Source organism: Anomaloglossus baeobatrachus, chromosome 6 (genome assembly GCF_048569485.1).
Source record: "Anomaloglossus baeobatrachus isolate aAnoBae1 chromosome 6, aAnoBae1.hap1, whole genome shotgun sequence".
NCBI classification, from domain to species: Eukaryota; Metazoa; Chordata; class Amphibia; order Anura; family Aromobatidae; genus Anomaloglossus; species Anomaloglossus baeobatrachus.
In genome coordinates this window covers 62981348-63125526 of record NC_134358.1, presented here as the reverse complement: position 1 = coordinate 63125526, position 144179 = coordinate 62981348, and the positions used below count along the sequence as shown (strand labels likewise).

At 49.3% G+C, this 144179-nt stretch overlaps 1 protein-coding gene across 1 annotated transcript; it reads left to right on the top strand.

Moving 5' to 3' along the window:
• The first annotated feature begins 51638 nt into the window (after nt 1–51638).
• On the top strand, nt 51639–128664 carry TRHR (thyrotropin releasing hormone receptor). The gene is made up of 3 exons (XM_075316215.1): nt 51639–52034; nt 63775–64643; nt 127801–128664. The coding sequence occupies exons 2-3, from the start codon at nt 63855–63857 to the stop codon at nt 128224–128226; spliced, it is 1215 nt and encodes a 404-aa protein (XP_075172330.1). The 5' UTR covers nt 51639–52034; nt 63775–63854; the 3' UTR covers nt 128227–128664.
• Nucleotides 128665–144179: the final 15515 nt, after the last annotated feature.

The window sequence follows — 144179 nt, the reverse complement described above, 5'->3', positions numbered from 1 at the left end:
TGCTTTTTTTTCCCAGCTCAAATCGGACTGAGAAAAAAATTGCAGCATGCTGCGATTTTTAGAGTTTCTCACGCGAGTCACTCCAATGCAAGCCTATGGGTGCGAGAAAAAAAATTGGATGTCGCACGGACGGCACACAGACCATCCTAGTGACATGCGTTTTTCTAAATACATTTATCGCATGTAGCAGAGAACACTGTAAATGAATGAGGTCTGTCGATGTCGGTCAATATCTCTCTCTCTGTCAGTCGGTCTCTCCCTCTCGGTCTCTATCTCTCTCTGTCGGTCTCTCCCTCTCACCCCCACTCTCATACTCACCGATCACCGGCGTGGTGCTGCACGGCTGTCACAAAGCTCCGGCGACTTTTCCTCTTTTGAAAATGCCAGCCACTCATTATTCCATCTTGTATTCACTGCTATCGCCACCCACCGGTGCCTATGATTGGTTGCAGTCAGACACCCCCCCACATTGAGTGACAGCTGTCTCACTGCAGCCAATCACAGCTGCCGATGGGCGTGTCTATATCGTGCAGTAAAATAAATAAATAATTAAAAAAACGGCGTCCGGTCACCCCCAATTTTGATACCAGCCAAGGTAAAGCCATACGGCTGGAGGCTGGTACTGTCAGGATGGGGAGCCCCACATTATGGGGAGCCCCCCCACCCTAAAAATATCAGCCAGCAGCCACCCGGAATTGCCACATCCATTAGATGCGACAGTCCCAGGGTCATCCCGAATTGCCCTGGTACAGTGGCAATCGGGGTAATAAGGAGTTAATGGCAGCCCATAGCTGCCACTAAGTCCTAGGTTAATCATGGCAGGCGTCTCCCCGAGATACCTTCCATGATTAACCTGTCAATTAAAGAAAATAAACACATACACCCAAAAATCCTTTATTTGGAATAAAAGACAAAAAAAACTCGCCCTCTTTCACCAGTTTATTAAAATCCCCAAATACCCTTCCAGGTACGACGTAATCCACAGAGGTCCCATAACGCTTTCAGCTCTGCTACATCAGAAGCTGACAGAGAGCGGCCACAGACCTCGAGCACTCTTTGTGAGCTCCCGCAGGAACTGAAGTGAGTCGCGCTATCAGCGATGACGTCACCCAGGTTAACCGCGGCCACAGATCTCAGGTGGGAGGACTTCAGCTGTGGCCTCGAGTAACCTCAGTGACGGCACCGCTGATCACGCAGATCACTTCAGTCACTCAGGGGATTTGCAGACACCGGTGAGACCTTCACCGGTGCCTGAAAATCAGGCCGCAATACACATACAGAGCCGCGGGATGAATGAAGTCGGGTGAAGTTCATCCGAGCTCATTCTGATCGCGCGGCTCTGTCTCTGTCTGCTGTCAGCGGGCATGTAGCAGAGCTGAATGGCAAATGACATAGCTGCTGAGAATAAAAATGGATCACATACAGATCACACACGGATTGCACACGGACTACAATCTAGAGAAAAATCACAGAATCGCATTGCAGTTGAATTGCACACGGATCAACACTCGGACAGAGCTCATGCTACTTTCTAGCTTGAGAATCAGACCAATTTTACAGTTGCAAGTGTGACACCGGCCTTAAGCAGTTTTTCTCCAGATCTCAGCTGTGTAGCTGTGATCTGGAGAAATGAATGTGTGACGCCCTGGGCAAGCCAGGGGTCACAGGTCATAACACCACCACACCCTACACCCCAGTTAGGAACACCAAAGGTACCAAAATCCTTGTTGCCTTCCTCTAGGGGCTGGTGTTCACACCAGGGGGTGGGCCAGGCGGTTGGCTCCGCCCACCGAGGAGTTCACAGCCCTGGAGGCGGGAGAACCAGGCAGTCCAGTTAGGGAAGTGAAGGAGTAAACAGTGAAGTTAAGTGAGGGAAGTGAAGTAGTAGAGGAGCAGAAGAAAAGAGTTAAAGTGTCAGTAAGAAAGCCTGAAGTTGGTCCGGGTGTGTGCCCCGGACAGTGACAGCAAGGTCAGCAGACGGCGGTGATAGTCTGCAGGGGGACTGCTCGGAGGTTGCTGGAAGGACCGCGGACGGGTGGTGGCCCGGCGGTCTGGAGCAGTATACGAAGAACAGTCAGCACTAGGGCAGGGGCCTTTCGGATCCCGGCAAGGCTAGGAGTCGCCATAATTTGCCAAATCCGTCAGTGAAGGGGACGTCTGTCTCCCAATAACCAAGTCCCGATTGAAGGCAACAGTCCAACCGTAATGGAGAGACACCGCCACCGCCAGGGCACCAGTTTCTCAGGGCCAGCGCCTGCGGGCAAGGTAGGGCTCCTCCGGCCTATATCCAAGCCGGGGAGCGGGTTACCGGTGGGAACCCATCGCAACCATTATCAACATAGGTGCAGGACAGAGGGACCGTCACCTACTGGGGAAAGCAAGTGCAGCCGTCTGTGGGAACCGTCTTTCCAGCCGTGTGTTTTACCGAGAACTGTGTCATCGTCTCAGACTGAGTGAGTACCACAGTGCCGCAAGGCACAGCGCTGCCCCCGCGTCCCTGCGCCCACCAAACCCTGCATCTCCCACCTCATCACTGGGCCCCGGGATCACCAACCCCTACCCACGGAGGGGCAACACAACAACTGGCTGCTCTATACCATCCCTCCCGGGATCCCCATACAGAGCAGCGGTGGCGTCAACAAATCACCACAACCGTGGGTGGCGTCACGGACAATAAACAATTCCCACACCCAAAAACCCCCTTTCACTCACGGGCGAGGAGCGCCGCTCGAGTCCCCGGGATCCGGCCCATCGCTCGAGCCACCAAGCAGCAGCAGCAGGCCGCAGCAGCCGCAGCGGCAGCCGGACCCGAGCAGTGGGAGAGCGCGGCGTCCCCTCCTCCGCCCGCGACAACTTGGCATCACGAACAGGATCTTACCGCTCTGCCGTTAGGTAGAGGTGCACCTTGTGACCGCCGGAGGTATCCGGCTGAAAAATTTCGGAAGTCGCCATCTTTGGCGCGAAAAGTTCCCGCTCGAGCGTCTTCTCGAGTAGCAGAGGTGCGAAGGCCAAAACCCCGCCCCAATAGAGGAGGGGCCGAAAAGAAGCTAGGGGGGACGCGATGGCGGCTGGCTGCATGTGAGCGCAGCTATAAAAGCAGGGACGCCAGGACTCTGCAGACATCTTGTTCCTGGGAAAAGCCGCCAGCAGCATGTGGATGCCGTCCCGCGACACCGTAGCCCCCGCGCCTGGAACCGCGGCGTGGGTGGAGATCCGGACCGCGCAGCTCTACCAACGGCTGCAGGTCAGGATGCAGCTCCTCATGGAGGAGTGGGAGACCGACATGGCGGACGTTATAGCAGCCGTGCGGAGACGCGAGGAGGAAGCGGAGGAAGGGAGGGTGAGTGACCCACGCCCCGATGCCCTTGAAGGGCCGGTCATCGCGGCTGCGGGACCCTGTCCAAGCCCTCTCCCCCCGCTGCCTCCCTCGCCACCCGTCTCGGAAGTCGTGACCCCGCCACTAGGCCTACTACCACCGCAACCGGTAGCAATACCCAGCATCCCCGCCCAGGCGGGCCGACCTGTAGCCGGAGCCCGTAGTCGACCAGAGGTGTTGCCCTGGAAGGCTCCGAAAACCGCACCGGAGGCGTCTCCAGAGAAAGTCCCCGAGCCGGAGCTGATGAACCGTTCCGAGCCGGAGGCCCAGCTGCCGAAAGCCCCTGCGCCCATCCCCCACACCTCGGCTGAGGTATCGCCGGGTTGTCGTTGCAAGGTGGCGCCCAAGGCCAAGACACCGCGGGACTTGCCGCCCAGATCCCTGACAGTGGGCAACGTTCAGAATGTCCCGCGGGGCCCGACCCGTGCGCCGGAGCTCGCAGTAGCGCCGTATTGGGACAGGGAGCCGGTACCGCTGGGCCCGGAGATCGGTGAAAGAGAAAAGAAGAAAGCGGAATTGGTGGCCCGTGCAATCCGGGAGAAGGAGAACCTCCGCCAGGCGGCATTCCGTGTCCGGGGACCGCTGTATGAAGGACAGGTGAGGCGGTTTGATGTCCGCCGGGGCTATGGGTTTATATATGAACCGGGCCTGGAGGCCGAAGTGTTTGTAGCCCGGCGGGATGTGAATGCCCACCTGCCTGAGGAGCATCCCGGCCGTAACCTAATGCCGGGTGACATTGTACAGTATACCCGGCACTGTGGAGAGAGGGGGTGGTTCGCCCTAGATGCCAAACTGAGGGGCAGCCAGGAGAGCCGAGTGAGTTCTGCACCCCCTCCCTCAGATGAAGCCGACGACTTGGAGTAGGGCAGTGGAGCACCGTTGTCCAGTCGCCGTTGGGACCACCTGTGTGTTTGTTTGCAGTGTGTAAAAATTGAAAATGAAGTAATCAACTGATGGAGTAACCTGATTTAACCGTGATTGAGAAAACCGCCGTTGCCGGCACCGTTGTCCCCGTGGGGACCGTTTAAAAAAGTTTGGCATGGAGAACTTTCCATGGACAAGCCCGTGAACTTGCAGGGCAACCACAAACGTTAGTGGCATGTAAATAAGTTGTTTTACCATTACCGTTTCCGCATTTGCCGCCTCCGGAGAGGCAGGTTGGAGGGAGGGCCCTCAGCAGAGCAGGCTGGGGCCCAGCCACCACAGGAACCGGTGGCTACCCTCTGGAGGGGAAGGACAGATCCCGCTCAGGTAACTTGTGCTGGACTTGGGTCAAGGGGTGCTGCCTGGGCTTTAGGGGCAGCATCAGGGCCAGGTTGCTTGGGTGGGAGAGAGCGGAGACCGTAACCGTAAACCGTTGCAACGTTTAAGAAATGTGCCTCCCGTTGTGGGATGTTGTCATGAGTTGTAATGTTACCGTTTATCTTTTTACCTTTTTCAGAAAATAAAACCGGTGTTGGACGGGCAGCCCGCGGACGGTCTGCATTTTGCTAAGGGGGAATGTGATGCCCTGGGCAAGCCAGGGGTCACAGGTCATAACACCACCACACCCTACACCCTACACCCCAGTTAGGAACACCAAAGCTACCAAAATCCTTGTTGCCTTCCTCCAGGGGCTGGTGTTTACACCAGGGGGTGGGCCAGGCGGTTGGCTTCGCCCACCGAGGAGTTCACAGCCCTGGAGGCGGGAGAACCAGGCAGTCCAGTTAGGGAAGTGAAGGAGTAAACAGTGAAGTTAAGTGAGGGAAGTGAAGTAGTAGAGGAGCAGAAGAATAGAGTTAAAGTGTCAGTAAGAAAGCCTGAAGTTGGTCCGGGTGTGTGCCCCGGACAGTGACAGCAAGGTCAGCAGACGGCGGTGATAGTCTGCAGGGGGACTGCTCGGAGGTTGCTGGAAGGACCGCGGATGGGTGGTGGCCCGGCGGTCTGGAGCAGTATACGAAGAACAGTCAGCACCAGGGCAGGGGCCTTTCGGATCCCGGCAAGGCTAGGAGTCGCCATAATTTGCCAAATCCGTCAGTGAAAGGGACGTCTGTCTCCCAATAACCAAGTCCCGATTGAAGGCAACAGTCCAACCGTAACGGAGAGACACCGCCACCGCCAGGGCACCAGTTTCTCAGGGCCAGCGACTGAGGGCAAAGTAGGGCTCCTCCGGCCTATATCCAAGCCGGGGAGCGGGTTACCGGTGGGAACCCATCGCAACCATTATCAACATAGGTGCAGGACAGAGGGACCGTCACCTACTGGGGAAAGCAAGTGCAGCCGTCCGTGGGAACCGTCTTTCCAGCCGTGTGTTTTACCGAGAACTGTGTCATCGTCTCAGGCTGAGTGAGTACCACAGTGCCGCAAGGCACAGCGCTGCCCCCGCGTCCCTGCGCCCACCAAGCCCTGCATCTCCCACCTCATCACTGGGCCCCGGGATCACCAACCCCTACCCACGGAGGGGCAACACAACAACTGGCTGCTCCATACCATCCCTCCCGGGATCCCCATACAGAGCAGCGGTGGTGTCAACAAATCACCACAACCGTGGGTGGCGTCATGGACAATATACAATTCCCACACCCAAAAACCCCCTTTCACTCACGGGCGAGGAGCGCCACTCGAGTCCCCGGGATCCGGCCCATCGCTTGAGCCACCGAGCAGCAGAAGCAGGCCGCAGCATCCGCAGCGGCAGCCGGACCCGAGCAGTGGGAGAGCGCGGCGTCCCCTCCTCCGCCCGCGACAAATGAGCGATCAGACTGTTGATCCATATAGCCCCCTGGGGACCTAATAAAAAAAAAAAAAAAGTAAAAAAAAAAAAAGGTTTAAAAAATTAAAAAAATATAAAATAATAAAAGTTCAAATCACCCCTCATTCGGCCCATTGAAAATTAAAAGGTTAAAAAAATAAAAAATATACACATATTTAGTATCGCCATGTTCATAAATGCCCGATCTATCAAAATATAAACTCAATTAATCTGATCGGTAAACGGCGTAGTGGGAAAAAAATTCCAAACGGCAAAATTAAGGTTTTTTAGTCGTTGCAAATTTTGCGCAAAATGCAATAACAGGCGATCAAAACGTAGCATCTGCACAAAAAATGTTACCATTGAAAACGGCAGCTCGAGATGCAAAAAATAAGCCATCACTGAGCCATAAATCTTGAAAAATGAGAACACTACAAGTTTGGAAAATGATGCTAAGAGTGCACAACGTTTTTTGTACAAACTTGTGAATTTTTTTAACCCCTTAGATAAAAGTAAACATATACATGTTTGGTGTCTACAAACTCATACAGACCTGAGACATCAGACCAACATATCAGTTCTACCATGTAGTGAACATGGTGAATAAAATATCCCAAAAACTATTGTGCAATCACACTTTTTTTGCAGTTTTTCGGCAGGAGAATTTTCTTTTGCTGTTTTCCAGTACACTATATGGTAAAACTCAGGGTTTCATTTAAAAGTACAGCTTGTCCCACAAAAAACAAGCCCTTATATGGCAAGATTAAAATTACGGCTCTCGGAAGAAGGGGAGCAAAAAAAAAAAAAAAAAAAAAAAAAAATCGGAAAAACGGAAAATCACCCGGGGGTGAAGGGGTTAGAAGAGCAGGGAGGTACGGCCCATGCAATACATAAACTGTGGCCCGGCATTAGAATTTGAAAAATGAAGACATGCTACAGAGACCGGTGAAGGCCTCTTGCTCCCAGAAGACTGGCATTACAGACAAAAATATCTTTACGTGTGAGGTGGAAAGAAAGGGTATCTTTCATGTTGATTGTAACGACATCATCAGATTTGGGGGTGACTCAATTGCACCCTAGTTTGGTAGTGTTGCTCTCTTTGCATACACAGATGAATAAAGACTTCACTTGGAAAGGCCACAGCTCAGCGATCAAGAGCTTATGCAGCACATGTAAGCATTTCTGCAAATTTGATGAAGAAATAGACCTCTCACAGGAAACATCGAAGCAATATGGGATCAAGTAAACCAATTTTTCAACCAAGAAAAAATAGTATAGTGGTACCTTGCTTAACGTAGAACATGACCATTGAGGAAGGATTCTCCAGTCGTGCTGTATGTGTGTTACCCACCAATACCATCTGTAAATAATACACGAACTGCATGTGACTTGGTTTAAAATTGGCCACAGCAGCCTTTATTACCTATTATTTACATACTAACACAAGGGGGCGCCGTCCAACGGGCGACCCCAACAAATAATAGGTAACACAGTAACCAATACAGTAAATATACAACCCTGGGTAGGCCCAGTCCAGGAACCACTTCTCACTCCAGTATCCCTGGCCACAACACACCGACCCAGAGATGAGGTATTAATCACCTACGGATTAACCCCCCAACTTTGCAGAACCCCGTGCCTGCAACATCCCGGAACCTGGAGCCACCATACCAAGATGGTGTCTCTCTGTCCAGTTACCATTGCCTTCAACCGCCTCTGGACCAGACCTACCCCCCGCTGCTGTGACAAAGAAACAACCCAGACAAAATTCCCCTCGGTATTAAACACAAGGGAGGGTGGGCGGGGATCGTTCCATATCCGGAAGTCAAGAGAGAGGGGGGTAAGTCAAGGTCCTTTACTTACACCCCTCAACTGTCCCACCTCTTCCTCCAGGGAACTCCTCCTACCCACCAATCCCTCTATTCTGCCTTATAAACAAACCATTCCTGTTTCCATTAACCCCATCACTCCTTCCCTTCCCTCTAGTCATGTCGCCCCTCCACCCTATGGGTTCCATGGCTTTCTTGACCATTGAGGAAGGATTCTCCAGTCGTGCTGTATGTGTGTTACCCACCAATACCATCTGTAAATAATACACGAACTGCATGTGACTTGGTTTAAAATTGGCCACAGCAGCCTTTATTACCTATTATTTACATACTAACACAAGGGGGCGCCGTCCAACGGGCGACCCCAACAAATAATAGGTAACACAGTAACCAATACAGTAAATATACAACCCTGGGTAGGCCCAGTCCAGGAACCACTTCTCACTCCAGTATCCCTGGCCGCAACACACCGACCCAGAGATGAGGTATTAATCACCTACGGATTAACCCCCCAACTTTGCAGAACCCCGTACCTGCAACATCCCGGAACCTGGAGCCACCATACCAAGATGGTGTCTCTCTGTCCAGTTACCATTGCCTTCAACCGCCTCTGGACCAGACCTACCCCCCACCACAGGACAGGGCACGTGACTCCTTACGTGGCCTGGACCCGCCACACACCAAAAGCTTGTACCACACCTCCACGCAATCACAGCGTCCACAAAACAGCACCAATAACGTTAAGATACACCCCCATCGCATCTCCAAAACCACCAGTTCAGCGTCACCAACTTTGGCGCCGCCCCCAATAAGGCTCGATTGATACTGCCTACCGCACGAGCCCCACGCCATTCCAACCTGGTCACACTATCAAAACTACCCCACACTTAAGCCCGGGTATGTCTTCCACAATGCAACAAACCAACAACAATTTTTTTTTTTTTTTTTTTTTTTTTTTTAAACATTCATAAATAACTTCTCGAGGTACCAAATCGCTGCCTCCCACTTACTGGACCAGTACCATCGACCCGTCCAGACCCAACTGGCAAAATTCGGGCGAGCCTCAGACCCCCGAGGCCCCGAGAACCAACGAATGCCCAAATATCCAAATGAGGCACACCCTCACCACAAAACCCAGAGGTTATAAACCCACAGATAACACCAACCTGTTACACCAACCCATTCCACTCCCAAAATTACTCAAACGCCCCCATTGGCCTTAACCCGATAACAACTGAGGCCAAACGTAACGCCGACAAACGAGAGGACTCCCACCTCCCAATACTTTTCACAACCCCTTTTCTGAGACCACCGAGGGGCCTCCGTGGCAGCCCAATCCAGAAGGAATACGACCCGTAGTATTCCGGGCGCCCACCCCCGCCACTTGCAATCAAGTCTGCAGCACTGCCACAAAATGGTACCTTAACTAACGTGACACAACAATAACCCTGGGCGTCCTCATAACATAATTCCGCACCCGGGACCGCATACAACAACACCAACCTTCACCATCCGCCTAACCTGATTCAGTGAGCGACGAAGCCGGCGCTCAACCCACTGCACCACCGCGGACACATCCTCCAACATTCAACCTCCGCTCTTAACCGTAGATGGGCTGACCAACCCCACAATCTCAAAGCCCCCCAAAAGGCTAACACGAACCGTTGTGGACAAGAGGAAACAAAACCCGCTCGTGCTCAGATGAACATAGCAACCACAAAATACTCACCAAACGCTGCCACAAAACAACGGAGACGGACCCTTGTGTCCCGCTCCCTCACACCCGTACGACAAAACCCCTTCAAGGCCTGCCGCGCACTAAGATCCTGCGAAAACATCTCTCCACATCTAATCCTCAACAAGACAGCCACAGCCGCCACCCTCTGCTCCACTGCCGACGCCGGCCTAGCAACCTGAAAACCGTTACTCACCACTGCCAACGCCGCCACCAAATACTCCACCAGGCTTTCCTCACACATGGCCCCAAACCACGTTATCCGCGCCACCCACACTTCTGGATATCAGCACCAAATAACCTCAGTCACTGAGCTCCGAGCCGCTCCCCAACACAGCCACACCAGACTCCACAAGCCCTCCGGACACACCGTGCCCACCTCGTCTGCTACCCGGCCTCAACTCTCGCAACCTGCAGAACTGGAAGGAAACAAAGCAGCTGCTATACCCTTGGCGAACCCCCAGTACTGGTTGCGCCACGCATAAATTTTTTTTTTTTAAAAAAACGCATACAATTGAGAAACCAACTGCCACAAGTACGCCACCCTTGGCCCCAGGATTAGCAAACCAACTATTAATCTAATTCTCCACCAACTGATAGTCAGAATGACAGCACACCTTCCTCTCGGAAAAAACTGCCAACCTCCACAACTCGACCCCTACCACCGATTGGAAGTGCTACCCACGATGCCCAACCCGAAAACAACTGGACCCGCTGCAACCGAGTACCGCAGCCACGTTCCATCAGGTACCACCTTACCCAGCCAGAATCCGCGGCCACTAAATCGCCGTAAGAAAAACAAAAAACCTCCTACACCATCAGATCATCATTGATCTCCCTCGTGACCCACACAAATGATCCGATGGCTGCACCCTTGGCGCAGCCATCGCCAGCCGTCCAGCAGACACTCGCCCCAGCGGCGTAACTCTGCACCCGTGGTTCGACCGCCCCAGCAAAGACTGCACCGCCTGAAACCACACCATCTTAGCTGGCCTAACTGCCTCTATCACAGCCCATAGGACCACCCCATTACCCACGAAGCCTACCTCTCTGACCATAACATCAAACTTTATCCCCCACAAACCGTATCACTGGCGTTGGACTCTCAGTCTTCGCCTGCGCCAACCGGCCCAAAAAAAAAAAAGAGTATCCACCACCATCTGCAATGAAACAATCAACCCAAACGAATCATCAACCCGCCAACCCGATGGAAAGAGAATCAACCTATAATGAATGAGAGGTGTAAGCTTGAACACACCACGCACCAAACACTCCACCAAGGAATAACCGCCTCCAAAGGAACATAAAATGGGACAAAACCCATTAGCCCCCACCGATCAACATAATAATAACTCCCCTCCCCCCCGCAGCACCCGAACTGCTAGCTAGCAGGGTAGACCAGTAACAACCTAATGCCGCCTCCAAAACTGCCTTCGCCATCAATGCTCCACGGCTCACCGCCTTTACCAAATCCCACCCTCTGTCAAACGACACATAATAAACCGCCGACAATTCTGGAGCCAAGCAGGCATACACCGATGACTCCTCCAGATAAGATACGTTTTGAACAAGCCGAAATATATATACATACATATATATATACATATACATATACATACACACACATATATATATATATATATATATATATATTATATACATATATATACGGCTCCTTTCCGGCACTGCCCCCCCAACAGAGAAACCCAATCATGACAAGGAGGGCCCCGAATGGCCCACTCATCCTGCCCAAAGCCACTTCCTGACCCCTATTTCCACCGACAACCACCAGGCGTCCCCTAGCCCAGCGCAAACTTCCAATAAGGAGGCGAAGATCCACCAATACAAATAGAAAGACACAGAATTACTATGATCTTTACCACCACCCAACACTTATGCTTAAGACAACCGTCCGCGCCAAATCTGCACCACCCATCATTCTATGCCCCCCAAACAACCCTCATTGTCCGTGTCGCCGGGGTTCCAAGCCCCGAACCGCCAACTGCCCCCCAAAAGGGGCTGACTAGGAGCCGCCATCCACTGCAGCCCTAAGGATGTGCCCGTATGATCCTACCGCATACACCTTCCCTTGCTGAAATTACTCGGCGTACTGAAGCCAGACTAAACCGCCATATGACCTAACACGCCACCCCAAATGGATCCATATAACCAAACCATGCCGAACCAATTACCCAATTCCTTCCCCTGATACCCTTGCCAAAAACGCAAATCCCCGCAGCCACGTTGCAAATGTACGAGGGGTGAGCCTCCACCGGCGCTCCCCCCCCCTCTACTTATCCTTCCCGGAATCACTTGGCTTAACCTAATCCAGGTGCCACTGTTCCAGGGGGAGCAGCGAAATTATTTCTACACTTTCCCCCATTCAAATCTTATCCCTCACATCCTCCAGCAGGTGAGCCCCCCCCAACGGGCCTTCGAAGTACCCATACCTCTCACACTTGGCCACTGTCATCCAGACGCACCACCTCACCCCCTCTTCTTTCCTCACCACTCACTCTGTCACAGCCCTTGCCGCCTCTGCCCGAAAATGCTCCCCTGCCGCCTCATGCGCCCTCACTCTGCTTGCCGCACCTGCGCCCACTAACCACCGATCCCGTCCATGCCCCCGGCGGTGCATGCGCACTCTCCACAACCGTATATACCACTGCAGTAAAATACCCCATGCCTGATCAAAACACAAAAACCCACTCGGCGCTGCCGTGTCCGCAGCCGCCCCCCCACCAACTGCGCCCCAACCCTGCCGAATCCACGGCCGTCTCACCCGACCGCGACCCGGCGTATCCTGGAATAAAAAAGTCACGCCATCCGGACATCTGATTCTTCCGTCGCTGCTTCCTCCTCCTCCTCGCTGGAGCCAACCGCCTCTGGCTCATGTAACGCAGACGCCGCTGAAGCGCTGCCACCACCACGGCCGTCCTCCTGGTACGCCGCGTGGGCACCATCCTCCAAGCTCCATCTTCTGTCCCGCGGCGACAACCCCGGAAACCGTCCCGTCCCACGGGCTGCCACCGCGGGCCTCATCTTCTGGCCCGACCCCCCCCCCGCTGCCTGCAAGGACGGGGGGGTACCTGTGGCCCGACCCGCTGCCAGCAGACTCCCATCCAGAGCCACCAGCCTTCTGCCCTCCTGGGCCCAGAAGGCATCCGTACGCCGGGCCCTCCCCCCCCTGGGGGAGACCGCCGCTGCCGGGAGTTGCACGCCTGCTCTGGGTGACCAGGCAGGGACCGCAGGGCCCCCGCCGTCACCCCCACGTACCGACGCCTCCCGGGCATCCGTCGCACCAGGCTCGCCTGCCCTGGTGCCGGACCCCCTGCTGGCTGCAGCCCCCCGGCCCCCCCCCCCCCCTCCACCCGCGGTGGGGGGGGGGGGATAACGCTGGCCTCCGTCCTCGCCGGGCGCTCTCCTGGCCAGGAGCCGCCGCATCCAGCCCTCCTGGGCCCGTGAAAGCCTCTGTCCGCTGGGCCCTCCCCCTCCTGGGGGAGACCGCCGCGGCCGGGAGCTGCACCCTGATCTGGGTGACCAAGCAGAAACTGCAGGGCCCCTGCTGTCACCCCACTCACCGCCGCCTCCTGGGCGCCCGTCGCACCAGGCCCGCCTGCCCTGGTGCCGGACCCACCACTGGCTGCAGCTCCGCGGCCCCCCCCCCGCCGTCCGCGAGGGGTAAAGCTGGCCTCTGTCACAGCCGGGCGCTCTCCCCGTCCGGGAGCCGCCGCATCCAGCAATCCAAGCCGCGGCTCGGACCGGAAGTAGGCCGCAGACTAGCCACGCCCCCTTCCCGGTTGCCGCGGCCCGGACGGAGATTCCTCCCGCGGCCGGAGCAGCAGCTAAGTACTGCCCTGCCCCACGTCACTACCGCGAAGGGTCCCCGAAGGGGCTCTCGCATCTCCTCCTCGCTCCCCCCGCACACGGCCAGTACCTGAGAGATGAGGGAGGGGGGGGGGACGCCGCCCACCGCTGACAGGGGAGCGAGGGGAAAGTGCCAACGGGTTAACCCCCAGCAGCCAAGACGTGGGACCGCGCTGCCAGGGGCCCGTGCACTGCCATGATGAATCCGCTGGTCCCGGATAGCAGCCATCCTGTCACACGTCCGGATCGTTCCATATCCGGAAGTCTGGTGATGTGAGGGGCTGGGGAACCTCCATCATGACGTCCTTGTACAGATCTTTGTGTCCTTCTAAATACTCCCACTCCTCCATGGAGAAATAGAAGGTGACGTCCTGACACCTTATAGGAACCTCTCCAGTCAGATCGTTCCATATCCGGAAGTCAAGAGAGAGGGGGGTAAGTCAAGGTCCTTTACTTACACCCCTCAACTGTCCCACCTCTTCCTCCAGGGAACTCCTCCTACCCACCAATCCCTCTATTCTGCCTTATAAACAAACCATTCCTGTTTCCATTAACCCCATCACTCCTTCCCTTCCCTCTAGTCATGTCGCCCCTCCACCCTATGGGTTCCATGGCTTTCTATCCGTTCTGGGACTGTGCTTGTTAATCAAGGTACTCGTTCAGCAGAGCAAGATTTCCCATAGGAAATCATTGCAATGCTGACGATCCGTTCCACAACTTTTAAAATGTCCCATCCTGGTCCCCTAATCTGTCATTCCACACACGTACAAACACGTACAAACACACACAAACACGCACAAACACACACAAACTCACACAAACACACATGCACGCACGCACGCGCACATATTATATGCTCACCTTACCTTCCGTTCCATCGCCGGTCTGCTGGGACTTGCTGTTCTCTGGTACGGGGCCGGGCTGTGTAACGCGTTACCATAACGACGAGGCAGGAAGTTCCCGGCCAGAGCGCTGACGTCAAAGGCAGAGCCGCTTGCCTCTGATTGGCCAGCGCTCTGCCTTTCATTAGCGATGACAGGAAGTTCCTCCCTCGTCGCTATGGATGCAGATACACAGCGTGGACTGGAGCGCAGCGGCGCACTACAGCACCCAGGAGGCCGGTGATGAAACGAAAGGTAAACATATTATGTTATATTATATGCTCACCTTACCTTCCTTTCCATCGCAGGCCTCCTGGGTCTTGTAGTTCGCCGCGAGGATATCGCGATGTACCCGGGAACTACAAGAACCATGAGACCGGCGGTGGAACGGAAGGTAAAGTGAGCATAATACTGTATGTGTGTGCGTGCGTGTGTGTTTATGCGTACATGTGTGTGTTTGTGTGGACTGCAAGAACGGGTCAGAGTGCGGTGGATGGACGAAACCGGAAGTGTGTCTGTCACGGGCGGAGGAGGGGACGTGGCGCTCTCCCATTGCTCGGGTCCGGCCGCTGCTGCTGCGGCTGCTGCTCGGTGGTGGCTCGAGCGGTGGGCCGGATCCCGGGGACTCGAGCGGCGTTCCTCGCCCGTGAGTGAAAAGGGGAGTTTGATTGTGGGGATCAGATATTGTCCGTGACGCCACCCACGGTTGTGGTGAAATTGGTGACACCACCGCTGCTCTGGACGGGGATCCCGGTAGCGATGACAGGGAGCAGCTTGGATGTTAGTCCTCCCCTCCGTGGGTAGGGGGATTGGTTGTCCCGGGGCCCGGTGAGGGAGTAGGGATGGATGGCAGGCGGGTTACGGGGCCTGACCAGGTGCAGGGTCGTGGGGGCAGTGCTGTGCCGCACGGCACGGTGATACTCACTCAGCCAATGGTGTACACAGAGTCTCCGGTAGAACAAACGGCTGGATGGACGGGTCCCACAGACAGCTGCGGTGTTTCTCCTCCCGGCAGGTTGATGGTGACTGCCTTTCCCTGCACCTGTGTAGTGTGTACGGTTCCAATGGGTTCCCATCGGTAACCTGCTCCCCAGCTTGGATGGGTGCTGAAGGAGCCCCTTTTGCCCACAGGCTCTGGCCCTGGGAACTTTAGCCTTGGCGGTGACTGTGTTTCCCTCTCTCGGTTGGACTGTTGCCTTCTGTCGGGACTTGGCTGCTGGGAAACCCAGGAGGTTCCCTTCGCTAACGGATTTGACAAATTCACGGCGACTCCTAGCCTTGTCGGGGTACGTAAGCCCCTGCCGGATGGTACTGGCTTCTCTTTGCGTACCGGTCCGGTACCGCCGGGCCACCGCCCGTCCACGGTCCTTACGGCTAGCTCCAATAGGCCACTCCTGCAGACGGTCACCACCGTCTGCCAACCTTGCTGTTCCGTCCGGGCCACACACCCGGACCAACTTCAGGCCTCTCAACTGCTACTTCCCTCCTTCCACTTTCACTTCCAAACGCTATCTGCCTGCTTTTCCCGCCTCCAGGACTGAGAACTCCTCGGTGGGAGGGACCAACCGCCTGGCCCACCCCCTGGTGTGGACATCAGCCCCTGGAGGAACGCAACAAGGGTTTTTGTCTGACTTTGGTGTGCCTGACCGGGAGTGTGGGGTGTGTTGGTGTAGTGCTTGTGACGTCCTGGCTTGCCCAGGGCGCCACATCTGCAGTGAGGATTTCGCTCGTACGGCAAAGCTTTCTCGTAAAGCGGGTTACAAATTTACAGAAAGCTTTGCTTGTTAAGCGAAATTCTCGTTAAGAGGGTTACTCGTTATGCGAGGTACCACTGTATTGTAATTGTAATTGAAGGTTGCAGGATACAACATAGCTGGAAAAGGTCAGTGGTCCAATAACTCAATGGAAAGGAACTGTTTTGTATCAAGTACCAGTCATCCCTTCACATAATCTTATAAAATATGATTTGTGTGTATGGACTTGAGCTTCACAAAGGTGAAAGGGTGTCTGCTTTCGAAGTTCTACCGGGTAGAGTTGCCTCATCCTGAATAAGCGATTCTTATTTAGCAGGGGGGATCTCCTTGAAGACAACCTGCCTTTTGGTGGCATTTCATGGTAGAAAATCTCCTTGTGTGTGAGGTGGAAAGAAAGGGTATCTTTTTCATATAGACTATAAGCCTGTGTCCGCACTTTGCGTTTTCACCTACTTTTCACTTGCTTTTCTGCAGCGTTTTGAACTGCCAAAATGCATGCGTTTTGATTTTTCAGCAAAGTCTATGAGAATTGGTGATTTCTTGTCCGTGTCGCGGGTGGAGGAGGGGACGCCGCGCTCTCCCACTGCTCAGGTCCGGCTGCCGCTGCGGCTGCTGCGGCCTGCTGCTGCTGCTGCTCGGTGGCTCGAGCGATGGGCCGGATCCCGGGGACTCGAGCGGCGCTCCTCGCCCGTGAGTGAAAGGGGATTGGGATTTGGGATAGTTTATTGTCCGTGACGCCACCCACGATTGTGGTGATTTGTTGACACCACCGCTGCTCTGTATGGGGATCCCGGGGACTGATGACAGGGAGCAGCAAAGTTGTTGGTTCTCCCCTCTGTGGGTAGGGGGTAGTTGTCCCGGGGCCCAGTGATGAGGTGGGTGATGCAGGGCTTGGTGGGGTGCAGGGACGCGGGGGCAGCTCTGTGCCTTGCGGCACTGTGGTACTCACTCAGCCTGAGACGATGACACAGTTCTCGGTAAAACATACGGCTGGAAAGACGGTTCCCACGGACGGCTGCACTTGCTTTCCCCAGTAGTTGACGGTGACGGTCCCTTTTTCCTGCACCTAAGATGATGATGGTTTCGATGGGTTCCCACCGGTAACCCGCTCCCCGGCTTGGATATGGGCCGGAGGAGCCCTACTTTGCCCGCAGGCGCTGGCCCTGAGAAACTGGTGCCCTGGCGGTGGCGGTGTCTCTCTGTAACGGTTGGACTGTTGCCTTCAATCGGGACTTGGTTGTTGGGAGACCCAGAGGTCCCCTTCACTAACGGATTTGGCAAATTCACGGCGACTCCTAGCCTTGCCGGGATCCGAAAGGCCACTGCCACTGGTGCTGACTGCTCTTCGTATACCGCTCCGGTACCGCCGGGCCACCACCCGTCCGCGGTCCTTCCAGCAACCTCCAAGCAGTCACCCCTGAAGACGGTCACCGCCGTCTGCTGACCTTGCTGTCTCTCTGTCGGGGGCACACACCCGGACCAGCTTCAGGCTTTCTTTTTTTTTTTTAAACTTTGAATTTTTATTGAGATTTTCAATTTACGTTTTTCATACATAAAATAAAACATAAAATTCACAATTCTTATCGAACCTAGACAAACAATGACAGGACAGGTGAGGGGGGTTAGGAGGGGAGAGGAGAAATAGGAGGGAAGAGGGAAGGGTTTCAAGAGTCCATGCTCCTTCCATAGGACCCATAGGCCTCAGTCTCACAGATCCTCCTGTCCCGCAAAGTAGTCCCATGGTGCCCACACGGCCTGGAAGCGGTCAACTGTGTCATGCAATAGTGCCGTGAGATGTTCCATGCGTCTAACGTCCAGTAATCTATACTTGAGGCTCTGGAGTGAGGGTGTCCCTAGCTGCCTCCAATTCTTTGCAATTAAGCATCTGGCCGCCGTAAGGATGTGGGACAAAAGCTTAGAGGCCGTTTTTCCCAATCCCCCATTCCCAAGACCCAGAACATAGATCAGGGGATCAAGATCAACCTCTATATATAGTACTTTATGGATCAACCCTCTAACCCGCTCCCAGAAGGGGACTATCCCTGGACAGGACCAGAATATGTGCAGAATGGTGCCCCTGCCTCCCCCGCATCTCCAGCAACAAGCCGGTATGGAGGGGTCTATGCCATGAAGGAAATCTGGAGTGTGGTACCAAAATAGCAAAATTTTATAGATATTTTCCTTATATAGTGTGCATATTGACGTCTTGGCGGCGTTTCCCCAGATTGCTGCCCATTCCTGAGGAAGTATCCGCCTTCCCAATAGAGACTCCCATTTCCGCATGTATGGAAAAGACCCCTCGGGCCCCTCCCGTGAATCAGAAAGCAAAATGTAAATTTCCGAAATCAGCCCCTTAGTATCAGTGCCCCTTCTGCAAATTTTCTCAAAATCTGTGGGAATCGAGGCCCCTGCCCTGCCAAACAAGGAGCCAGCCAAGTCTCTGATCTGCAGATATTGGAAAAACTCTCGATTAGAGAGAGAGAATTTATCTCTAAGGTACTCAAAGGAATGGATCTGCATTGTACTTCCATCTATAATGTCTGCAAATCTGAATAGACCTGCCTTGAGCCAGGGGTGCACCATGTCCGACTCCAGACTGCTTGGGAGCAAGGGTTGGTATATGAAGGACACCAGAGGGGAGCAGGGGGATGCCAAAGGAAATCTTCTAATGCAAAATGCCCAGAGGTCCCTAGTGAACTGCATCGGTCCAAGAAGAGGGGGGGGCGAATCACACCGGGCCGGGGGCCACAGGAGCGCGTTTGGATGTATAGGCGCCAGCCAAAGTTTTTCAATCTCAGTCCACCTGTTGTATGCCCAAAGGGACACCCAACAGGGGATCCTCCTAAGATGGGCCGCCCAATAGTATTTTAGGATGTCCGGGACAGAAAGCCCCCCCCTGTTTCTCCGAGCCATCAACACCTCCCTGGCCACCCTATGACGTTTGTTACACCAAATAAATCTAAGGATAGCCGCTTGAAGGGACTTCAGCTCCTTTATTGGTACCTTAACTGGGAGGGTTTCAAAGAAATATAATAATTTTGGGAGCAAGCTCATTTTAACCGCCGCAATGCGCCCCATCCACGAAAGAGGGAGGGGCAACCACTTGCTCAAAAGAGTTCTCAGCTCTCGGAAAAGGGGGGGAAGTTAAGGTTATAGAGGGAATCATAAGTAGATGTGAGGTTAACCCCCAGGTACTTGACCGCATCTGTCTTCCAACGAAACTTAAAATTCAAACGCAGGTAATCCAGGGCCACCGGGTCGAGATTCAAGGGCATTGCCTCCGTTTTGCTAGAGTTGATCTTATACCCCGAAAGGCTCCCGTACCTACCCAAGGTGCACATTAAAATTGGAAGGGACACATGGATGTTAGTAAGTGTAATGAGCACATCGTCGGCAAAAAGTGAGATTTTAAACGGTTTATTCCTGACCAGGACCCCCGAGATGTCTGGGTTGCTCCTGACCGAGGCCGCGAGGGGCTCTATGCATAGCGCAAAAAGGAGGGGGGACAGGGGGCACCCCTGCCTGGTGCCATTGGAGATGAGAAAAGGCTTAGAGATGTGGAGGGGGAGTTTGATAGAGGCCGTAGGAGCGCTATACAGGGACTTCAAGGCCCGCATAAAGCCACCCGAGATCCCAAAGACCTCCATTGTCTTGAAGAGAAAAGGCCACACAAGGCGGTCAAAAGCCTTCTCTGCATCTAGACTCAACACCAACGCCTGTTGCTTCGTCCGATTTGCCACATCCACCAAGTCTATGACCTTCCTGGTGTTGTCCCCCCCCTGACGGCAAGGGACAAAACCCACCTGGTCTTTATACACGAGTTGGGGCAACCATCGATTAAGCCTGGCCGCCAAGAACTTGGTGAACATCTTCAAATCGGAGTTCAAAAGGGCTATTGGTCTATAATTAGCACAGTCCAATGGGTCCCTGGGTGGCTTGGGCAGGAGGATTAAATGGGAGTGTAGCATGGATGGAGGGATAGGGTCACCCTGAAGGAAAGAGTTAAACAAGGCGGCCATGTGTGGGAGGAGCTCCGCCGCAAACACCTTGTAATAAAAATAAGTAAAGCCGTCCGGGCCCGGTGACTTCCCGCCAGGCAGGGCTTCCAGAACTTGCTCCAGTTCCTCTGTAGTAATCTCTTCATTCAAAGCCGCGGCTGCTCCGCAAGGCAGTGAAGGGAGCTCAAGGGCCGAAAAATAGTCCCCAAGTGCCCCAGCCCCGCGCGAAGCCATGCCCGGGGGAACCGGAAGGTTATAAAGCTTGTTGTAGTAATTGAAAAAAATGTCAGCTATTGAAGTGGGGTGATAGTGGATAATGCCCTTTTCGTCGCGCAGAGCCTGAGGGCATGAGGATGTAGCGCGCTCCTTAAGTTGCCTGGCGAGTAAGGTATGAGCCTTATTACTCCTTTCATAGTATCTTTGTTTGGAAAAGGTTAGCAATTTTTCTGCTCTGCCAATTGCCAAGTCTCTCAACTTTTCCCTAAGGCTGATGACTCTCCTAAGAATAGTCAGTGATGGGGCAGCCGCCAGTCTCCCCTCCTGTAGCTTAAGATGGGCCGTTATAGAGTCCCGCTGGCTTGTGGCATTCTTTTTAGCCCTGGCGCCCTCTCTAATGCATAGTCCCCTCATCACTGCCTTGTGAGCTTCCCAGAGTGTTGCCGGCGACGTGACCGTGCCCGTGTTCAACTGAAAGAATTCGACCAGTTGCTTATTTAAAAAGGCCCTAGTGTCGGGATTTTTGATCAGAGATTCATTAAGGCGCCAATGCTGAGGCCTAGGTCGAGGACCATCTTTCTTGAAGTCCATTATGAGTGGGGAATGGTCTGACCACGTAATGGATCCCATTTCCACCCTCTCAAGACGCCCCAGCAGCTGTGAGTCAATGAAAAAATAGTCTATTCTGGTGTGCGTCTGATGCGGATGCGAGTAGAAGGAAAAGGCCTTCTCTCCCGGGTGGTCCACCCTCCAAGCGTCGTATAAAGCCCCTGATCTAATGAGCCTACGAAAGTCCCGGGACAAATTTTTCAAAGCACCCGATGGAGGGTGTCCACCCACAGAGAGTCTGTCGGCCACCTCCGAAAAAGGGATGTTAAAGTCTCCCCCCAACACCGTAGAGGCCGGTGCCAGTCCGCCTATCAGATCGAGTATTTTCTTAAGAAAGCGTATCTGCCCTTCATTAGGTGCATAAATGTTGGCCAGTATGTGCGGGGATCCCCCCAGTTGGCCCTCCAGAATCACATATCTACCCTCTGGATCGGAGTGAGAACCCGTAATTTGTAGAGGACAACTGGAGGATATTAAAATAGCAACTCCCCCCCTCTTGGAGCCCGAGTAAGCCGAGTAATGGATGGGAAAGCGGTGGGACGCAAATTTGAAAGTGTTTGATTCCACAAAATGTGTTTCTTGGATAAAGGCTATGTCTGCACCTGATGTTTTCAGTTCCTGTCGCAGCAATTTCCTCTTACGGGGTGAATTCAGACCTTTTACGTTAAGAGAGATAATGCGGGTCATATCTAAAACTTAGAAGTAAGAAAAAGCTAATGGCACACCTATACCGTCGGGGGCATGACTTCCCCTGTGAAGCCGGCCAGAGGAGATGGTCATACGACAAAGGGCCGCAGCTCCCAGGGACTCTAGAAGGGGTGGTACCTGAAAGGACACATAAGGAAAAAACATCGGGGGGTGGGGAAGACAAGGACAAACATAGAAATGAACATGAATTAAGAACATTAACCAAAATGCATAAACCTTAGGCATAGATTCCCGGGGGGTCAACCCGGAAGGGAGAGACCTAGAGGGAGGTTCCCCAACCCGTCTGAGCTAAGAGAGCCACCCACCTCACTCCCCAGTAGCCCTCCCACGGGGGTCAGTCCAGTGGGCACGGGCCCGTGCCAAAAGGAAACAAGGGAAAAAAAACAAAACAAAAAACCTCAACCACTAACTCCAAGTAAGGGGACCGGGCTCCCGCCAACCCCCCTACCACCCACGGCATCATTGTGGCTACAGCCCCCCCCTTATGCAGCTCAACAGACCCAGAGGGCCGCAGATGACACAATGGACAGTCAGAGGCTTGCTGTAGAGAGAGTCACAGTATCACAAAGCATGCTCAGCCACTGGAACTCAGAGGGTATAAGAAATAGGCACCAACCAGGTTAAGAAGTGTCCTCAACGGTGAGCCGGGGAGGGGGGCGACCCGCGGCCCCTACCTCCTCTCCCCCCCAAAGCCCCACGCCCTCCACCCCTCACCTTGGACCACACGGGAGGGGGCGGCCCTTCCAACCTTTGCAAGTCCCAATCTGGGATACAGACCGCTGGAATGTCCAGTGCTTCACAGAACAGAGTGGTATCTGCTGGAGTGCGAAGGGTCGCCGATTTACCCCCTCTGCGCGCTGTTAGTGCAAACGGGTAACCCCAGCGGTATGGAACCTGGTGCTCCTTCAGGCTCGTCAGGAGGGGTTTGAGGTGCCGCCTTTTCTGGAGTGTGATGCGAGAAAGATCCGGGAAAAGCTGGATTTCCTTGCCATTGAACACAGGTGCCGTGCGCCTCATTCTAGCCTTAGCCATGATCAGTTCTTTGGTGGAGAAGTCGTGAATGCAACAAATGATGTCCCGGGGTTGGGTGGATAAATTCTTCGGCTGTAAAGCCCTGTGTGCCCTGTCCAGCTTGATGATGTTAGAAGGGGGAGCGTCCAACACTTCATTAAAGATGGATTGTAGTATGGAGTTTGTGTCCTCGGGCCCATCTGACTCTGGGACCCCCCTCACACGGACATTGCAACGGCGTCCTCTGTTGTCGAGATCCTCTATGTGAGACTGCATATCCTCCATTATTTTTTGTTGCGATGTTGCCAGTTTGTGTAATTCTGATACATGGGATCTGGTGATGTCATGCTCTTCCTCTAGGGATTCAATTCTGCCAGACAATTGCTGCAAATCTCTCCTCACTTCAGCTATTTCTGACCTGCAAGTTGCTTTAACCTCACGTATGAGGCATTGAAAGTCCTCTTTAGAAGGAAGTTTACTTATGAAATCATGCATGTCCTTATAGAAGGTGTCTGGCCCTTTAAGGTGAGCACCTGCAGTAATAGACGCTGGAGTTTTAGTCTGGTGCTGGGGAAGCTGGGGAGGTTGATCTCCACACCGAGGCCCAGAGGGGGGAAGCAGGCTGCTCTGTTCCCTGATATTACCAGCTGTAGCTGCAGTCCCTTCTTCTCCTGGCAGTGGGGAGGGCTGCCCCCCGACCTCCACCTTATCTCCCACAGCCACTATGTGCTCCTGGGCCTGCTGCTGCTGTGCCTGAGGATCCGATGCAGTGCAGGGCTGCTGAGCCAAGGCATTCCCTGTTGGATCTGCTGCAGAGACTCCTCCACTCCCCCCTGTGTCCCCGCTCACCCACTCCTCCTTCTCTTGCTGCTTAGCAGGCCGGGCCGGTGCCTCCATTTCCCCTCCATGCTCCTGGAAAGATGGCGTCTGGGCCTCCCCTGGACCCTGTTCCAGGCCCAAGAAAGTATCCAGCGCTGTGGTGTGCAGTGGGGGGGCCACGATGCCTGCTGCGACGGTTTAATCCTCCGTGGTCCCATCCTGAGAGCGGGTGAATAGGTTTGTGCTTATGATAAGTGCTGATTTAGCTGAGGGTCAACAGGAGCTCCTCTTCCCCACGTCCACTCAGCTCAGCATCCTGGACACGCCCCCAGCTTCAGGCTTTCTTAACTGTTCCTTTTCTGTCACTACTCTTACTGTCCTCCTTTACCACTTCCTTCTACTTCACTCCTCTAAACTGGACTCCTCACTCCTTCACTTCCCTAGCTTAACTGTCTGGTTTTCCCGCCTCCAGGGCTGTGAACTCCTCGGTGGGCGGAGCCAACCGCCTGGCCCACCCCCTGGTGTGGACATCAGCCCCTGGAGGAAGGCAACAAGGATTTTTGGTTAGCCTTGGTGTTCCTAACTGGGGTGTAGGGTGTGGTGGTGTTATGACCTGTGACCCCTGGCTTGCCCAGGGCGTTACATCCGCACTTTGCGTTTGCAAACGCAGTGTTTAATTTGCATAATTTTGGGCAAAAACTCTGCGCTCAAAGAAGCAGCATGTCAATTGTTTTTGCCATTTTGGCTGCGTTCTACACCCCTTGAAATCAATGAGTTGTGGAAAATCGCTGCCAAAATGTTAAGCAGTGCATTGCATTATTTTTGCGATCCACATGTTTTTTTTAACATAACAAAGGCAGGTCTTTTGGTCTCTCTCTCTCTGTCGGTCGGTCTGTCGGTCGGTCTCTCTTTATCTCTTTGTCTCCATCTGTCTCTCTGTCCATGTTGGTCTCTCCCTCCCACCCCCTCTCTCATACTCACCGATCCACGATCACCGGCGCTGCGCTGCACGGCTTCTTCTCTTTTGAAAATGCCGACCACTCATTAATCCATCACGTATTCCCTGCTTCCCCCGCCCTCCGGCGCCTATGATTGGTTGCAGTCAGACATGCCCCCACGCTGAGTGACAGCTGTCTCAGTGCAACCAATCACAGCCGCCGGTGGGCGTGTCTGTATCGAGCAGTAAAAAAAAAAAATAAACCCTCCGGGTTTGATGTTCACACCAGGGGGGCGGAGCCAGGCAGTTGGCTCCGCCCACCGAGGAGTTCACAGGCCCTGAGGCGGGAAAAAGAGTAGTCTTGTTGAGTCTTGACAGTGAAGTGGAGTGGAGTGGAGTTCAAGGGCAAATAAGGAATAACGTTTGGAACACCATTCTAAGTCTGAACTGGGTGCAAAAACCTAAAAAAAATCACTATATGGAGATAAGGTATGCACACCAGTGACTATGTAAGGGGAATACATGTAATAGCAGAAACTGCTGTCTGAATACTGACATGAAAAATCCAATAGCTATATGTAAGAATGAAAATGTGAAAAATGGAACCTGCATTACTGCCATGAACATATGACTAAAGAGAAATTTAGCTACTGAATTGATCAATGCAATAGAGTCACTGGTGTGCATACCTTCTCTCCCTATAGTGATGTTTTTTTAGGTTTTTGCACCCAGTTCAGACTTAGAATGGTGTTCCAAACGTTATTCCTTATTTGTTAGTAGTTTTTCGCTTGTGAACCCACCCCACTCACACCTATTACCAATCCACATGATACGCATATGTCATGGGCAGCGGGGCGCTGTGCTCGCTAACGCTGCTGCTGCTCGGTGGCTCGAGCGGTGGGCCGGATCCGGGGACTCGAGCGGCGCTCCTCACCCGTGAGGGAAAAGGGGGTTGGTTTGTTTTGGGGATTTAGTCCGTGACGCCACCCACGGGTTGTGGTGAAGATGGGCACCACCGCTGCTGGTGACGGGGATCCCGGGAGCGATGGTAGGGAGCAGCTGGGATGTTGTTTTCCCCCTCCGTGGGTAGGGGTTGGTGGTCCCGGGGCCCAGTGGTGAGACAGGGAGGCAGGGTAGGGGAGGTGCAGAACTGCAGGGACAGCGCGGCGCGGTGACGGATGGCACGGGTGTACTCACTCAGCAAGAGATGCACAAAGTCTCCGGTAAACCAAACGGCTGGATGGATGGGTCCCGCAGCCAGCTGCTGTGTCCATCCCCGGACAGGTGATGGCGGCTGTCTTTCCCTGCACCTTTGTGTACTGTCTTGACTACGATGGGTCCCCAATGGTAGTCCGCTCCCCGGTGTATGGATGCCGGAGGAGCTCGTTTTGCCCGCAGGCGCTGGCCCTTGGGTTTCTAGCCGTTGGCGGTGGCTGTATACCCTCACAGTGCGGACGGTTGTCTTCTAACAGGTCTTTGGCTGTTAGGAAACCCCTGGGGTTCCTGTCACACTCGGATTTGACTGTTGACAGCGACTCCAAGCCTAGTCGGGGTCCGATGGCCCTGCCTGAGTGTGTTAGCTTCACTTCGCTCCCCGGTCGGTACCGGTGGGCCACCGCCCGTCCCCGGTCCTACAGTTCCGGGTTGATCCACCACTCCTGCAGACGGCCACCACCGTCTGCCAACCTTGTTGTCAGTGCCTGGGCCACAAACCCAGACACTCTCCACTTTACTCCTCTCACTTCAACCTCCTAGACTCTGACTCCAAACTTTGACTGACTGCTTTTCCCGCCTCCAGGCCTGTGAACTCCTCGGTGGGTGGGGCCAACCGCCTGGCTCCGCCCCATATGGTGTGGACATCAGACCCTGGAGAGAGGCAACATGGGTTTTGTGTTTGGCTAATGTAACTGCCTGGGGGGATGTGGGGGTGCGTGTGTGTTACTTGTGACGACCTGGCTAGTCCAGGGCGCCACACATATATAGCCTGGGTCTCAGCTTCCCATACACGGTAAGTTTTTTAACTGCATGAGAGGACACACACTAGCTAGGGACCCCAACGTAGAGAAATACTTTGGCGTAGTGTTGGGGCTCTATTAGATTGATCAATTCAGTAGCTACATTTTTCTTTATTCATATGTTCATGGCAGTAATGCAGATTCCATTTTTCACATTTTCATTCTTACATATAGCTATTGGATTTTTTCATGTCAGTATTCACACAGCAGTTTCTGCTATTACATGTATTCCCCTTGCATAGTCACTGGTGTGCATACCTTATCTCCATATAATGCATTTCAAGGGCAGACCTGTGCCTAGGTCTGCCATAATCAACACAGGTGTCTGGGTTGGAGCCCAGTCCCTTCTGGCAAGGAGGCAGACGGTGGTGGCCACCTGCAGGAGCTGGGATTACAGCCAATGGAACCATAGGGACCATGGATGGGCGGTGGCCCGCCGGTACCAAACCGGGGAATCGATTGGAAACTGGAGCACCAGGAGGGGTACTCAGACCCAGTAGAAGGCCCAGAAACAACTGGGCTGAGTCAAATCAACTGATTGAGGACTGGACTTTAGGACCTATCCCACCTAAGACCCGACTGAAGACAACAGCCCAACCTTTAGGGTAACGCCACAGCCCAGGCATAGAGACCCGAGGGGCCAGCGTCTGCAGGCAAAAAGGGTTCTCCAGGCACAGACCAAGCCGGGAAGCGGACTACCATTGCTCAGGCATAGGAGTCGACGTTTTCTACATAAGTAAGGTGCAGGAGAAAGGTGGAAACCACCAACCTGATAAGGGGAAAACTGCAGCCGGCTGCGGGCACCATTCACCATCCCGTTTGGTTTACCAGAGACTCCAGCGTGTTTGTGATAGTGAGTACAGTGCCTTCGGGCCACACACCGCGCCGCACTGCACCGACACCCCAGCACGCATCCATTCCCCTGCCTCAGCACCTCGCTCGGGCCCCCAGGACCATCATTTCCCCTACCCACGGAGGGGGTCAACACCAAGCTACGCAATACCATCCCCGGGAGCCTAGTCAATGGCAGTGGTGGTGTCTATCCATTCACCACAACCCGTGGGTGGCGTCATGAACTGAAATCCTCTACAAACAACCGCGGCTCCGGCCGTGGACCTCCCCACCAAAGTCCCTACGTGTAGCGCCAACCCCCTTTCAGAGTGACGTGACCCCCGGGTCTGTGAGGAGCTCGAGCCACCCACTGACGAGCACGGATCCGAGCAGCTCGGCAGCCGGCCGAGCCCCGGGGCGGTACACATCCATTAGATGTGGAACTTTACCAGCTCATCCTGAATTGCCCTGGTGCGGTGGCAAACGGGGTAATAAGGAGTTAATGGCAGCAGCCCATAGTTGCCACTAAGTCCTAGGTTAATCATGGCAGGCGTCTCCCTGAGATACCTTCCATGATTAACCTGTAAGTTAAAGTAAATAAACACACACATCCAAAAAATTCTTTATTTAGAATGAAAGACAATAAAACACCCTCTTTCACCACTTTATTAACCCCTCAAAAACACCTCCAGGTCTGATGTAATCCACGCAAGGTCCCACGATGCTTCCTGTCAGCTCCATGCAGCAACTGAAGTGAGTCGCGCGATCAGCTGTGCTGTCACTGAGGTTACTCGCGGCCACCGCTCTCAGGTGGAGGACTGTAGCTATGGCCGTGTGTAACCTGAGTGAAAGCACAGCTGATCGCGTGGCTTACTGCAGTCACTCAGGGGATTTGCGATCACAGGCGAGCCCTTCACGTGTGACCGCAAATCAAGCCGCGGCACAAGCACAGAGCCGCGCGATCACAATGAAGTTGGGTGAAGTACATCCGAGTTCATTCTGATCGCGTGGCTCTGTCTCGCAGCCAGCCATGACAGTGACAGTGCGGTCCCACTTGGCTCTGCTGCAAGTCTATGGGGATGCAGCAGAGCCGAGTGGGACCGCACTGTGAAAAATGTGCATTCTGGATGCTTTTCCCACTCTGTCTATAGCAGAGAAAGCATCCGGAATGCATGAATTCTCTCCAGGAATGTGCGCACTTTGCGTTCTGCCGAATGCGTCTCAGAACGCAGCTTTTTCGGCTGCGTTCTGAGACGCACAGGCAGTAACTTACACGCTGCAGAATTGAACGCAAAGTGCGGACATAGCCTAACTACATCATCAGACTTGGATTGCCTCATTTTCACCATAGTTTGGCAGCATTGCTGCCCTTGCATACACATATGAATGAACTCTATTTGGGAATTGCCAATGGAACCTCCTCGGCTTCCTCCTCATCCTTATCTGCTTAGCTACACAGCTACGTGCCTCTGGGTATACACCAAGTGGGATCTACAACTTCATCATGAGGCTCTATGTTGTCCCATTCCTCCTCTTCCTGACCTAACATCACAGGACAGTATGCATGTGCCTCAAGTATCTGAATCCCATCATCATCACCTGCACCAGTTGACAGTTTTTTTAATTTACCACATTTACTATATGGTAAAACTGACCTGGTAATACAATTCCCCAGGTCAGAACGAGTTTTTAGATACCAAACATGTATATTTTTACTTTTATCTAAGTAGTGAAAAGAAATTCAGACATTTGTCCAAAAAATGAAGTGTGCTTTTGTCATCATTTTCCGAGACCCATAGTGTTCTCATTTTTCGGATCTGGGGCTTAGTGACGGCTTATTTTTTGCATCGTGAGCTTGCATTTTTAATTGTACAATTTTTGCATAGATGCCATGTTTTAATTGCATATTGTATTTTAATGCAATGTTGTGACGACCAAAAAAAATGTCATTTTGGTGTTTGGAATTTTTTCCCACTACACCATGTACTGTTCAAAGTACTTGATTTTATAGTTTGATAGATCGGGCACTCCTAAACGTGGCAACACCAAATATATATATATATATATATATATATATATATATATTTTTTTTAATTATTATTATTATTATTATTTAATTCTAAATGGGGCAAAAGGGGTGATTTGAACTTGTAGGTTTTTTTTTTTAATTTTTCAAACTTTTTTTTTACTTTTTTTTTATTGATTTTACTAATCCCCCTAAGGGACTTTATGCCTACACACTGTGATTGCTTGTGCTGATCTAAGCGATGCTTCAGCATCCCACTGATCAGCAGAAATGCTGTGCTCTGTAAGTACAATGCTCTACAGATTTATTTTATTTTTACATCTGCGCATGCGCCCCTGCCTCTTGTATTCTTCACTGCAGTGTCTTCAATAAAATGGCCCCGGAGATTGCGGTCCGCACATGCGCAGACTCCGTCATCATTTTAATGAACACAGATTTACTGTGTCAATGCACACGCGCTGCCGTCAACAGCAACAGCACAATATTCATATAAAGAAAAGGGGGAACATCAGGGGGGACACTGGAGGAGGACTTTACAGTGAGGACCCAACCCACAAAGGCCCGCCCCCATTGCACCCATCAATCAAAGTGCAGTGTAGAATGCAATAGATTTTTATATAACAGTAGCACGGTCTGTAATGCTAGAATCCCTGCCTACTTGACTCTAATACAATATCCCTTCTCCAGCAGCTAGACCTACACTAATTGCAGCTAAGAGTGGTATTGTTAGACAATAGAATTGATTTGAGTTAGCCCTGATAAGGACTTTTGGGTAAATATAGTAGCAGCAAGGTCTGCAAGGCTAGAATTCCTGCCTACATGCCTCTAATACACTATCCCTTTTCCAGCAGCTTGCCCTATATTAAATACAGATAAGAGCTGTATCATTATAGAAAATAATAGAATTTTTACGTAACAACAGCAAGGTATCTGAGGGTATGTGCGCACGTTGCTTTTTACCTGCTTTTTTGCTGCTTTTTCTTCTGCGCTGTTTAATGCCAAAATGGATGTGTTCTTCTATTCAAGCAAAGTCTATGAGAATTTGGTTTTCTTGTCCGCACTATGCAGTTCAAACTGCAGCCTTTTTGGTGCAGAACTTTGGTCAAAAACTCAGCTTTGCAGTGCAAAACCCAAATGGCAAAAACAATTCACATGTCAGTTGTTTTTGCCATTTGGGTTTTGCACTGCAAAGCTGAGTTTTTGACCAAAGTTCTGCACCAAAAAGGCTGCAGTTTGAACTGCATAGTGCGGACAAGAAACCCAAATTCCCATAGACTTTGCTTGAAAAGCAGAACACAACCATTTTGGCATTAAACGCTGCAGTTGAAAAAGCAGCAAAAAAGCAGGTAAAAAGCAGGTAAAAAGCAACGTGCGGACATAGCCTAAGTCTTGAATCCCTGCCTACATGGCTCCAATATACTATCCCTTCTCCAGCAAATACCCCTACACTAAATGCCGAAACTGAGGAAAATACATATTTCACACACTGCTGATTCTGCACATTTTCCCACCTACAATAAATGCAGAGATCTGTAATTTGTATCATAGGTACACTTCAACTGTAACAGAGAGAATCCCCAAAAAATCTAGAAAATCACAGTCTATGATTTTTAAATAATTAATTTGCATTTTATTGCATAAAATAAGTATTTGATACAATAGACAAACAGACCTGATTATTTGGTAGAAACCTTTGTTTGCAGTTACAGAGGTCAGACGTTTCCTGTAGTTCTTGACCAAGTACGCACACACTGCAGCAGGGATTTTGGCCCACTCCTCTATACTGATCTTCTCCAGATCTTTCAGGTTTTGAAGCTGTCACTAGATAACATTGGATTTTAGCACCCTCCAAAGATTTTTCTCTTGGGATCAGGTCTAAAGACTGGCTAGGCCACTCCAGAATCCTGAAAAGCTTCTTATGGAGCCCCTCTTTAGTTGCCCTGGCTGTGTGTTTTGGATCATTGTCATGCTGGAAAACCCAGCCACAACACATCTTCAATGCTGTTACTGAGGAAATGAGGTTGTTGGCCAAAATGTTATGATACATGACCCCATACACCCTTCTTCAATACGGTGAAGTCGTCCAATCCCCTTTTGCAGAAAAGCACTCACAAAGTATGATATTTTAACCTTTCAACCTCCAAGCTTCATAGTTGTAACAGTGTTTTGACGCTGTACTCATCCTTCTTCTTCCTCCAAACACGGCAAGTGGAGTTGATACCAAAAAGTTATATTTTGGTCTCATCTTACCACATGCCTCCTCTGGATTAGAGATGAGCGACCCTGAGGTTTGGGTTCAGAAACCAACGTTCAAAAAAACAAAGTTCGAGTTCGAAGTTTGAGTGAGTTACGAATGCAAACCACTCAATATAACGTTTCGGTCATATGTGACCTTCTTCAAAATAATGATTAAGCATACCAAAAAGGACCTGAGTGGCAGCATACCAGAATGATATTATATATTATAGCGACCCTTAACATAGGCAGTCTGTGTGAGATATTTTGAAGAAGGTCACATATGACCGAAACGTTATATTGATTAATAGAAATTTTTTTTTTTGCATTTCTACAAGTTTGAGTTCCGGATCTTATTTAATTGTTCACATTGTTGGACCCTATCTGAGCACCAACAAAGATTAAAAGGAGTGCCGTATTCTGTAGCCAGAATTGCAAACCTCTCAAGCAAGCACCACTGTGCTTGATTATGATTAATGCTGAGCTCTGTGAAAGCAGCGTACAGAGTTTAAATGGCTTGCACATGCGGTGAAATCAGCATGATCAGATGTAGTGTGCAAACACAGAAAAAAAAAAACTTGAAAACTCTGCCCACCCACCCCTGGAAGTGTTCTGCTTATGGCTGGCAGCATGTGGGTGGAGCAACAAACTGCCCAATTACTGACTTTCATTGAGGTTCGGTTCAAGTCAGGGTCACAAACCGAGCCTTATCTAAGGTTCGAATGTGCCCTGAGAACCGAACTACTGTGGAGGTGGCACTGAGCTATAGCTTGTTTGTTCAAACGTAATAAGAATATCTGTGTATATAACTAAATCAAAATGTAGATATAGATGCAAAATTATCTGTCTGTCTGTGTAGCAATTGCACAGACCTATAGTATAATTCAAAGTTGTATAATCATGAAGGAGTTAACTAAAGATGATGAAGCCAGGATGTGAAGCTACAAAGTCTTATCAGTAATGTTCACACAAAAGGAATGTACGGGAGGGCAGGAGGGATGAGAGAAATTGGGGAGTGAACGCACTCCTTCGTTAGTTTCAAGGTTATTTATGCTTACTTACTGTATAATTGGATCTATCGTAATATATGAGTCAGTTGGTGATGCTGGCTGAAAAGAGAGCATGTCTGTGTTCTTTGTCTTATATACATTGATATATATCGGCACTGGTATATAGCATTAATGGGGCACCGTCTCTGGATCCTAAATGAAGACTCCATTAGCAGTCTTGACCCAAAATTCCTCCCTTGACACTACCAAAGGTTCGCTCATCTCTACTCTGGATCATCCAGATCAGGGTTCCCCAACTCCAGTCCTCGAGGGCCACCAACAGTGCATGTTTTCAGGATTTCCTTAGCATTGCATGGGTGTTGGAAGCATCAACTGTGCAGGTGATTAAATTATCACATGTGCAATACTAAGGAAATCCTGAAAACATGCACTGTTGGCGGCCCTTGAGGACTGGAATTGGGGACCCATGATCCAGATGGTCATTGGGGAACTTCAAACGTGCTTGGTTGTGTGCTGGCATGACCAGGGAAACCTTATATGCTCTGCAGGATTTTAATCCATGACGACGTAGTGTGTTACTAACTATAATCTTTGAGACTGTGGTTCCAACTCTATTCAGGTTATTGACCAGGTCCTAAAAACATATGCTTTACAGGATTGTGTCATCCAAAAATGCCTTTTAGACTAGCTATACAGTGATTTAGGGGACGTAATTCCATAACAACAATACTAGCACTCAACCTGTTATACTGCTTATGAAAATAACTTTTAATTCATATGTAAATAAGGGGGCTTTGGTGCATCCATAGTGTGGAAATGAGCTGGATTTACAGTTACGCCCCCTCAATTGTGTCTTTGAGACTAGGCTAGTTTGTTATAAACAGCACTCACTCCTAGAGTAGACGCTGCCCCAAATATGTGCACATGCCCATTAATACTGGTTGTTCCGGCTGTGCGCACTCAGTGGATGGATGTGTTCTCCTCTCTGGTTCCTCTCTGCTAATGCCACTCCCTTCGCATTAGGATGTACTCAGTGAGCCAGTTAGGTGAACACACCCAAAATGGTGCACCTAAATCATGGCTCCATGATGGGTGCACAAAAGCCCCCTCATTTTTATATGGAGTTGTCGCGGGCGGGGAGGAGGGTGTCAGCACACCGCGCTCACCCTCTTCTGCTCGGGTCCGGCAGCTGCTCAGTGGTGGCTCGAGCTGTGGGCCGGATCCCAGGGTTTCTCGAGCGGCACTCCTCGCCCGTGAGTGAAAGGGGTTTGTTGGGTGCGGGGATTGTTATAGTTCGTGACGCCACCCACGGTTGTGGTGATTTCACCACCGCTGCTCAGTGCGGGGGTCCCGGGGATGGTGATGCGGAGCAGCCAGGTGTTGTGTTGCCCCTCCGTGGGCAGGGGTTGGTGATCCCGGGGCCCGGTGATGGTTTGTGAGGTGCAGGGCCTGGTGGGCGCAGGGACGCGGGGGGGCAGCGCTGTGCCTTGCGGCACTGTGGTACTCACTCAGCCTGAGACACGGACACAGTTTGTACGGTAAACCAAACGGCTGGTAGGACGGTCACACAGACGGCTGAACCTGCACTCCCGGTAGGTGACGGTGATGTCCCTCTTCCTTGCACCTATGGTTGACTTGTGGTAGTGGTGGATTCCCTCCGGTTACCCGCTCCCCGACTACAATCTGGGCCGGAGGAGCTCTACACTTTGCCCGCAGGCGCTGGCCCTGAGAAACTGGTGCCTTGGCGGTGGCAGTGTCTCTCTGCTTCAGGTTGGGCTGTTGCCTTCAATCGGGACTTGGTTGTTGGGGGATCTACGTCCCCTTCACTGACGGATTCGGCAAATTTGGCGACTCCTAGCCTTGCCAGGGTCCGAGAGGCCCCTGCCCTGGTGCTGACTGTCCTTCGGAACACTGCTCCAGACCACCGGGCACACAGCCAACGGGGTCCTTCCAGGAACTTCCAAACGGTCCCCCTCCAGACAGTCACCGCCGTCGCTGACCTTGCTGTTCTGGCCCTACACAAAGCTGGACCTTTCAGGCTTTGCACACTCTCTGCTCTGTCACCGCTTCTTGCTCTCCTCCTTTACCACCTTTCCTTCCTTCACTTTCACTTCTCCGTTGTTTACTCAAGCTCGTCCCTGAGCTGACTGCACTCTTGCCCTGCCTGGGCTGATCTTCCACTCCTTTCACTTCCTCCTCCCTAACTGCACTGCCTGGTACTTCCCGCCTCCAGAGCTGTGATCTCCTTGGTGGGCGGAGCCAACCGCCTGGCCCACCCCCTGGTGTGAATCATCAGCCTCTGGAGGAAGGCAACAAGGATTTCTGGTTAGCTGTGATGTGCCTACCTGGAGTGTGGGGTGTGGTGGTGTTGTGACCTGTGACCCCTGGCTTGCCCAGGGCGACACATTCCCCCTTAGCAAAATGCAGACCGTCCGCGGGCTGCCGTCCTACACCGGTTTTATTTTTCTGAAAAAGGGGTAACAAGGTTAAGCAAACATGAATAACATTTTTAATAACTTCTTCCCAAGACGGGAGGCACATTTACTTTTAACGTTGCAACGGTTTACGGTTACGGTTTCCGCTCTCTCCCACCCAAGCAACCTGGCCCTGATGCTGCCCCTAAAACCCAGGCAGCACCCCTTGACCCACAGTCCAGCACACGGTACCCGAGCGGGATCTGTCCTTCCCTCCAGAGGGTAGCCACCGGTTCCTTTGGTGGCTGGGCCCTGGCCTGCTCTGCTCAGGGCCCTCCCTCCAACCTGCCTCTCCGGAGGCGGCATTGCGGAAAACGGTAACGGTAACCAACATATTTACAAGCCACTAACGTCTGTGGTTGCCCTGCAAGTTCACGGGCTTGTCCATGGATAGTTCCCATGCATTTTTAAACGGTCCCCACGGGGACAACGGTGCCGGCTCCGGCCGGTTCAATCACTACAGACAATCAGGTAAACGTCGGTAATTTTCATTTTCCTTATCATTCTTTCAAAACTTTTAAACAACCAACAACTACAACCACTCCTGCACTTTGCGGACCCCTTCTACTCATAGAACGGTCTCCCTGTACCTAAGTGGGGGTCTACCTAGGTTGGACCGGGTGGACCTCCGGGGCCCAGTGTCAGTGTTGCTAGACAGTGGGGTAGAGGGAACATTCGGTTCCTCCTCCCTGCTATGGTGTGGAGCAGGCGGAGGTGTAGGGGGACTGGGTACAGGTTCGTCCCTGGGCACTGGCACTGGTTCTGGCTCACGGTTAACCGCTTCCACTACTTCTTCATCCACGGGTTGTGGGAACAGTATCACTGGAAGTATCACCGCGCCGTTCTGTGTAGGCCAGTTTGCTGGGAAGTCACCCATCACAGTGTGGATTACCTCTGCCGCCTTTTCCACTGGTGGAAGAACCGGTACTTCAGCCTCTGCTATCAACGCTGGGGGGCATTTTTTTAGATGGTCCCGAGAAACGGTGGCCAGGGTGCCCCCTTGGTCACGACTGATCTGGTAGGTCTTCCCATCGTCCCACTCTGTGGGTTGTACGACGTAAGGGACTTGCTCCCACTGGTCATCCAGTTTGTGGGCTTTTCTCTTCCGTTTCAGCACCACATCTCCTGGCTGGAAAGGACCTGCGGGCGCCTTCTGATTGAACCGGTACTCTTGCTGTTCTCGACTCCGACTGAGGTTTTTCTCCACATACTCCTGGATTTGTCGATACTGGGCCCTCCTCCGACTTTCCCACTCTGCTGTTGAAGGGAGTGCTTCCGGGGCCTCCAACCCCATCTCCAGATCCACCGGCAGGCGGCCAGGACAAGCCCTCATCAGATACGCTGGGGTGCACTTCGTCGAGCTGGACGGGATATTATTGTACATGTCGACCAAGTCAGGTAACTTTTCTGGCCACATGTTCCGTTCTTCCAGCGGTAGTGTCTTGAGGAGCCCCAGGACCAAGTGGTTCATTTTCTCGCACATGCCGTTGGTTTGGGCGTGGTACGGAGTGGTCCGGATCTTCTTACAGCCGTACAACTGACAGAATTCGTGAAACACTTCTGCTTCAAAAGCCGGGCCTTGGTCAGTCAGCACCTTCTCGGGGTACCCATGGGGTCGGCAAAAATAGGCCTGGAACGCTCGAGCAGCGGTTCGACCAGTCAGGTCCTTAACGGGGAGTACCACCATAAATCTTGAGTAGTGATCTACCATGGTCAATGCGTAGGTGTACCCACTTCGGCTAGGGGTGAGTTTGACATGGTCTAGGGCGACCAGCTCCAGCGGATGATGGGTGACTATGGGGTGTAACGGTGCCCTCTGGCTATGCTCGTCCTTTCTTCTCAGCGTACAAGGACCGCACTCTCGACACCAGGCTTCCACCGATTCACGCATCCCACTCCAATAGAACCGCTCCCTCAACAACATCTCCAGCTTCTTCCACCCGAAGTGGCCAGCACCATCATGGTATGCCTGTAGGACAGTAGCGACATCAGCTTGAGGAACGATTAACTGGCATATTTTCTCATGGGTCTTCGGGTTGATCAGCTCACGGTATAGCCTCCCTTGGTGTATGTAAAGCCGTTTCCGTTCTTTCCACAAGCGTTGGGCTTCGGCTGGAGCGGCAGGGTCTATCCCCATAGCACCTTGTTCCACCAGGGTCTTGACAAGGCGGACAGCCGGCGCTTGGTCCTGGGCGTCTTGCCACTCTTGACTGGGCCGCGGGTCCAGATCCACCTTTTGCTGACATACTTGTACCCTCTCAGTAGGCGGCTGGTGAAACGCGGGCAACTCAATCTCCTCGAGGTCGTCATCCTCGCACCCCTCTTCTGACAAATGGGGCATCCGGGAGAGTGCATCTGCATTGATGTTGACACGACCAGCTCGGTACTTTATGGTGAAATCATAGTTGGCTAACCGGGCTACCCACCGCTGCTCCAGCGTGCCCAACTTGGCCGTGTTCAGGTGAGTCAGCGGATTGTTGTCCGTGAATGCGGTGAATTTTGCTGCCGCCAAATAGTGACGGAACCGCTCCGTGATAGCCCACACCAACGCCAGTAGCTCAAGCTTGAAGGAGCTATAGTTCTCAGGGTTCCTTTCGGTCGGCCGGAGTTTTCGGCTGGCGTAGGCGATCACCTTCTCCCTTCCCTCCTGGACCTGGGATAGGACCGCTCCTAGCCCCACGTTACTGGCGTCCGTGTGGAGGATGAATGGGCGCCCATAGTCAGGGTACGCCAGGACCTCTTCTCCGGTCAGGGCCGCCTTCAACTGGCAAAAGGACTCTTCATGCTTGTCCTCCCACGACAGTGGGGCTCCAATGGGTCTACCACCTTTGGTCTGTCCCACGAGGAGATCTTGCATGGGGGCAGCCATCTTCGTGTACCCCTTTATAAAGCGCCGATAGTACCCCACCAGATCCAGAAACTGCCTTACCTCCCTCACTGTAGTTGGTCTCGGCCAGCTTTGGATGGCACTGATCTTCTCAGGGTCGGGGGCGACACCATCCGCACTCACCACATGCCCTAGGTACTGCACCTTGGGTTTCAGCAGGTGGCATTTTGAGGGCTTCAACTTCATCCCGTACTTGGCAAGGGACGCGAACACCTCGGCCAGGTGCTCCAGATGGGCCTCATACGTCTGGGAATAAACAATCACATCATCCAAATACAGCAGGATGGTCTCGAAGTTTAAATGTTCCAAACAGCATTCCATCAACCGTTGAAAGGTCCCAGGGGCATTGCACAGCCCAAACGGCATGCTATTGAATTCGCAGAGTCCCATCGGGGTGGTGTAGGCGGTCTTCTTCCGGTCCTCTGGAGCCACGGCCACTTGCCAGTACCCGCTGGTGAGGTCAAGGGTCGAGAAGTAGTTTGCAGTCCTCAGTGCGGCCAAAGACTCTTCAATACGCGGTAATGGATAGGCATCTTTATGGGTTATCTGGTTGATCTTCCGGTAGTCCACACACATCCGCATGGTACCATCCTTCTTCTTGACCAGTACCAACGGAGCGGCCCAGGGACTACAACTGTCCCGAATAACCCCCGCCTCCTTCATATTCCTCAACATGTCCTTGGCACACTGGTAATGTGCAGGGGGAATAGGTCTGTACCTCTCTTTGACAGGGGGATGTTCACCTGTGGGAATGTGGTGTTGGACCCCCTTGATCTGCCCAAAGTCTAGGGGGTGCTTACTGAAAACCTGTTCGTACTCCTGCACCACCCTGTGTACCCCTGCCCTGTGATGTGTAGGGGTATCATCAGTGCCTACATGTAGCTGTTGGTGCCACTCGCTTATGTCCCCCTGGGGTGGGGAAGTGTTGGTGGCAGGTTGGAGTGTGGATGGGCTGGCTTCATGGATAGTGTGAGGGTCCAGGGTAAGCAGCTTGGCAATGGTGGCATACCGGGGAAGCCTGACTTCTTCCTCCCCACAGTTCAACACTCTCACAGGCACTCTCCCCTTCTTCACATCCACCACCCCTCGGGCGGCCATTACAGTGGGCCAGTGCTCGGAAGGCATGGGCTCCATCATTGCGGGGTAGTCACGCCCCTGAGGCCCTACTGCTGCCCTACACCAGATCATCATCTCACTCCTAGGGGGCACAGTCAATGGAGCAACATCCATCACTCTCACTCCACCAATCTCCCCTCCTGTTGAGCTTACAGGCTGGCGGTACATCAGGGCACGGATTTCACGCTGCACAGCCCTCTGCCGGCTCCCCGCCGCTGTGGCGGCCAGCTGTTGCAATAGGGTCAACACATCAGCCATGCAGTGTTCCATCACATTGGTTCCCAGCACTATCTTCGGGTTATGATCACTAGGTTCATTCATGATCACAATCATACCCTGGTGTTGTAGTTCAGCTTGCCCCACTGTCATAGCCACTTGTTTATACCCCACCTGGGTCAATGGAAGTCCATTAGCGGCTATCAACGTTATGCTATTGTCTGGGGGCGCCAGCTCGTCTACGGCCCAATACCGCTGGTACAACTTGTACGGTATAGTAGTTACCTGTGATCCAGTGTCCAAGAGAGCCATCACTGGTATGCCGTCCACAGCCACGGGGATGATAGGGCGGGCCCCGATATATCGGTTTCGCCAGTCCGGGGGGCCACGATGTTCTACTCCTGAGTATTGGCCCGGGGCCCCAGGGGTTGCTCGTTTAACGGGCACTGTCGGTAGTAATGGCCCGGCTTACGGCACTTGTAGCAGATTGGAGGTTTGCTCCGCGGGTTGTTAGCACTTCTCTGCTGCATCCAGGGAACATCCTCGGGACTGTCGGCAAGCTGTATCTGCGCTGGAGGCTGAGATCTGGTCAAAGGTTTCAGTGCAGCAAGGATTTTGGCAAGGTCTCCGTCCATGCGACGGACCTGGGCTGCCAACTCTTCGACTGTGCTGCTCGGGGCTGCAGGCATTACAGAGGTTGGCTTGGCTGAGGCCGCCACAACAGGAGCTGTCTCGACGGGCCACGGGACGGGTTCCAGAACTTCAGCAGCTGGGGGCTGTAGTGCTTTGATAGCCCGCTCTTTTAACACAGCAAAGTCCACGTCAGGATGTTCCAGGGCCCACAGTCGGAGTTGTTTACGATCCTCAGGGGACCTCATCCCCTGCGCAAATTGCTCCACCAGCATCTTGTTGCTATCCGCCTCATTAATAGAGTTCACCCGCTTCAGCGTGCGGAGGGCGGTCTGCAGACGTAGAGCATAGTCCCGAATGCTATCCCCGGCTTGTTGCCGGCACTGGTAAAACTGCATCCTCAGCTCAGCTTCAGTCCGGGTCTCGAAGGCAGTCTGTAGCTTCTCAAAGATGGTGGCTACAGAGAGCCGGTCCCCCTCGGCCCAGGTCTCCGCTTCCTGCTCCGCCGCACCGGTTAGCTGGCCTAGCACTATCGCCGCTCGTTGCTTATCAGTCAGGGGGTACAGCTCCAGCAACGGGTTAAGCTTTTTCCGGAAGGCCTGTAGGGCATCCGGTTTCCCATCATACTGCGGTAGCCAGGCAGCTCCGGGCGCATAGGGCAAGGAAAACGGCATGACCTGAGCGAGCGCGGGGGCCGCGGCACCTCCCGCCGGTACAACCGGGATTTGGGCAGGCCCATTCCCATCCGCGGGTGCCGCTGCGGTGGCGACCACCGCTCCTCCGGCGGCTCTGTCGGGCGCAGACATCTTGTTTTCGTCCCCCTTAGCTCTTTCCGGCCCCTCCTCTCCCGGGGCGGGGTTTTGGCCTTCGCGCCTCTACTGCTCGAGAAGACGCTCGAGCGGGGACTTTTCGCGCCAATGATGGCGGCTTCTGAAATTTTTCTGCCGGATACCTCCGGCGGTAACAAGGCGCACCTCTACCAGACGGCAGAGCGGTAAGATCCTGTTCGTGACGCCAAGTTGTCGCGGGCGGGGAGGAGGGTGTCAGCACACCGCGCTCACCCTCTTCTGCTCGGGTCCGGCAGCTGCTCAGTGGTGGCTCAAGCTGTGGGCCGGATCCCAGGGTTTCTCGAGCGGCACTCCTCGCCCGTGAGTGAAAGGGGTTTGTTGGGTGCGGGGATTGTTATAGTTCGTGACGCCACCCACGGTTGTGGTGATTTCACCACCGCTGCTCAGTGCGGGGGTCCCGGGGATGGTGATGCGGAGCAGCCAGGTGTTGTGTTGCCCCTCCGTGGGCAGGGGTTGGTGATCCCGGGGCCCGGTGATGGTTTGTGAGGTGCGGGGCCTGGTGGGCGCAGGGACGCGGGGGGGCAGCGCTGTACTCACTCAGCCTGAGACACGGACACAGTTTGTACGGTAAACCAAACGGCTGGTAGGACGGTCACACAGACGGCTGCACCTGCACTCCCGGTAGGTGACGGTGATGTCCCTCTTCCTTGCACCTATGGTTGACTTGTGGTAGCGGTGGATTCCCTCCGGTTACCCGCTCCCCGACTACAATCTGGGCCGGAGGAGCTCTACACTTTGCCCGCAGGCGCTGGCCCTGAGAAACTGGTGCCTTGGCGGTGGCGGTGTCTCTCTGCTTCAGGTTGGGCTGTTGCCTTCAATCGGGACTTGGTTGTTGGGGGATCTACGTCCCCTTCACTGACGGATTTGGCAAATTTGGCGACTCCTAGCCTTGCCAGGGTCCGAGAGGCCCCTGCCCTGGTGCTGACTGTCCTTCGGAACACTGCTCCAGACCACCGGGCACACAGCCAACGGGGTCCTTCCAGGAACTTCCAAACGGTCCCCCTCCAGACAGTCACCGCCGTCGCTGACCTTGCTGTTCTGGCCCTACACAAAGCTGGACCTTTCAGGCTTTGCACACTCTCTGCTCTGTCACCGCTTCTTGCTCTCCTCCTTTACCACCTTTCCTTCCTTCACTTTCACTTCTCCGTTGTTTACTCAAGCTCGTCCCTGAGCTGACTGCACTCTTGCCCTGCCTGGGCTGATCTTCCACTCCTTTCACTTCCTCCTCCCTAACTGCACTGCCTGGTACTTCCCGCCTCCAGAGCTGTGATCTCCTTGGTGGGCGGAGCCAACCGCCTGGCCCACCCCCTGGTGTGAATCATCAGCCTCTGGAGGAAGGCAACAAGGATTTCTGGTTAGCTATGATGTGCCTACCTGGAGTGTGGGGTGTGGTGGTGTTGTGACCTGTGACCCCTGGCTTGCCCAGGGCGACACAGATTCAAAGTATTTTTCATAAGCACTGTACTAATAGCAGGTTCAGTGCTAGTATTATTTTTATATACTGTAGATTTAGTCTAAAAGGCATTTTGGGGTGGCAGACTCCCTTTAAATGTGCATGTATAGTTATTAAGGCGTTTTCAAGTGATGATGTTTCATAGATTTCCCTTTAGTTTCTGATTGTCTCTACTTGCCTTTCTTCATAGAGGTGAGCAAGTGATACACAGACAATTAGAAAGTGTATGAGACTGCTTCATTAGGATTGGTGGTACGCACACTACTTAAATGGGTTCATTGAGAATGAGTAAAATGGCATCCCTGGTATAACAGACTGAAGATATCCAGTTCCCAAGACTAAATGATAAGACCTGTACCACAAATACCTCAGTCAGGCTGTCATAAGTGAAGAAAATAACTCATCCTCTCTGAGTATAATTGGGTTATCTCCAGGATCTCCAAGTTCATTCTTCTCATTGTTTATTTGTTTTACAGTCGGGCGCAGTCAGTCTCTGTGCACTGCTATAAGGCTGTCAGACTGACAGAAGAAGGGATGAAGCTGGAGATCTCCTTATCAAGCACAACTTAAGTTAAAACACTTCTTCATATATGAGAGTCATGCGCTGGCCTCTGACTGAGGTATGTGTGATACAGCTCTTATGAGTTGAAACACAGGTCTTGAGAGTTGTATGTCTTCAGTGTGCAGCCCATACTGACATGTGATTAAGACAGGCTGCAGTTTGAAATATATCAGGGATTCTATTTCATTCTTTGAGAAACCCTTTAATGAATTCCGTGCATCTTCTCAGTGTCTTGTGCCTTCGTACACCTCACCAGAAAACTTGCAACTCTTCAAAGCTTTTTTTGTAAATGTTTTTATGAATCAGGTTCTATAACTTCAGACAACGCTCAAATGCTTCTTCGAAACAGCCTAGCAAAGTAAATTAGACACAAAGCTGCACATCACTGTGCCAAATACTTCTAACAACAAGTATTACAATGAAATTCCACTGAGCTTTGATCTTGCAGTTCCACAAGTAAAAATGTCTGAGTTAGGGTACTTTCACACTTGCGTTAATTTCCTTCTGGCGCAATCCGCCCTTTTGGAAAACAGTGGAATCCGTTAACAGTTTCCACTGTTTCCCATAGACTTGTATGGATGACGGATTGTGCCAAAAGTACCTGCGTTGCTTCCGCTGGGCGGAAGGAACGCAGCATGTAACATTTTTTGAGCGGCGGAATCCTTGATTTTTCACTGTGCATGCTCATCTTTTTTTTTTTTTTTAATCACAGAAACTTTGTTTTGTCTCTTGGTGGCCAAACGTTCAGCTGAGCGCCCGGCAGCTGGCTATTGAGTGCGCTCAGCTGATCGCCCTGCAGACGGCTATTGAGAGCGCTCAGCTGAGCGTCCGGCAGCCGGCTATTGAGAGCGCTCAGCTGAGCGCCCGGCAGCCGGCTATTGAGAGCGATCAGCTGAGCGCCCGGAAGCCGGCTTTTGAGAGCGATCAACTGAGCGCCCGGCAGACGGGTGATCAGCTGATCGTTCACAATAGTCTGCTGACGGTAAAACTGTAAAGAAGAAAAAAAAAAAAAAAAAGCTTTCCATTGTTTTGTACGATCCGTTGCATCCGTTGTGCCATTATATGCAACACACCCGTTGCATCCGTCACACAACGCAATGCAACAGATGCCGTTCAACGCAAGTGGGAAACTAGCCTTAGGAGACGCCACCGACAAAGTACAACTTTTTCCACTCTAGGTAAACAAATATGTAAAAATATTGTAACATGTACATTTGTGGATGTTCAGCTGAGATCAATTGTGACATTTCAGCAATTTAAACTGTTTAATCTTGATGGAGTCTATTTATAGTATTAGGTGTTCTTTTCTCGTTTGCTCTGGGATATGTTTGTTTAATAAGTCGGCCCATGTCGACAGATTGTAATTGCTATAAATGATATGCTGCAGGATGTATAGATTTTTACTGTCATACATTTTAGCTTCTTCTCTAGTGTAAAGATATCTCAATATAAATTATGTTGTGAAAAAAGGAATGTCTTCACCAGCCAAGTAACAATATCTATAGGGGCCACACATCACGTGTAAAAACGGAATTAATTGTGTTCTGATATTCTTCCACACATTGAAATCTCCAGCTCAATCTATCGTCCTTCCTCTATATACAAACATATACATATATCACGACTAATGGATACATGAATTTCAAAGTGAAAAATGTGAGGAACTTGTTTATAATTTTGTGATCAAAAGCATAAAAGCCATCCAGCCATGACACAGTGATTTCATATGGATGTTCCATAACTCTATTGGCTCACCTCTCCATGAAACATTTCTTGGTTAAGATGGGTTCCTATGTCTTCCCCATTTCAGCTCAGTCCTGTCTAGGTTAATTTCGAGTTGAGTAATTAAAGTTGGGGACCATCCACATTGAGGTGCACAATGCTGTGGTTGGACAGCTTTTACGCTTTTAAAAAATAAAAGTTAACTAAGTAGCTTTTGTTTATTGCATGCATAGTAATATTGGAGTTCATGTTTGTGTTTTGGCCACAGCAAAATTATGTATTTTCATATTCATTTAATACTTAAGGTATGTGGGCCCATGTTTATTTGTTTGTTTGTTTTTTTGTGGGTGTAAAGTCAAGACCAAAAGTTTTGAGTGTGTGTGCCCTTGTTTTTTTGTTTGTTTTTCTGTGGTTATAAAGTCAAGGCCAAAAATTTTGAGACTGACACTAAATTTAGTTTTTTCCAAATTTTTTGTTTCAGTGTTTTTATATCTTTTAGGCCCCTTTCACACGTCAGTGATTCTGGTACGTTTGTGCTTTTTTTTAAACGTACCAGAATCACTGACATACGCAGACCCATTATAATGAATGGGTCTGCTCACACGTCAGTGATTTGTCACTGCACGTGTCTCCGTGCGGCGTACCCGCGTGTGCGTGATTGCCGCACGGAGACATGTCCATTTTTTTCTGGCATCACTGATGTTCCACGGACCACGCAGTGGTGTGGTCCGTGAAACACGTGCCAGAAAAAAATGTGCTTTTAAAATAAAAATCATTTTAACTCACCCGGCGTCCAGCGATGTCCTCTGCAGCCCGTTCTCCCTGCTGCTTCTGAGCCGGCTCATTATTGTCGCGCATATTCATTATGCGCGACACAGCCGACCCGGAAGCAGCTGCTGCGGGGGTTAGCGCCGGCCGGATGCTGCACCGCGGGAGCGATCACCACCATGGACAGCGGAAGCGCGCACAGGTGAGTAGTTTTCTAAGCGCAATCACGGGCCACGGAGAACGGAGCCCGGATTGCACTTAGACAACCCATGTGTGCCGTGAATCACGGCACACGCAGGGACATGTGCGTGTTTTACACGCCAGTGAAAAACGTCACTGTTTTTCACTGACGTGTGAAACGAGCCTTAGGCCTCTTTCACACGTCAGTGATTCTGGTACGTTTGTGCTTTTTTTTAAACGTACCAGAATCACTGACATACGCAGACCCATTATAATGAATGGGTCTGCTCACACATCAGTGATTTTTCACTGCACGTGTCTCCGTGCGGCGTACCCGCGTGTGCGTGATTGCCGCACGGAGACATGTCCATTTTTTTCTGGCATCACTGATGTCCCACGGACCACGCAGTGGTGTGGTCCGTGAAACATGTGCCAGAAAAAAACGTGCTTTTAAAATAATAAACATTTTAACTCACCCGGCGTCCAGCGATGTCCTCTGCAGCCCGTTCTCCCTGCTGCTTCTGAGCCGGCTCATTATTGTCGCGCATATTCATGATACGCGACACAGCCGACCTGGAAGCAGCTGCTGCGGGGGTCAGCGCCAGCCGGATGCTGCACCGTGGGAGCGATCAGCACCATGGAGAGCGGGAGCGCACACAGTTGAGTTGTTTTCTAAGTGCAATCACGGGCCACGGAGAACGGAGCCCGGATTGCACTTAGACAACCCACGTGTGCCGTGATTCACGGCACACGCAGGGACATGTGCGTGTTTTACACGCCAGTGAAAAACGTCAGTGTTTTTCACTGACGTGTGAAACGGGCCTTAATCAGATGTTTTACGGTTACTGTCCCAGCTTATGTAATTACAGGACAGGGGCTCCTAGGCCCTCAGATTAGAGACCCTGTGCTGTCCCTTATCTCAGAGGTAGGCTTGATGGTAGCCAGGTCTGAGCCCCCTGCGTGACCTTAATTCCTGTCCGAGCCCCCAGCGTGACCTTAACTCCTGTTAGAGCCCTGATCTTAATCCCCCTCTCTTACACCTTTGGGGTGGGCCAGAAACCACAAAGACAAAACCACCCAAAATGACACGGACAAGGGAGAACTGAGACTCATACACACAGCACTCAGAAGACACAGGAGAGACAATATGTGTACTGGGAAACAGCGTAAAATTGGAGGCAGTAACGCACAACAGGGGAACGCTCACACCACAACATGAGAACACACAACACAGATCACAATTAACAGGATAACCACCAAGACCGGGATCACTGGAGCTTATGCTGAAGCTATTATAGGCACATACATGAAGGAAGCCGTGCTTTAAATAGGAAGGAGACAGCTGCATGTTGTAATTAGCAACCTGAGCTCTTAGGTCCTGCTCACAAGTCTGCAGTAATTAACTTCTGGAGAGCTGAAGACCAGTGAAACAGTGAACCTGAACCAGCCGACACCCGACTCTGGCTGAACGATCCAGAAGCCTAAGGTTGCTTTATGTTCATAAAGATACTATCTTCCGCAGGTTAATTATCAGGTTGCCTAAAGCTACTCACTGATCTAGGCTCCGGTACCCCGCCGTTCTCGGTACCGGTTCGGTTACTAGGTACTATAGTGCTGACCGTTATCCAAAACTAAGCCTGGCACCTTTCTCCAATACCCTGCGACCGGGTCTCCGACTCATTCGGTCCCAGACCACCGTCTGCGACCTAGCTAACTTCTTCCAGGGAGCTCCAACTCCCTCTAGCTTCTCACTCACTGAAGGCTACCACTGTTCTGACTCTGCCCCTCTCACCAGTCTGTCTGACCCCTAGGCGGGTGGCCCTGTTCCAGCTAGACCACCCACTGGTGTGCCTGACTGGTGTGGTGTGAGGTGTAACTAGGATTTGCATGCTGCTGGAGCAATACCAAAAGTTCGGATCCCAGAACTATGAGGGTTGAGTCCTGCCCCAACAGATAAAAGAGTGTGGTACCCTGTGACACCCTGACTAGTTCAGAGGCGTCACGATTTTCTCTGATGAAGCCCCATTCTCAAAAAAAAGACCAAAAGCTGCAGCTAATATAGAACAAGGGGTTCAATAATAAATAATTACTAGAGAGAAAAACCTCATATAAAATATAACTTTTCATAATACATTTAAAAGGTACAAATAAAACCAAAAACCTCTTATAGTGAAGGTGAGGGATTCTATGGGACAGGTAATACCAAAATTAGTAATACCAGAAAACCAGAAAAAAGTAGGGATACAACTGACCCTAATCAGTCTTAGGTCTGTCCCTACCTAGCAATGGAGGGTTTGATGCCCTAGGGTTGTGGCGCCCCCATTCACCGACGGGAAAATAAGACTGAAGCAAGCGCTTCATACCTACCGAGTCTCCAGCGCAGTTGAAACCGACCACCACTGAGCAAGGCACAGAAGGGGAAGACTGGCCCAAGCTATGTCTACACATAGATCTTTCTGAGAATTTATGGACTGATGACTGTTGATGAACCAAATGTATATTCCATGGCTTGATCAGTAATGGGCACCAACCTTCACTTTCTCTAACATGCCATTAAGGTGTAGGTGGGGTCCTGCTATGGGCTAGTATTTTTAAAGATGAACTAGTTATACCATTTTGGGTTGAAGATGGACTCAGAATCTACTCTCAAACCCACTGCCAGTATTAAGAAGACACTTTCTTCAAGAAGTGACAGGAAAAAGCCTGAATCTTCCAAGAAATCCATGATTTTTCTGTAGGACAATTCCCCATCACAGCTTCAAAGTTTCCACTGCTCAGTTGCACTTACAGATAAAAGAATAATGACCCGGCCCCTTCCCCACCTGACTGACAACCGGATCAGCTTTGATACACTTTAGAGAAGAGAGAAAGAGAGAAAGGACATAAGAGCTTACTCTACAGGGGAGAGGACCCCACTGACCATAAGAGCTTACACTCTATAGGAGAGAGAGGACCTAGCTGACCATAAGAGCTTACACTTTACAGGAGAGAGAGAGGACCCTGCTGACCATAAGAGCTTACACTCTACAGGAGACAAAGAGAGAGAAAGAGAGAGAGAGAGGACACCGCTGACCATAAGAGAATACACTCTACAGGAAAGAGAGATAGAGGACCCCACTGACCATAAGAACGTACACTCTACAGAAAAGAGAGGACACCGTTGACCATAAGAGATTGCACTCTACAGGAAAGAGAGAGAGAGGACCTCACTGACAAAAGAATTTACACTCTGCAGGAGGGAGTGGACACCGCTGACCATAAGAGCTTACACTTTACAGGAGAGAGAGGACCCAACTGACCATAAGAGCTTATACTGTAAAGGAGAGAGAGGATCTCTGTGACCATTAGCGCTTACACTCTACAGAAAGAGTTGCGCAACAACACAAAATGACATTAGCTCTCTCTCTTTTGCTTCTGCATTGTGTAAAATGGTGCTAAGCAATTTTTTTTTTTTTTTTTTGCGAACCGGAATTTGAATCTCAAAATTTTCAAATTCGCTTGAAACCAGAAATTTCAGGAAGTTCAACTCAAACATGATCCTCCACTGATCGATCCACTCATCTCTAATTTGCTCTTTATTATACTACTAGAAGGTGGCCCGATTCTAACGCATCGGGTATTCTAGAATTTATTGTGTAGTTAATGTATGTTTTTTGTTATATATATCGATGTTGTTGTGTGTAGTTGCCAGTGTTTGTGTAGGGCACTGTAAATGTTCTGGGTGTTGTCTGGGTGGGGGTGTGTGTGAGAGCGGTGTTGTATGTGTGTTGCGTTGTGTGTGTTGCGTTGTTTGTGGAGCGCTGTGTGTCTACAGCATTCTGTGTGTGTGGTGCTGTGTGTGTTGCGCAGTTTGTGTGGGTGTGGAATGCGTGTGTGTGTTTTGGGGGAGGTATGTTTTGTGCAGTGTGTGTGTTACGCGGTATGTGCATATATATGTGTATGTTTGTTGGGTGTTGTGTGTGTGCGGCGTTGTCTGTGTAGGGCGGTGTTTGTGGTTCCCAGTGTGTGTGTGGTGTGTTGTGCGGTGCGCGTGTGGCGCTGTGTGTGTGTTTTGGGGGGAGGTGTGCACCCCCATCGTGCTCCATCCCCCATGCTGCGCAACCCCCATCGTGCTCCATCCCCCATGCTGCGCACCCCCCATCGTGCTCCATCCCCCATGCTGCGCACCCCCATCGTGCTCCATCCCCCATGCTGCGCACTCCCCATCGTGCTCCATCCCCATGCTGCGCATCCCCATCGTGCTCCATCCCCCATGCTGCGCACCCCCCATCGTGCTCCATCCCCCATGCTGCGCACCCCCCATCGTGCTCCATCCCCCATGCTGCGCACCCCCCATCGTGCCCCATCCCCCATTCTGCGCACTCCCATCGTGCTCCATCCCCCATGCTGCGCATTCCCCATCGTGCTCCATCCCCATGCTGTGCATCCCCATCGTACTCCATCCCTCATGCTGCGCACCCCCCATCGTGCTCCATCCCCCATGCTGCGCACCCCCCATCGTGCTCCATCCCCCATGCTGCGCACCCCCATCGTGCTCCATCCCCCATCGTACTCCATCCCCCATGCTGCGCACTCCCCATCGTGTTCCATCCCCCATGCTGCGCACCCCCCATCGTGCTCCATCCCCCATGCTGCGCACTCCCCATCGTGCTCCACAGTCACACATCAGACAGTATACACGCACACATCTGATCACATACACTCACACCCCACTTCTCCCTGTGCCCTCCGGTGGGCGGTCCCAGCAGCTGTGCTGCACGCCGTGCTCCTCTGCCGACACTCACAGATCCGATCGCATACACTCACACATCAGAACACACGCACACATCCGATCGCATACACGCACACACCCCACTTCTCCCTGTGCCCTCCGGTGGGCGGTCCCAGCAGCTGTGCTGCACGCCGTGCTCCTCTGCCGACGCACACACCCGATTGCATACACACACACACTGACGATATCGCACATGCGTGCTCACACACTCACAACATCCGGAGATACCACATGCTTTCGGCCATGTGATCCTCCGGCAGGTCCTGGAAGGTCACTGCATGCACAGTATCGCCTCCGAGAAGTAAGCGATATCACTGGATGTTGTGAGTGTGTGGATGCGATCTGATGTGTGTGTGAGGTGTGTGTGAGAGTGAGTGAGTGTGATCTGATGTGTGTGTGTCTGTTCTTATGTGTGTGCGTGTTTGTGTGTTCCACCGCTGCAGGACCTTGATGCGCTCACCTGCTCCCGGTCGGCGTCTGGTGAGTATGACTGCAGGTTCTTCTTTCTTCTGTCTTCTCTCTTCTGGGGGTGCCTGCTGCCTATAATGAAGTGTCTTGCAGTGTCTTTAACTCTTTCACCGTTGCATGACACTTCATTATTGACCGCAGCATATGCCGGCTCCCTGCACATGTGTACCGGGAGCCGGTGTACGCTGGAGCGGGCGATGCGTGCGGAGGTCCGGGGCGAGCGGCTAATCCATGTGGGGGAGCGGGGCCAGTCCGAGGCGAGCGGCCAATCCGTGGGGGGGGGAGCCAGGCCAAGCCCAGAGCGGCTAATCCATGCGGGGGGCAGGGCCAGGCCGAGGCAAGCGGACAATCCGTGGGGGGGCGGGGCCAGGCTGAGCCCAACGGCCAATCTGACAGTTGTCACTTTTATGACACGGTGACACTGTCACGTGACACAATTTTGGAGCAAGACAGACAGACAGAATAAGGCAATTATATATATAGATAATCTTATGTTTTACATTTTGTTTACGTTTTTTTTTCAGTATTTCTATATTTATAATTTATTTGCATTAGCTTCTTATTGTGTTGTTGTAATATTTATTTTATGTTTATTGTAGTGTTATTACAATTACTTGCATTAGTATTTTTCTAATATTTTATGGGTTTTTTTGTGTTTTTTGGGGGGGCGGTAGTGTTACTATAACTGTATGTATTATTTTCTACTTGTGTTACTATTTTATATTTTATGATGTTTATTGTAGTATTCGTTCACCCCCAGTAGAATATATTGAATATACAGAATACAAGGCTTTGTGCTAAATCTCTCTTTGAATATCAGAAACATTTTTTTTTTTTTGTGGAGGCAGCCTGGCATTAATCAAGGCGGTTTCTTAGATGTGATTTGTGATGTTCTCGCTTCTTGCTGCCTATATTATACTTGCATTTCACTGGTGAGTGCTGAATGTGTAGGGAAGGGGCTGGTGAGGAGGGAGCTATTCCTCATCACTGTCAGACGTGTGCCAATGGGGTTTGATTCCTTTGGCCTCTGTAGTGATCAAATGAATTACACAGCTTCTTAAGATCTTCCAGAAAGCCACGTTATATCACAAATCTGCCACAACTGCGGCTGCTGTTCTTCTGGGAGCAGAGGGGTCGCTGCTAATCTCTTCTGCTCCTGAGGAACTTGTGAGACATCCTAAAACTAGCACTGAATTATTACTTGTCTCCTATTTGTATCTTTGACTCATCAATCAGCGAGAAAAAAGTTGGAAAGTAATTTTGTCTCCAGGAACAAGGAATCAGTCTGCGTTCACCTCTTTGGAGAACATCTCAAGAAGTTGACTCTTGTCCTTGGATTCTTGGACATGGACAGGTAGGAGGTCATTTGTAATTGTTGCTGATCACTATTTGAGATCTTGTTGATTATCATTGCTTTTACATGAGAGCTTTTAGTTAGGAAATCAATTCTATAGGACAGATCGGATGTGCTTAGGAGAATTATGCACCTTGTATTAGTAGGGATAACCAACATCTGGAGTTGCACCTCTGAAAAATTAAGTATATATATATATATATATATATATATATATATATATATGTGTGTGTGTGTGTGTGCATATATATATTTTTATATATATATATATATAATCTATAGATATATACCGTGCCTGATGTATCATGTTTCTAATCTGGACTTAGTAGTGGGTCTATGGTGATGGATATTATACATTTGTAATACTGGACACTATAACATTTCTATATATATAATGTGTGTATATATATATACACACATTAGACATAACAATATTATAAAATCCAGCATTACAAATATCAAACATCACCATAGCTCTGGTATAACGTCCAGGATTAGAAACATGATACAAAAGTCCACGTGTTATACATAAATTTCACATAAGTAATAGACCTCCTATTAGACCATTGGATACCAAATATAATAGTCAGCCCACAAAATATCAAACCTAATATTGATATTTTTCCTTATAGATCTAGTACGACATTTTACTCCCCATCCAAAGTTACAGACCCAATATGATATAGACCCATATAATATCCAGCACTTACAGATGCAGTTTTCAGTTTGCTTTATATCTTTGTGCCCTTTTGTCTCCAAACTGTGTCTGGTGTTAACATTCATATCATATATATGTCCTACACATCTCAGTATGTGCATGTGTTAAGACTTTCCTAGCTTCAGTCTCCAAGGCTATACTCGCATGTGTTTTTGCAGCATTCTTTTTTTTGTGCAGGAAAAAACTAAAGAAGCTGTCTGCAAAAAGTAGAGTTTGCTGCCTTTTTTGCTGTTTTTTTGAATATGTGTTTTATGTCTACAGTACATTTGTTTATTATTTAGTTTTATTCACCAGATACTTGGTAAAAATTCTGAATGTGACATAACCTCACTGTTCCAATAGAACTCAATTTCAGAACTAACTCCCTAATGTTTACTTACACAAGTGGAATCTTGGTAAGGTTTTGAAAGGGAACCTGTCAGGTCCAGATGCACCCACAACCACGAGCAGTTCTGGGTGTATATTGCTAATCCCTGCCTAACTGTCCCTGTATACACGGACATAGATAAAGAGATCGTTAGAAAAAGTATTTCAAAAGATCCTTTATGATATGCTAATGAGTGCAGGGAAAAGTCACAAGGGCATTACAGTATTTCCTACCCTCATTCCGCCCTCTTAGCATGTTAGTACACCCACAGGAGCATGCTAACATGCTATTCAATGCAGCGTCATCAGCGGTGACATGAGCACCTGTGTCTGCTGTCACTGCTGATCCGAAGTCAGAGTACGCGTCCCGGCTTCAGAGAGGTCTAGTGAGAATGACCGGGAGTGCCAGGACTTCGGATCAGCGGTGACAGTGGACACAGGTACACATGTCACCGCTAATGACACTGTATTGACTAGCATGTTAGCACGTCCCTGTGGGCATACTAACATTCTAAGGCCTCTGCCACACTCACGTGAAATTCACGCACGTGCCGAGAGACACGTATTTCCCCTGCGTGTTGCGTGCAGGTAAGTACGTGTCTCTGGTACGTGCGGGCCACGTGTGTTCTAGGGTGAAATGAGCACAGGAAGTAACGCCCTTGCAACCAGTCCCTGCGCTCATTAGCATATCATAAAATATCTTTAGAAATACTTTTTCTAAAGATCTCTTTATCTATGCTACTAGATACAGGGACGGATAGGCAGTTATTAGAAATATGCACCCAGAACTGCTCATGGTTCTGGGTGCATATTGCAACTGACAGGTTCCCTTTAATGCCGCAGAGCTGAGCTTGTCATTGATACACCTTCTTGTGATATAAAGGGTTACATAAACCTGCAGAAGTAATTCAGTTTTGGCTGCTCCTGTTCCCAGCGCTGTTATCTTCTCGTTGGCACCACTCCACCCACATCAGATGCCTCACCAGTCCCCCTGAGATATTATGGGCACTGGTAAATTACAAAATCAGCTCTACTACCTATGTCTTTCCCTGCATAAAATAAGACAGAGCAGTCAGTATGTACTATAGCTTCGGACTCTCTTTGATGCCTCCATAGGGGGCAGACACAGGATGTCGCCATTCATGTCGGCAGGTATGGCGGTCTCTACAGTTTGATGGAGTATAGAAATGCCATAACTGAAGTGTGTGTCCTGTTGATGACTGATTCAGGCCTACAGAGCTGAATTGACATTGCTTGGCAGAAAGTCATTTTAATAGTTAGGGCTGAATGTTACCCATACAAGAAAAACAGGACAATTTTTGGGATCAGACCTTGATCAGAGTGTGATTTGATTGTCACCAGTTTTTCTCGAACAAGAAGAGAAGAAAAAAAGCTTTTCCACCTTCTCCTTTTCTTCTTTTTTATTTCATCCGAGTGTGGGGATGCTCTGTAGGGAGCATTGACTTCTCACTGCCCCCTGCACTGCACCGATAACTGAAAGCAGCTACAGGGAGAATAAAATTTTATTTTCTCCCTGCAGCTGAAGAAAAGGACATTTTTCCTCTAGATTACCTTTTCTGTTGCATGTAGGTAGCTGTTCCCTCTAATTTTACATGACATCGCTGTCTGTTATATGTGTGTGAGTGATGAATCACCTACTGTATTTAGTGGCCACTGTCTGCCTGGTATAAAGTAACATGAAAAACTCTATTTAACTTGTTTAGCATGCAGCCAATTATATAATGTTTATAAATATAGTTACTTAGTATTGGAACATTTTTTAAATTTTCAGTACGGATGTTTGTACATGCATATTGCCTCTTGAGAGAACGTGAACTCTAGTGCCACCTATTGAGAGCCGCAATTCGAAATATCAATATCAACTGATATTGGCTTTTAGGAATGCTACTTCCAATAGGCGGCACTAGAGTTCAAGTCATCTGAAGAGTCAATATGCAATAATTTCCCAGAGGAGCATTGCATGGCGTATAAGCCTCCTTACACTGGTATGCCAGGCATGTCACTCTCCTCAAGCAGAAGCGTTACCCCATAGACATTTGTACAAATATTCTACTATGGTAATTTTTCAGTTCTGAGAGTGCCCTTTATGTTGTAGATGAGTTGGCAGCAGATCTAGCACTCTGTTTATAGCAAATATTGTTACCACCCTACACTTACAGCGAATATAGAAATAAATGCAGAGTGAATCTGCATAAGCCATAGTATGCAGACAGTGTGCGGAGAAAGCTGTAGGAGTTTTCCCATCGCTTACCCGCTCTCTTGCCTGCAGCAATAGTTATAATGAAACTATAGCAAAAGTATAATGAGGATATGCAGCTTCTTTACATAATCATTGATCCAGTAGTAGAAGTCATAAAGCATCCATCGGATTGTGATTTGTTACAAACCTATATCATAATTTACTGCTTTATTGTAAAGGGTTTACTAGGATTAGGAAAATGTTTGACAACAGGTTGTGTGTCGCTGAAAAATGTCTGATAAACGGTTGTGTGTGGCTGACTATAGGACATAGGTGGCATTACATTTCTGTCCTTTCGGATTCGAGCTGCAATACCCGATACAACCTAAAGACAAGATGTGGCGCTATTTTTGGAAACAGCCCTATTGTTTTCAGCCCCTTGTAAAGCATTATAAAGTATTCAGTAATGGGAACTTGTATACAGGAATAAAAAAGAGACAGTTGCACTCTGTAGTGCTAAGTGTGACGCCCTGGACTAGTCAGGTCGTCCCAGGTAGTCACACACACACACACACACACACACCCTCCCTGAGTAGGTGACAGCAGCCAACCAAACCCTTGTCACCACCCTCCAGGTTTGATGTCCATACCAGGGGGGCAGAGCCAGGCAGTTGGCTCTGCCCACCGAGGAGTTCACAGGCCTGGAGGCGGGAAAAGACACAAGTGCAGAGGAGTCTAGAGAGTAGCCTTGACAGTGAAGGAGGGAAGACGAGTTCAAGGGCAGACCTGTGACCAGGCCTGCCAACAGACTACTCAGGTGGCTGTGTCGGAGCCCAGTCACCTTTGACGAGGAGGCAGACAGTGGTGGCCGCCTGCAGGAGCTGGGATTACAGCCGGTGGAACCGTAGGGACCGGGGTTGGGCGGTGGCCTGCCGGTACCGAACCGGGGAACCGATTGGAAACCGGAGCACCAGGAGGGGTACTCAGACCCAGTACAAAGCCCTGAACCGACAGGGCCGAATCAACTGATTGAGGACTGGACTTAAGGGCCTATCCCACACAAGGCTCCCCTACCCACGGAGGGGTCAACACCAAGCTGCGCAACACCGTCCCGGGGAGGCCTAGTTAACAGCAGCGGTGGTGTCCATCTATTCACCACAACCCGTGGGTGGCATCCCGAACTTACATCCCCCTTACCAACTACCGCGGCCCCGGCCGTGGAACTGCCCGTCAAGTCCCTGCGTGTAGCGCCAACTCCCTTGCAGAGCGACGTGACCCCCGGGTCCGTGAGAGGCTCGAGCCACCACCCACTGTACGAGCATGGATCCGAGCGGCTCAGCGGTCTCAGCCGAGCCCGCCGGCGATACATAAGATATGTGGAACAATGAATATCGGAATATAAACATGCATTACTGCTATGAAGAACATGTAAAACTTGAGATACTTAGTACACAAGTGGCCAGTTTTATGTGAGCCCAACAAACATTTTTTTGTTGGGTCCCTACCAAACTAATGCCTCTCTTTGGGTTAAAAAACCTACAATTTACTGTATGTGTGAATAGGAACCTGCAAATGGAGAATTAAAATAGCCCAGGGTCATGCCTTCTGATTGAGTACTCCTGCTCTTTAGCCTTAGGCGATTTTAATTCTCCATTTTCAGATTCCCATCTGTCCATAAATTGTAGGTTTTTTAACACAAAGACAGGCATTAGTTTGGTAGGGACGTAATAAAAACAAGTCGCCTTGCCGTTGGCTGTTGGGCTGACAGAAAACTGGCCATTTTTGTCTGTTAAGTATCTTCAATTTTACATTTTGTATAGCAGTAATGCATATCTGTATTCCCATATTTATTACTACACATATCTTATTACTAAAAAGTGCAACAGTCTCTTTTTTGTTACTATGTTTCATGTTCATGTGACGCCCCTGGACTATCGGGTCGTCACAGGGCATTGCACAATCTGCCCTCCTGTGCAATATCTGCCTCCTCCTTGGTTGTGGGTCCCCAACTACATGGTGTTGCCTGCATCAGCTGATTAAAATCCTAAGGTACACTCTGCACCCCACCCACCAGACACTCCAGTGGACGGCCTGAGTAGAATAGGGTTGCCCACTTGGGGGGTTGATTTAGGGGAGGTCAGAAGTGTCAGGAGAGAGGAGAGTGAAGTGTGGGAAGTGAAGGAGATAGGAAGTCAGGAGCTGGGCTCCTTGGAGACACCTAGGTAGCAGACGGTGGTCTGAACCTGGTAGGAGCTGGAGCCCGGTCGCAGGGGATCGTAACAAGGGGCACAGAACTGTCAAGGAGGACAGCCAGCGGCCTTGTACCATCACTGGGCTGGGACCAGGGCATGACGGGGTACGTGGACCCTAGCTCAGGGAGTAGCTTCAGGCAACCTGACAATTAACCCGACGAGAATGGAGCCTTCAAGATCCGCTCTCCACCCGCTTCAAAATCGAGGTACTAGCGCAATGAGGGGGATAGGACTTTCCACAAAAACGGGTCCAGAAAATCCCAAGCGTGAACCCTGAGAGCAAGCTCCCACAGTGAGCCACACTGGGGAGTGGGACCCGACTAATTCCATACTACTGGGACCAACAGAGAAGTTAACTTAGTGCCAGGAGAAAGGTCACGGATCACCAGGCAGCACCATTGGGGATGGGACCCGAACTAGCTCCCCTTGGCGGCAGCGGTATCCAGAACTTTGCTTTATCCAGTTGACAGTGTCAGTTTACTGGACTGAGTGAGTACGAAAGTGACCTCCTTCGCGCCCAACGGCTCCCCCAAACACCATCACCTAGTCCCAGGGCATTCCCTCTACCCATGGAGGGTTCTAACACCTGGCTGCCCCATTTCATCACCCCGGGTACTCCCAACTGCAGCAGTGGTACTCCACATTACCACACACCACGGGTGGCGTCACGATCACGAACTCTGAACACAATCCCCTGTAAATACCCCCTTCATTTGAATGGCTGCACGATGCCCGGGTCAAGAGACGCCTCGAGCCACCGCGTATCCGGATCCGAGCAGCCCAGCTGCTGACACGGGGGCGGCACATTCAGTTTGCACCTGTTCACATTAGAAAGGTGCCATCAGTCTTTTTTCTTATATACAGGAATGTTATATTTGAAGTACTGGCATTATTGGAAGACTAGAGATTACATCTAAACTGCATTTATGTTAAAGGGTTATTCACAAATAGGAAAGCCTCTATACTCAAGATAAGGGATAAATCGCTGATTGCTGGGACTAATGATCTTGCAATTGAGGGTTTTCGAACCCTTTCTTGAATGGAGCAGAAACTGCCAGAAATCGCTGGGTACTGTGCTAACCCCTGTCCTCGAAGTAACAGAGCCCCAATCTCCAGATCACTGGGGATCCTAGTGGTCGGACCCTTAGCAGTCAGCAAGTAATCTCTTATGCCAAAAACATAGAATAACTTAATTTTGGGGGAATAATCCTTTGATAGCTGAAGGAACAGAATAATAATACAGGTGGAAAAACTATCCAATTTAGATTTATCATAGAACGAAATAAACTATGTTCCAAATACCACCTAATAGAGGAACCTGCGATATAATTCAGAGTCTGACCATTTATGAAGCCTTGCAACATAAACCAAGCTGATTGTCAAGCCTGGACAGTTCCTTAAAGGGCATCTACCAGTAGGATCAACATTCCTAATCCATCTATATGGGCATGTAGGTTATAGAAAATTGAGTCAAATGATACCTTGACATCTGTGATCTGATGAATGGTTCCTGAGATATCCACATTTTTCTTATATGTAAATGAGCTAAAAGGTAATATGAGCTGAGGCCCATCGATCTTAACAGCTCATTTGCATAAAAGAAAAATGTGGATATCTCAGGAATCATTCATCGGATCGTATATATAAAGGAATCATTTTATTAATCTTTTTATGTCCTACATACCTGTATAGATGGCTTAGGAGGGTTGATCCTACTGACAGATGCCCCTTACAGGATCATTTTGTTAGGGTAGTTACCTTTCCTAGGTCCTACTTGGAAAATAGTTTATTTCATTCTGCTAGAAATGTAATTTGCATGCTTTTCTCCCACAGAGCTTTGCTATTAAGGAATTTTAATTCACGTGGTCTCTTTAAGGAGTACCAGTTTCTTCTCTCATGTGTGAAAAACTGAAACAAGAATGGTGATGTAAGTTCTGTTTAGTAGGATCGTAGTGGGAGTGCGTGATGTATAGTTAATACAGATCACAAAATGCAAAACATTTCAAAATGCAGCTGCCAAGGTGATCAGCTACTCCTGACTCCCCCACCACCCTGGCAAAACCTGTGATTTAATGGAGGTGTCGGGAGACACGGCCAACATATTATGCATTGTCTGCTGCAGGAGAAATCTATATTACATTGCCACTATTCTTATTGGCTTGCCATGTAGCTTAAGTCTTCCAAAAGGGGGCTACTCATATAACATTGGGGTCATAGAAGGGAATCCTGACTTCAGAATCCATTCTATGATGTCCACGTGCTGAAATAGATCTTATAGACAAGGAGTGTTTTTAAAGACAACCCATTAAGGATTACGCTCTTGTGTCGCCCCAGCAGCGGATCGAACCGCTCAGATCCGGGGGTGGTGTTCGTTCGTGGCTTGAGGGTTCCCAGACCTGGGGGCTTAGGGGCCACACTCAAATGTAAAAGGGGTATTTACAGGGGATTTGGTATAGTTCGTGACGCCACCCGTGGTGTACGGTAATTGGGAGTACCGCCGCTGCCGTTGGGAGTACCCGGGGTGATGGAGTGGGGCAGCAAGATGTCGTCACCCTCCATGGGTAGGGGAAGGCCCAGGGACTCTGGATGATGGGGTGCAGGGAAGCGCAGGGCTGCTGGAAGCAGGAAATGACCATGTACTCCCTCAGGCCGGCTATCATGCTGCTGGATGATGTTTTGTAAAGTCATTACACACACAGGCTGCAGCTGAAGCAAAACTCCCAGTGCACCGCTGCTGCTTGGGAAGGAGAGTTCATCCAGGTATCCGCTCCCAATAATATTGCTGTGCTGTGTCCCAATTTAGTCCAGCCTCTCGGGAGCTTCGACTCCTCAGCCCCTCACACTCTGAGGGCCACTACTTCACTTTTCCTGGGGGCTCCAACCCCCGGTCCCCTCTTCCTTTGGAGAGTTTCTACTTCACTCCCTTTCCCTTTGCTCCCCTGAGCTCACTGACTTGTCACCTCCCACCAGTCTGCTTAACCCTTCGGTGGGTGGCCCTTTCCTCTCTAGACCTACCCACTGGTTTGTCTGTCCTGTACTGGTGTGAGTGTGGATTGGGGGTTTGAATGCAGTTGTTAGCAATACCATAGGGTGGAACCTGAAAACCAAGGAGGGTGGGTTCTGTACTATAAGGACAGGATTGCAGTTCCCTGCGACACCCTGACTAGTGCAGGGGCATCACATTCCCCCTTGGTTAAACATAGCTCGTCCCCGAGCTACAGGACACACTGAGGTTTATTAAAACTGCTCCTGTAAGGAGAAAAAGGGGTAACATTTTAATGACAGTTCATTCCACACAGGGAAGGCATATTCCAATATATTTACAAAAGTAAACTCACGGAGTCCACATTCCCCGTGTCCCGGATCCCTTCAACCAGCCACCCAAACAACCTAAACCCGCAGCTTCCTACTTGGGGTCCATGACGGAGTTGAAGTCCAGGCAGAAACAACAACATTAAGCAACAGCTGCTGGGGCAACCTCCTCTTGCAGCTTTCCTTCCCTCAACCCGCCACCCCAACCACCCAGATCCCCAGTGCCACCTTCACTCACGGTGCTGCACTGTCCTGAGTTTCCTGTAGTTGTCCGTGGTGACGGGTGCAGCTGCTTTCAGTCCTTCAGACGAACCGGGTAACCCCGTACATCCGTTACCCTCTGCACCATACCCGACCAAGGGCCTTTGGTACCACCCCCTCGTAGCACACTGCTCTGGGCTCTCATGGCCTTTTTATTTGTAACAAAGCATTATAAAAAGGTTCAACAAGTATGGCGCCTCTTGAAACATTAACTCTCCTGTCACCCCCCACCTGGGGGTCCAGATGGTTTTCTCCAATTAACACTGGAAGGTTCAACAAGGGTGACAGTCCATACAACCATTTTTCAAACTCTTTATAAACTTGCAGGTTCCAGCTCCTCTTCTCTGTGGAGGTGACCGGTGATTCTTCTCTTGCGCTGCTACCGAGCAAACACTTTTGTACGCAACCGCATCAACCGCCGCCAATGCCTTTCTTTTTCATGGGCGCTGATGTCGGGCCACCACTGGTGCTGGTTGTAGCTGGACTCCTGAGGCCCCAGCAGCCTGCCGGGATGCCACGTGGTGACGGAGCTGGCATCTCCAAAGGCTCCGTCTCCGCAATGATGGACAAAGAAACCAACTGCTCCGTATCAGGATACAGGCCTGGTGATGCGGCCGAGTCTGGTCGGGCCCGTGTTGGGGTAACCACTCTCGTGGCCTGGTCGGATCGGATCTGTGGCTCTGCAGCTTGTTCTCTACAAATGGGGACTGGAGGTTCCGCTGCCGGTATTGGGTTAGGCAGATCAGCGTCGGACGAGGGGGCGGTGGCGGAGCGCTTGCAATGGGCGGGGGCAGACAAGACCCCGCAGCCATTTAGGCCTATATTTTCGCTCATCATTCTTGTGATCATTTTGACCCAACAGGGTGAGGTCTTGCATGAAGCCGCAGATCGAGGGAGATTATCAGTAGTCTTGTATGTTTTCCATTTTCTTATTATTGCTCCCACAGTTTATTTCATCACACCAAGCTGATTGCCTATTGCAGATTCAGTCTTCCCAGCCTGGTGCAGTGCTATCATTTTGTTTCTGGTGTCCTTCAACAGCTCTTTGGTCTTCACCATAGTGGAGTTTAGAGTGTGACTGTTTGAGGTTGTGGACAGGTGTCTTTTATACTGATAACAAGTTCAAACAGATGCCATTATTACAGGTAATGAGTGGAGGACAGAGGAGCTTCTTAAAGAAGAAGTTACAGGTCTGTGAGAGCCAGACATCTTGCAAGTTTTTAGATGACTAAATATTCCACAATAATTTGGAAAAAAAAAATCTTGCCAAATCAAATAAAGGGATATTCTGGATTTGTTTTCTCATTTTGTCTTTCAAAATTGTGGTCTAATTATGATGTCAATTACAGGCCTCTCTCATCTTTTTAAATGGGAGAACTTGCGCAATTGGTGGGTGACTAAATACTTTTTCCCCACTGTATACACACATATAATGAAAAGAAAACAAAAACTTATTGAAAGGGCTTCTATAAAGTGGCAGTGTCTGGTACTGGAGCTCATCCTTTCATTCTGCTGATCAGGATGTCTCAGAGGTCACAAAATTTGTCAGTCCTTGTCACACACAGTTTCGCTCAAAGCTCACGGTGGATCATGGCGGCATCACACTACAGATTCTAACACTTCACATTATGGGTTTTCTTGTGCTTGGGCGTCAACCAGCTGTGTGCGCATTAATGGATGGGCTAGCAAGAATTCATCTCTGCTAGCTTGCTTGTTACCTTTATAATCACATGTTGTGGGAAACCTATCACAGTTTCTCCCCACCGTTTTAAGATGGTGGAACCTGTATTCCCATGCAGACTATAGCTTTTGCTAAACCGGTCCATGTGCTGTGTGTCCCATTTCACTGGTGTTTATCCACATATATACATATTTGTGGAATATGTGTGAGCGTGATGTGTGATTGAATTTTGATTTAACCCTGTTTGTCTATTTCTGATTTAACCATTCCTGTCCTGGCCCTCTCCTAGGGAGTGGGGATATTAGATCAGGGCTGGCTAGGAGCAGGGTAAGGAAGGTGGAACAGATGCCCTCACCTTCAGAGGTATCTCTGGTAACAGGGATAGTTAGGGCCCCCCTAGCCTGAGGGCCAGTCTTGAAACCTTAGTTCCCTGTTACCTCCATACCACCCATGACAGTCCCTCATTTGTCATACATTGATGGTAAATTCTTAAGATTCTAATGTTTAGAATAATAATATGATATTACTCTTTTACTGCGCTAAAAGGATTTTGCAATCTAAAAATTCCAACTAAAAGTCCACAAGATTTAAAAATAATCTGTGTAATTTACATACCCCACCGCTGGCACTGTTTGGCCTCTGTCATTCACTATTTGGTCACTGCCACTTCAGTGTTAAATTTTCAACAAAAGTGATATATTGTCCATAATGACGTCATTTGTGGCCATATTAGATAGCTATTGTGACTGTCCATGGGGGAGTAACAATACAAACTGTAAAAGACGGGGGGAAAAGCTCTTATGTATTAGAAATGGATTAAAACAGAGACAAAAGGCAAACATTTGTAAATACCATATCTTCAAAATAATACAACAATAAGAATGATCTCACATCGCAATGTTCCCCATAATTTCCCATTGATAACAGATGTTGAATATTTTTCTCCATAGGGAGCTTTTGGACGATGAAGTACTATAAGATGATGTAACAAAGCAGCGTTGTACCTTGAGGCTTCTCTATCCTTGTGAATATGGAAAATCAGAATTTTTCTGAACTGAATAACTCAATCTTCCAAGATCCGGAATGGAACAGTGTGGAGTACCAAGTGGTCACTATTTTTCTGGTGGTTGTAATATGTGGACTTGGGATTGTTGGCAACGTTATGGTGGTTCTGGTAGTTCTTAGGACTAAGCACATGAGGACTCCAACCAACTGTTATCTTGTAAGCCTTGCCATAGCCGATCTAATAGTCCTGGTGGCAGCAGGGCTTCCCAACATCACCGATAGTCTCTATGGCTCCTGGGTCTATGGCTATATGGGATGTTTGTGCATCACTTTTCTCCAGTATTTGGGTATTAATGCTTCATCTTGCTCTATCACTGCTTTCACCATTGAAAGATACCTCGCAATCTGCCATCCTATCAAAGCTCAGTTTCTATGCACTATTTCCAGAGCGAAGAAGATCATTGTGTTTGTTTGGGTCTTTACCTCAGTTTACTGCATGATGTGGTTTTTTCTACTTGACCTCAACACAACTGTCTACAGAGATGCTACAGTGGTGAGCTGCGGATACAAAGTCAACCGGAGTTACTATTCTCCAATCTACTTGATAGATTTTGGTATATTTTATGCCGTACCAATGACATTAGCAACTGTTCTTTATGGACTTATCGCAAGAATTCTATTTCTAAGCCCCATACCGTCTGATCCAAAGGAAAACTCGAAGACCTGGAGAAATGATTCAACTCATCAGAACAAGGTCTACAACTCCAAGATGTCCAGTAGATGTTCAAATAACACCATATCCTCCAGACGACAGGTAAATACTTTTATTTCTTATGAATAACTGTAATTAGGCATTCACTATATGCTATATAATCTACTAGCTGTAGTATCCGGCGTTGCCCGGGATAGTAACTGTCTCTCTGTCTCTCTCCCAGTCTCTGTCTGTGTGTTGCTGTGTGTCTGTCTCTCTGTCTGTCTCCTTGTCTGTCTGTGTCTATGTCTCTGTCTGACTATTTCTATCTCTGTCTGTATTTGTATCAGTCTATCGGTCTCCATCTCTGTGTCTGTCTGTCTCTATCTCTGTGTCTGTCTCTATGTGTGTGTCTGTCTGTCTCTTTCCCCGTCTATCTCTTTTCCGTCTGTCTTGGTCTGTCTCTTTCCTGGTCTGTCTCTTTCCCAGTCTGTCTCTTTCCCGGTCTGTCTCTTTGCCCGGCTGACTCTTTTCAGGGCTTTCTCTTTCCCCGTCTGTCTCTTTCCAGGTCTGTCTCTTTCCAGGTCTGTCTCTTTGCCTGGCTGACTTTTTTCAGGGCTGTTTCTTTCCTCGTCTGTCTCTTTCCAGGTCTGTCTCTTTCCCCGGCTGTCTTTTTCCCTGGTTGTCTCTTTCTCCAGCTGTCTCTTTCCCCGGCCGTCTCTTTCCTCGGCTGTCTCTTTCCCCGTCTGTCTGTTTCCCCGTCTGTCTCTTTCCAGGTCTGTCTCTTTCCAGGTCTGTCTCTTTCCAGATCTGTCTCTTTGCCCATCTGTCTCTTTTCTGGGCTGTCTCTTTCCCCATCTGTCTCTTTCCCCGTCTGTCTCTTTCCAGGTCTGTCTCTTTGACCGTCTCTCACTTTGACCGTCTGTCTCTTTCCAGGGCTGTCTCTTTTCAGGGCTGTCTCTTTCCAGGTCTGTCTCTTTCCAGGTCTGTCTCTTTGCCCGTCTGCCTCTTTGCCCGTCTGTCTCTTTGGCCATCTGTTTCTTTCCAGGGCTGTCTCTTTCCCCATCTGTCTCTCTCTTTCCCCATCTGTCTCTGTCTGTGTCTCTGTCTGTATTTTCTGTCTCTCTATCCATCTCTCCACTGACATCATATAACCTCACGCATAAGCTTCAACTAACAGTTTATTTTTTTCCTATAGCAACCACTGACAGTTGCTATTAATAATCTATAGCTCCCACCTCCATTCAGTTTAATGGTGGCAGGATTTTAGAGACTAACTGTAAAACTGTCAAAACATAATCTACGACGCTCTCTGGGTCACACCAGGCGTCTGTGCAAAATTTCGTGATTGTAAATGCGACGGTGCGGATTCCTTTAGCAGACATATACACATACACCAGCTATATATATTAGATTAGGGTACATTTGGTTAGCTAAGATGTTGACGTTGTATGTTCTGAAGAAGATCCTAAACTTCAGTGCTTACACTGTCTATACCATGAGTATCAATGTGTTGAATATTTTGCTCTACCCAAGGATTGAGATTCCTAAATCTGGTCTTTAACGGGATTCTCTTTTAAGATGTAAAAAAGAGATAGCTAAGAAAGATTTATGATGTGCAACTGATTGTAGTCACCTCCTAGAGAATATCGAAGAGATAGTTCATAAAACTGAGACAAACATTGCACTTCATCTGCATCTGTTCAGATGCATCTGTTCATCATTGCACCCAAGTATTATGGTTAAAATTTCACTGAGGTATATACGCTTTAAGGTGTTCATGGGGAACAGTATAATGCATACTCCCTTTGGCCACTCCATTGCCTCTTTCTGCCTGTAGTGGAGCTGCAGATCCCTCCCCCTCTGTACTGTTGCCCTCGTTCTGCATGCCACCTTCCCACGTTGGCTCAGTTATTTCATCATCCACCACCTCGTCTTCTACTTCTGCATTCTAATCCTCCTCCTAACTTGTTCACTTAACATCATGACTTGTTGACAACTGTGTTTCATCATCATCATCCACCTATTGAGACTGTAATTGATATTCCCCACCATCATCTTCTTATGATTGTCGCTGCTCAAATATTTGGGCATCACTGCACACAATCTCCTCATGTCCTTCTTGAAATGTGCATGGTGAGAGGCCAGAATCAATAGATGGAAATGTATAGAGCTCCTCGGAGTGTCCCAGTGTGGGATCACTTGTCTACTGGGACTTGTCATGGTGGGAAGAAGGACGATCAGGGTGAAGCTTTTGTGGTCAAGACTCTTGGCTAGTGAAACTAGACTATGTAGAAGACAGGGTGGTGCTTGGAAAAAAACTGAAAGAATTAAAAAAACTGACCACCTATTTTCATTGTTCTTGTTTTAACCATGGTATCCCCCTCCCCCCTTTAAAGTGGGACAGGAAGATAGGTCTTGTCGATGAACATGTTTGTTGTGCTCCTGCATAAGGCACAGTTTAACCTGGCCCATGTGTGGCGCACCTGAAGCTTCAGTCGCCACAGGGTACTGCACCTCACTTAAGGTACAGTATTCCGCTCGGGTAAGGAGGGGGTTAACCACTGGTGTTTCCAAATGTCAGCTTAGGTACCTTCTCACTGGGGACTGGACTAGGGTAGGCTGGGGGTGGCCATCATGATGCATGGGACTCTCCCGGTCACTAGGACAACCACCTGGGGGGCGGGCACCACTTGGTGTAGAAGTAGGAGTAACCTGGACACAATCTTCAGTCAAGTCAGGACTTCAGTTCTGGAAGGACAACACCACTTTCTTCCTTCTTTTTATTCACGGAGCCTGAGGCTTGGAGCAGGAAGCTCAGCACGGGTTCCTCACTTCTGAAGGGGCATCCCGTGGGAAAGGACACTTTCAAATACCGGTGGCTACCTCTAACTGATCCAGGATCAGCTGGAGCCCATCACGGCAGAGACCGGTACCCCCGGGCAACCAAAGGACAGTGAGTAAAGAGCTGGAACTGTAACTGCTGTGTCTGTCCTTAATTGCCACCGCGGTCGCTCGGCACTTCAGCGCCAATGGCCACTACTACCACCATCATCCTCCCTGGGCGTAGCTTCGCCTGTGGGAAGCTGAACTACCCTAGCTGTGACACCATCTGCCCCAGAGGACTGGGACCGCAGCGGCGGCTAAACCCTGTCCGCATACCTCAGGTGGCGTCACAAGACAACTACTACTTCCTCAACCTCCAACATCTCACCATCATCCCATCCTCTATCCTCCTGCCTTTTATTGTACACCTTGGGGCCACGAAACTGGGCAAGGGCCACCCGTGACATCCCAGACCCGACATCACCGGCCCGGTGACGAGTAATTTAACCCCTGCCCTGTAGGTGCTGCACATGGCCTTGGACTCTATGTGTGCCATCAGCAACGCGTCCACTACCCCGTCCCTTACTACACATTTTGTGCATGCTAAATTAGGTATGCAGATAACAGCGCTATTAGTAGGGACTAATATAGAATACATGTAGGACTGAAAAGGACATTTGGTTTTAGGATCCAGCAACAAGGGCTGTATGGAAATAATCCCTACCTACATGCCTTTAATGCTAAACTAATACACTACCCCTTCTTCAGCAGCTCTATGTATACTGTTCCGGGGTAGAGTGTACTGAGGTTCACTTCACCGGGTTTTATACAGACTCAATGATGCGTTGCGGTCGGCCAATCACAGTAATGCCAGTAGCCAACATGGCTATAAATTACCATCATTGGCATGAAATCCCCACATGTTTAGTGGCTAAAAATAGTCTCGAAACATGCAGGGCGAGGACACTGGCATAAGGCTTGAGCAGCTGTGATACCTGATAGAGTACTGAGAGTGCCCAAGCACCCCAATTCCAACATATAGGACAAGTGATCAAACCATCACAGGTTCAATCATCATGGGGGTCTTAAAAGAAAACAATTTAAAAAATGGTAAAAAGAAATGTTTTTAAAACATGAAAGTTTAAATCACTCCTTTTTCCAATCGGAAAATAAAAAATAAGCATATTTCGTATCACAGCTTCCATAAAAGTCAAAATACAAAAGTCACCATTTCCTTACACTTGGAATTTTTTTTTACCATTTTTCAGTACATTATATGGTGAAAAGAATGGTGTCATACAAAATAACTCATCCTCAATATGAACACGACAAGAAAAAGAAAAGTTATGTCTTTAGAGAATGTTTAAAACCGAGTGGTACCTAAGGACCATGATTAGCCAGAGCATCTACCAAGAGCATCTCTCAGTCTGGAGGACGCAGGATACCTATGCCTTACACAGATAGTTTACCAGGAACTGCGTTATGCCTTGTATATTTATAGTGGTGTTGTGGTTGATTTAAACAAGTGTTCCCTGGGTAATTCCCATATGTCCCAGTTGTCAAATACTTTGTGATCAGCTATTATCATGGCACTCTTCAAATGAAAACAGATTAAATGTTTAAAGGTAGGATGGCTGGGAATGCGTATATGTATCTACAGTCTCAGTGTAACCTATGTAATGTATACAGCAGTTTCAGTTTCCCTTACGTGATGTCTATATAGCAGCCTCAGTGTATCATATGTGGTGTATATAAGTCATTCTCAATGTATTATTATTATTTATTATTATAGTGCCATTTATTCCATGGCGCTTTACAAGTCAAAGAGGGTATACGTACAACAATCATTAACAGTACAAAATAGACTGGTACAGGAGGAGAGAGGACCCTGCCCACGAGGTCTCACAGTCTACAGGGAATGGGTGATGGTACAATAGGTGAGGACAGAGCTGGTTGCGCAGTGGTGTACTGGACTGAGGGTTATTGTAGGTTGTAGGCTTGTTGGAAGAGATGGGTCTTGAGGTTCCTCTTAAAGCTTTCCACGGTAGGGGAGAGTCTGATATGCTGAGGTAGAGCATTCCAGAGTATTTGGGAGGCACGGGAGAAATCTTGTACGCGATTGTGGGAAGAGGAGATAAGAGAGGAGTAGAGAAGGAGATCTTGTGAGGATCTGAGGTTGCGTGCAGGTAGGTACCGGGAGGAAACTAGGTAACAGATGTAAGGAGGAGACAGGTTGTGGATGGCTTTTTATGTCATGGTTAATGTTTTGAACTGGAGTCGTAGGGCAATGGGAAGCCAGTGACGGGATTGTCAGAGTGGCGAGGATGGCTAATAGCGAGGGGAGAGGTGGATTAAGCGGGCCTCAGAGTTTAGGATAGATTGGAGGGGTGCAAGAGTGTTGGAAGGGAGGCCAGAGAGCAGGAGGTTGCAGTAGTCGACGCAGGGGATGATGAGGGCATGCACTAATGTTATTGCTGATTCTTGGTTAAGGAAAGCACGGATTTGGGAGATATTTTTGAGTTATAGTCTGCATGAGGTGAAGAGGGCTTGGATGTGTGGCTTGAAGGATAGAGCAGAGTCGAGGGTTACTCCAAGGCAACGAGCTTGTGAGACTGGGGAGAGGGAGCAACCATCAAGTTTGATAGAAAGGCTTGTTGGAGGAGATGAGTGAGGAGGAGGAAAGACAATGAACTCTGTTTTGTTCATGTTAAGCTTTAGGAATCACGCAGAGAAGAAGGATGAAATAGCAGACAAACATTGTGGAATTTTGGTTAGTAGAGAGGTAATGTCAGGTGCAGAGAGGTAGATCTGTATGTCAACGGCATAGAGATGATACTGAAAGCCGTGGAACTCTATGAGCTGTCCCAGGCCGAAGGTGTAGATGGAGAACAGCAGGGGTCCAAGAACTGAGCCTTGGGGGACACCGACAGATAGGGGGGCGAGATGAGGAAGTGGTGTGAGAATGAGAGACGCTGAAAGTTCGGTCGGTTAGGTATGAGGAGATCCAAGATATGGCCAAGTCTGTGATGCCCAGAGATGAGAGAATCTGTAGTAGGAGGGAATGGTCTACTGTGTCGAAGGCAGTGGACAAGTCCAGGAGGAGGAGGACAGAGTAGTGTCGCTTGGCTTTGGCGGTTAGTAGATCATTGGTGACTTTGGTTAGGGCAGTTTCAGTAGAGTGATGTGGTCGGAAGCCAGATTGTAGCTGGTCAAAGAGGGAGCAGGAGGAGAGGTATGAGGACAATTCAAGATGGACATGCTGTTCCAGTAGTTTTGAAGCATAGGGGAGAAGGGATATGGGGCGATAGCTTGACACAGAGGATGGGTCAAAGGAGGGCTTTTTGAGGATGGGTGTGATGGAGGCATGTTTAAAGCATGAGGGGAACACACCACTTGTTAGTTATAGGTTGAAGAGATGGGTTAGGGCTGGGATGAGGACTGCAGTGATATTGGGGATGAAGTGCGATGGGAGTGTGGCGCCCTGGACAAGCCAGGATGTCACAGGTACTGCAACAACACACCCCACACCCCGGCTAGGCACATCAAAGTCAGACAAAAATCCTTGTTGCCTCCCTCCAGGGGCTGATGTCCACACCAGGGGGTGGAGCCAGGCGGTTGGCCCCACCCACCGAGGAGTTCACAGTCCTGGAGGAGGGAAAAGGAAGTCAGTGTAGTGGAGAGTTCAGTTTAGCGAGTTGAAGAGTGAAGTGGTAGTGGAGCAGACTGACTGTGTCCGGGTGCGTGGCCCGGCCACATACAGCAAGGTTGGCAGACGGTGGTGACCGTCTGCAGGAGGGGCTGATTGACGTGAACCGTAAGAACCGGGGATGGGCAGTGGCCCGCCGGTACCGGATCGGGGAGCAAAGAGAAGCCCGCATCATTCGGCAGGGCCTACGGACCCCGACCAGGCTTGGAGTCGCCGTAAAACCGGTCAAATTCGTTAGCGAAGGGAACCTCCGGGGTTTCCCAGCAGTCAAGACCCGATTGAAGGCAACCGCTCAAACCGTGAAGGGAAATACAGTCACCGCCAAGGCAACAGTTCCCAGGGCCAGAGCCTGCGGGCAAAAGGGGCTCCCTCAGCATCCATCCAAGCTGGGGAGAGGGTTACCGGTGGGAAGCCACCAGAACCGAGAACATAACACAGGTGCAGGGAAAGGCAGTCACTGCCAACCTACCAGGAGAAGAACCACCGCAGCCGTCTGTGGGACCCGTCCATCCAGCCGTTTGTTTTACCGGAGACTTTGCATTCATCATTGGCTGAGTGAGTACCACCGTGCCGTGCGGCACCGCGCTGCCCCCGCAACCCTGCACCTCACCAGGCCCCGTAACCCACCTGCCATTCCTCCCTCACCGGGCCCCGGGACAACCAACCCCCTACCCGCGGAGGGGAAGAACAACATCTAAGCTGCTCCCTGTCATCGCTCCCGGGATCCCCGTCCAGAGCAGCGGTGGTGTCACAACCTCACCACAACCGTGGGTGGCGTCACGGACAATAAATCCCCAAAACCATTCCCCTTTTCACTCACGGGCGAGGAGCGCCGCTCGAATCCCCGGATCCGGCCCACCGCTCGAGCCACCGAGCAGCAAGCGAAGCAGTAGCAGTGCCGGACCCGAGCGTGGTGAGTGCAGCGTCCCCTCCCCGCCCGCGACAGGAGCGGGTCCAGTGCACAGGTGGTTAGATGTGATCTTGAGAGTAGAGTGAAAAGATTGTTTTTTGTCATGGTGGAAAAGCTTGATTTGGAGGAAGAGGGCTAAGTAGCTATGATGAGGGGCCATGGTGATTGTGGGCCAAAGCTTGCTCTGATGTTGTCAATCTTCTGCTTGAAGAAGGAGGCAAAGTCTTCAGCTGAGATGAGAGGAGAGGGAGGTGGTGCTGGAGGATGGAGGAGAGAATTGAAAGTGTTGAATAGCTGTTTAGGGTTGTGAGCGAGAGAGGATATGAGGGATGAGAAGTAGGTTTGTTTTGCAGCAGTGAGTGTGGATTTGAAGGTGGTGAGGGACTCTTTATATGCAATGAAGTGATCAGTGGAATGAGACTTCTTCCATCTGCAATTCTGGAAGCCTGTCTCAGTTGTTTAGTCTGACTGGTGTGCCAGGGTTGTGTGGGTTTTGGTGTGTGTGAGGGGGCAGCTGATTCGAGAGCTGCAGAGATTGTAGTGTTGTATAAAGTTGCAGCAGCATCTGCATCGTGTAAAAATGCAATGTCTGTGAGCGAGAGAAGGGACTGAGAAAGTGTGTGCAAATCAAGGCGTTTGATATTTCTGCGAGGGTATGAAAGTTTGTGGAGGGGGGGTTGCGTACTTGGAGAAGAGAGGGAAGAGTATGTGAGTAGGTTGTGGTCAGAAAGGGGGAGAGGTGAGTTAGAGAGGTTAGATAGGGAACAGAGGCGAGTGAACATGAGGTTCAGCGTGTGGCCATCTTTGTGAGTAGCTGCAGAAGACCATTGGGTGAGGCCGAAGGAGGAAGTGAGTGTTAGAAGTTTGGAGACAGATAAGTGGGAAGTGTCAATGGGGATGTTGAAATCACCCATGATGATGGTGGGGATGTCGGTGGAAAGAAAATGTAGTAGCCAGGTGGTGAAATGGTCAAAAAAGGCAGGAGCTGGCCCTGGAGGGAGGTAAATGACAGCCAGTTGAATGTTGGAGGGGGCGTAGATGCGTACGGAGTGCACCTCAAAAGAAGGAAGAGTAACAGAGGGTGGTAGTGGAATTGGTGTATAGGAGCAATGGTCGGACAGGAGCAAACCAACTCCTCCACCATGCTTGTTACTGGGGCGGGGGGGTGAGAGAGTTGGAGACCGCCATAAGAAAGTGCAGCAGGAGAGACTGTGTCAGAGGGGGTGAGCCAGGTGTCTGTGATGGCGAGGAAGGAAAGTTTATTAGTGATGAAAAGATCATGAATGTAATGAAGTTTGTTGCAGACAGAGCGAGCGTTCCATAGAGCTCCTGTTAGTGGGACTGGGGGAGCGGGTATGAGGTTAGAGAGGTTGCGGAAATTTGTGATAGGTTGTGGATGAGGGATTGAAGTGACAATAGGGATGTGGTGAGGAGGACCAGGATTAGGAGAGATATCTCCAGCAGTGAGGAGAAGCAGTGAGAGTGTTAGTAGGTGGGAGCAGGAGAGGCCATGAGATGGTTGTGTGTGTCTGGAGACACTGGGTGAAATGTGGATAAAAATATCTGAGGGGAAGGTGAGATGGGTGGGGAGCATGGAGGGAGAGATGAATAGTTCATTACTGGCTTTAGGGATCAGAGGGGGCAGTAGAAAGTGAAGTATTATAGGGGTGAAAGTGAAGATAAACACAAACATTGTTTACAGTGACTATATATCCTGTTACCTTCCGGTCACTTCCGGCCCAATTCTGGCCCAATTCTGGCAATGTATGCTATGTGATGTGCATAGATCAGTCTCAGCATGTCCTATCTTAAGTATACAGCAGTTTCAGTGTTTCCTATGTGATGTCTATACAGCAGCCTCAGTGTATCCTATGTGGTGTATATATCTCATTCTCAATGTATGTTATGTTATGTGCATATATCACTCTCAGCATCTCCTATCTTATGCATACAGCAGTTTCAGTGTTTCCTATGTGATGTCTATACAGCAGCCTCAGTGTATACTATGTTATGCATACAGCAGTCTCAGTGTATGCTATGTAATATATATATATATATATATATATATATTTATTTATATACTGAATGTAGCCTCCCTGTGTCCTATGTGATGTATGTAAATCAGTTTCAATGTATCCTATATGCTGTGCATAGATCAGTCTCAGCATCTCCTATCTTATGTATACAGCAGTTTCAGTGTTTCCTACGTGATGTCTATATAGTAGCTTCAGTGTATACTATGTTATGTTATGTATACAGCAGTCTTAGGCGGGCTTTGCACGTTGCGACATCGCAAGCCGATGCTGCGATGTCGCATGCGATAGTCCCCGCCCCCGTCACAGCAGCGATATCTTGTGATTCCTGGCGTAGCGAAAATTATCGCTACGCCAGCTTCACATGCACTCACCCGTCCTGCGATGTCGCTGTGGCCGGCGTCCCGCCTCCTTCCTAAGGGGGCGGGTCGTACAACGTCACAGCGACGTTACACGGCAGGCGGCCAATCAAAGCGAAGGGGCGGAGATGAGCAGGATGTAAACATCCCGCCCACCTTCTTCCTTCCGTATAAGCCGCCGGCGGCAGGTATGAGATGTTCCTCGCTCCTGCGGTTTCATACACAGCGATGTGTGCTGCCGCAGGAGCGAGGAACAATATCGTACCTGTCGCGGCAGCGTAATTATGAAAAAGTCGGAGCCTACACCGATGATACGATAACGACGCTTTTGCGCTCATTAATCGTATCATCTAGGATTTACACACTACGATGTCGAAAGTGACACCGGATGTGCGTCACTTTCGATTTGACCCCACCGACATCGCACGTGCGATGTTGCAACGTGCAAAGCCGCCCTTAGTGTATGCTATGTGATATACTGTATATACAGCAGTCTCAGTGTACCCTATGTGATGAATATAGCAAAATCAAAGAAATGAGCTGGAGTATCAGTTGGTATAACGCATAGTGTAGAAGCATGGTCACACTGTGGCCATTTCAAGAACAAAACCCGAGAATAAAAAAGTGAGCATATACCCTGTAGTAAGTATATAAGTATATAGTAATATTACATATAAATAACAGGGAACTTAGTTAATACTATTTTGATTTTTTAAAAAGTGTAAAAGCCATCAAAACAAGACAAGGTGTACCCAATTAAGATGATCCTATCTTATCTCAAGTATTAAAACCTCGCCTTGTGTCAGCTAACCTCTATATACTATAGGGGTACCGCAGGATACAGGCCCGACTGTTCAGACACCTGCTCATGGGAAGCTATATATATGAAATTCCTAGATTAAAAACGGGGACGGATACACCCCTATTTGTACAAAGTACCAGGAACTACATGAAATCTAAAGAAATCATCCAGAGCATAAGTTGGTATACGTGCACAGTATAGGAGCACATTTACACTGTGGCCATTTTAAAGACAAAACCTAAGAAAAAACTAAATGAACACATACTCTATGGTAAGTAAATAGTAATACTACATCTACGGTAAAAACATAGGTTAATTAGTTAAACCTATGTGATGAAAATAGCAGTTTCAGTGTTTTCTATGTGATATATATATCGTCTCATATAGCAGTCTCATATGATGTATATAGCAGTCTCAGTTTCTCCTGTATGATGTTGATGTATATGGTATTCTTGGTGTATCCTATGTGATATATATATTCATTAGCCTTATTGTCTCCTATGTGATGTATTTGCAGCAATCTCAATGTATCCTTTGTGATGTATATGCAGCAGTCTTGGTGTAGCCTATGTGATATATACAGCAGTCTCAGTTTTTCCTCTATGATGCATGTGGTATTCTTGGTTTATCCTATGTACTGGAAGTACATCATCCTCAGTGTCTACTATGTGATATACAATATATTCATTAGCCTTATTGTCTCCTATGTGATGTATTTACAGAAATCTCAATGTATCCTTTGTGGTGTATATACAGTGGAACCTTGGTTAACGAGAACAATCCGTTCTGGGAGTGTGCTTGTTAGCCAAGTTACTCGTTCAGCAAAGCAAGATTTCCCATAGGAAACAATGCAATGCAGACAATTCGTTCCACAACTTGTTAAATGTTCCATCCTGGTCCCCTGTTGTGCCATTCCACACACGCACAAACACACACAAATATGCGCACACACACACACACACACACACACACACACACACACACACACAGATTATATTCACCTTACCTTCCATTCCATCACAGGTCTCCCGGGACTTGTTGTTCGCTGGTACGGTATGTGTATCGGGTAACCATCGCAACGAGGGAGGAACTTCTGCTGCCAGAGCGCTGACATCAAAGGCAGGAGCCGCTTGCCTCTGATTGGTCAGCACGCTGCTTTTGAGTAGCAGCTGACAGCGGAAGTTCCGGCATCGGTCGCGATGGTTACCGATAAACATCCTGAAGCGTCGAACTACAAAAACCAGGAGGATGGCGATGGAACGGAAGGTAAGGTGAGCATAATATATGCGTGTTTTTGTGTGTTTGTGCATGCTTCTGTGTGTTTGTGTGGACTGCAAGAGCGGGTTAGAGCGCGGTGGATGTATGGAACCGGAAGTGTGTGCGGTGAGTATTTTGCTTGTACGGCAAAGCTTGCTCGTAAACTGAGTTACAAATTTACAGCAAGCTTTGCTCGTTAAGCGAAATACTCGCTAACTGAGTTACTCGTTAAGCGAGGTTCCACTGTATAGGTTTTATTGATTTATCTATGCATTTATTTTTTTTTTTCACAAAGATCAAGAAAGGTTTTGGATGGTTCATGGATGCCACAAAACAATAGATGTATTGGGTCTTACATTTTGCCTACCACTTTCTATTTATTCTTCCAGCTAAGCTGCCACGGGAAGGGATGAAATTAGTGTCAGGATATTAACATCTCTATGTAATGTTTTCAGTATATTGTTTAATGTGCTCTTAATGAATTCAGCTTCTTTTCATAGAAAAAGTGCAAAGGTGATGTCATTCTGTTTCTCTCTAAGACACAATCTTCACAGTAATGATCATATATGCAGTTCAACCTCTTTATGGGTCAGAGGTTATGGATACAAAGCATACAAAGTTGCAAATAAAAATAGATTAAAAAGGAGTTATTATTTGTTTGACTTTTCAATGACTTTTTGAATAGATGAATACTGTATAAAGTATTCATAGTGAAGGTTGGACGTGAGCAAAGAGACAAAAACAGTCATCAAATACACTTAAAACAATATTGAAATGTCTAATAAACCACAAGAAAAATTATATATTTAAAATACTAAAGATAAACATGTCATGCCTGAATCTAATATATAAAGCTGAGTGTGTGTGTGTATGTGTGTGTGTATGTACAGTATGTATGTGTGTGTGTGTGTGTGTGTGTGTGTGTGTGTACGTGTGTGTGTGCGTGTGTGTGTGTACAGTATGTACAGTATGTATGTGTGTGTGTATGTACAGTATGTATGTGTGTGTGTATGTACAGTATGTGTGTGTGTGTGTGTGTGTGCGTGTGTGTGTGTACAGTATGTACAGTATGTATGTGTGTGTGTGTGTGTGCGTGTGTGTGTGTGCATGTCTGCTAAAGGAATCCGCACCATTGCATTTACAATCAAGAAATGTTGCACAAACACCCCATCTGACTCAAGGAACATCATAGACTATGATTTGAGGGGAAAAGTTAACCCTGCGCTTTAAAGTTATTTGCCAAAAAACTGCTTCTATTAAAATTAAAGTTAATGGAGCTGGGAGCTACAGGTCATTAATAGGAGCTGTGATTGGTTGCTACAGGCAACAAAGGACATTCTTAGTATAAGAAGCTTATATGTGAGGTAATAAGACAGAGAGACAGAGACAGAGGGAGAGAGAGAGCGAGAGACAAATGGAGAGGGACATACAGAGACAGACAGGGAGTGAAACATTGAGACAGACAGAGAGAGACAAAGAGAGGGGCAGACAGAGAGAAAGAGACAAAGACAGACAGAAAGGTGGACAAAGACAGATAGAGAGAGACAGACAGAGAGAGACAGACATAGACACAGACAGAGACAGACAACGAAAGACAGAGAGAGACAGAGAGGGACAGAGAGATTGACAGACAGAGAGACAGACCGAGAGAGAGAGAGAGAAACACACAGAGAGATAGAGAGACAGAGAGAGAAACAGAGATAGAGAGACAGACAGAGAGACAAAGAGAGAGATGGGTAGAGAGAAAGACAGAGACAGACAGAGACAGACAGAGAGGTAGACAGACAGACAAAGATAGAGAGACAGAGAGAGAGGCAGATAGAGAAAGACAGACAGCGAGAGACTAATAACAGAGGCTACTAATCTCCTTTTAGCACATGCACTCTTCACACAGGACTAATCCTCTAGCCTCTCCTATGTGGTGGTGATCTTTGTCCTCTTTCATGCTAGTGAGCTGGTCTCTTCCCCCTAGAAAAAACTAAACTGACACCTCTACAGGAGCTCTTTTCATGCTCTTTTTTGGCTCTGACTAGTTCCTTGGGGTTTTGCATCAATTGACAAGTGGGACATACCCATACGTGCTATATTTCTATGATGCTGATATATCACTATTTGCCAGGCTGCTAGTCTGCATGTGTCTGTTCTCTACAGCCAGAACCATAGGAGCTTATAAATTTGCTATACACACCCATGGGGTATGGGTATTCTAATGCTAAATCCGCACCCCCTAGGACTAAACATTTCACACAGCAAGCTTCAGACATTACTATGGCTACTTAGTGGCACCCTGTCTGGACATACTGTATTTAGACCACTGCTACTTTTCAGATGTAATATATGTTTCTCCCATATGATTGTATCAAAAACCCTTTCCATCACACTTGCAGAACTTCTCTAGATTTGTTTCACATTTCTTGCAGGATACACAAATTCTTCAAAAGAGAAAATCAGTGGGACTCACAGATTTCATTCCTTTTCTTTTATTCACAATGCCATCTTACCAACATGTAGTGGGATATGGCTAAAGCAATAGTTATTTGCATAGTGGCCATTGCCCCAGTGTTCGTGCACCCTCTCCCATTACATGTTTGTTAATATGTTGTGAAATAAAGAATGTAAATAAAATCTGTGATTGTCACTGTTTACTCTTTTGAAGAATAAACATCATGTAAATACATGGCACAATATAACAGAATTCATCATATATAACAGAACTTGTTGTCATTAACATGTGTTTCTTTCCTTTCGTACTAAAACAGTTAATGTCAGTTTTATTGCCAGCAGCTTTCCAGCAGTCCATGTCAGGTGCAGCTGCTTTCTTACCATACCATTCTTTAAGTAGTGGCTTTAATCAGCTAACTTTGCTAGTGATAGAACTCATTCTACTCTGGCCATCTTGGTGGAAGGAGCTGCTGGCGTACTGTCCTGTGCCCATCCATCTGCTGCATTGGATTCTGCCTGCAGTCGTGGATTTTAGGGTTTGTTTCCTTCTGGTGATCCCCCTTCTGTCTTTCCTTCCCTTCCATGTTTATTAGTGCAGCAGTGGGGCTAGTGTCTCTCGCCGGCCAACTCACTAGTCAGGGTGGTTGTGTGCCGCCCCCGTGCCAGCAGCCGCTGCTGCTCGGATCCCGACCTTCTGTGGGTGGCTCGAAGCTTTCCGGACCCGGGGGTCTCGCGGACACGCCGAATAAAAAGGGGGACGTAGATATACAGGCTAGGCCGTATTAGGTTCGTGACACCACCCACGGTGTGTGGTGAGATGGGACACTACCGCTGCAGTTATGGGGTACCCGGGGGAGATGTTGCGGCAGCCAGTTGTTAACCCCTCTGTGGGTAGGGATGGTGGCCCCAGGACCCGGTGTCGCAGTGCAGGGTATAGCAACCGCAGGGAGTGTTGATGTACTTACTGTTAATAAACCACACGAGACTCTGGTAAACCAAGGTGATGGTGGCCGGTGCTGCGCCGGTTGCATGCGGGTCCCCCACCCGGCTGGTGGTCTCTATCCTTTTTCCTGCACTGTTTGTGTAAGGTGGACTTCCTATCATGAAACTCAGGAGTCCACTCCCGGCTGGATGTGGCCTAGGAGCCGTGCCCGCAGACGCTGGCCCGTGGGATCTATGGGCCCTGGCGGTGACCTCTTATCCCTATCAATGGGCTGTTGTCTTCTATGAGGGACTTTGGGTGGGACAGGACCTCTAGCCCTGGCCTCAATCGATAAATTAACCAGTCCGTTTGTTTCCGGTTTCTGGCTTCAGGGTCCGAGTACCCCCCTTTGTGCTACGGTTTACGGGTCGGTTCCCCGTGTCGGTACCGGCAGGCTACAACCCTGTCCCGGTCCACCTCAGTTCTGCTGAGCCATCTTCCCGTTTTCTGCTGATGGAGACCACCGTCTGCCTCCTAGCCAAAGGCACCAGGACTCCTACCCTGGTACCGTTCAACTTGAACTTTCCTGCTGGAGCTACACTTAGCTCCAGCCCACACTCCTCTCCAAACTGAACTCCGGCTTAAAACTAAACTATTTTCCCGCCCTGGGCTGTCTAAATCTCTGGGTGGGCGTGTTCCAACCGCCTGGTCACACCCACTGGTGTGTCTGTCTGTCCCTAACGGGGGTGACTAGGGTTTCTAGGTTGGTTGTGTGTTTCCTAGTGAGGGAAGGTGTATTGCGGGGGCCTAACTGTGACTACCTAGTTTTGCCAGGGCGTCACATTCCCCCTTCGTTTAATACAGACCATCCGCGGGCTCTCCGACCACCACCATTTATTGAACTGGAAAAAGATAAAAAGGGTAAAACAGCTTACAATTATAATAACATATTTACAATAAGTATATTTTGTTCTCTCCCCTTACAAGAGGCATGTTACTTGAACGTTGCACATATAAAAACCGGGACGGGACGGACCGGGTCCTTCTCACCTCACCCACCCAAAACAACCTAGCCCTAGGGCCACCTCTAAAACACAGGTTGGCACCCCTTGCCCAAGTCCAGGACAGGTCCGGGTAATGCCGAAACGGGCCGGGTAAAAAGTTCCTTACCCGGCAGTCTTTTTCAGGGACCCCACGTCCAGGGGACCCCTGACCCAGAGGTTGGTCATCGGTTTCGGTGGTGACCGGGCCTCGGCCGACTCTACCGCAGGCCCATCCTCCAATTAGCCTCTCCAGAAACTGCGGCTTGGTGAGAAGGTTGGTCGGGGGCTATTTACAAGGCCCAAAAGTTTATGGGCTGGCCTGCAAGTTCTTGGCCATTGTCCTTTTAACTCGTAAATGGGAACATTAGAACACAGACGGTTCCAACGGGGACTTTAACTGGAGGTAGCTGGGAACCACTACCACTGCTGCATGGGGCCGTATGGCTCACTTGACCCCCGGGGGTCAGCATTTCGGGACCAGCAGCAATGCATCCCGGAGTTTTTAACTTCCATCGGGAACGGAGGTGGTATAGCAGGTGATGCCGCTGCTCCTGGGAGCAGTGCCGGCTGGCACTCTCCCATTACATAGGAAACAGGCTCCAGCTCCGAGCAGGTCAACGAGGACGAAACGGTCCTTCTCCCGTCGCGACACTGTGCGGGTAGCTCGGCTCTCACAGGCCCACACCACGGCCACCATCCTTCGGACCTCCGCTTTCCACTCCAGCACCTGTTGCAGAGACTGTGACCACACCCGGACACAGAATCTCGCCAGCTCCCGCTCCAGCCAGGCAGCGGTCCCCACCGGTAAGCAACCCGACTCGCGTTCCTCCACAGGGATCCCCGGCATCAGGTTAAGGAGCAGACATCTTCACGCTGCTCCCCCTTGGTCTTTTGCCGGTACTTCTTTCTGCGGCCTGTTAGTTTTGTTTTACGACCTCGGGGTTCACCTTCCGGCCGTGTTCCCAGGGGGCGGGGCTTTGGCTTTCGCGCCCTTTTCTCAGGGAAGAAGACTCTGGGCTGTAGTTTTCGCGTCCAAAATGGCGGCAAAGATGGTGACTTCTGAAAATTTTGCAACGGATCACCGCTGACTGTCCAATACAAGTCGCACTTCCACAAGGTAAGGTGGATGGGTAAGTATCCTGTTCGTGACGCCAGGTTTCGGGGTGTGCCGCCCTTGTGCCAGCAGCTGCTGCTGCTCGGATCCGGACCTTCTGTGGGTGGCTCGAGGGTCTCCGAACCCGGGGGTCTCGCGGACACGCCGAATAAAAAGGGGCACGTAGATGTACGGGCTAGGCCGTATTAGGTTTGTGACGCTACCCATGGTGTGTGGTGAGATGGGACACTACCGCTGCAGTTATGGGGCACTCGGGGGAGATGTTGCGGCAGCCAGTTGTTAACCCCTCTGTGGATAGGGATGGTGGCCCCGGGACCCGGTATCGCAGGGCAGGGTATTACGACCGCAGGGAGTGTTGATGTACTCACTGTTAATAAACCACACGAGTCTCTGGTAAACCAAGGTGATGGTGGCTGGTGCCGCGCCGGTTTCATGCGGGTCCCCCACCCGGCTGGTGGTCTCTATCCTTATTCCTGCACTGTTTGTGTAAGGTGGACTTCCTAGCGTGAAACTCAGGAGTCCGCTCCCGGCTGGATGTGGCCTAGGAGCCGTGCCCGCAGACGCTGGCCCGTGGGATCTATGGGCCCTGGCGGTGACCTCTTATCCCTATTGGTGGGCTGTTGTCTTCTATGAGGGACTTTTGGTGGGACAGGACCTCTAGGCCTGGCCTCAATCGGTAAATTAACCAGTCCGTTTGTTTCTGATTTCTGGCTTCAGGGTCCGAGTACCCCCCTTTGTGCTACGGTTTCCGGGTCGGTTCCCCGTGTCGGTACCGGCGGGCTACTGTGGCGCCCCTGAGGTTTCCGTCGCCACAGGACATTGCACCCCATCCAGCGGTGTGATGCCCCATTCTGGGTGAGGAAGGGAGTGAACACCGGTCCCCTGGTAAATCTACACAACACCCATTGTTAGGTACATACTGGGACCAGGGACAGTGGCAGTAATCCTCCCATGCTGCATGCTGGGAGGGGCCGTAAGACCCATCCCTGCTCCTATAGGGTACAGCTTAGCAACTGGGGAGGTGGGAGGAGCCACAAGAGAGCAGTCAGAGAAAGGAAGGTCAAGTGTAGTGAGTGAAGAGAGAGAGTGGGGAAGGAGGAGGAGATCTGCAGGAGGCAGGCAAGGAGGAGAGAAGGAAAGAGAGCTCCAAGTCAGTCAGGAGCTGAGAAGAAGAAAGAGACACTTCCTGGTGAAGATCCTGGGACTCAGAGGGTCCAGGTGACACCAAGCAGAGAAAAGAAGGGATTCCAGGGCCACGGATAGCTGTAGAGCTGTGGTGGCCTGCTCCACAGGAACATCGGTGGAGGGATCAAGCTGCAACAGGGGACGGTCCCTTGAAACCAGAGGAGTGCAAAATCATCTCCAAACAGTAAAAACCGAGGCCCAGGGAAAGTTGTAAACTCCCCGGGCCACAGCCCACAGCAGAACCTCTAGAAAAGGGGAGAATCATACGACAGGTGACCCCCCAGCCTGGAGGCTGTAGTGGAGGCCGAGCAGGTTCATCCTAAAAGAGCTAGGCTTAGGAAGACAGCTGAAGATAGAGACACCTTAGAGAGAAGGGTACCGGTTTTTACTCCAAGAATCACCCAGAAACGGCGGAGGTCCCTGACAGTGGGTTCCAGTCGTCTGAGGGCACCAGTGTGCGCATACCAGGACGTGTGAGTAAAGAACTTGAAACTGCACCCTTGGAGTTGTCTCTGTTATTCCGTCTGCTTAGACTTAAGGCTACTTTACACACTGCGATATCGGTCCCGATATCGCTAGTGTGGGTACCCGCCCCCATCTGTTGCGCGACACGGGCAAATCGCTGCCCGTGCCGCACAACAGCCGTCACACATACATACCTGTCCGGCGACGTCACTGAACCGCCGCCCAATAGCAGCGGAGGGGCGGAGCTGAGCGGGACGTAACATCCCGCCCACCTCCTTCCTTCCTCATAGCGGCCGGGAGGCAGGTAAGGGGAGCTTCCTCGTTCCTGCGGCGTCACACGCAGCGATGTGTGCTGCCGCAGGAACGAGGAACAACCTCGTTTCCGCTGCAGTAACGAGATTTGAGAATGGACCCCCATGTCGCCGATTAGCGATTTTGCACGTTTTTGCAACGATGCAAAATCGCTTATCGGTGTCACACGCAACGGCATCGCTAATGCGGCCGGATGTGCGTCACGAATTCCGTGACCCCAACGACTCCGCATTAGCGATGTCGTAGCGTGTAAAGCCCGCTTTACACTACACCATAGACTCTCACGAGCACCAACTGTGCCCCGGGGCACCGCTCCACCTGTGGGGAGCAGTATCACCATTGCTGCCATATCATCACCCCGGAGGCCTTACACAGCAGTGGCGGCTTAATAGCCGCAAACCACAGGTGGCGTCACGAACACAAACTTTATTCAAACCCCAAGTCACCAGCCATATTTAAACTGACACCCACCAGGGCCACGGAGTCGGGCCCCGCCACCACTGACAACCCCCGGACTGGTCCGGCCCGGCACCGGGTGTCCCATAGCCCTGGGGTGGGTGAGTCAACTTTTGGCGTCACGAACAGGATTTTGTGCCCGGTCCCACCGGGTACTGTGCGCCTGAAGAATTGTGCTTAAAAGACTGTGTGTTTTACTGTGAAAACCGCCGCCATTAGCGCTGCTGAGAGCGGGAAGAAGGGGGGCGTGTCAGAAGAAAGGGCGCTAAAAGAAGCCCCGCCCCCTTGGTCTTGGCGAAAGAGCGCGAAGCAGTGCCCGCCATGGAGGGCGGAAGAAGAAGATATGGCAACTAGAAAAGCTGGCTGGCTGGCAGCAAGAGTCTAGATGCCAGACCAGACAAGAGCCAAAATGTACCTCATCGCAAGCGGAGCGGTGCCGGCCGTGATGAGCTGGGCGCCAGTCTGGTGCCAGATGCTAGTGCAGTCTCCGGCCCCGCCTCCGAGAAGGGAAAGGGTGCAGCCGAGTGGCGTGGTCGAGCACCCGAGCAGTGTACCAGCAAGCGTTCCCCAGGTCGGCAGCATGGCAGAGAGGCTGCAGAAGTGCACACCAGGGACCGGGAAGATGGATCCTGAGCTGGACCTGCTTCGGGAGGAGATGCGGATCCTGGCCCGGAGGCTGAGCAGCATGCAGACGGAGGTGGACCGGCGGAGAGAAAGCCCGATAGCGCCAGAGAACGTGGGCCGCAGGATGGAAAAAGCCGAGCAGCGTCCGGGTGAGCTATTTATAACCCCGACCCGTACGGACCCACGGCCCTACCAAGCGCCACCGCCCAGTCCCTTCACTGATCCGCTAGCTTGGCCCGCCAGCCCCGCTGACGCCCGGGGGGCACCAGAGGCCTGCCAGAGACCCCCGAAGACGGCGCCTGGGGTGGGGTGGACCCCGAGCAGTTAGTGGGCCCCCTTCCAAGTCCCCCTGTAAGCCTCCTGGGAACCACATCACTGGGAGTGAACTGGGACGCAGCGCCCATTGAGAGTGGGAGACTGCAGCAGCCACTGCGCCCCAAAGAGACTCCCCTGGCAAATGAGCTGTCCTGCCGGAAATTGGTGGAGGAGTACCAGCGGGAGCGGGAGGCCCGGGAGGAGAAGCGGAGGGCCGAGGAGGCGTCCAACCTGGCCTCCAAGGAGCAGATTCGAAAGGCCCTCAAGGGATCTCAGGGCCCAGTGAGAAGGGGCCAGGTGATAGACTTCCGGCAGAAAGGCGGCTGGGGCTTTATCAGAGAGCCCGGACTGGGCAAGGATGTTTTTGTGGCCCGACGTGATATAGAGGAGCACCTGCCCAGAGGCCACCCAGAGCGTGATGCCAAGCCTGGTGACACCGTGGAGTACACCCGGCTGATGGGGAGTCGTGGCTGGTACGCTCTGAATGTCCACATCCTGCGGGAAGAGGCAGCCCCAGAAGAATCGGAGTGGCGCCGCACTATGCCAGCGTGCAGTACCTCCCGCGCCAGCAGTAGCAGCACTACCTCAAAGCAGGCTCAGGCCGCAGAACCATGCAGCAGCCCTGCTAAAGCCACGCAGGAGACGCAGACCAAAATCTCCATGGCTTATATGCTTCCCAGGGCCCTGCCAAAGCACGACCCCGAAGACCACAGCAGTCCCATGCAAGCCAGCAGCCCTCTGCAAACAAGCAGTCCCCTGCAGGAATGCCGTGCTGTGCCTGCAAGCAGCCCCACTCCTACCCAGGCTGCAGCGCCCTGCAGTGGGTCAGTAGCCAGCACCCAGGGGACCCAGACAATGATCTCATCAGCATACCTGTTGCCCGGGGCAATGCCGGAGTGGGACCCCCGCATCTATCCTCGTGAGTGAAAGGAAAAGAAGATGCTGAACTGTACATAGCCCCTGTCTGCCCCTCATTCTTTGTGAAGATGTCCCTTTTGTGCTGCCCTAATGTTCTTTTTGAAGACGACACCCTACCCTGCCTTACTGCCCCTTGTGCTTTTTGAAGAAGTCACCCCCTTGTTGATGTGTTACCGGGCCACTGGACTGGAATGTGGTCCCCGGTGAATGTAAATGTATGTGTCATGTGTTACCAGGCCACTGGACTTAGTGGCTGGTATGTTGCTTTTGTAGCTTGAGGAAGCTGAACGAACTGCCAGGCTACTGGACTTGTTGTAGCCAAGATGTATATAGTTGCACCTGTTGTGCCCCCTACCAGAATTATGGGGGAAGTGCCCAAACCGTGCAATGGACTGGAAGTGCACACATAGAGTTTCTTTGTAAGAAAGTTTTGCAACGTTTAAGTACATGTGCTTCCCATAAAGGGAAGAAAAGTTTATTGTTTTATGTATGCATACTAAAAATGTTGCAGTTTCTCTCCTCATTTCTTGTTGTTTTTCAGCCCGAGGACGTGCTGGGATTCACTGTGGGGGAGTGTGGCGCCCCTGAGGCTTCCGTCGCCACAGGACATTGCACCCCATCCAGCGGTGTGATGCCCCATTCTGGGTGAGGAAGGGAGTGAACACCGGTCCCCTGGTAAATCTACACAACACCCATTGTTAGGTACACACTGGGACCAGGGACAGTGGCAGTAACCCTCCCATGCTGCATGCTGGGAGGGGCCGTAAGACCCATCCCTGCTCCTATAGGGTATTACAGCTTAGCAACTGGGGAGGTGGGAGGAGCCACAAGAGAGCAGTCAGAGAAAGGAAGGTCAAGTGTAGTGAGTGAAGAGAGAGAGTGGGGAAGGAGGAGGAGGTCTGCAGGAGGCAGGCAAGGAGGAGAGAAGGAAAGAGAGCTCCAAGTCAGTCAGGAGCTGAGAAGAAGAAAGAGACGCTTCCTGGTGAAGATCCTGGGACTCAGAGGGTCCAGGTGACACCAAGCAGAGAAAAGAAGGGATTCCAGGGCCACGGATAGCTGTAGAGCTGTGGTGGCCTGCTCCACAGGAACATCGGTGGAGGGATCAAGCTGCAACAGGGGACGGTCCCTAGAAACCGGAGGAGTGCAAAATCATCTCCAAACAGTAAAAACCGAGGCCCAGGGAAAGTTGTAAACTCCCCGGGCCACAGCCCACAGCAGAACCTCTAGAAAAGGGGAGAATCATCCGACAGGTGACCCCCCAGCCTGGAGGCTGTAGTGGAGGCCGAGCAGGTTCATCCTAAAAGAGCTAGGCTTAGGAAGACAGCTGAAGATAGAGACACCTTAGAGAGAAGGGTACCGGTTTTTACTCCAAGAATCACCCAGAAACGGCGGAGGTCCCTGACAGTGGGTTCCAGTCGTCTGAGGGCACCAGTGTGCGCATACCAGGACGTGTGAGTAAAGAACTTGAAACTGCACCCTTGGAGTTGTCTCTGTTATTCCGTCTGCTTAGACTTACACTACACCATAGACTCTCACGAGCACCAACTGTGCCCCGGGGCACCGCTCCACCTGTGGGGAGCAGTATCACCATTGCTGCCATATCATCACCCCGGAGGCCTTACACAGCAGCGGCGGCTTAATAGCCGCAAACCACAGATGGCGTCACGAACACAAACTTTATTCAAACCCCAAGTCACCAGCCATATTTAAACTGACACCCACCAGGGCCACGGAGTCGGGCCCCGCCACCACTGACAACCCCCGGACTGGTCCGGCCCGGCACCGGGTGTCCCATAGCCCTGGGGTGGGCGAGTCACTACAACCCTGTCCCGGTCCACCTCGATTCTGCCGAGCCGTCTTCCCGTCTCCTGCTGACGGAGATCACCGTCTGCCTCCTAGCCAAAGGCACCAGGGCTCCTACCCTGGTACCGTTCAACTTGAACTTTCCTGCTGGAGCTACACTTAGCTCCAGCCAACATTCCTCTCCAAACTGAACTTCGGCTTAAAACTAAACTGTTTCCAACCACCTGGTCACGCCCACTGGTGTGTCTTCTGTTCCTAAGGGGGGTGACTAGGGTTTCTAGGTTGGCTGTGTGTTTCCTAGTGAGGGAAGGTGTTATGTGGGGGCCTAACTGTGACTACCTGGCTTTGCCAGGGCGTCACATTTGCAGCGCTAGTGAGGGATTAGATATCTGGCTCAGCGACGGTTTGAAACACCACATATAGGGACGCTAGGGAACTCAGGTACAGCTTGACGTGAGTTCAAAAGGTGTCCCCTCATCCAGATTCCTAGCAGCAGGGCCAACCGTTGTTAAAGTGTCTCTGGTGTTTTCCTTTGTTTGTGGTGTTTTTGTAGTGTGCCAGATGATCATAGGTCTGAGCGCAACTGACACGCTGTGAACACAGACTTGTCCTTCTCCATGCGTGATACAACACCTTCTGATTCCAATGTTTCCCCCAGGTAATATAATAAAGCCTATACTCAGCTCCCATACTGATGCTGTTCTAGTGCTGTCACGGTCAAGTTCCCAGGGCTCATGTGGGGTTGTGACGTCTCGCGAGCCCCGCGTCCAATCAGCATCGGCTTCAGTTGTAGCGCCCCTGAAGCTCTGGTCGCTACAGGGTACTGCAACTGAATTAAGGAGCAGTATCTATCTGGGGTAAGTGACAGGAGGGTTTCCAGTGCTCACACCACAAACACACACATTTCACATGCAGTTAGGTGCCTTCCCCACAGGGGGGAGTGGACTGGGTTGGGCAGGGAGAGTCAGCCATCCAGTAGCATGGGACTTCCTGGTCACGAGCACAATCACTGGGGGGTAGGTGCCACATGGAGTATAAGAGGTAGCCATTACACATAGAGAGATTTCTGGAGGGACGTTCCCTGAGACCAGACTGTGTGCAGGAGAGCACCAGTGCTGGAGGGACGAGACAAAGCTCACATTTCTGCTGCGGAGCTTGGGGCTTGTGAGCAGGAGCTCAGCCCAGGTTCCTTCTGCCAGTCACTTGATAGTGAGGACAAACAGGACATTTACACTGACACCGGTAACCAGAGACTTACCAGCAGTGAACCAGGACACTTTCAGGCAATCTAACCAGTGAGTAAACACTTGAGCTCTTACCTCGTTTCCCTTATTTACCGACGATGCCGTCCCGCCGGCCTACTGTCAGCTAGCTGGTCACCCTCCCGGGGCAACCACTCCGCCTGTGGGGAGTGACACCATCTTGGCTGCAATCAACATCCACCCCCAGTGAGAAGAACCCTGCAGCGGAGGCCCCCTTACCTGGCGGCACACCACAGGTGGCGTTACGTATAAACACTAACCTAAATAACCTGTAAATACACCCCATTACAAAAAGGGCCCAGGGCACGCAACCAGGCAATGGCCACCTCAGTGACATTCCCAAGACGTATTCTGCCCGGAACCGAGCACCTCATATTCCTGGGTGCTACACCGTCTTCCCACCTTCAGACCAAATGCGCAATGAACAGGAAGTGAGTGCAGCTGCAGCGCTCACTTTCTGTTAATTAACTCATTTGGTCCGGAGGTCAGAAGTTGGTGCTGATTGGACTCGGGGCTTACATGATGTCACAACCTCACATAAGCCCCAGCACTTCGAGCCGCTGGAACGGCGCTGGTATGGGAGGTGAGTATGGGCTTTATAATTTTACCTGTGGGAAACATGTGGAATCAGAAGGGGTTGTCCTAGTAGTGGACAACCTCTTTAAGTAATGAGATGTTATCACCACCGCAAGAGGGCAAATGGTAATGCAACAGCTAGCAATGGAAAACAGCTGGAGGGTAAGGTAAATGTAACAGTGGGGGTTCAGGCAGCAACAGTCATCAAAAAAAGTAAAAATTTGTTAACTATGTAACAAATGATTGATAAAAGGGTTGTGCATGGGACTCATTCACCTTTTCTCCATCAAGCACTTACCAGACAAGAATATTGTATTCAATCTTCTTTGTAGCAAACAAAAATTGAATTTGTGATTTCCATAGTAACCAATTTCTGAACTGAAACCAGCAGAATCAGAGGAAGGTAGAATGCATAGAGCCATGGAGCGGAATCCACTAAGTGCCAGTATGAAAGAAAAAACATAATTGCAGGTAAAAAAAATATGTTGGAGCCCGTATGAAGGTAATTTACTTATTGCAGAGCAAGGGTCTGTGTTTGCTCACAAGCCGATGAAACAAATCCATTATCACAGCTCAGAACAGAGTGGCATTACATTGAGAATCATCATAGTGAGCAAATACCAGCAAAAATGAGCCTAATTCAGAGATATCCAGCTACATGACATGAAAATACAATGAATTAAAGTGTTTTCCTGTTCTAGTTGGTGTTTCATAAGAGCAATCACTGTCTAACTTTTTGGACATATTGGTTTCATAGTGGAAGGAGCTCTATACTCTCAACTCTATACACCTATACCTCTATACCGTCGCTTGGAGCCCTATATCTCTATAAGCATATCAGTGCAGAGATGGCCATCAATCAAGGGGCGCTAAGCTGACCCTAAAGGTGGTGTCACACATAGCGACGACGACGACAACGACGTCACTGCTAAGTTACCATTTTCTGTGACGTAGCAGCGACGTCCCGTCGCTGTCGCTGTGTGTGACATCCAGCAATGACCTGGCCCCTGCTGTGAGGTCGCCGCTCGTTGTTGAATGTCCTGCTTCATTTTTTGGACGTTGCTCTCCCGCTGTGAAGCACACATTGCTGTGTGTGACAACGAGAGAGCGACGAACTGAAGCGAGCAGGGAGCAGGGAGACAGCGTCTGGCAACCTGTGGTAAGCTGTAACCACGGTAAACATTGGGTAACCAAGAAGCCCTTTCCTTGCTTACCCGATATTTACCTTAGTTACTAGTGTGACGCCCTGGACAAGCCAGGGTTCACAGGTAATGACATCACCACATCCTACAACCCGGTTAGGCACATCTAAGCTAGACCAGAAATCCTTGTTGCCTTCCTCCAGGGGCTGATGTCCACACCAGGGGGTGGAGCCAGGCGGTTGGTCTCCACCCACCAAGGAGTTCACAGTCCTGGAGGCGGGAAAACCAGGCAGTTTAGCTCAGGCAGAGCTTAAGTGCAGAGTTTAGTTTTGGAGAGGAGAGAGAGGAGTTGTGTGGTGAAAGTGGAAGGAGGAAAGTGACAGCTAAGAGCCTGAAGTTGGTCTGGGTGTGTGCCCCGGACCAAGACAGCAAGGTTAGCAGACGGCGGTGACCGTCTGCAGGAGTGGCCTATCGGAGGTACCGTAAGGACCGCGGACGGGTGGTGGCCCGGCGGTACCGGACCGGTACACAAGGAGAAGCCAGCACCATTGGCAGGGGCCTTTCGGATCCCGGCAAGGCTAGGAGTCGCCGTGAATTTGCCAAATCCGTCAGTGAAGGGGACCTCCGGGTCTCCAAACAACTAAGTCCTGATTGAAGGCAACCGTCCAACCGTATGAGAGAGACACCGCCACCGCCAGGGCACCAGTTTCTCAGGGCCAGCGCCTGCGGGCAAAGAGGGGCTCCTCCGGCCCATATCCAAGTCGGGGAGCGGGTTACCGGTGGGAATCCATCGCTACCAACATTGAACAAGGTGCAGGGAAAGAGACAGTCACCGTTAACTACCGGGGAAAAGCTACAGCAGCCGTCCGTGGGAACCGTCTTTCCAGCCGTGTGTTTTACCGAGAACTGTGTCACCGTCTCAGGCTGAGTGAGTACCACCGTGCCGTGAGGCACAGCGCTGCCCCCCCGCGACCCTGCACCTCACCAGGCCCCGCACCTCGCCTGCCATCCCTCATCCTCCACCTCATCACTGGGCCCCGGGACAACCAACCCCTACCCACGGAGGGGAGAACTAACAACTCTGCTGCTCCCTGTCACCGCTCCCGGGATCCCCATACAGAGCAGCGGTGGTGTTACCAAAAATCACCACAATTGTGGGTGGCGTCACGGACAATATATCCCTAAAACCAAACCACCCCTTTTTACTCACGGGCGAGGAGCGGCCGCTCGAGTCCCCGGGATCCGGCCCATCGCTCGAGCCACCGAGCAGCAGCAGCCGCAGAGCAGCGGCGGCCGGACCCGAGCAGTGGGAGAGCGCAGCGTCCCCTCCTCCGCCCGCGACACTAGCGTCCGCCGCTCTCACACTGCCAGTGCCGGCTCCCTGCTCCCCGCACATGTAGCTGGAGTACACATCGGGTAATTAACCCGATGTGTACTCTGGCTAGAAGTGCAGGGAACAGGGAGCCGTCACTGGCAGCGTGAGATCGACGGACGCTAGTAACTAAGGTAAATATCGGGTAACCAAGAGAAGTGCTTTCCTTGGTTACCCGATATTTACCCAGTGGGGTGGTGGTGTGGGACGAGGTTCGCAGCACGGGGCCGCGTTGTCGTTGTACGGGTCGTGACGCCACCCACGGGTCGTGGTGAAGGGATGCACCACCACTGCGGCTGGAGTGAAGGGGGCTCCCGGGATCGGTGTTGAAGGCGCAGCCTGGATGTTAGCCCCTCCGTGTGTAGGGGCGGTGTGTCCCGGGGCCCAGCGGGACGGGCGATGATGATGTCGGGGTGCAAGGTGCTGTAGTGCGGTGTGGTGTTGTGCCCGGATGGCACTTGTGTACTCACTATTAATTCACACTCAGAGTCACTGGTAAACCAAAGTTCGGGTATGGTCGGGTCCCGCAGACGGCTGCTTGTGTCCTTTGTGAGGCTGATGGTGGCCCCTTTCCCTTGCACCTCTTGTTTTGACTGTTGGCTCCCCTGCCTGGACAGTGGTAGCCCGCTCCCTGGCATTTAGCTGACGGAGGAGCCCTCGGTTGCCTGCAGGCGTTGGCCCGTCGGATGTTTGGCCCTTGGCGGTGGCTCTCACCCGGTATGGGTGGGCTTTTGCCTTCTTTCGGGACTTTGGGTGAGGATGAACCCGTGAGGTCCAGACTGCAATCAGTTAATTTGCCTACACTCAGTGGCTTCCAAGCTAGGACGGGGTCTGAGTACCCGGTTTCTGGTGCTCCGGTAAACAGTTGACTCCCCGGTTCAGGTCCGGCGGGCTCCAACCCTGGCCCGGTCCCTACGGTTCCACCAGTCATACACCGGTACTCTTGCAGGCGGCCACCACCACCACCACCAACATCCCAGGCTCCAATCCGGGTCCCTGACAGCTTCTCTCTTTCCTCCTCCTATCACAACTCTCTCCAAACTTAATCTGTTTGTATATCCTGCCTCAGGACAGTAGTCTCCTTGGTGGGCGTGCCTTTCCGCCTGACTCCGCCCACCTGGTGTGCTCTACTGGCCCTGAGGGAGGCATCAGGTCTCCCTTTCGGGTGACGGGTGTGTCCTCACAAGAGATGGGGGGGTGTGTAATGTGGTAGGTGTTGTTACCTGTGACCCCTTGGGTCCCGAGCGTCACATTCCCCCTTGGTTTAATGCAGACCGTCCGCGGGCTGTCCGACCAACTCCGGTTTATTTTTGTTTTCTTTTAACTGGAAAAACGGGAAACATTGTTACAAGTATAATAACATTTTTACAAAATATAAGATTTCTGCATGTCTTCCCATAACGGGAGGCATTTACTTTAACGTTGCATAACTTTATTAACGGAACGGGTTCATGTCCTTCCGCCTTTCCCACCCAAACAACCTAGCCTTGATGCTGCCCCTAAGAAATGGGCAGCACCCCTTTTCCCCAGTCCGGAAACAGGAACATGGCCAGATCACCCATGCGGGAAAAGGGTATGGTGCGGCGCACCCGGCAGTTGCTCAAGGGCTCCCCGGAGGATGGTCACCGGTCCCGGTGGTGACCGGACCCCAGCCTGCTCCGCTGCGGGTCCTACCTCCAATCTGCCTCTCCGGAGGCTAACTGAACGGGAAAGCATGTTAAAAGGGGCACGATGGGGCAATATTTACAAGCCCAATAGTTTTTGGGTGGCCAGCAAGTCCACGGCCTTGTCCATGAGCAGTCACTCACGCAACAGGGGCAACCAGGAAATTAACACAAGTCCCAACGGGGACGGGTCCTTTTTAGCCAATGGGCTACCAGCTCCTTAATCGGTGGGATACTCCTCTTCCACCTCCACTTCAGGGCTGTACGGTGGAGGAGGGGGCTGTCTGCCGCTCCGGACATCCAGGGCAAACCAGCCCCTCTCCCCTTGGTGCCGGGTGTAGTGCACCAGATCGCCGGGCAGGAGGTCACGGTCCGGGTGCCCAAACGGGAGATGGGCATTTACATCCCGCCGGGAGAAGAAGACCTCACCTTCCAAGTTGGGGTCATACAGGAACCCCCAGCCTTTGTCCCGGTTAAATCTGCTGACCTGGCCCTGGTAGGTTGGGCCCCGCACCCAGTATCCGGCACTCCTCAGATGCTCCTTCCCTTCGATGGCGCAGGCAAAGACCTCCTCTCTTATCTTTTCTCTGGCCGCGATCTCCCGACTCAGTTGGCTAGGCTGCCGCTCCCAATACGGGGCAGCCGCATGCCCGGGGTCTTTTTCAGTCTGGCCCAGCCGGCGCTCCCCTGTGTCGACCACGATCGGCACTCTCAAAGGGGAGCCCCGCTGTGTCGCGGCCGGCTCTGCTGCCTTGCAGCTGCCTCCCCGCGGAACCTCAGCCGAGGCCCGCGACCCTGGAGCGGCCTGCCTAGCCTTCTGGGCCTTCTTTGCCGGGCGGACTGCCGGGGCCGGTTAGCTCTTGGGCGTGGTTACTTCCGGTACAGCCAACGCCGCTTCAGAATCAAACGCTGGCCGGGGACAGGTCTTCTCGGGCAACAGGCACAGCGCCGGTGGATTCCACAGCAGGTCTGGGCCAGCCTCCTCAAGCAGCTTCCCATGAGCGCCTGGGACGGACTCTGCCACCGGTGTCTGGGGTGGGGATACGGGCGGAGGAGCAGTGGCAACCACTGCGGGCAATGGAGGAAGTGGTATGGCGGGCAGCAGCAGACCGGGCCCCTCAGCCGCGATGGCCGACCCCACAAGGGCACAGGGACATGGGTTGCCTTCCCACTCTGCCAACACCGTCATCCTCTCACGGGCTCGCACGGCAGCCACTATCTCCCCCATCTCCGCCGCCCGGTGCTCCACCAGGAAGCTTACCTGGTGCTGGAGGCGGCGGCACATCTCCTCTGTCCAGGCCTTCACCCACGCCGCTGTTCCTGGCGCGGGCTCCGGGAATTCGGGAATCTGGACGGGAGTTGCCATGCTGCTGCTGCACTATCGGGATCCAGGAACGGAACGGATGCAGGGTCCTGGAGTCCCTGCCTTTTTATCTTCTTGGTCACATCAGGCAGCCTCTTCGCCCGCCTCCCCCTTGGTTTTCTTCCAGCACTCTTCCTTCGGGGGCGGGGCTTCACCTTCGTGCCTTCACTGCTCGGGGAAGATGACTCGAGCGGGAAACTTTCGCGCCAAGATAGCGGAACTTCAACTTTTTTCAGCAGGACGCCGCTGACGGATACTTCTAAGGCGCACTTCTACAGGTAAGTGGACTGTCCGAATCCTGTTCGTGACGCCAGAAGAAGAGTCGATGTGTACCACTCTGAGAGGGGCCCGGCTGCTCCCTTTGCCGGGCCGAGCCGCTCGAGGTCCGGGGTCGGGTTATCGGTGGCTCGAGCGCCTCCGGACCAGGGGTCACGTCGCTCTGTTAAAGGGAGGCAGTGGGGTGGTGGTGTGGGACGAGGTTCGCAGCCGGGGGCTGCGTTGTCGTTGTACGGGTCGTGATGCCACCCACGGGTCCTGGTGAAGGGATGCACCACCGCTGCGGCTGGAGTGAAGAGGACTCCCGGGATCGGTGTTGAAGGCGCAGCCTGGATGTTAGCCCCTCCGTGGATAGGGGCGGTGTGTCCCGGGGCCCGGCGGGACGGGCGATGATGAGGTCGGGGTGCAAGGTGCCGTACTGCGTTGTGGTGTTGTGCCCAGATGGCACTTGTGTACTCACTATTAATTCACACTCAGAGTCACTGGTAAACCAAAATTCAGGTATGATCAGGTCCCGCAGCCGGCTGCTTGTGTCCCTTGTGAGGCCGATGGTGGCCCCTTTCCCTTGCACCTCTTGTTTTGACTCTTGGCTCCCCTGCCTGGACAGTGGTAGCCCGCTCCCCGGCGTTTAGCTGCCGGAGGAACCCTCGGTTGCCTGCAGGCGCTGGCCTGTCGGATGTTTGGCCCTTGGCGGTGGCTCTCACCCGGTATGGGTGGGCTTTTGCCTTCTTTCGGGACTTTGGGTGAGGATGAACCCGTGAGGTCCAGACTGCAATCAGTTAATTTGCCTACACTCAGTGGCTTCCAAGCTAGGACGGGGTCTGAGTACCCGGTTTCTGGTGCTCCAGTAAACAGTTGACTCCCCGGTTCAGGTCCGGCGGGCTCCAACCCTGGCCCGGTCCCTATGGTTCCGCCGGTCGTACACCGGTACTCCTGCAGGCGGCCACCACCACCAACATACCAGGCTCCAATCCGGGTCCCTGACAGCTTCTCTCTTTCCTCCTTCTATCACAACTCTCTCCAAACTTAATCTGTTAGTATTTCCTGCCTCAGGACAGTAGTCTCCTCGGTGGGCGTGCCTTTCCGCCTGACTCCGCCCACCTGGTGTGGTCTACTGGCCCTGAGGGAGGCATCAGGTCTCCCTTTCGAATGACGGGTGTGTCCTCACAAGGGACGGGGGGTGTAATGTGGTAGGTGTTGTTACCTGTGACCCCTGGGGTCCAGAGCGTCACATTCCTCCTTGGTTTAATGCAGACCGTCCGCGGGCTGTCCGACCAACTCCGGTTTATTTTTGTTTTCTTTTAACTGGAAAAACGGGAAACATTGTTACAGGTATAATAACATTTTTACAAAATATAAGATTTCTGCACGTCTTCCCATAACGGGAGGCATTTACTTTAACGTTGCATAACTTTATTAACGGAACGGGTTCATGTCCTTCTGCCTTTCCCACCCAAACAACCTAGCCTTGATGCTGCCCCTAAGAAATGGGCAGCACCCCTTTTCCCCAGTCCGGAAACAGGAACATGGCCAGATCACCCAGGCAGGAACGGGTACGGTGCGGCGCACCCGGCAGTTGCTCGAGGGCTCCCCGGAGGATGGTCACCGGTCCCGGTGGTGACCGGACCCCAGCCTGCTCCGCTGCAGGTCCTACCTCCAATCTGCCTCTCCGGAGGCTAACTGAACGGGAAAGCATGTTAAAAGAGGCACGATGGGGCAATATTTACAAGCCCAATAGTTTTTGGGTGGCCAGCAAGTCCACGGCCTTGTCCATGAGCAGTCACTCACGCAACAGGGGCAACCAGGAAATTAACACAAGTCCCAACGGGGACGGGTCCTTTTAAGCCAACGGGCTACCAGCTCCTTCCCTTCGATGGCACAGGCAAGGACCTCCTCTCTTATCTTTTCTCTGGCCGCGATCTCCCGACTCAGTTGGCTAGGCTGCCACTCCCAATACGGGGCAGCCGCATGCCCGGGGTCTATTTCAGTGAGGGTCTGGCCCAGCCGGCGCTCCCCGGTGTCGACCACGATCGGCACTCTCAAAGGGGAGCCCCGCTGTGTCGCGGCCAGCTCTGCTGCCTTGCAGCTGCTTCCCCGCGGAACCTCAGCCGAGGCCCGTGACCCTGGGGCGGCCTGCCTAGCCTTCTGGGCCTTCTTGGCTGGGCGGACTGCCGGGGCTGGTTAGCTCTTGGGCGCGGTTACTTCCGGTACAGCCAACGCTGCTTCAGGATCAAACGCTGGCCGGGGACGGGTCTTCTCGGGCAACAGGCACAGCGCCGGTGGATTCCACAGCAGGTCTGGGCCAGCCTCCTCAAGCAGCTTCCCATGAGCGCCTGGGACGGACTCTGCCACTGGTGTCGGGGGTCGGGATACAGGCAGAGGAGCAGTAACAACCACTGTGGGCAATGGAGGAGGCGGTATGGTGGGCAGCAGCAGACCGGGCCCCTCAGCCACGATGGCCGACCCCACAAGGGCACAGGGACATGGGTTGCCTTCCCACTCTGCCAACACCGTCATCCTTTCACGGGCCTGCACGGCAGCCACTATCTCCCCCATCTCCGCCGCCCAGTGCTCCACCAGGAAGCTTACCTGGTGCTGGAGGCGGCGGCACATCTCCTCTGTCCAGGCCTTCACCCACGCCGCTGTTCCTGGCGCGGGCTCCGGCAATTCGGGAATCTGGATGGGAGTTGCCATGCTGCTGCTGCTGCACTGTCGGGATCCAGGAACGGAACGGATGCAGGGTCCTGGAGTCCCTGCCTTTTTATCTTCTTGGTCACATCATGCAGCCTCTTCGCCCTCCTCCCCCTTGGTTTTCTTCCAGCACTCTTCCATTGGGGTCGGGGCTTCACCTTCGCGCCTTCACTGCTTGGGGAAGACGACTCGAGTGGGAAACTTTCGCGCAAAGATGGCGGAACTTCAACTTTTTTCGGCAGGACGCCGCTGACGGATACTTCTAAGGCGCACTTCCACAGGTAAGTCGACTGTCTGAATCCTGTTCGTGACGCCAGAAGAGTCGATGTGTACCACTCTGAGAGGGGTCCGGCTGCTCCCTTTGCCGGGCCGAGCCGCTCGAGGTCCGGGCTCGGGTTATCGGTGGCTCGAGCGCCTCCGGACCGGGGGTCACGTTGCTCTGTTAAGGGGAGGCAGTGGGGTGGTGGTGTGGGACGAGGTTCCCAGCCGGGGGCCGCGTTGTCGTTGTACGGGTCGTGATGCCACCCACGGGTCGTAGTGAAGGGATGCACCACCGCTGCGGCTGGAGTGAAGAGGGCTCCTGGGATCGGTGTTGAAGGCGCAGCCTGGATGTTAACCCCTCCGTGGGCAGGGGCGGTGTGTCCCGGGGCCCGGCGGGACGGGTGATGATGATGTCGGGGTGCAAGGTGCCATACTGCGGTGTAATGTTGTGCCCGGATGGCACTGGTGTACTCACTATTCACACTCAGAGTCACTGGTAAACCAAAGTTTGGGTATGACCGGGTCCCGCAGCCAGCTGCTTGTGTCCCTTGTGAGGCTGATGGTGGCCCCTTTCCCTTGCACCTCTTGTTTTGACTGTTGGCTCCCCTGCCTGGACAGTGGTAGCCCGCTCCCCGGCGTTTAGCTGCCGGAGGAGCCCTCGGTTGCCCGCAGGCGCTGGCCCGTCGGATGTTTGGCCCTTGGCGGTGACTCTCACCCGGTATGGGTGGGCTTTTGCCTTCTTTCTGGACTTTGGGTGATAATGAACTCCTTCAGGCGGCCACCACCGACTGCCTGCCTGACGTTACAGGGATCCCAGGCTCCAACTCGGGTCCCTGAGAGCTTCTCTCTTTCCTCCTCCTGTCACAACTCTCTCCAGACTTAATCTGTTTGTATTTCCTGCCTCAGGACAGTAGTCTCCTTGGTGGGCGTGCCTTTCCGCCTGACTCCACCCACCTGGTGTGCTCTACTGACCCTGAGAGAGGCTTCAGGTCTCCCTTTTGGGTGACGGGTGTGTCCTCACAAGGGATGGGAATGTGTGTAATGTGGTAGGTGTTGTTACCTGTGACCCCTGGGGTCCAGGGCGTCACACTTGTGTCACAGAGAAAGTGACGGCAGGGAACATAGGAGTGTTTCCTGCGTTCCGCTGCCTACACTGTGTGGAGCTGCAGGATCGCTCCCTGCCCGACACGCAGCAGCCCGGCTCCACTGCACCGGATGAAGACGGGCGGGCTGGTCACAGACAGTAGGAGGGCCGGATGTGGCCCGCGGGCCGCCCTTTGCCCAGGTGTGGTCTACAGTATGTTCTTACTAATAGGCTGTTAAAGGGCCAGGATCAGTAACTATTAAGGTGTCAGTCTTACAAAAGTGAATTATTCCAGAATACACAGAATGTGACAACGTGACCCTTTCTCAGAATCCATCCATTCACACCATTAAATAAATAGTTTCAGAATCTATTTCCTTTTATTTATTTCTGTTCTTACAATGGTCATGGCTGCATTGCTCCTCCATGTGGTTCATTATTTATAGATTACAGAGCGTTATAGTTCATATGACTTTCTTTCTGAACTGGCATATTTAATTCTTACTATATACATTAGTCCGGAGAAAAGAATTTGTATATAAACACTTTTCCACCCCAAGTGAATTATGTGCTCCCTGAAATTCATGCTTAAGCGCACAATGTATTTAGAAAGCAAAATGGCAAAATTTAGGAATTCCCAATTAAAAGACAAATCAATTCCTATAGTTATTCATCATACTGTGCTGTTTTTGTTTTTTTTTAACTTTTGTACTCAAACACTTTTAGCACATAACATTTGTTTCTGATTTCATCAATAAAATTTGTGCCAGTATACTGCATGTCAATGAAGTTATCAAAACCTCATCTCATTAAGTAGAGATGAGCGAACCCGAGGTTCAGTGTTTGGTGTCCGTGCAAAACACAGACTTTACAAAAAAAATAGAGTTCAGGTGCTTTACGTATGCAAACCACTCGCATGAGCATCACTGTATTCGGGTACACTCGGTGCTCAACCGAGTGCAAGCCTCTTGCAGTGTTTGAACGGCTCATACCGGGGTAAAGACAGCGCAATCAGATGTAGTTGTGCCACCCCCACGACAGCCGATGGGCTGCTCAGATCCGGATCCGCAGTGGCTTGAGGGGTCTCCAGACCCGAGGCGGGGTCGCGCAGCCGCTCGAAATGAAAAAGGGGGAAAAAGAAAGAGATATTTACAAAAGGGGGGTGAAAGGATTAGATAGTGTTCGTGACGCCACCCACGGTTCGTGGTAAAGCGAGATACCACCGCTGCTGCGTTTCAGAAAGGGAGCACCCGGGAGCGGTGGAATGGCAGCTTGGGATGTTAACCCCACCATGGACAGGTAGGCTGGGGACCCGTCGGGAGTAGAGGGGCACAAGGTACTCACACAGTCCAGAGATACCGACACCGGATAAACCAAAGTCCTGAATGCCCTGTAACCTTTGGCTGAACACCCTGGGTCCGTGCCCTTTTAGCGTTGCTGGTTGGTCTGAAGCCTTGTCCCTTGGCACTGTGTTTACTCTTTGTGGATCTCTTTTGCCTGAAACTACTCGGGTCCCGCTCACCTGCGTGGCTAGCAGGGTGAGCTTGCTCTCAGGGTTCACGCTTGGGATTTTCTGGACGGTTTTGGGAAGTCCTATCCCCTCGTTGCGCTAGTACCCCGATTCTGGAACAGGTGGAGAACGGTTCCTGAAGATTCCGTCCTCGTCGGGTGAATTACTGGGCTGCATAAAGCTCCTTCCCAGCCTAGGGTCCGTGTACCCCACCGTGCCCTGGCCCCTGCCCGGTTGTAGCACAAGATCGCCGGTCTGCCCTCCATGGCAGTACTGTGCCCCCTGTCACTACACCCTGCGACTGGGGTTCCAGCTCCTTCTAGGCCAGGCCAACGTCTGGCACCTGGGACGGGTACAGGAGCCCAGCTCTACAGCGTGACCTTTTCCTGTCACGGCTCACTGACACTCTCTCTACTTTCTGACACTTCTGGTCCTCCTTCTACCATCCCTCCATCTGGGTGGCCCTATTCCTCTTAGGCCGCCTAATGGGTGTCTGGTGGGTGTGGTGCAGAGTGTTCCTCAGGATTTGTGTATACCTGTTCTTAGCAACACCAAAGGGACAGGACGTGTAACCAAGGAGGAGCGGGTACCATGCAGAAGGGCAGATTGCATGGCACCCTTGTAACGACCTGCTAGGCCAGGGCGTCACATTCCCCCTTGGTTAAACGTAGCTCGTCCGCGAGCTACAGGACACCAAGCATTTATTAAACTTGAAAGAGTAAAAGGTTAACATAAATAACATTTATTAACAGGTTCATCCCACATTAGGGAGGCACTTTTTTTTGAACGTTACAACCATTAGAGATCATCTGCCAACAGGGGTACACCCCTGGTTTTGATGGCAGCGGGGACTCAACTTGCCCCGTTGCAGTCCCTTCCTGCGACAGTCCAGTCCCAACGTCCTGAATCCCCATAACCCCCCACCTAAACAACCTGTTCCCCCTGGAAACCTAAGGTGGGTCCTTGACCAGGTTAAGGGCCCGGGGTGTGTCAGATGACTCATGTGGGCACAGGAGGTGCAATTATGTACAAGACACAAGTTTGGGTTGGTCACGCCAGTCCTGTGACCAGGGTCCATTTTTACTTAACTATTAAAATAACGAAGTTCTTGTAAAATTAACGAAGTCCATGTACCGGGTGTACATTTGTAGCAAATCTAGAGGAAAATCAGGTTACTTTCCCGTTTAATTTAACTGGTTCATTAAGGCACTCATTTTCTAGCAGTTTCGATATGTAAAACAACAAACTGCGAAAAATAACAAACGGAAGCACCGATACCTAACAGTTCTATGGCATCGTTAACTTTTACAGTGTTAACATGCTTCTCTATACCTCCGGAGAGGCTGATCAAAGTTAACCCAAGTGGACCTCCTTAACTCTGGACTCTCATCCCCTTCTGGTGACTTGGCTACACTCCCTGCAGCTTCCTCGCCCTCTGTACTGGGTGTTGCGGGTAAGACCCTACGTGTGCGTGGCAAGGGGACAGGTGCTACTCTAGGTGCTGGAGTGGGTGCAGTGTCAGTTCACCCTTCCTGTTCTGTTTCTTCCACGGGTTGTGGCAATGTTAACACAGGGACTATTACTGCTCCATTCTGCATAAGCCAATCTTCCGGAAAGTCACCTAGAATAGTCTGGATCACCTTGTTTCTTCTTTCCACCACTGGAAGCTGGGATCAAGGCTCTTCTGTCACCCTGAGTGGTTCTGGGCACTTCTTTAGATGGTCCCGAGACACCTTAGCCGTAGTTCTTCCAGCACTCTTTCGCGCGCTGTGGCCCTCTGGGAACTTCTGGTTCCTGTTTCAGGCTGAGGACGAAGGGCAAGGCTTCGGCTTTGCGCGCTTTCCAAGGAAGATGGCAGTTTTGGCGCGAAAAACAGCGGAAAAATGGCGGACGTGGTGGGAAAAAGGATTTGGCTCCCAGACTTCACTTTTCAAGGTGCACGTCACCCAGGTTAGTGGGTCCTGCTCACATGCTGTTCTTGACGCCAAGATTTTTGAGGTATGCCACCGCTGCGACAGCTGACGGGCTGCTCGGATCCGGATCTGCAGTGGCTCGAGGGGTCTCCTGACCCAAGGCGGGGTCGCGCGGCTGCTCGAAATGAAAGAGGGGGAAAAAGAAAGAGATATTTACAAAAGGGGGGTGAAAGGATTAGATAGCATTCGTGACGCCACCCACGAGTCGTGGTAAAGCGGGATACCACCGCTGCTGCGTTTGGGAGAGGGAGCACCCAGGAGTGGTGGAATGGCAGCTTGGGATGTTAATCCCTCCGTGGACAGGGGTATGGTGTCCCCAGGGCTCGGTGAAGGTAGGCTGGGGACCCATCGGGAGAAGAGGGGCACAAGTTACTCACACAGTCCAGAGATACCGCCTTGTCCCTTAGCACTGTGTTTACTCTTTGTGGATCACTTTTGCCTGAAGCTATGCGGGTCCCGCTCACCTGCATGGCTAGCAGGGTGAGCTTGCTCTCAGGGTTCACGCTTGGGATTTTCTGGATGGTTTTGGGAAATCCTATCCCCCTCGTTGCGCTAGTACCCCGATTCTGGAGCGAGTGGCGAACGGTTCGTGAAGATTACATCCTCATCGGGTGAAGTACTTAGCTGCATAAAGCTCCTTCCCAGCCTAGGGTCCGTGTACCCCGCCGTGCCCTGGCCCCTGCCCGGTTGTAGCACAAGGCCGCCGGTCTGCCCTCCGTAGCAGTACCGTGCCACCAGTCACTACCCCCTGTGACCGGGGTTCCAGCTCCTTCCAGGCCAACGTCTGGCACCTGGGACGGGTACAGGAGCCCAGCTCCGCTGCGTGACCTTTTCCTGTCACGGCTCACTGACACTCTCTCTACTTTCTGACACTTCTGGTCCTCCTTCTACCATCCCTCCATCTGGGTGGTGGCCCTATTCCCCTCAGGCCGCCCAATGGGTGTCTGGTGGGTGTGGTGCAGAGTGTTCCTAAGGATTTGTGTATACCTGTTATTAGCAACACCAAAGGGACAGGAACCCTAACCAAGGAGGAGCGGGTACCATACAGAAGGGCAGATTGCATGGCACCCTTGTGATGACCTGATAGGCCAGGGTGTCACATAGTGTGCACCAAAAAAAAAAGGAAAAACCCTGCCCAACCTCCCCTGGAAGTGATCTGTTTATGGCTGGCTGCATGTGGGTTGGAGGAAACCCAAACTGCCCAATTAGTGACTTCCAATGGGGTTCAGGTCAAGTCGGGGTCCCAAACCAGACATTATCTGAAATCCAGCTGATTCCTCCGAACTGAACTTCACAGATCCACTCATCACAGATGAGCGAACCCTAGATTTGGTGTTCGTATCGAACACAGACTTTTCCCAAAAACAGAGTTTAGGTTTAAGTGCTTTACATATGCAAACCACTCATGCGAGCATCGCTGTGCTCTGGTACGCTCAATGCTCAGCCCAGTGCAAGCCACTTGCAGTATTTGAATGGCTCGCACTGGGGATGATCTGTTGTACTGTGCACTAATAAAAGGAAAATTTCTGTCCTCCCGCCCCAGGACTGATCCGCTTATGGCTGAATGCAAGTGGGCCGAACTGCCTAATTAATGACTTCCATTGGGGTTCAGGTCAAGTCTGGGTCCAAAACCAAACTTTAACAAAAGTCTGGCTGCACCCACTGAACCGGACTACCACAGATTCGCTCATCTCTACGGCTCATCTCTATATAAAAGCAATTGTGACCAGTTTAGGATAAGTTCTAGATCAAATCAGCCGTATTGCTAAAAGGGTAAGTTTAGACATGGCACAGATATTCTACTAAAAATTGAAAGTGTATCCAAATGTGCAGCATTAATGTGGATATGTTGTATACAGTATTTCATACCATATAGTGACATCCAATCAGCCTCATTAGAAACCTTTACATTAACCAAGAAGCAATAGTCTGAATGGAACATGGTGACATAACATAGTTCAAAGTAGAGTGAGGCATCAGACAAGCCTTCATCCTCTCACCATTTCTCTTCAGTTTACATGCAGAAGCTATTTTCAGGAAGGCTGGACTTGTCCAAAAAGAAGAAGGAATCAAAATTGCTGATCGAATCATCAACATCTTAAATTCGAAGATGACACAACATTGATAGCAACAAGCGTAAATGGAATGAAGGTCTTTTTACAAAGTGTCAAGATGGAGAGCTCAAACATGGGACTCCTACTAAATACAAAGAAGAAAAAATATTGACTACTTCCCGGTATGACTGGGACATATTTTTAGATAGATGGCGACAAACTGGAAGTTTGCAGATTCCTAGATGACATTGGAATTCAAAAGTAGAATAGCTATTGGCAAATCAACAGTGCAGTCAATGGACAAGGTCCTTAAATCGAGGAACATTTAACGAATGGTCACGAAGACACAGCTCGTACATAGTCTGGTCTTTTCTGGGGTAATATATGAATGCGAAACCTAGACAAGACAGAAGAATCAACGCCTTCGAAATGTGGTGCTGGAGAAGGATGTTATCAATAGCATGGATGACAAGAATAAGAAATTACACAGAAACATTGAACATGTTGAGGTCTTGGCTCTGGTGGGGTCAGTCCATGGCTGTGAGCGTACTTGAAGCTTAAATGTTTGAGAAGAACATCTTGATCTTTAAGAACTTTGCTTTGGATTATTTTATTAAAATTAAATTAATTTGTAATCAACTTTCCAGATTAATTAAAATGTGTTCTAATCAGCCTTTGTGGGGACTTCAGTCAAAGAGTCAAAGACTAATCACCACCAACAGACACAGCTGAGAACAGCCTTTAATGTTCTTCAACAATTGAGTGATAGTTGTAGACATGGTTGGAAGACCGTTACTTCAGCAGCTGTAAATGTACATTATTACATAAAACCATCGAACATGTCCAAATATCTACTTTGGTTGTTGTAGGTACAAATTATTTTGCTTGCCAATGTTTTAAAAGCTCTGAAGGGGTTTTTCCATAAAGACAATGCTTCTTTATATGACTTATCAGGGAAAACAAAATAGGTTCCTACTAGTGATGGGTGAACGTTTTGAAAAGTTCTAGTTCAGGTTCTGAGATAACATGAACTTTCATCCGAACACCGGTCTTTACAGTTATGGGATGGGCGGGGAAGGGGGGGTCGGTAAAATAAAGAATATAATTAATAATAAATATTGTCATTTGGGCTACATCGGAGGGTTTTTTTTGGGTATTAAAGATGGAGTCCTAAATGTCTTCTATTTTATTTCTAATAAAGTATTTTTTTCTCTATGTTGTTTTATTTTACTGTTAAAATAACAGACATTCACAGATGCTGTCACAGAGTGGGCATCTGTGATTGGATGCTCGAGTAACCTGAAACCAGCCCATACATTCTAGCATCTATACACATATAGTAGGGTAAAAATAAATAAATGAAAAAAATGACATAGCGCTGCATGGTATTTTTGATTCTCAACACAGATAAAGCGGACGGCTATGGGCTGCCACCCCATCTGCCTGGCTTTACCTTGGCTGGCAATGAAAATACAGGACGCCTATTATTTTAAGAAATAAAAAAAAAAATGCGTGGGTTCCCGCCATATTTTGATCGCCAGTCAGGTAAAACCAGGCAGCTGGGGGCTGTGATTCTCCATAGCCCGCAGTCGCCCCTGGAAATGGTGCATTGTTTCTTAGTGCCATTTCTAGGTGCTTTACCTGACTTGTCCAGTGGCCCTGATGGCGGTGGCTCGCTGGGTAATAAAGGGTTTAATACCAGCTTTATTTTCTCAGATGGTACTAAGCCCGAAATTCATGGTGTCATCCTAAATTAGACATGGCCACCTTGAATTTCTAGTAAACAGTAAAAAAAAACCACAACAAAGATTTTTTTTTTTATTAGAAATAAAACAAAAAAATTTAAAGACTCCATCTTTATTATAAAAAATCCTTAGTCCGACTTAGTTCACAGGTGGAGCATTGTCAACTCTGCTTCATCACTCTGTACAGACAGCGTCTATACAGAGTGAGAAGCAGGCTGACACTGAGGCCGGAGTTCCACTTACATATGACTCGTGCAGTCTTGCATCGGCATCACCCGGCACGAACTGACACTCTCCGGACAAAATACATGCAGCCAAATGCTCCTGTCAGGACAGTGTGCGGCTGTACTGGGTGATGCGATGCGAGACTCTCACAGTGATAGTCAAAGTTCAATCGAGTCCATGAGCCATGGACTCGGGTGAACCTGAGGTCACCGCGAACACGGCCGAAAACAGCCGAAGAATGCCAAGTGACGAGCAATGCAGTGCATACCCCCGGAAGTTAACAGGACCTGTCATGATGTCATAGCCATGTGACCAGTCTAACACCATGTCTGTACAACATTCACACCAGACTGGTCACATGGCTATGACATCATGGCAGGTCCTGTAAGTCAGTGGTGGTTACCGGCGGCACAGCAATGTTCTGACGTGGAAACAGAAGCGGCCGGGAGACAATCTGCAGGACACGTTGTGGGACCTGTAAGCATAATCATAATGTTTTTTACGAATGTGCTTTTTTTTTCTTTTTTTTTTACAGCCTCTGGACCAAACTGGACCCAAACTGTAACAAGAACTTCAAAGAAAGCTTGAGTTCGGGATCGTGTGCACGGACATCATGTGTTCGGTACGAACCCCGAACTTTACAGATCGGGTTCGCCCATCACTAGTTCCTATGAGATTAACCTGTCCCAATGTACCCAGCTAACTACTGTATAGTGAAACTCAGCATGATAAAGTGACTCGCGCAAGTCTCACATCGCATCACCCGGCATGGCCGCACACTCTCCTGACAGGAGCATCTCAACTGCCTAGAAATACATGTAGCTGACCTGCTCCTGCCATGAAAGTGCGTGCCATGCTGGGTGATGCGATGCAAGACTTGCGCGAGTAACTTGCAAGTGTGACTCTAGCCTTATCTAAAATCTGAATGAACCCGCCAAACCCAAACTTCAAGGAGTCTGCTCATCTCTAGTACTGGCTAATAAGGGAAACCCTTTCTCCTACTATGTGGACTAATATTGGATGTGAATAAACGTTTACCAATACTTATAATTCAAGTTTTTTTTATCCCAATACTAAAAATGGTGAATTAACTTCTTTCTGGTCCCCAGTTATACCTTGTATAGGAAAACCCATGGAATAGATTGACTATTTGGACTAATGGTGCAAAAACTCATCGACCCCTCTGTCTATAAAGTTTTGATTAAAGAAAAAAATGAGAATTTTCTCAATCTAGCTCTTTCTGTATCGAAGATCTCTATATCTTTATAAGCAAAGTTTTAATGGACATCCAGCCTTTTTTCATTAGGAGTCGACTTATTGCAGCACAGAAGAGTTTATAAGTGCATCAATTATTCCCCGCAAACAAATATTACATCAAAATGTAATAGAAAAATAATCTTCTACTTAATTCTCTAATTACCTCTAATTATCCACAACACTATAATGCATATGCCCTTTTTCAAGTTCAAAGTTTTGGAAATGTGTATTAAAAAGGAAATTGTAACTTTTCCTTTCATAGACATATATAAAAATATATTTACAATATAAATTAAAGTCAAATAAGTGCTTATCCACAGAACAAGCACTAATCCACAGAACAAACTCTAATCCACAGAACAAACTCTAATCCACAGAACAAGTACTAATCCACAGAACAATTAATCCACAGAACAAGTACCAATCCAAAGAACAAGTACTAATTTTAAGAACAAGTACTAATTTAAAGAACAAGTACTAATCCACAGAACAAGTACTAATCTAAAGAACAAGTACTAATCCAAAGAACAAGTATTAATCCAAAGAACAAGTACTAATCTAAAGAACAAGTACTAATCCAAAGAACAAGTACCAATCCAAAGAACATGTACTAATCTAAAGAACAAGTACTAATCCAAAGAATAAGTACTAATCTAAAGACAAGTACTAATTGTCATGGTTCCACCTCCCCGTCCACATGGTTAGGGGGCGGAGCCTTCTCTCGGGCCTCACTTCTGGAGCTTGAATGCTTTAAATTCTGTCATCTCTGGTGAACCAGCGCCCGCTATAAGCTTAGTACTGCTTTGCCTGTGATTGCTGGTCCCTGTAAGTATTTCCTGATCCGTCCTTCCCCTGTGCTCTGTCTGTGTTCCGTCCCACCTCCTTCCTTCCCACATTAGCCCCAGTCGTTCCCCCTTCTCCTACCTCCCCACTCGGTTGCTTCCTCTGGTACTGACCTCAGCCTGACCTCGACCCCACTTTTGCTTGTTCCTCCAGTCTTTTTTTTCACCGTACTGTGTATGACCTGGCCTGCCTGACCATCCCCTGCATGCCCCGTGGCCTCTGTATTCTGGCTGACTATGCAGGGCAGTGCTCCAGCACACACTGTGTGTCCACCTCCATGCTGATTCAGCCCTCTGCAGTGTCTTTTCCTGCAGGGCTACAGCTTCCCCTGGTGGTAGCCTGACACAAATCCACAGAACAAGTGCTAATCTAAAGAACAAGTACTAATCCAGAGCACATCTACTAATTTAAAGAACAAGTACTAATTTAAAGAACAAATACTAATACAAAGAACAATTATTACTCCAAAGAACAAGTACTAATATACATATAAGTACTAATCCACAGAACAAGTACCAATCCAAAGATCAATTACCAATCCAAAGATCAATTACCAATCCAAAGAACAAGTACTAATCAAAAGAACAAGTACTAATCCAAAGAACAGGTACTAATTTAAAAAACAAGTACTAATCCACAAAACACGTATTAATCCACAGAACAAGTACTTATCTAAAGAACAAATACTAATCTAAGACAATAAAAATGCATAGCGAAAGTACTAATCCTAAACACAAGAATTAATCCAAACAAGAACTGACCCATAGAAGAAGCACTAATCTAAAGAACAATATACAGGTAACATAAGGCGTTTATTTTAGCCAACCGGATCCCACAAAATACATCATATGACAAACATTACTTGCTTGCCTGCATATCAACTAATACACCGTTACCTCTATCTGTCCATTTGTACCACTGTGCGCACCCACCTCAGGGCACACCATTGCCCCAAGGTGGTCTTCCTTGATCTGAAGGTTTCTTTAGGAGGCCTCGGAGCCTCCATACACTGACTCCGGTCAGTGCTCACACAGCCCCCTCCAGAGGCTCTCACCCCCTGAGCATCAGTATGTACCTATCTAAATTCCCTGCGTAACAGTCTTTTTATTACATTGCACACAAACAGCTCTCTAGAAAAAAGTCCATTTATGATATGCAAATTACCCCTTTGACTAGTCGATGGGGCATTAGTTCCCTAGAATAGTCAGCCCACCTAGAATGTTAACACACCCCTGTGGGCATGATAGCTTTTCTTACAAGAGTTGGCGTCACACATAGCACTATACAAAGTTTGCGCTCAACTTTGTTCCCTCACATGATTCAGCTTCTGAAGAAGGGTGTAGGCGTTCTGGCCTCAGAGAGGCACAGTGTGTATGGTAGGAAGTCTTCTGAAGATAAACCCTATAGAAGGGGGCTAACCAGCATGCAGATCCACTGCAAACTCACATTAGAAATGAAGATTAGCTGCAGAATTTCTTTCAAATCGGTGTCTGATTTTTTAATGTGACATGTCGAAAACTATCCTGTGCTGCAGATCAAGATATAATGTGTAGAATCATATAGCATATCATACTCAGAATCCTTTATTAAGACTGGTGTGTGCAAAGCCAGGCTTAACAAATCATCTATATATCAGGCAAAAAAAAAAGAAAAGGGGGGGGGGTAGATCATCAGCTCACCAGTACAATTGCAAAACGATGGATTCAGTGATGCCTTCAATGCCTGGTCAGGGCCGGCAATCCCAGATGGATACAACAATGGACAAAGGGAGATGAAGTTGGCACCGGTATGATAAAAACATTAATTTAATAGGCTGCATATAGCCAAAGCTAATTAAAATAAATCCAAGGATCATGTAACATCTTACGCTTTTCGAACAATAGATTCTTAGTCATAGGTTACTATTTTAATTACATTTGGCTATATGTAGCTTAAAAAAATAATGTTTTATGATATCGGTGCCGGATTCCATCTATCTTTGTCCACTAACAAATCTTCCCCTGAGTTGAGTATTTGGTGAATTTTTTATGGGTCAGATTTTCTGCAGTATTTCTGCATCAACTAACTAAAATAGATTATTTATATTTTTTGTGAATTTTTATCTCATTTTTTTAGCTGCATGTTTAGTTTCTTCTTGGTGTGTGAAGGTTGCTGAGCTTTATTGATAAAGTTATGTGCAGATTATGTGATTTTTTTGTTGTTTTCCCACTGTTATTTATCTGCAGATTTTCTGCATCTCCTTCAAGTCTATAGGGAAAATCTGCAAATAAAATGCATATTTACAGCGAGAGAAATTGTCTTTGCAGATTTAAAAAACGCATTGGATGTCAGTCTCTGCTACATAAAGAAAAAGCATAGTGGACATGAGACGTCTATTAATCCCTTTCACTTTGCATGAAATTGTTAGACAATGTGATTTTTGGAAAACAGGCAAAATAATCAAAACGCACCAAATTCTCATCTTGGGAACTTAGGCTATGTGCGCACGTAGCCTTCTGTCCCTGCAGAAATATCTGCAGCGATTTGAACAGCACACGTGCACTTCAAATCGCTGCAGAAAGTCCGTAATGAAAAAAAAAAAAAGCCGATTTCATGCGCTCTGAGTGCAGCCCTCCCATAGACAGAGCGGGCGCTGCATGCAGAGCGCAGGAAAGAAGTGACATGTCACTTCTTAGAAGGCGCGCTTCGGGCAGCAGCCGAAGCGCTGCGTTCTAATACGCCACGTGCGCACGTCTCCTGCATAATCTCTATAGATTATGCTGGAGACGCAGGACGCATGCAGTTACGCTGCGGTGCAGATCACAGCGTAACTGCATGCAAATACAGTTACTGCATGCAAATAGCCTTAGCCTGAAAAAGGAACAGACAACTCAAGTTGTATGGGATTAGAAAAACATGATTGCTTTCTTCCAAAAAATACTGCACCACTCATGACCATTAGTTGTGTGTAGAATTGCATTTTTAACCAAGGCTGTACAATTTTTTCTAACAATATATTTAATTCTTTGTGGACATCCGTTGTACAGGAGGGTGTTTCTGTGATTGTGGAACGTAAAATTAGCAAATGTTACTTACAAAAAAAGCCTGGAGGTCAATATTCTTAGGGCCTCTTCCAGTGTCATACGTACTGAAGACACGGACATACGCAGACCCATTCAAATCAATGGGTCTTCACACACATTTGTGTTTTCTCACGGATGTGTGTCTGTATGGAGCACATGTGTGTCTATGTGTTCCGCACAAAGACAAGTCCGTTTTTCTTTGGCAGCAATGATGTCACACTGATGTGATCCGTGTGACACGTACTGGAGAAAACACGTGTGTTTGATATAAAATGAATTTCTATACTCACCTGTCTCCAGTGCTGCTGTCTAAGGCTCTGCTGTCACTTGCTTCTGGGCCCGCTCATTATGCTCATGAATATTCACTGCATCACGGACCCAGAAGCAGCAGCGTCGGAGAAAGCAGCATGGGGACAGGTGAGTCTAGAAGTTCCTGCTGTCCATGTGCTGTCACACATATCACACGGAGAAAATACTGACAGCACACGCTGAACACACACATACATACGCACCCACACCACAGACAGTGAAAAGCGTGCGTTTTTATCACGGATGTATGAAGGGAGTCTTAGAGAATACAGAAGAGTGGCAAGGTGGCTCAGTCTTGCAGTGTTGGGGTCCTGGGTTTAAATCCCACTACGGACAACATCTGCAAGGAGTTTGGGTGGGTTTCCTCTGGGTTCTCCTGTTTCCTCCCACATTCCAAAGACATACTGATGGAGGCTTTAGATTGTGAACCCCAATAGGAACAGTATTTCTGATGTATGTAAAGCGCTATGGAATTAACTTCGCTATATAACTGAATAAATATTATATTATTAATATTATTATTATGGTGATTATTATTATTATTATTATTATCTGTTCTTGCCTATTATATATTCACTTATATTAGCACATCCCAATGCACATATAAAATGTCTACAGATTTAAGTGTGAAATGTGCTGTATAAATTGTAATATTATAGCAGACCTGGTTACGGATCACCGCAGATCTCCATTCTGTAATAACCGGCACAAAGGATCCAAAAATACATATTTTATTACAGTAATATAGCGGAATTACCCTAATTTCACAGGTGGATATATATTACTTAAAGGCTTGAATGCTTGAACGCCTACATTGTAACAAACTTCAGAAGGTTTGCTATAAAATGTAAGGGGGGGGTCAAATTAATTTTTAATACTTTTTTTTCCAACATTTTTTGGCTAAAAAGCTTCTATTATAACAGAACGCTTCTTGGCCATGTGCCCAAAATATGATAGAAACACAGCAGAAGGTAATGAGCGGTTCGGCCGGGCTGGAGCGCAAAGTAGACGTAAGGAGAGCGGCTTTATTGTATCTGTGAGTGATTACAGTGCGTCGTGTTGTGACAAGCGGCTATTTACATCTATTGTTCGGGTACGATGTGGTACACTTAGAAGAAATGCTTCATTACAATCTGTTCCTTCACCTTTACCATTTTGCTAAAATTGCTTCATCTGGTGTTAGATAAGTGGCAGGTGAAGGCCCGTCCATTTTATTTTATGCATGGAGCAATATTATGGAACAATTGTACTTAAAATCCAAGAATAACTAGTCCAAATGTTAAAAATAATGATAAAGCCGTGTGCAGAGAAGCGGCACAGAGACACATGCAGCTCTATAGTCACTCCGTGTGCTGCCATATGGTGCTGTATACAGCCTTTATGCAAAGTAGCTCCTTAACGTGATACCTGATGGAGTATGTCATCATTTCTGCTTGAGTATAAAAGCCGAATTCACACCTCCGTGTTTGTACTGCACAGTTCACATACGAGTGGTATCATTTTTGCATGTTTCATGGTATAGCATGAACTTTGGCGCTATATGGCAGTATTATGTGGGAAATCAACGGCTCCATAATTTAGGACTGATTTTATTCAGGGCATGGTCACACGACATTTTTTTTTTTTGGGTGGATCCACTCTGAATCCCACTTGAAAAACAAAATGAAAGACAAAAAAAAAGAACATAAGAATTTGCATGTGTGGTGCCCCTGAGGCTTCAGTCGCCACAGAGGTACTGCACCTCAGCCAGAGGTGTAGTAACCCATTCCCGGGTAGGAAGGAGGTCACAAATCAATATACACAACCACAGACACTCTTATTTAGCAACACTCCACTAGACCGTGGTTAGGGCACGTTGCACCGTTTGATTGCGCCATTGGAAAATACAGTCCGATGCCAGCCTGGGGGTGGAGTCTAGTTAGTGGGAACAGACTGTAGAACGTGATCTAGTTGGAAGAGGATGCGGAGGACAGCGGTCCTAGGGACGAGGGCTGAATCAGCTTGTCTCAGGATCGTGGGAAAGAAGGGGTCCTAGGGCCATGGGAAGTGCGCCATACACCCATGGACTCTTTTCAACACCTGCATACTGGTGTGGAGGGACTTGGCCGCATAGGGGACTGACCCCTCAACTAGTGGAAAACTTCAAGTCTCAGCTAGCAAACCGGAGGCTAAGGCTACTGCAAGTACTGGAGCAACATCCGCACACATCCAGTGAAAAGGGGACCACATAGGGCCAAGGCATAGCTTTTCAAGCCACCTGACAGGGTCCGCGGACACCGGCTCGGGGCTCTGTGTGTGTAGGCGTGGGACAAACGCGAGAGGTCAGCGCAGGAAGACGACCAGGAACGGACACTGAAGGGTGTACCGGATTGTGCCTCCGAACTATCCGGGGATCGGATGGGGCACATCACAGCAGAGCTCAGCACTCCAAGGGTAGCATTTGATCGTCCGGAATTGGTAATCTGGAACTCTGAACTGTGAGTAAAGATCTTTTGACTGCATTCCTGTGTTGCCTAGTTATTCCCTTCGCCTCCGGCCCTGCACCTCGCCATTACTCCACAAGACCACGTTCAGCCCTGGGGACTCAGCTCTACATGTGGAGAGCTATACCAACTCAGCTGCAACACCATCGACCTCCCCAGGGGAAACTGAATAGCCGCGGATGCGGCTATTTATATTGCCGCATATTGCATCCATATTGCCGCATACCACAGGTGACATCCTCCGAGCAAAATAGAGCCAGCCCGGTGACGAGTAACCCCCAGGGCCTGATGCAGGTGTGTCACATGTAAAAACAACTCACTGTTTATATTTTCAGTCTTTTATATGGCTTGTAAAGGGAACTTGTCAGGTCCAATATGCACCCAGAACCATGAACAGTTCTGGGTGCATATTTCTAATCCTTGCCTAACTGTCCCTGTATCTAGTAGTGTGACGCCCTGGACCCCCAGGGGTCACAGGTAACACCACCAACACCACACACACACCCCGATCCTTAGTGAGGACACAACAGTCAGCCGAAAGGGAGACCTGATGCCTCCCTCAGGGCAAGTAGGGCACACCAGGTGGGCGGAGTCAGGCGGAAAGATGCGCCCACCGAGGAGACTACTATCCTGAGACAGGAAACACTCTACAACTCCTTCTGCTTGTGACAGTGACAGGAGGTGTAGAGGAGTAGAGCTGTCAGGGACCCGGGTAGGAGCCTGGGACCCTTGTAACATCTGGCAGGCAGACGGTGGTGGCTGCCTGCAAGAGTACCGGTGTACGACCGGCGGAACCGTAGGGACCGGGCAGGGTTGGAGCCCGCCGGACCTGAACCAGGGAGTCAACCGTTTACCGGAGCACCAGAAACCGGGTACTCAGACCCCGTCCTAGCTTGGAAACCACTGAGTGTAGGCAAATTGACTGATTGCAGTCTGGACCTCATGGGTTCATTCTCACCCCAAGACCCGAAAGAAGGCAAAAGCCCACTGAGACCGGGTGAGCGCCACCGCCAAAGGCCAACCACCTGACGGGCCAGCGCCAGTGGGCAACAGAGGGCTCCTCCGGCAGCTGAACGCCGGGGAGCGGGCTACCACTGCCCAGGTAGGGGAGCCGAACACGAAAAACCAAAGGTGCAGGGACCATCACCAACCTCACTGGGGACATCAGCAGCCGGCCGCGGGTACAGACCATCCTCGAACTTTGGTTTACCAGTGACTCTGAGTGTGATTAATCGTGAGTACACCGGTGCCATCCGGGCACCGCACCGCAGCGCTGCGCCCTGCACCACATCGCCATCGCCGTCACCATCGGGCCCCGGGACGCACCGCCCCTACCCAAGGAGGGGTTAACACCAAGGCTGTGCCACCAACACCGATCCCGGGAATACCCTTCACTCCTGCCGCAGCGGTGGTGCATCCCATCACCACAACCCGTGGGTGGCGTCACGGCTCACCCGACACCCACCGTACACCACCACCCCATTGCTTCTGTCGCGGGCGGAGGAGGGGACGCTGCGCTCTCCCACTGCTCGGGTCCGGCTGCTGCTGCTCGGTGGTGGTTCGAGCGGTGAGCCGGATCCCGGGGACTCGAGCGGCGTTCCTCGCAGGGTGAGCGGGTGCAGGCCGGGCTCCTCAGCCACAGTGGCCGATCCCTCGGGAATACAGGGGCGTGGGTCTCTTACCCATTCCTCCAAATCCTCTTCCACCTCGCGTCTCCGCATAGCAGCCACCACGTCCGCCATGTCGGTCTCCCACTCCTCCAGGAGGAGCTGCATGTGGGCTTGCAGACGGTTATTCAGCGGGGCGGTCCGGTCTCTCAGCCACATCGCTGTGCCGGGTGCGGGAACGTCCTCGTTGGTAGTCGGACTGTGCATCTTGGCAATGAAGTCTTCCAGGAACCCAGTATCGCTGCAGAGTCCTGGCATCTCTGCTTTTATAGCCGCGGGCTACATGCGGCCAGACGCCATCAGTCCCCCTTAGTCTCTTTCCGGCTCCTCCTCAACTGGGGCGGAGTTTTGGGCTTCGCGCCTCCACTACTCGAGGAGACGCTCAAGTGGGAATTTTTTGCGCCCAAGATGGCGGCTTCACAAATTTTTCGGCCGAACACCTCTGGCGGTCACACAAGGCGCACTTCCACCAGTTGGTAGAACAGTAGGATCCTGTTCGTGACGCCAAGTTGTCGCGGGCGGAGGAGGGGACGCTGCGCTCTCCCACTGCTCGGGTCCGGCTGCTGCTACTGCTGCTGCTGCTCGGTGGTGGCTCGAGCGGTGGGCCGGATCCCGGGGACTCGAGCGGCGTTCCTCGCCCGTGAGTGAAAAGGGGGAATTGATTGGATTGTGGGGGTTTGGATATTGTCCGTGACGCCACCCACGGTTGTGGTGATATTGGTGACACTACCGCTGCTCTGGACAGGGATCCCGGGAGTGGTGACAGGGAGCAGCTTTGTTGTTAGTTCTCCCCTCCGTGGGTAGGGGGTTGGTTGTCCCGGGGCCCGGTGATGGGGTGGAGATGGATGGTAGGTGAGTTACAGGGCCTGGTGAGGTGCAGGGTCGCGGGGGCAGCACTGTGCCGCATGGCACGGTGGTACTCACTCAGCCAATGATGAGGATACAGTTCTCGGTAAAACACACGGCTGGATGGACGGGTCCCACAGACGGCTGCGGTGTTGTTTCTCCCGGCAGGTTGATGGTGACTGCCTTTCCCTGCACCTATGTACTGTAAACGGTTCCAATGGGTTCCCACCGGTAACCCGCTCCCCAGCTTGGATATGGGCTGGAGGAGCCCCTTTTGCCCGCAGGCTCTGGCCCTGGGAACTTTAGCCTTGGCGGTGACTGTGTTTCCCTCTCTCGGTTGGACTGTTGCCTTCTGTCGGGACTTGGCTGCTGGGAAACCCAGGAGGTTCCCTTCGCTAACGAATTTGGCAAATTCACGGCGACTCCTAGCCTTGCCGGGGTCCGTAAGCCCCTGCCAGATGGTGCTGACTTCTCTTTGTGTACTGGTCCGGTACCACCGGGCCACCGCCCGTCCACGGTCCTTACGGTAGACTCCGATAGGCCACTCCTGCAGACAGTCACCACCGTCTGCCAACCTTGCTGATCCGTCCGGGCCACACACCCGGACCAACTTTTGTCTGCTCACTTGCCACTTTCCTTCCTTCCACTTTCACTTCCCTAGCTAGACTGTCTACTTTTCCCGCCTCCAGGACTGTGAACTCCTCGGTGGGCGGGACCAACCGCCTGGCCCACCCCCTGGTGTGGACATCAGCCCCTGGAGGAAGGCAACAAGGGTTTTAGTCTGACTTCGGTGTGCCTGACCGGGAGTGTGGGGTGTGTTGGTGTTGTTCTCTGTGGCCCCTGGCTTGTCCAGGGCGCCACACTTCCCCTTATGTGAGTGATGTGGCCCCCCCAGTCTGGAGGCGCTCGAACCACCGACCACCCGAGCCTGAACCTCGAGTGGCTCGGCCCGAGCAGTGGAGCGGCCAAGCCCTCTCAGGGCAGTACAGTAGCATAGATAAGGAGATCTTTAGAAAAAGTATTTCTAAAGATCCTTTATGATATGCTAATGAGCACAATTTCTCATGCTGTCTGGCTTCCTGAGTGTGTAACTGCTGACTCATTGTGTTGTGTAAGCTAGAAAACACCAGCGGTTAACCTCTTCTTACCCAGATGAGCATTGCAGCTTAAGTCAGATGCAATACCCTATGGTGACTGAGCCTCAGGGATGCCACACGGTACCCTGTGGCGACTGAAGTCTCAGGGGCGCCACAGTTGCATTTTCCACCCATTGACTTCTCAATCTCTAAACACGGCAAAAACAATGTTTTTTTTGGTCAAACGCAGTGTTTACATTTATCAAAATGCTGCATTTGTCAAAACGCTGCAGTTTAGTTGCCAAGCCAAGTTGTTCTGCCTTGACTACTAAACTGCAGTGTTTTGAAAAATGTAAACGCTGTGTTTGACAAAATAACGCAGTAAAAACACATGCATTTTTGTTGCATTTTCCATGTGTTTTTGCTGCATTTTTGCCGCATTTTAAACAGTGCGTTTGAGATTGAGAAGTCAATAGGTTGAAAATGCAACCAAAACGCAATGATGAAATAACATGTTGCTTTTTTTTAGGCAACGATTTTGACAAATATTTGGCAACCAAAAAGCAAGAAAAAAGCAAATGCACATGGCCTTAGAGGGCGCACTCTCAACCCACTCCGGACCAGCAGCTCCACTACACCAATTTCTCTGCTATTTCTTTTAAAGCATCAATACAGAGTTTTGGGATTTTTTCAGTGCTGAAGTGGTGCTTTAAATGTAAGTCCTCTGCCCCTTATCTTATACTCACCCTCAAGTGTTTTCATCTTCAGTCCCGCGGCACCATCTTGTGCCCTTCACTTTTGACTGGCCAGAAGTCAGAAGTTACATCACAAGTTTTCAATAGAATTCTATGAGAGCAAAAATGAGGCCCCCATAGACTTTTATTGAGTTATGACCTCCGGCGCTCCATGAAAGACTGGAGAAGCCGGCAAGTCACAAATCGCCAGATACAGACTGGAACGGCAGTGATAACAGAAGAAGACAGTGGAAGGTGAGTATAACACCAGGGGCAGGGGACTTACATTTCAAGCAACACTCAATTACTGAAATAAAAAAAATGCTGGAGTGGTGTGTAATGCCCCTGCAACCGGGTCGTTACAGAGTATTAAATTTTACCCCCATTTTTCCCGGGCAGGACAACCCAAGGGGAGGGGGCCCTGAATGAGGAGTGAGTACAGTGCAGGACAGAGAGGAAGTTCAGCAGAATGACAGAGGCTGTGAGAGAGTGCAGACCTCCAAAGAACAGCTTCTGCTAAGGAGATGCCATGAGACCAGGGCTGATAACATCTAGAGGAAGGGGATGGAGCCGAGGACTGGGGACTTTGGAGAATGTTGTACCTGGTGGCGGTTGGTGATGTGCGCTACCAGGCAAGAGAGAGACAGAGAGGCGGCGAGGCCCCAAGATGTTCCATGCCACGAGGACGGCACTAACGCACATGAAAGAGAGAGACCCTCAGAACACCTCACCGGACCCCTTCTTCCTACCTGCCCGGGACCGACCAGAGGCTACAGGCGACGAGGACCAGCACCTGGGTGCAATGTGGAACAGACTGTAAATAAAGAGAAACTGGAACCCACACTCCGTGACTGCTGTGAGTAATGCTACCGCCCCGTGCCCCTGTTGTCCCTGAGTACTGTTGCCCTAGGTCTCATTTACCTCCCGGGGCTCAGCCGCTCCACCCGTGGGGACCGATTCCATCCGGCTGCCTGTAACATCTGCCCCAGAGAGAGACTGCGCAGCGGCGGCTAAACATCTGGCCGCATACCACGGGTGGCCCTGCTAGCACCCTGTCCCCGTCCCATACCGTTTCCTGGGGGAGAACTGCGGCAGAGGAGGCCAAGACCTCAGTGGCCGCTGCGACAATGGCAAGCTCCCCAGGAACCCCGTTACCCTCCTTCCATCCCCCTTGTCACACTGGACTGACTTTCAGACTTTCCCTTTATTGAAACCCGCCGGGGTCACAGAGGCTGGGTCAGGCCATTCACAGCCTGACCCCGAATACCACCGGCCCGGTGGCCGTGCCAGCCCTGCAGGCCCCAGCGCGGGCGTTTCAGGTGCTTTAGGTGAAAAATCGAGAAATTGGTGAAGCAGAGCTGCTGGGCTTCCGGAGACGGCACTGGGTTGAGAGCGTGCTTTGTAACAGTGGTGAACTGATACCGTAGTTGCCAACCTAAAGTAGAAGATATAGAGAGGGAATTCTAGGCTTGCCTCATGGGAGGGATCATCTGAGAAGGTAGATGCTGTAGCTGCATCACTGTGAAATTGTTTGCACAATGTCTTTATCACTTATTCACAGCATAATTTACAAATATAAGATCAGTGATGACAAACCTTTGGGACTCCCACTATTTGATAGACCTGGTCCCCAGCTGTACTGACCGTATCCATGTTGTAGTCCATACAGATTTAAATATTTTTATCACTTATTTTATGAAGATGTCACGTGTGTGTCACAGGTGACAGTCAATCATGTGGATTCTGGCAGTAGAAGGTCACAGTGTTTGGCTGTGCAAAATGCTCCCTGACTTTCAATTGTTCCTGCTGTTAGTATACATTGTACTAGAAAAAGCAAGATACCCAGCACTAAATGTGCACTACAGCACTAAAAAGTCCAAACTGTACTTATTATTAAAATTTGAGATTTTTGGCAAAAAAAATTGCAATTTTTTGAGCTACCCCGCCACGTCACGGCAAATCTCTTTGGGGCAGTCCCACTCTAAAATATTTTTATATAAAATGTGTAATACGGCCTCACATGTGAAAACATAGAACTGTTCTTAGCAGCACTTACTTGGTGTTTTTCAATCCCGTACCCATGACTGAATCATGGCTGTGGGCGGGACAGGCCCAAGCAAATGCTACTTGAAGTAGTCTGTGGACAGGGCCTGATGGCTGAATATGAACAGCCACCAATTGCCAAAATCAAGACAGGTGGAATACATTCCAAATTGGGGTGCATAGCAAGGTGGGGGTCAGTCACCGACCAATTCAATGAAAAAAAACAAGATAGCCAGCACTAAATGTGCACTACAGCACTAAAAATTCCAAACATATGTGAGGTCTTATGGCACATTTGATATACAAAATATTTTAGAGTAGGACTGTCCCAATGAGATTTGCCATGACGTGGCGGGTAGCTCAAGAAATTGCAATTTTTTTGCCAAAAATCTCAAATTTTAATAATAAGTACAGTTTGGAATTTTTAGTGCTGTAGTGCACATTTAGTGCTGGTTATCTTGTTTTTTCTTCATTGAATTGGTCGGTGGCTGACCCCCAGCTTGCCGTGCACCCCAATTTCGGTTGTATTCCACCTGTCTTGATTTTGGCAATTGGTGGCTGTTCACATTCAGCCATCAGGCCCTGTCCATAGGCCATTTACTACAAGCAGCATTTGCTTGGACCTGTCCCGCTCACAGCCACGATTCATGATTGAAAAACACTAAGTAAGTGCTGCTAAGAACAGTTCTATTCTTCATATGTGAGGCTGTATGGCACATTTTATATAAAAATATTTTAGCGTAGGACTGCCCCAATTAGATTTGCCGTGACGTGGCGGGGTAGCTCAAGAAATTGCAATTTTTTGCCAAAAATCTCAAACTTTAATAATAAGTACAGTTTAGAATTTTTAGTGCAGTAGTGCACATTTAGTGCTGGCTATCTTGTTTTTTATATATTGTACTAGGTAGCTTTTCTGCTGGATTTTCATTAATTTATTCCTCTTTAGGACCCAGGGAAGCGCTCCTTCCACCCAGCTGCTGATCATCAGTATTCCCCTTGTACTTAAATTCTCCCATCTTCCCTGGACTGGTGCTGGTGATATTATTCAGTTCAATCTAGCTCTGGTTGCAAGCAGGTGGCTTGTACTCCTCTGTGGTATCGTTGCTGAAGCTTTGCTGAACTTCTACCTGAGTCATTTGTGGATAAATAGTTCACGCATTTTTCCCAATTTTTACCCCTTGTGTCCTCTAGCATTTAGTGGGGTTGATGAAGAGCTCATCGCACCTGTTCACTACTTAGGGCTCAGCACAAGGGATACCTAGAGTCAGGTATTCGGCTTGGCACATATGTGCAAAACCTATCTAGGGTGGTAAGGGAAACCAGGGACCAGCAGTAGGTTTGGCCAGGGGTCACCATCTCCCCCTTCCCTAGACACAGGGTTTCCCTTACCTTATTTTTCGCTGCTCGCTCGGTACTTCCCCATACCTAGCGTGACAAAAGAGGTATTAGTTGTAATTTTTTTATTTTTTATTATATATGGCTATATTTTAAGCACTGTATGGCGCTGCAGAGACATAATACGGTACTGTTACTTAGCACTGTATGGAGGTATTATTTAAGCACTATGAAGCACTGTTGGGGACAGTTAACACACACTTTGAGGTACTGTTATTTAGATACTGGATATCACTGTTAGATAAATCTTAAGGCAGTAATTCTGAGGCGTAAATCTTTATCTCAGAAGGCGAGATTTCATAAATTGCACAGATAAACTATAGCCCCATTTTCTTTTATTGTTTGTATTGTTCTCAGCGCTGTTACTGTGATTAAGGGCGCTTTAAGGGCGCTTTACACACTACAATATATCTTACGATGTGTCGGCGGGGTCACGTTGTAAGTGACGCACATCCGGCATTGTAAATTACATTGTAGCATGTAACAGCTACGTGCGATTGCGATTGAACGGTAAAACGTTCATCGCACGTCGTTCAATTCCTAAAAATTGCACGTCGGGTTGTTCATCGTACCCGAGTAGCACACATCGCAGTGTGTGACACCCCGGGAACGATGAACAGATCTTACCTGCATCCTGCAGCTCCCACCGGCTATGCGGAAGGAAGGAGGTAGGCGGGATGTTTACGTCCCGCTCATCTCCGCCCCTCCACTTCTATTGGCCGGCTGCTGCGTGACGTCGATGTGACGCCGAACGTCCCTCTCATTCCAGGAAGTGGATGTTCGCCGCCCACATCGAGGTCGTATGGACGGGTAAGTACGTGTGACGGGGGGTTATTCGTTTGTGCGACACGTTCAACAAATTGAATGTGCGGCATACGATATCGTATGCTGGATCGTATGGTGTAAAGCAGGCTTTAGTTTGTTTGCATGTATGTGTAAGGGGTGGACGGACCCCTAGTGTGCAGAAGACATTTTTCCCCCCCTGAAGACGCCACAGGAGTATGGTGGAACATTGTACCATGTTATGTGTTATGTACGGTTCTTCCCCCCCCTAGGTGCCAGTGTAGTGAGTGGTTCCCCTGGTAACAGTGACAGGGAAGGAAGGGGCAGGGCAGCCTAGGAGGGAAGAGAAGGGGGGTTGGGCTCTGAATGCAGGGCAGTGTGCTGTGAGATGTAACATGGGAGAGAGCTGAGGAGAAGTGCCGGGGCAGAGTGCAGGAGTGGGTGCTGTGGCAGTGGAGCGAAGAAGTTGGAGCTAATCCGGAGCCGGTAGTGAGTACTGGAGCCGTCCCCTAGTTCAATACAAATCCCTGGGAAAGGGCTGGACTAAAATCGGGATAGGAGTACCACTGCGAGGGGGATAACAATTGGCCCCTGCAGGCAAAGGAAAGTGCCCGTAGAGAAAAAGGAAACCGTTTTCGTAGAAAAGGACTTGTAACTTGTAACGTACTAAAGTAAGCCTGCTGCAAACAGAAAGATGGAAGCAATGTAAGAAGAGGAAAAAACGGCACTCACCAAATCGTTGCTGTGCAGGTTGCAGCTTTATTTCAAGCGCAGAGGTTACATGTGCGGTGGGGGCTGGTGGGGGGGGAGAGGACGCCGGACACGTCAGACGACGGCCGTTTCGCAGTTACACAGTGCTTCAGCTGGTCTGAGTAGGTATGACATCAGATCCTTTTTATCCACATATCACATGTGGGTGATGCCAAAACAATTAAAAAAGTTAAAAACAATAATATTTGTCCAAATCTTACTGAACATGCAACATAGTAGCAAAGATTTACACATATATGAAACAAACGAATGTGCACTTAATCAACCCAAGAATACACTGAGATCATTCCTTTCATTTAACCCTAAAGGGCCTGTGGCATTGAACTTCATAATATATTCAGATTCCCTCCTAAGCAATAATTTATGGGAGTCACCTCCTCTAGATGGGGGTTCTATCAACTCAATCCCTGCAAAGGACAGAACATTCTGATCGGAATTATGACATTCATTTATATGGTTAATCAACCTAGTAGCTCCTAATCCGCTCACAATAGAGTTCCTGTGCTCCCTGAACCTTACAAAAAGCTGCCGTATATTTTTACCTATGTAAAAATATTTACACGGACAAAAAACTACATAAACGACCATTTTGGTCTTGCAAGTAATAAGGTGCTTTACTACATGTAAATGGCCACCAATCTCCAGTGTTCTACCGATTATGTGGAATCTGCAAAAAGAGCAGTTGCCACATCGGTAGTTGCCGACAGGGCCACTATACTGTAACCAGGTTCTAGGAGGAATGTACCGCTTTTTGACTATAATGTCGCCGATGTTCTTGCATCGCCTGTGTGTCACAAGTGGCTTATTCAAGGCCATTTCTTTGAGTTCAGTTACCCCCTCGATTATATGCCAGTTTTTATTTATGACCGATTTTATCTCACAGTCCATAGGGCCATATTTAAAATTAAATATAAAGCGATTTAATTGCTTTTTTTCACCTTTTTTCATAAGATTTTTATTGCGTGGGTCTTTTTCAAGCGAGATTTTCTCTTCAGCTTGTTTTTGCATTAAATTAATTAAATCGAGGGGGTAACCTCTTTCAAGAAAGCGTTGCCTGAGGTCTATTGTTTGGGTGTGCAGTATATCCGGATTGTTGGTAACCCTGTTCAATCTCAAAAATTGACTGAATGGGACCGATCTCAAAACGTGCCCTGGGTGGGCACTGCCATAGTGTAGCAATGTATTGACAGTGGTAGGTTTTCTATAGAGTTCCCGAGTGATACCCCCGTCCTGGGCCGTCAATTTCACATCCAGGAACTCTATAGTCTTGTCGCTAAAGGAAAACGTAAAGAGCATATTGTAATTATTTTCCAAATTCAAATATGCCACAAAAGATTCAAATTGTTCCTTACTGCCATCCCAGATTATCAATACATCATCTACAAAGCGCTGATATTGCTTTATGTGTTTTACGTATGGATTATCTAGGCTATAAATAATCCATACGTAAGACACATAAAGCAATGCTCTTTACGTTTTCCTTTAGCGACAAGACTATAGAGTTCCTGGATGTGAAATTGAAGGCCCAGGACGGGGGTATCACTCGGGAACTCTATAGAAAACCTACCACTGTCAATACATTGCTACACTATGGCAGTGCCCACCCAGGGCACGTTTTGAGATCGGTCCCATTCAGTCAATTTTTGAGATTGAACAGGGTTACCAACAATCCGGATATACTGCACACCCAAACAATAGACCTCAGGCAACGCTTTCTTGAAAGAGGTTACCCCCTCGATTTAATTAATTTAATGCAAAAACAAGCTGAAGAGAAAATCTCGCTTGAAAAAGACCCACGCAATAAAAATCTTATGAAAAAAGGTGAAAAAAAGCAATTAAATCGCTTTATATTTAATTTTAAATATGGCCCTATGGACCGTGAGATAAAATCGGTCATAAATAAAAACTGGCATATAATCGAGGGGGTAACTGAACTCAGGGAAATGGCCTTGAATAAGCCACTTGTGACACACAGGCGATGCAAGAACATCGGCGACATTATAGTCAAAAAGCGGTACATTCCTCCTAGAACCTGGTTACAGTATAGTGGCCCTGTCGGCAACTACCGATGTGGCAACTGCTCTTTTTGCAGATTCCACATAATTGGTAGAACACTGGAGATTGGTGGCCATTTACATGTAGTAAAGCACCTTATTACTTGCAAGACCAAAATGGTCGTTTATGTAGTTTTTTGTCCGTGTAAATATTTTTACATAGGTAAAACTATACGGCAGCTTTTTGTAAGGTTCAGGGAGCACAGGAACTCTATTGTGAGCGGATTAGGAGCTACTAGGTTGATTAACCATATAAATGAATGTCATAATTCCGATCAGAATGTTCTGTCCTTTGCAGGGATTGAGTTGATAGAACCCCCATCTAGAGGAGGTGACTCCCATAAATTATTGCTTAGGAGGGAATCTGAATATATTCTGAAGTTCAATGCCACAGGCCCTTTAGGGTTAAATGAAAGGAATGATCTCAGTGTATTCTTGGGTTGATTCAGTGCACATTCGTTTGTTTCATATATGTGTAAATCTTTGCTACTATGTTGCATGTTCAGTAAGATTTGGACAAATATTATTGTTTTTAACTTTTTTAATTGTTTTGGCATCACCCACATGTGATATGTGGATAAAAAGGATCTGATGTCATACCTACTCAGACCAGCTGAAGCACTGTGTAAGTGCGAAACGGCCGTCGTCTGACGTGTCCGGCGTCCTCTCCCTCCCCACCAGCCCCCACCGCACATGTAACCTCTGCGCTTGAAATAAAGCTGCAACCTGCACAGCAACGATTTGGTGAGTGCCGTTTTTTCCTCTTCTTACATTGGATATAATCTGAACTTTATGCATATGTGCACCCCGGATCAGCTGTGATTCAGCCTGTATGCTTGGATTTACAAAAAGCCTATGATTGTTGCTGAGTAGTGCCCTGCCCTCCTCTCATCCACTTAGAAAGATGGAAGCTCTGTCTAATAAAACGGTGTTTGGTTTACCCACTGCCTGCAATTGTCTCTTTTCTGAAAGTGAAGAAGGAGCTGGAGAGCACAGAAAGAACGCTGTCATGAATGGGCCCCATGCATCCACACTCTGCCCCAACAACACACCTGTATTGCAGGTAACGGCCGGGCCGGGGTTCAGCCTGCGGCCCACAAGGCGAGGGGACCCGACTACACCCCCTGAGGCGCCCCCTGCCCCCGTTACATATGTTTTTATATCATTTGCGCGTTTCTTATAGACATGACAGGAGCAGTATTATTTGGCGATACCTCTATATTCCGCATCAACATTTACTCTCTTTTCTCACTTTTTATCTCCGCAGGTCACCAAAATGTTGGCTGTGGTGGTGATTCTGTTTGCATTCCTGTGGATGCCATACAGGACGCTGGTCGTCGTCAATTCTTTCCTCTCTCGTCCTTACCTGGGAAATTGGTTTGTGCTATTCTGCAGAATTTGTATTTACCTGAACAGCGCCATCAACCCAGTGATTTACAATCTCATGTCCCAGAAGTTCAGAGCGGCTTTCAAGAAACTCTGCAAGTGCAAAAAGAAGCGAGCGGAGAAGCCGGCCAATTACGGAGTGGCTCTGAATTACAGCGTTATCAAGGAATCGTCCAATGGGGGAAGTCCGGATCATTTCAGCACGGAGCTGGATGACATTACTGTCACTGACACCTACTTGTCTGGTGCCAAAATGTCCTATGACGACACCTGTCTACCTGCAGACGTCACATATAGCACTACATAGCAGGTAAAGCCGCCAATAACGTACACATGTAGCAGGACGGGGTGAACACATGGCTTCATCATTTGGGAGAAGTCGAGGTGATACCATAATCTGCGATCTTATCGGGCAGTTTACATGGAGCTGTATGTAAACCCCCGAACGTGACTGGGCAGATGAAGTGTTAAGGCCCTGTGCAGACGTTGAGTATTTGGTGAGGTTTTTACCTCAGTTTTTGTAGATAAAATCAGAAAGGGGTGAAAAATATCCGTGTTTCTATTATACTTTTCCTCTGATTGTTCCACTTTGGCTACAAATACTGAGGTAAAAACTCACCAAATACTCAACGTGTGGACGAGGCCTAAGCCTTCTGTAGGCAGCCCTCCCTGTGAATGTGTGACTGGACATCAGGAAAAAGAAACCTTAAAGGGTTATTCCCATCTCTAAGATCCTATCCCAAAATGTAGAAGGAATAATAATAATAATAATAATAATAATAATATTAGCAAATACCTCCTATTAGAAATGTAGTATAGCTTTCCTTATTTACCTCATGTTCAGGGCATTGCAGGACCTTAGGTATCCATGGTTACGACCACGCATATAGGCACAGTTAGTTAGTTGGTTATTCGTAGTTGTAACCATGGATACCGAAGGTTCTGTAATGCCTTGCACATGAGGTAAGTGACAGTGAATCAGGAGAACTATACTACATTTCTAATTGGAGGTATTTGCTAATATTATTATTATTACACCTACTATATATTAGTATAGGATCTTGGAGATGGGAATACCCCTTTAAGCTATCTTCACACAGAGTTTTTAAGGTGGAGAAATTCAACAGTTTTTCAAGGGAAAACCATTTCAGAAAATGCTTCTTTTTTGGGGGAGGGTTTTTTTTGTGAAAGTTGAAAATATTCTTTTCCTGAAGCATTTCATGAAGAGGTTTTCAAGTGTTTTCGAAGAGTTTTATTCCTTAAAGTGTAACCATGGTTTCAATTTTTATTTCATACATCAATAGTACACATGAAAATAAGCCACTTTGTAATGTATCTTATCAGAAAAATCTGCTTCTTTCTCGGACAGAATTGACCAGTCATTTTGGAAATTCACAATTCTGAGGTAAAATCTGTATTCAGTGAAGACTTTTCCATTACTGAGAGGAGATGGCAGCTGGTGCTGATGAGAGTCTATAATGACGAGGGAAAACAGGAGCTAGAGGGAGGAACTAGAGGGAGGGGCTAGAGGCAGAGGGAGGGGCTAGAGGCAGAGGGAGGAGCTAGAGGCAGTGGGAGGGGCTAGAGGCAGAAGGGGAAGCTATGGGCAGAGGGATGGAGTAGAGGCACAGGGAGGAGCTAGAAGCAGTGTGAGGGGCTAGAGGCAGAAGGGGAACCTGTGGGTAGAGGGAGGGGCTAGAGACACAGGAAGGAGCTAGAGGCACAGGGAGAAGCTAGAGTCACAGGGTGGAGCTAGAAGCAGAGGAAGGGGCTAGAAACACAGGGAGGAGTTAGAAGCAAAGTGAGGAGCTAAATGTAGAGGGAGGAGCTAAATGCAGAGGTATGGGATAGAGGCAGAGGTGGGAGCTAGAGGCAGAGGGAAAAGCTAGAGGCAGAGGGGGGAGCTTGAGGCAGAGGGGGAGCTAGAGGCAGAGAGAGCAGCTAAAGGGAGAGGAAGGAGCTAAAGGCAGAGGGAGGAGCTAAAGTCAGGGGTGGAGCTAGAGGCAAAGGGGGAGCTATATGCTTAGGGAGGAGCTGGAGGCAGAGGGAGGAGCTACAGGCAGATGGAGGAACTAAAGGCAGAGGAAGGAGCTAAAGGCAAGGCTAAAGCTTCAAGAGGAATCTCAAGAACCATCTCTTCCAACAAGCCTACAACCTACAATAGCCCTCAGTCCAGTACACCACTGCGCAACCAGCTCTGCCCTCACCTATTGTACCATCCCCCATTCCCTGTAGACTGTGAGCCCTCGCGGGCAGGGTCCTCTCTCCTCCTATACCAGTCTGTTATGTACTGTTAATGATTGTTGTATGTATACCCTCTTTCACTGTAAAGCGCCATGGAATAAATGGCGCTATAAAAATAAATAATAATAATAATAATAATAATAATAATAAAAGGCAGAGGGAGGAGCTAAAGGCAGAGGGAGGAGGTAAAGGCAGGGGTGGAGCTAGAGGCAAAGGGGGAGCTATATGAAGAGGGAGGAGCTGGAGGCAGAGGGAGGAGCTAGAGGCAGAGAGAGGAGCTATATGCAGAGTGAAAAGGTAAAGGCAGGGGTGGACCTAAAGGCAGAGGGGAGGAGCTAGAGGCAGAGATAGGAGCTATATGCAGAGGGGGGAGCTAAAGGCAGAGGGAGGAGCTAAAGGCAGGCGTGGAGGTAGATGCAGATGGGGGAGAGCTAGAGGCAGAGAGAGAAGCTAGAGGCAGAGGAAAGGGCTACAGGAAGAGGGAGGAATTAGATGCAGAGGGAGGAGCTAGAGGCAGGGCACCGCCGTTCCTCCCCCTTATCTACATAGAATCCCCCAAGGACCAGCTGCCATCTCCTATCTCAGTAATGGGAAAGTCTTCACTGAATACATACTTTACTTTAGAATTGATAATTTTGTTAATGACTGATCAATTCTGGAAGAGAAAGAAGATTTCCCTGATAAGATATATCACAAAGCTGTGTACTATTGATTTATGAAATAAAAACAAAACTTACAGTTACTCTTTAAGCTGCTTTTTAAGTCTTTGAATTTGCAAATTCATGAGTTGCTTCAATGAAGGGACGTGGACTATTTTCAGCTGATTTTTTTTTTTTTTTTTTTGAAACTTCAAAGATTAAAATTCTAATAAGATCTCCCAAACAAGGAGGATTTTGCAGTGGATCTGTTCCAAAATACTCCTCAAAAAATCTCTGTGCAGACATAGCCCTAGGGTGTGTTCACTCCAAGTGTTTTTGCTGAGTTTTTGGAGTGAAAACTAAGCAGAAAGTCAATGTTTTTGGCGGACTATTGAGCATGTGAAGAGTATTTGGAGAATTTCCGCTCAGCTCCTCCTCCAGAAACATCTGAAATAAAACTCAGCGTGACATTCTCTTACTTAACTCCTAGTATTTATGTAGTTATGTGAGATTTTATCGGTGCCCCTGGAAATTTGCCGCCCATTCTAGAATCCTGGAGGTCTCTTTTCTTTCCTTACCTTTGTGGAAAGTTGACAATTATGCATTGGTCTCTTTATTCTCAGCTCACACTGAAAGCTGTCTACATTTCCTTTTTAATAAGACAAGTTCTGCTACATCTGTATGTTTATAATGCTGGGGTTACGCGGTGACTGTGACCGCGACGCAGATCCTGTGGCCGAAGGTGTGTCACTGCATAAAGTGACTGGGGGTCAATGTGAGCCTTTGGGCACCATATATGCAACTTGTAAAATATAGAACCAGGTCCCATATTTTGAGACCTGCTTGTTGCGATTGCGGTGCAACCCCATTTTCTCGATTGTGCTGCCTCGCAGTATCAACACATAATGATCTTTACACGCGACTCGTTTTGCAGCCAGTCACCGTGTATCCCCAGACTAGTGGTGACAATCATTAGCATGATACAAAACAATCCCAGCTTTTGCTGATTATAGGCTACCTCTTACCACGAGAGGTATTTTTACTGCTACCACAATATGAGTGCCATATGATCTGTTCTATGTCATTGAACCAAGAAATCCGAGCTGTGCAACCCGAAAGAACCATGACATTATAGCCTAGCGAAGAAGCCCAAGAATTGTACTATTGAGACACCAAACAAACATCAAACGTTTATATCAGCACATCGTAACCTTTTTTTTTCCTGCAGCCACCACTAGGGGGAGCTCACAGCAATTATTGAGCTCACTATTGTCTGTATCAAGTTAGCTGACCATGGTGGTGACAGCAGGCAGCAGAATTTTATAATTTAAACGGGTTCTCCCAAGATTGATATTTATTATCTATTCACAGTTTTGCTGGGAGTCTCACTAAGGAGTGGCGCATATCTTTTCTTTCAAACATATGGATTGTCAAAGATGGCTGTGATCTGACACTTACCACCTACTCTGTGGATAAGTGAGAACTGTTTATTCTTACTAGAGCCTTGTCTTGCTGGGCTTTTTGCTGTAGCTTTGATAAAATCATTGTTTAATCAGCAGGAGATTATCACTAGAGGACTAGTAAACTTGCTTCCAGGTAGTCCAACCCCACCGCCACCTCTCATTGTCAGGTTTCTGCCTATGCACAGTGTACATAGAAAGCTGCCAATGACTGGTGGGGACAGGGTTATAAAAGAGAAACGCTAGACCTGCAGACAAGTTTTTAATCAAGACTGCAGCACCCAGTAAAGTAAGTGACACAAGGCTGGAATCAAAGTCTCTGCCCCTACATCATGCTGATCTCAGATGAGGCAGCAAGACCCTAGTGACAGGTAAAAGGAATGTGCCAGCACGCTTCTACATTTGGATGCTGTGATATGGCTATATAGGTGCTTGACCACAATAAAAATGATATACTTTGTAAAGTTCTGTACAGCTGTACAAATAGGTGATAAAAACAATGAATAGAATATCTGAAATAACACAATATAGAAGATCATGGACACGGATTTCATATACTACCCAATGGTTGCATGTTATGATGACTGACGGGTTAAGAGCCGCTGTTAACCTATACGTTAGGTGGCTCAGTTGCAATTGTAATAGCAATAGAGAAAAATGCTTAAATATTTTTTCATGACGGAAACCTGACTGACCCCATTAAACTCAGTGGGATCCAGCAAAAACATTTTGGATCCATCATACAATATATCACAAAAGTGAGTACACCCCTCACATTTTTGTAAATATTGTATTATATCGTTTCATGGAACAACACTGAAGATCTGACACTTTGATATAATGTACAGTGTCAGTGTGCAGCTTGTATAACAGTGTAAATTTGGTGTCCTCTAAATAACTCAACACACATCCACTGATGTCTAAACCGCCGGCAACAAAGTGACATTTCACTTCGAAAATGTCACTTTGTTGCCGGCGGTTTAGACATCAGTGGATGTGTGTTGAGTTATTTAGAGGACACCAAATTTACACTGTGGCCAAAATCCAAATTATGCCAAAAGTGTCAGTATTTTTTGTGGCCACCATTATTTTCAAGCAGTGCCTTAACTGTCTTGGGCATGGAGTTCTCTAAAGCTTCAAAAGAAGCACTTGATCCTCTTCCATCCTCCATGACAACATCACGGAGCTGGTGGATGTTAGAGACCTTGTGCTCCTCCACCTTCCATTTGAAGAGGCCCCACAGATTGAGTTTAGGTCTGGAGATGCTTGACTAGTCCAGCACCTTAACCTCAGTTTCTTTAGAAAAGCTATGGTCATCTTGGAGGTACAGTACAGACCAAAAGCTTGGACACACCTTCTCATTCATGACTCTGAAAATTGTAGATTCACATTGAAGGCATCAAAACTATGAATGAAAACATGTGGAATGAAATACTTAACAAAAAAGTGTGAAACAACTGATAATGTGTCTTATAGTCTAGGTTCTTCAAAGTAGCCACCTTTTGCTTTCATTACTGCTTTGCACGTTCTTGTCATTCTCTTGATGAGTTTCAAGAGGTAGTCGCCGGAAATGGTTTTCCAACAGTCTTGAAGGAGTTCCCAGAGATGCTTAGCACTTGTTGGCCTTTTTGCCTTCACTCTGCGGTCCAGCTCACCCCAAACCATCTCGATTGGGTTCAGGTCTGGTGACTGTGGAGACCAGGTCATCTGATGTAGCACCCCATCACTCCCCTTCTTAGTCAAATAGCCCTTACACAGCCTGGGGGTGTGTTTGGGGGTCATTGTCCTGTTGAAAAATAAATGATGGTCCAACTAAACGCAAACCGGATGGAATAGCACGCCGCTGCAAGATGCTGTGGTAGGCATGCTGGTTCTGTATGCCTTCAATTTTTAATAAATCCCCAACAGTGTCACCAGTAAAGCACCCCCACACCATCACACCTCCTCCTCCATGCTTCACAGTGGGAACTAGGAATGTAGAGTCCATCCGTTCACCTTTTCTACAAAGACACGGTGGTTGGATCCAAAGATCTCAAATTTAGACTCATCAGACCAAAGCACAGATTTACACTGGTCTAATGTCCATTCCTTATGTTCTTTAGCCCAAACAAGTATTTTCTGCTTGTTGCTTGTCCTTAGCTGTGGTTTCCTAGCAGCTATTTTACCATGAAGGCTTGCTGCACAAAGTCTCGTCTTAACAGTTGTTCTAGAGATAAGAAGGTGTGTCCAAACTTTTGGTTGTACTGTATCTTTGGGGTAATTATCATGTTGGAATTCTGCTGTGTGGCCCAGTTTCCAAAGGGAGGGGATCATGCTTTTCTTCAGAATGTCACTGGACATGTTGGCATTCATGGTTCTCTCAATGGTCTGTAGCTCCCCACAGCTGGTAGCACTCATGCAGCCACAAACCAAGTCACTCCCACCACCATGCCTGACTGTAGGCAGGACACACTTGTCTTTGTACTCCTCACATGGTTGTCACCACAAATACTTGGCACTATCTAAACCAAATAGTTTATCCTGGTCTCATCAGACCACAGGACATTGTTCCAGTAATCTATGTCATTAGTTTGTTTGTCTTCAGAAAACTGTTTGCATCATCTTTAGAAGGGGCTTGCTTCTGGGACGAGATCCATGCAGACCATTTGATGCAGCGTATGGTCTGAGCACTGACAGGCGGATCCCCCCCCCACCCCTGTAACTTGCAGCAATGATGGCAGCACTAATATACCTATTCTGAAAAGATGACCTCTAGATATGACTCTGAGTATCTGCTCTCAACTTGTTTGGTCAACCATGGCGAGGTCTGTTCTGAGTGGGATCCTGTCTTGTTAAACCGCTGTATAGTCTTTTCCACTGTGCTGCAGCTCAGTTTCAGGGTGTTGGCAATCTTCTTATAGCCTATTTCATCTTTATGTAGAGCAACAATTTTCTTTTCCATATCCCCAGAGAATTCTTTGCCATGAGGAACCATGTTTAACTTCCAGTGACCAGTATGAGAGCGTGTGAGAGAGATAACACCAAATTTATCACACCTGATCCCCATTCACACCTGAGACCTTGTAACACTAATGAGTCACATGACATCGGAGAGGGAAAATAGCTAATTGAGCACAATTTGGCCACTGTCACTTAAGGGTGTACTCACTTTTGTTGCCAGCAGTTTAGACACTAATGGCGGTGTGTTGAGTTATTTAGAGAACACCAAATTTACACTGTGATACAAGCTGTACACTGACTACTGTACATTGTATCAAAGTGTCGTTCCATGAAAAGATATAAAAAAATATTTACAAAAATGTGAGGGATGTACTCACTTTTGTGATGTACTGTATGAGGGATCTGTTAACTATTTCTGTAACAGAAAGCCTTTAAAGTTGCTCACGCGGTGTATGTGGATGGAGGTGACAATACTGCTTATGTTTTTGCTGTATTTACTGGTACGGATACATTTATAGATATGGGTTTGTACATACGTGTGACACGTGATACAAGTGATTGTGTGATAACTCATCGGATATACACGTCGTTCGTTGCACGCCTTTATTTTATTTTATCCAGTAATTCCCTGGTTTTTATTATTACGTATTCCTCAGTTTGTAAATCTGATGACTTTTATCTGCTTTTTATAGCTGTCATGGGATAAAAGTGCATTACTGACCTGTATACATAGAAATAAAAGATTAGGGCAGATGATGAGACCATAATTAAAATAAATATCACATACTACACCCCATAACCGAACTATTACTGAACCAAGCGAAAAACAGGGGCAACAAGTAGTCAGAGCCCAGATAAAGACTCTGTTCAAAAAACACTCAAGAAACCTCTTTGCAAAAAAATTAAATAAAGTTTATTAATAAATAGTCACCAGCAAGAGGGAAATACATTCGCAATTCATATTGTTTTGTAGACATCAGGTAGAAAAATAGAGTCCATCACAAATAAAAAATGATACGCAGAAAAAACACATGAGATGGGTGATAGATCCAACATTATAATGTACAGATTAAAAAAATCCATCCATGGGTTAACAGGGACCTACTATGGTTGTCAAGTTTCAAAGAAAATGGGTTAACAACATCACAAATAATTGTAAGTTGTAATGCAGAGGACTGAAATAATAATCGCAAAAAGACCAAGTCAGCATGCATAAATTCTCCCTCAATATAGGTGATAATCTCACTCAGGACCAGTTTTAAATACAGTATATCTCACTAAGTAATAGGCCACCATAAAGGGAGATCAAAGCAATCGCATATGTGGTACCCTGGACTAGCCAGGTCGTCACAGGTACTACAACACAACACCCCCCCCACCCCGAGATAGGCACATCAGTCAGACACAAATCCTTGTTGCCTCCCTCCAGGGGCTGATGTCCACACCAGGTGGGGTGGAGCCAGGCGGTTGGCCCCACCCACTGAGGAGTTCACAGTCCTGGAGGCGGGAAAGTAAGTTAGTTCAGCTCGGGCAGAGCTCGAGTGCAGTTGAGTGCAGTTGAGTGGAGAGACCAGTTTGGAGGAGTGGTAGTGGAGGAGCGAGAACTGACCGTGTCCGGGTACGTGGCCCGGGCACCGAGAGCAAGGTTGGCAGACGGTGGTGGCCGTCTGCAGGAGAGGCAGATCAACGCGGAACCATAGGACCGGGGACGGGCGGTGGCCCAGCGGTACCGAACCAGGGAGCGAAGTGAAGCCAGCACAAACCGGCAGGGCCTGCGGACCCCGACCAGGCTTGGAGTCGCCATTAATAAGGTCAAATCTGTTAGTGACTGGAACCCCAAGGGTTTCCAGACAGCCAAGACCAGATTGAAGGCAACCGTCCAAACAGCACAAGGGAAATACAGCTACCGCCACAGCTAGAGTTCCCCAGGGCCAGAGCCTGCGGGCAAAAGGGCTCCTCCGGCCTATATACATGCTGGGGAGCGGGTTACCGGTGAGAAGCCATCGGGACCGAAGATACACAACAGGTGCAGGGAAAGGCAGCCACCACCAACCGTCCGGGAGAAACCACAGCAGCCGGCTGCGGGACCCGTCCATCCAGCCGTTTGTTTTACCAGAGACTTGCATCCATTTGTGGCTGAGTGAGTACTACCGTGCTGTCCGGCACCGCGCTGCGCAGTCCAAGCGCCCCCCCCCTCACCTTGCCGACCCTGCCTCCCCGTCACCTCACCGAGCCCCGGGACCACCACCCCTACCCACGGAGGGGGAAACAACATCCCAGCTGCTCCCTGCCATCGCTCCCGGGATCCCCGTCAACAGCAGCGGTGGTGTCCAACCTCACCACAACCCGTGGGTAGCGTCACGGACCAAATCCCCAAACCAAATCACCCCTTTCACTCACGGGCGTGGAGCGCCACTCGAATCCCCGGATCCGGACCACCGCTCGAGCCACCGAGCAGCAGCAGCAGCGCCGGACCCGAGCACCAGCGAGAGCGCAGCAGCGATGGCTCCCTCCCCGCCCACGACACATGCATCCCATGATTTTAAAAGTTTGTTAGATTACACTCACCCATGTTGATTTTGCTGCGTAGTAGAACGTGTCCCGACGCGCACGTTTCGTGGTCTTCCTCGGGGGGCCGTGATAGCACTGATCTGTATACAGTATTACTAAGGACGAACCTGAATGTCACATTAGTGAACTATAAGGACCAGACTAATAACCCGGCCTCATGTATAGGTGTATGCAATCATTCAGTCCATATACTGTATAAAACTTTATTTTTCAAGTATATAAAATGGAGTAGAATTCCAAGGAATATCAGAAATGATGGCTTCTTGTTTGGGAGCATGATTCTTCTTCATCATTATCATCATCATCGGTGACTTTTCTCCCATTCTTGCAGTCAGGACATTTGACTCTTGCTTTGATAATAGAGATTTTAAATGGAAAAAATTTTTTCGTAGAGATCACTTCTCAGCAGTCATCTCATTATCACAGACAGGATTATGGGTAAAGGGAATCGCTCAGCGTTTTTTTGCTGCCTCGTCTGAGAGTAGCGTAATGTTGGAAAAGAGATGTGTCACTTAGTTTACTGGGTGACACAGAGGTTTTTGTTTAGCAATGCAGCAGAGCTAACAAAGCTAACGCCGCCCTCACCAAAGCTTTCTGTGTACATTGTATATTGAAAGTGAGCTGCTAATCACTGGTGGGCCAAAACGAACAACAGTGAAACCAATTGCATCCTCTATAACCACATAAATATATAATAATTCAATAACTGAAGTGGAACAAATTAATAAAGTGGGTGATAAAATGAGGATGCAAGTACAAATCACAATTATAGTAAAGAGAAAAAGGCAGTCATACGTCCTAAATATTTTTTATTTTATTGTTATTAAATTCATAATGTATGTATGTACAGTATGTTCACCTTTTTCTCTAATCACTGGTGGAGATGTGGTTGGTCTACCAAGTGTTTGAGCTGTAGTCTGGGCAGTGATAATGTCCTGGTGATAAAACACTCATTGTATGAAAACAACAGGACACAGCGTAATAAGTGACACAACTCTGAATTCAGTGTCTTGGCCTCTATCTCATGCTGTCCTCATATTACATAATAAAATCCTGCTGACAGATTTCTTTTAAAGAGAATGCCTTTAAATAGGATTCACCATCCTCAACAGGTAATGGCCACAGCTCACCTCTGTCCCCTCTCCCTGTACAATGACCTCTGCGCAGGTGACAGAGCATGCCCACAACACTCTACCATAGAAATCTTCTCTAGGCTCCATGTTCTTCTCGTCCATGTGGGTGGTGATAAAACTTATCTCTGAATCCGTGTTAATAAAAGCCCAACCAAGATGTCTACCTTTACAATCCTGTTCAGAACACAGAATTAAAGAGAAAATTATATATATTGCTCAAAAAATATTGGTATTTTAGTGTTCCCTTTATTTTTTGAGCAGTATATATAACCCTATATATAATGGTTTGAATGATTAAATAATTGATACGCCCCTTAAAATATCCTTTCCCATAACCAAGGTATGGCAATATTATATGATCCATATGATCCATCGGGATGAGTTGCAGTTTTCTGCACAGAGCTTGATCAGGGCTATGTAGGGAAAAATCAAACGGGGTCTCAGGCCTATCAATCTAATACATATGTTAGGCATCTGTAGGCCAAGCAATTATTTGGCGAACAGCTCGACCAGGTGCGTCTGTGTTCTCCATTAAAGTGCCACTGTAAGAATACCATGACAGGGAATTGTCTCCAGAGAGAACCAAAGGATCGGCTGTTGGGCATGGGACATGCCGGATCCTTCTCTCTCCTGGGACCATCTCTGGGGGAGAGTCGGGAGGCCCCCATATATGTTGCTGTTATCTGATCCTTCCAATATTGGTGGATTCAGTCCAACCTTAGTGTATAAGTGTATGGGAATTTTTACGATCCTCTTCTCGTTAGGCATTTCCTTATCAGAAATTCCATTTCAATGGGCCATAGTCATAGTTCACTTTAGTTGACAAAATCAAGCCCTTAAAATGAATCTGTCAGCAGGCTTTTCTATTCCATCTGAGAGCAGCATAACATAGAAGCAGAGACCCTGATTCCACTGATATATGATTTACTGAGCTGCTTGCTGCAGTTTTGATAAAATCCCTGTTTCACCTGCTGCAGATTTCCCAGTTCTCTGAATGCTGAGCAGTATATAACCCCGCCCACATCACTGATTGGCATCTTTCTGTGTACACTGTGCATAGGCAGAAAGCAGCCAATCAGTGGAGGGGGTGGGATTATATAGTGATTTTCTCTATGGAGGACTACATGGCAGGAAGTTTACTAGTCCTCTAGTGTTAATCTCCTGTTGATACATCAGTGATTTTATAAAAACTACAGCAAGCAGACCAGTAAGTGATACATCATTGAAATCCAGGTCTCTGTTTCTTTATTAGCCTACTCTCACAATAGGTGGAAAAACCTGGTGACAGATTACCTTTAAATATTTGTTAATTTATTTAAATGAACCCCATAATTCACCAGTAGTGGCCTCTGTAGGAGAAGTGTGCGGCTACCAGCAGTTTTCAAAGTGATCCATGAATCTTCATTTAGAGACAAGGGGGAAAAATACATATAAATACTAAAATGGAATTAGTTTTAACTGCTAAGGTCTCCAAATCATCTGAAAAAGTTTTATAAAGGAAAATATCAACAAGGCTTTTATCTCATGGTCATTACAGAATATTTCTTTGGACTGTTAACACCGAAATACAAAATCCTTGTTTAAGTGTTACCTTTATTGTTTTGAGCAGCATATATATACAGTCATATGATAAAGTTTGGGCACCCCTATTAATGTTAACCTTTTTTTTTTATAACAATTTGGTTTTTGCAACAGCTATTTCAGTTTCATATATCCAATAACTGATGGACTGAGTAATATTTCTGGATTGAAATGAGGTTTATTGTACTACCATAAAATGTGCAATCCGCATTTAAACAAAATTTGACCGGTGCAAAAGTATGGGCACCTCAACATAAAAGTGACATTAATATTTTGTAGATCCTCCTTTTGCAAAAATAACAGCCTCTAGTCGCTTCTTGTAGCTTTTAATGAGTTCCTGGATCCTGGATGAAGGTATATTTGACCATTCCTGTTTACAAAACAATTCCAGTTCAGTTAAGTTTGATGGTCGCCGAGCATGGACAGCCCGCTTCAAATCATCCCACAGATGTTCAATGATATTCAGGTCTAGGGACTAGGATGGCCATTCCAGAACATTGTAATTGTTCCTCTGCATGAATGCCTGAGTAGATTTGGAGCGGTGTTTTGGATCATTGTCTTGCTGAAATATCCATCCCCTGCGTAACTTCAACTTCGTCACTGATTCTTGCACATTATTGTCAAGAATCTGCTGATACTGAGTTGAATCCATGCGACCCTCAACTTTAACAGGATTCTTGGTGCCGGCAATGGCCACACAGCCCCAAAGCATGATGGAACCTCCACCAAATTTTACTGTGGGTAGCAAGTGCTTTTCTTGGAATGCCGTGTTTTTTTGCCTCCATGCATAATGCCTTTTTGTATGACCAAACAACTCAATCTTTGTTTCATCAGTCCACAGGACCTTCTTCCAAAATGTAACTGGCTTGTCCAAATGTGCTTTGCATACCTCAGGCGACTCTGTTTGTGGCGTGCTTGCAGAAACGGCTTCTTTCGCATCACTCTCCCATACAGCTTCTCCTTGTGCAACATGCGCTGTATTGTTGACCGATGCACATTGACACCATCTGCAGCAAGATCATGCAGCAGGTCTTTGGAGGTGGTCTGTGGATTGTCCTTGACTGTTCTCACCATTCTTCTTCTCTGCCTTTCTGATATTTTTCTTGGCCTGCCACTTCTGGGCTTAACAAGAACTGTACCTGTGTTCTTCCATTTCCTTACTATGTTCCTCACAGTGGAAGTTCAAAGCTCAATGAGGTTACAAAACCAATTTAGTGCTTTAGTAAGTCAGTAAAAAGTAGTTAGGAGTGTTCAAATCAAGAAAGTGATAAGGGTGCCCATACTTTTGCACCAGTCAAATTTTGTTTAAATGCGGATTGCACATATTCTGTTAGTACAATAAACCTCATTTCAATCCAGAAATATTACTCAGTCCATCAGTTATTAGATATATGAAACTGAAATAGCTGTTGCAAAAACCCAAATTGTTATAAAGAAAAAAGGTTAACATTAATAGGGGTGTCCAAACTTTTTCATATGACTGTGTGTTTCGGGGGGCTGTCTGATAATAACCTAAAGGAGTATCAGACACTCAGGGTCCACCGTGCAAAGACTTTGCTGCAGACTATGGCAGAGTGCAATACCTCTGTTAACTCACAGAAGGATATAATAAGTAAGTAAAGCAATTCCTCCCTTACTTGGAGGGTGTGTGGAATGATCTCTGTTAATAATCACAGAGACAAAGGCAATGTGTGCGAAATGGCACCTACCTAGGTCCGCTCTTCTAGTGGTGCAAAAGAGACGAACAGCAGCGTAAGCCGCACAAAGCTCCTACTTCTGTTCGCTCCCCTAGTGTGCGAGGATACGAACAACTGCCAGACGCAGTATAAGGAACGTTACCCTAGCGGCAACGTCCACCTACGAGTCGAATCACAAGGCCCAGCTGGACCATGTGCCTCAGGCACCTGCCTATGTCCGCTCCCCTAAGAGGTAAGGATACGGACAGCAGCCGAAACTGTAAGGTATAAGAACGCTACCCTGCCGGTAGCGCTCACCTAGCATAGACAGAGGAATGCCTAGAGGAACGCGCACAGAGCGTCTACTCTTATGCATGAACCAAGAGGACTGAGCGCCATGCGGCGTGTGTCAGGGTCTTATATAGACTCTGTGCCTCATCCAAGATGGAGGACACCAGAGCCAATCCGCTGCCAGAACGACAGGAGTGACGTCATGCTGGCCTATCACCGAGCAAGGCGTCACAAGCACATGACCAGCGACCAATCGGCATAGAAGGTGTCAGAGACATGTGACCTCGTGTCAGCGATGATGTCACCCGCACATGTGCAATGGCTCCAAGATAGGACTTAGTCTCCGGCGCTCGCACATGTGCAGTAGCAAGAAATCTGGACTTAGTCTCCAGCGCTCGCACATGTGCAGTAGCAAGAAATCTGGACTTAGTCTCCGGCGCTCGCACATGTGCAGTAGCAAGAAATCTGGACTTAGTCTCCAGCGCTCGCACATGTGCAGTAGCAAGAAATCTGGACATAGTCTCCAGTGCTCGCAGCAACCGTAACACTGTGTATATATACATATATATATATATATATATATATATATATATATATATATTTGCACCTATCCAAGAGTGGAGAAGGTATACATTACCCCTGATAAATTTGCATATAAAGGTAATTAAATATTTAAATATTAGCATTTTTAGTTTTTTTCCCCACCTATTTCTAAATGAAGATTATTTGAGGTCACTGGTAAAGTTGTTGCCTTCGGTACAATTCTCCTGTAGTGGCCATTAGTGGTGGGATGTGGTACTACATGGTGCATCCATTCAAGGCTGGGGTCACACTGACGTATAGCATGTGACTGCTGAAAATGTGACTCTGAAAGATACAGTATGTGATGCACGTCATTCTCTAATAAATCCCGCCAAAAAAAACAGGAAAACAAAACTCGGCATTATATTATCGTGTCTGAAATATTTTAAATTGAAATGAATGGTTGGGGAATGAATTCCCACAAATGTTCTTATCAATCATGAAGTTCATATTGCCCAGATCCAATTTTTTAGGTAAATACAATTTTTGGGCAGAAAATATATTTTTGTGTTGTGATGAGGATCTGATATCTTGCTGTAAATATTCCTGGTGTGATGTAACATGCAGACATGAAATACTGCTTACTGTGACCGCTCTGAATATGCTTCTCTGTACAACATCCTGGAGTTTTTATGTTTGTGTTTAAAAAATAAAATAATTAAAAGACGATGGAATGAGTCTGTTTATTTGATGGTGAAAATATTGACAGTGGTGGAAACATTTTGTTAATCAATTGCTCTGGTCAAACGTCTTCTACTTTGCACAGATCTCCCAATTTCTTCCAATCTTAAATCACCAACTTCTCTTGCCCCATAAACAAAGTATATCACCTCTCTAATGGATATGTGATAAATGTATGATTGCTAAGGGTCAAAGTTTTGGAAGCACGATGATCATTGGAACATGGGCCCAGAGTCCCCCCCATTGAGTAGTAGTGACGAATATTCCATTCACTGTCTACGGGAGTGGTGTCTCACATGCACTCCACTGCTTCAATTACACATTAGGCAAATGATCGCTATCCCTCCCTATTCCCCCATGCACAGAAGGTCTTGTCCAACCAAGTTCCTGTATTCTCTATGAGAGACCTGCTGTCAGAATTATCTCCAGGAAGAACAAAATGATCAGTCAAACAGGCAGGATT

Coding starts and splice junctions, on each gene's coding strand:
- TRHR (XM_075316215.1), top strand. CDS start 63,855: ATGGAAAATCAGAATTTTTCTGAACTGAATAACTCAATCTTCCAAGAT. Junction 64,644..127,800: donor CCATATCCTCCAGACGACAG/GTAAATACTTTT, acceptor TTATCTCCGCAG/GTCACCAAAATGTTGGCTGT.